Source organism: Quercus robur, chromosome 7, assembly GCF_932294415.1.
Source record: "Quercus robur chromosome 7, dhQueRobu3.1, whole genome shotgun sequence".
Lineage (NCBI taxonomy): Eukaryota > Viridiplantae > Streptophyta > Magnoliopsida > Fagales > Fagaceae > Quercus > Quercus robur.
Window position 1 is genome coordinate 24,580,931 of NC_065540.1, and position 144,179 is coordinate 24,725,109.

General features: G+C 33.8%; 7 protein-coding genes and 1 non-coding gene across 13 annotated transcripts; 3 read left to right on the forward strand and 5 right to left on the reverse strand.

The window, feature by feature from the left end:
• Positions 1 to 3,809: 3,809 nt before the first annotated feature.
• On the forward strand, positions 3,810 to 5,734 carry LOC126692879 (uncharacterized). Its single transcript, XM_050388679.1, has 3 exons — positions 3,810 to 4,960; positions 5,052 to 5,131; positions 5,551 to 5,734. The coding sequence occupies exons 1-3, from the start codon at positions 4,037 to 4,039 to the stop codon at positions 5,642 to 5,644; spliced, it is 1,098 nt and encodes a 365-aa protein (XP_050244636.1). The 5' UTR covers positions 3,810 to 4,036; the 3' UTR covers positions 5,645 to 5,734.
• A 9,067-nt stretch (positions 5,735 to 14,801) lies between these two features.
• LOC126692880 (ribonuclease MRP protein subunit POP4-like) lies at positions 14,802 to 23,565 on the reverse strand. 5 transcript variants are annotated; one of them, XR_007645122.1, is made up of 10 exons: positions 23,392 to 23,565; positions 22,124 to 22,390; positions 21,442 to 21,518; positions 21,060 to 21,325; positions 20,178 to 20,246; positions 19,970 to 20,028; positions 17,217 to 17,318; positions 16,110 to 16,233; positions 15,141 to 15,270; positions 14,802 to 15,046 (listed from the first exon to the last, which is right to left on the reverse strand). XR_007645122.1 is itself a non-coding variant. In XM_050388681.1 (10 exons), the coding sequence occupies exons 3-9, from the start codon at positions 22,332 to 22,334 to the stop codon at positions 16,136 to 16,138; spliced, it is 882 nt and encodes a 293-aa protein (XP_050244638.1). In that variant the 5' UTR covers positions 22,335 to 22,390; positions 22,833 to 22,902; positions 23,392 to 23,562; the 3' UTR covers positions 14,802 to 15,270; positions 16,110 to 16,135. The 5 variants fall into 5 exon arrangements, 4 of the variants coding, with proteins under 4 accessions (XP_050244638.1, XP_050244640.1, XP_050244637.1 ...); XM_050388681.1 differs by adding an exon at positions 22,833 to 22,902 and having other exon boundaries at positions 14,802 to 15,270; positions 23,392 to 23,562; XM_050388683.1 differs by lacking the exon at positions 15,141 to 15,270.
• A 1,859-nt stretch (positions 23,566 to 25,424) lies between these two features.
• Positions 25,425 to 25,506, reverse strand: TRNAS-GCU (transfer RNA serine (anticodon GCU)). The gene has a single exon. It is a non-coding gene; the product is annotated as a tRNA-Ser (tRNA).
• A 1,028-nt stretch (positions 25,507 to 26,534) lies between these two features.
• Positions 26,535 to 30,701, reverse strand: LOC126692882 (thioredoxin-like 3-1, chloroplastic). Of its 2 annotated transcripts, none has more exons than XM_050388684.1 (5): positions 30,148 to 30,699; positions 29,300 to 29,374; positions 27,163 to 27,229; positions 27,032 to 27,049; positions 26,535 to 26,926 (listed from the first exon to the last, which is right to left on the reverse strand). In XM_050388684.1, the coding sequence occupies exons 1-5, from the start codon at positions 30,453 to 30,455 to the stop codon at positions 26,828 to 26,830; spliced, it is 567 nt and encodes a 188-aa protein (XP_050244641.1). In that variant the 5' UTR covers positions 30,456 to 30,699; the 3' UTR covers positions 26,535 to 26,827. The 2 variants fall into 2 exon arrangements, with proteins under 2 accessions (XP_050244641.1, XP_050244642.1); XM_050388685.1 differs by having other exon boundaries at positions 26,725 to 26,926; positions 27,159 to 27,229; positions 30,148 to 30,701.
• A 14,041-nt stretch (positions 30,702 to 44,742) lies between these two features.
• LOC126691204 (uncharacterized) lies at positions 44,743 to 46,089 on the forward strand. The gene is made up of 3 exons (XM_050386264.1): positions 44,743 to 45,427; positions 45,503 to 45,615; positions 45,766 to 46,089. Exons 1-3 carry the CDS (start codon positions 44,743 to 44,745, stop codon positions 46,087 to 46,089), a joined length of 1,122 nt encoding a protein of 373 aa, XP_050242221.1.
• A 3,979-nt stretch (positions 46,090 to 50,068) lies between these two features.
• Positions 50,069 to 52,109, reverse strand: LOC126690873 (uncharacterized). Its single transcript, XM_050385991.1, has 4 exons — positions 51,665 to 52,109; positions 51,485 to 51,555; positions 51,166 to 51,254; positions 50,069 to 50,671 (listed from the first exon to the last, which is right to left on the reverse strand). The coding sequence occupies exons 1-4, from the start codon at positions 51,908 to 51,910 to the stop codon at positions 50,241 to 50,243; spliced, it is 837 nt and encodes a 278-aa protein (XP_050241948.1). The 5' UTR covers positions 51,911 to 52,109; the 3' UTR covers positions 50,069 to 50,240.
• A 30,517-nt stretch (positions 52,110 to 82,626) lies between these two features.
• Positions 82,627 to 86,213, forward strand: LOC126692883 (protein trichome birefringence). Its single transcript, XM_050388686.1, has 5 exons — positions 82,627 to 83,869; positions 84,330 to 84,522; positions 84,647 to 84,840; positions 84,960 to 85,118; positions 85,451 to 86,213. The coding sequence occupies exons 1-5, from the start codon at positions 82,830 to 82,832 to the stop codon at positions 85,803 to 85,805; spliced, it is 1,941 nt and encodes a 646-aa protein (XP_050244643.1). The 5' UTR covers positions 82,627 to 82,829; the 3' UTR covers positions 85,806 to 86,213.
• A 7,841-nt stretch (positions 86,214 to 94,054) lies between these two features.
• LOC126692884 (homeobox-leucine zipper protein HOX11-like) lies at positions 94,055 to 95,858 on the reverse strand. Its single transcript, XM_050388687.1, has 4 exons — positions 95,470 to 95,858; positions 94,989 to 95,311; positions 94,797 to 94,876; positions 94,055 to 94,695 (listed from the first exon to the last, which is right to left on the reverse strand). The coding sequence occupies exons 1-4, from the start codon at positions 95,759 to 95,761 to the stop codon at positions 94,323 to 94,325; spliced, it is 1,068 nt and encodes a 355-aa protein (XP_050244644.1). The 5' UTR covers positions 95,762 to 95,858; the 3' UTR covers positions 94,055 to 94,322.
• Between the last annotated feature and the right edge of the window lie 48,321 nt (positions 95,859 to 144,179).

A 144,179-nucleotide genomic window follows, 5' to 3' on the forward strand; every position in this document is an offset into this window, starting at 1 on the left:
CCCCACAAAACTCCTAAAAGTTTAATTTCTATTTGGTGAGAGTTTCACATACCTTACAACTTTGCACACCCTAGCAATAGATGTATCAATTTCTTTCAAACTATCCCCTACAATTAGATTTAGGATATGTGCACAACACCTCTTGTTTAAGAACTTGGGTTCTAAAACAATCCCCTTCCAATTTTTAATTACTGTTTGCAAAAACTTAATAATGGCACCATTTGAGATAGCATTATCCATTATCAAAGTGAATATGCCATCAATACTTCATTCACACAAACACAACTCAATCTTTCTACCTATAGTCTCCCCCTTGTGGTCTTCAACTTGACAAACATTCAGAATTCTCTTATGCAACTTTCAATCATCATCAATGAAATGACATGTGAGAGACATATAATTCAAATTTTGAATGCTAGTCCATGTGTCTATAGTAAGGCACACTCTACGACCCTTCAAGGCCTCCCTTAGTTTCTCTCTCTCAACACTATAAATTTCAATCACATCCCTAGCCACAATTTTACAAGATAGGATATCCCTAATATGCAACTTAGATTTTAAGATTGTCAAAAATATTTGAAACCCATACCCTTCAACAAACCTAAAAGGCAACTCATCTATTATAATCATTTCAGCAAGTGCCTTTTTAGAAGTCTCAGCAATAAAGGCTATTAGCAAAAGCTGAAACCCTTCCTCCCCATTTATTTTGGGTTCAAACACTAAGGTTTTTTTGCCCTTTAAGTGCATCTTTATTAGGGTTCTTAAGACAATTTGACATATAAGCCAATAAATTAGTAGTACTATGCTCCTTACTGTCAGCAAGATAGATTTCTTAGCAATAATTGCAGACAACCTTAAAATTCACTAATCGGTTTTTTTTTTTTTTTTTTTCAAAATGATCCTAAACAGTGGACTTTTTCCTATTATTTTACCATGACTATCTACTTTCTCACTCACCTTGCCTTTACCTTTAGGTGGAAGCGGGGGAACCTTAACAGTAGTTGGAGTGGTAGCAGGTTCAGCTTGGATAGTAGGTGTTATTCTTTGGAAAATGGGTGCATCACTAAAGGGTTCCATAACCTAACACCATCAAATTTAGAATTAGAAAACCACAACAATAATGATACTATTATCATTTTACAACAACTACTACTAATACTAATCATAATAATCATTCAAACAAAACATAATAAACAAAGATTAAGATTTAGTGCACACAATAATATGCCAAAAGAATCCAATGAAAATCAACAAGTAGAAATAAAAAAATTCCATATACATTTGTCCCATATCCTACCATAAATTTAGGGAAAAATAAATAAAATAAAATAAAGAAGGTTTATGTTATTTACAATATCAAATTCACCTGTGAATCCTTCATATTTTAACAATGCATTTCAGGTGACCACTAAAGCATGCCTCAAATCTAGATATTACCATAACAAACAAGGAGACCTACAAGCAATAAATCATAGAAACAAACAAGTGAACAACATAAAACCAACAAATTAATTATTACAAGAGCCACAAGTTTTACATTAGATGGCAAACACAAAATCATACAAACATTCAATTTAACTACCCTAACTTTGTTGACAATTTGTCCCTCCCATTAGGTTCCATTAAATAGGTATCCAGTACTGTCCAAAATGGCTAGGGATGTGTTGGCTGTACCAGTTTCTACTGTTACTTCTTAGTCAACATTTAGTACTAGAGGGTGCATACTTGATCCATTTCGAAGTTCAATGTCTCCTTTCATGGCTCAAAAGCTTGTTTGTGCTCAAAATTGACTTCAAGCCTTGGTCCCAATTTCTTTTCGCATATCAAAGGATGAGGTAGAGGCATTAGAGGATGAATTTCATGACTTTGGTAATATGTTTAACTTCCAAATTTCTTGTCTATTAAGTGTTATTAAATGTGTCTTATATTCAAACAAAATTTAATCTGTTGCCTTCATTTCTTTTTCTTTTCTAGTTATAAATCAAGTAGCAGCAGAAGGTTCCAGTTCAAGCAAAGTTCAAACTCAAGTAAAGATATCTCAATTAGTGTTGATGACTGATCACTAACCGAGTAAATTTTTTCCCTTACTATTATTTCTATTGATTTTGGTTACTGCCCTGACTGTCATTCACTTATTCTATAATTTTTGGTCTTGTCCTTATACATTATTGATTTATTGGTAAATATCTTTTTTGCCCCTTGTATTGTAGAAGGAATGTCACATTTTGTGTAGGAAGCAGCCTTTTGAATACATTTTGGAAGCTCTTTTTGGACATATATATTGCTTTTTTTAATTGTAAATCAACTCTTGCTTATAGAAAAGAAAATTTATAGTCTATAGGTTTTCTTTTCTATTAGTCATGGACTTAACTATAGAGAATATAATAGTTGTTCTTTAATGCTTTAGAAAAACTATTTTTTGGAAATACTTAGGTATTTCATACTACCTTGGTGATAAACTACCTTCTAGCCTACTGCCTTGCTGGTAAACTACCTTACAAACTTGCAATAATTGCCTTTTGCCTTCTCTACCTCTATATTTTACTAAGTATATATATATATATATATATATATATATATATATATATATTGTAGTATGCTCTTCTTATTTGTTGTTGCCATACTTGCTGTGTGGAATGGTTGGCAGGTTTAATTAGTTGAGATGGGCTTTTATGCCTATGACTATTTAAGTTTTCTTGATTTGTTTATGCCTTAAGCTATTGCCTAGGTCCTAAGACTAAGGCATTTTGAAAATATTTATTACTTGTATTGTGTTTGTGTGATTTAATAGGTGCTAAAAAAATTCTTAATGCTATTATATGTTTTTATTTGTTTGCTATTTTGCTTAGGTTTTTACATGCTATTTTATGTGTATTTTTTGTTGTCATTTGTTAATGTGGGAACTAGGAAAAATTAAATTTTGACTGATATGGACTGAGGTCCAAAATATTCAAAATTGTATAGTGGCTTAATACAAGCTAAACTTGAAGGCCCAATTTAAAATAAATAATGTAAAACTAGGCCCATCATATATATATATATATATACAAGGTTCAAAATTTTATAAATCATTGTAATTTAGCAAGCCCATTTATTTGGGCTAAAAATGCCCTTAAAAAATAGAATTAAAAAAAAAAAAATCCATGCAAATCAACAAACTTGGCCCAATTTGAAGCCCAAACCCACCTAACAAAAGAGTCTGACCTGCTCAACCGATGGCCCGAAACGCTAGTCTAACCTATATGTTTAGTCGAGTGCAAGTCAAATTTTCAGTCACCCAACCCAATCGGATTGAGCATAGGTTAGGCCCAAACTTGAGCTGACTTGACTCGTGGATAGTCCTAGTTTCCACTTTTGGTCTACTCACTCTTTCTTTATAAATACATTATTTTTATGTTTAACACTGTCAATTATGATAAAGAACTTGAAAAATATAAAAAATCGTAAAAAAATTTTATTTATTTTTTCTTTTCTGAAAAAAAATTAAAAATAATATTTCCGAAAACGATGCGTTTCATATGTATCTATCATTAGATCTGCATTAACTTTTGTAGGCCTGAATAAGCCCGCCCAAGTCTCTAGCAGAAAGGTTGATTCACTTCACTCGTACTTGAATCCAGCGATCGAAAATGAATCCCCCAATAAGCGGACCCACACTCTCATCATCAGGCCCAAAGTCACGAGCTGTAGTGTAAACTCAAAACAGATGGTATTCTAGATCCTTCCAAAGAAGACCCGTTTTTTCCCATTCTATTTCCAATAAATTGGGTCACTTTTATTTATTTTATTTAATTTTATAAACCAAAAAATAAGTGATTCTAGACACTTCCTCCAATCTCATCAGAACCCTCCGGACTCAAGACTCCACGTCTCTAGTCTTCTTTATAACAACCCCTTCTTTTTCCTTCTCCCTCTCACTTTACGCACAAACCTCCTTAACCCTCCTTAGCTCTTTCTCTGTTCCATAGCTTCCTTGTTAACTCTATATTTTGTCTCTTTACTTTTTTGGGTTTCTTCAATCTCTAGCATTTGATCAATGGCGAAGTATGGTGAGGGAGACAAGCGTTGGATCGTGGAGGAGAGACCCGACGGCGCCAATGTCCACAACTGGCACTGGGCCGAGACCGACTGTCTCGAATGGTCTCGAAACCTCTTCTCCAAACACCTCTCCAATCTCACAATCCTCGATGGCGAAGGCAACCTCTACGTCAAGACCAAGAAGGTCGAGAAGGTCGAGGGCGAGGCGTACGTGAATGTGCGAAAGGGAAAGATCATACCTGGGTACGAGATCAGCCTCGCGCTTTCGTGGGAAGGAGAAGCTAAAGACTCTGAAGGTACTTCTTTGCTCAAAGCTGAAGGTCTCGTTGAGATCCCCTATATCTCTGATGAGAATGCTGGTGAAGACCCAGAATTCAAGGTCTCGGTTAAGGACGAGGGACCCATTGGGAAGACACTCAAGGACGCGGTGTTTGCGAAAGGGAAGCGTTTGATTTTGGATAAAGTTCGAGTCTTTGAGGAAACCATGGCTAAGGGTGGACCTGCTAAGGATGAATTGGAGGTCAAGAAGGTTGCGCCCAAAGCTCAACCGGGTTCGAATTCGAAATCGAATTCGAACTCAGCTGCTGCTGCTGCTTCCGGGAAGGCGGCTGAGGCTGCGGCGGTGGCGAATTCGGCTGCAAAGCCGAAGGAGGAGGGGAAGAAGAAGAAGAAGGAAGGGTTTAAGACCATAACTATGACAGAGAAGTTTAGCTGTAGAGCTAAGGATTTGTATGAGATTTTGATGGATGAGAATAGGTGGAAGGGTTTTACTCAGAGCAATGCGAGGATTAGTAAAGAGGTGGGTGGGGAGTTTAGTATTTTTGATGGGTCTGTTACTGGGGTCAATGTGGAGTTGCAGGAAGCTAAGTTGATTGTGCAGAAATGGAGGTTTGGAAGCTGGCCTGATGGGATTCAATCAACAGTGAGTTTCGATTCGTTTTCGTTTTCGTTTTTATTAGGTTTGTGACTGATGGGAATTTGTGTACTCACTGGTTTTTGAATGAATATTGCAGGTGAGACTAACTTTGGAAGAGCCTGAACCTGGAGTTACCATTGTCAAGCTGACGCATATTGATGTTCCCGAAGAAGATAGGTGAGTTTTCTTTGATGGGTTTCTTTTTTTCTTTATTTTTTTGGTTAAATTACATTTTAAGGGTTTTGAAGTAACAAATCAAACACTATAGTTTTAATGGAAATATTAATCCTTGACTTTCAAAAAAGTCACTAAGTAAATCTTGAGGTTCAAAAACGTAACAAATTAAACTTCATTCCATTTAAATGGAATGATATTGTGATTGTGTTTGGAGCTCAACAGGGATTGAGATTTTGGAGTTTAATACAGACTGAGGGTTTAATTTGTCACTTATAGGGTTTAAACTCTATATATATATATATATATATATATATATTTTTTTTTTTTTCATTGCTGTGTTGTGTGAGACTTTTATTGTTTTCTTGGATGGTGAGGCAGGTGAGCTGATTGGGTTGTGTTTGGATTGTTTTTGATTGCAGATATGGGAATTCGACTGTGGTGGAGAATACCGAGAGGGGATGGCGGGATCTTATTTTTCATAAGATACGGGCAGTTTTTGGTTTTGGAATATGAATTTTTTTAAAGATAGTATCCCTCTGAACTGTAGGATTTTAATCAATGTCTCTCTTTTTCAAATATGAATGAAATATTGACATTGTTCAATGTTGTGGAATGTCTTGATAACATGATTTTTGTACTGTATTTCAAACTTAATTATCACCCCTTTCAGTGTTCTCAATAGCAAAAATTTGTTGTTGAAACTTAAAGAAGTTTGTTCTGTCATGAAATATGTGTCCTGTTAAGATTATGTCTCTAGCCTGCTTAGGATGTACTTCATGTTTTCATTCTATACTGCATTCATGATGTTGGAACTCATTACTGCCTTTTTCAATTTCTGCCTCTTGTGGGGTGAGAAACTGTTGTTCAAATGCTATATATAAGCTTGTACTTCTATGTTAAATGTAATTTCTTATGTTGTTGGCAATTGCTGATGGTGTTGTTGAGCAATTTCAGGAATCATAATTTATGCGGAAGTTTTTTTATTAGCTGGTTGGAGGCTTTTTGGGGTGCTCTAGCGTCTTTTAATGCTTATTAGTTGGTAGCAAAGCCAGATTCTGCTATAAAGGAATGGAGTTTGTCTTGGCTTGCTGTCGTTAACTATGCAAGAAACTTCTTTAGGTCTATGGTAAAAACATTTAGTTAAGTCTATCCAATGTCAGTAGACCTTAGACTCAATTTGAGATGAACTTTTAATAACAGATTGGCTTAAGTATTGCTTGATAATTCATAAAGATTTTGAGGAGGTTGTTCAAATCCTGTTTGTTTGATTTCAGCAATTGGCTTAGTGTGATGGATTATGAGTTGAGAGGGAGATAATCGGAAGATTAATCTAGATTGTCTTTTTGCCTCAAATTTTCAGTGAGGGAATTGGGTTTAAGACTTAGTTTGAGTGGAAAATATGTATTGTTGTAGTTTTTGGTGGTACATATGTTGTAGTTGGAGGGGCTCTTGTGTGGCTGTGGATATTCCTCTCTGTTTTTGGCTTGAGACTTGTTAGGGAAACCTTTGAGGGTACTGTTGGTGACCCTTGTTTTAGAATTTGACTGTTCAATTTAAAAACTATGGTGTTGTCTATCTTTTAGGGTTTCCATCACGCGTGCAGTCTTGGGTCATTTGTCTATATCAGGGCAAAAGTTTTTAGCTTTGAAGTTCTAGGTAGGTTGAAGTGATAGGTATGTGATTGAGTACTTAAAAAAGGTATGAGATTGATGCTTTAATGAAGTTAAGGAGTATATGGATAATGATGGTATAGTGTGTTGACTAAATTTATGAATCTTAATTTGTATAAATAGAACTAGGAATGGTGGCGTTTACATGTGAGGAGAGTCTATGTGGGAAGGCACTTCAGTTATCATGTTTTTAAAATTGTTAGTCTAGTCATTAAAATTGAGGGAGGTTGGTTGAGAGATTTTTTGACGTGATCAAATTGTAGTTAGACAAAGGTTGAGAATATGGGAGTTTACCTGTTCGTATAAACTAGGAATTTTTTATTTTTTGAGAAGCCAAAGGTTGGACTGGTTGAACACAAAAGAGAAATATTGATCTACCATGCAACAAAGACTGATGATTCTGCTTGAGGCTTCTGTTATGATCCTAATGTCCCACATTGCCTAATTATAAGCTTAAACATGAGTTTATAAGCTCTTGGGTTTTCAAGGGTGAGTTCTACTCATGAATTTGTAACAGCTTCATCTTTTGGTTCAAGCAGAAGCAGCAGTGAAAAAGAGAAACGGAACTCATGACATTGCATTGAAAGTTTTTTCGGAACTGTGTCAATATGCCTTTCGCGACCTGAGTTTTTGTTGTTGTTATAGAGCGAGAAGAATTATCTTATGTCTTGTGCCATGGTTTTAAATGTGCAACCTGTGTACATTATCATTTTGTTCATGTTTTTCTTGTCTCGAGCCTTTTTAACTGAAAATTGAAGATATTTCTACATTGGTAGAAGACCTGATCTAGGGTCAGATATTGTTTAGGAGTCTGGACATGATAAAATATGGTAAGCAGCTATTCTTTAGTACAGCATTCATGGATGCTTGACGTGACTACGGGTATACTAGTTGTCTCAGAAAGACGCGGTGGGAATTGGTTTGATGGAGAATTTATTTAATGATTTGCAGTTCATATGTGACCAAGTTGGTTTGCATAGGAAGCTCTCACTATTAACCGGGGAGTGTTTGAACGCATAATTTGCGTGTTCATGCTGTGTACCACTGTTGACTGTACCTTGTACCTATTGGGGCAGGTGCAACCAAACATTCATGAATCTAATAATTCTGATATTTGGTTCCTCCCCTCTGGCAATGTTTGGAGTATTTCAGCTTTTCTTTAACTAAGTAGGTTGAGATTCTCATAATATATACTGTTCTAGTTCATGGCAATTTAACTATGATAATTTCAGAGTATATTTGGGGTTAAATGTGATTAGAGGTTAGATTGATTTTTCTTAGGGAAATGTTAATAGGTGCTAAAAGTGCATTTGTTAGTAAACCATTTTAGGAAAGTTACCAAGTTGGTTTGCATAGGAAGCTCTCACTATTAACTGGGGAGTCCTTGAACGCATAATTTGTGTGTTCATGCTGTGTACCACTGTTGACTGTACCTTGAACCTAGTGGAGCAGGTGCAACCAAACATTCATGAATCAAAAAATTCTGATTAGAGGTTAGATTGATTTTTCTTAGGGAAATGTTAATAGGTGCTCAAAGTGCATTTGTTAGTAAACCATTTTAGGAAAGTTACCAAGTTGGTTTGCATAGGAAGCTCTCACTATTAACCAGGGAGTGTGTGAACGCATAATTTGTGTGTTCGTGCTGTGTACCACTGTTTACTGTACCTTGTACCTAGTGGAGCAGGTGCAACCAAACATTCATGAATCTAATAATTCTGATATTTGGTTCCTCCCCTCTGGCAATGTTTGGAGTATTTCAGCTTTTCTTTGACTAAATAGGTTGAGATTCTCATAATATATACTGTTCTAGTTCAAGGCAACTTAACTATGATAATTTCAGAGTATATTTGGGGTTAAATGTGATTAGAGGTTAGATTGATTTTTCTTAGGGAAATTGTAATAGGTGCTCAAAGTGCATTTGTTAGTAAACCATTTTAGAAAAGTTACCCAGTTGGTTTGCATAGGAAGCACTCACTATTAACCAGGGAGTGTGTGAAGGCATAATTTGTGTGTTCATGCTGTGTACCACTGTTGACTGTACCTTGTACCTAGTGGAGCAGGTGCAACCAAACTTTCATGAATCTAATAATTCTGATATTTGGTTCCTCCCCTCTGGCAATGTTTGGAGTATTTCAGCTTTTCTTTGACTAATAGGTTGAGATTCTCATAATATATGCTGTTCTAGTTCAAGTCAACTTAACTATGATAATTTCATAGTATATTTGGGGTTAAATGTGATTAGAGGTTAGATTGATTTTTCTTAGGGAAATGTTAATAGGTGCTCAAAGTGCATTTGTTAGTAAACCGGTTGAGATTCTCATAATATATACTGTTCTAGTTCAAGGCAACTTAACTATGATAATTTTAGAGTATATTTGGGGTTAAATGTGATTAGAGGTTAGATTGATTTTTCTTAGGGAAATGTTAATAGGAGCTCAAAGTGCATTTGTTAGCAATCCATTTTAGGAAAGTTATTATAGGAAAAGAAAAGAAAAAAGCAATTAATGTTTTGATAACTTTTTATCTTTCTCATAAAAGTGACGTTAAAATTTTTCTAAAATGATTTGTTAACGATTGCTCTAAGCATGATCCTTTTTCTTATGCTACCTGATTTTATTGCTTCCAGTCAGCATGAAAGATACTCATGATCCAACGCGCCTGCATGGTATATTTTTTGCCAGGTAAAGATGGCTAGTATTGAAAACTATGGTTCTCTTTGGAATATGGCGAGTATGTAAAGTGCTAAACTGACATTGTTGTCTAAATCAATTAGATTTTAAATTCTGATGATTAGAGTATTCACAGTGGGAAATGCTATCATATTTTATTTTACTATCTTAAAAAACTATTTTATCAATTATACCATATCATTTTACAATATACCTAATATCTCATTTCTTATGGATCTCATCTATTCATTAAAATATTAATTTCACCACCTATTTCTCTCTTTTCCTCTCATCTTTCCTTTTTCTCTCTGTCTCTCCTCTTCATAAAAAAAAAAAATTTAAAAATTAAGCCACCACAGGAAAACTCAGCTACATCACCAAGCAAACCTTGCCCAGCTACCACCATTGCCAAGCAAACCCAGCCACATCACCAAATGAAAAAACCTAACCACCACCACACAAACCCACCACAGCACCAACTAGCAACCACCACCATAATTGCAATACCCACCACCATTCCAACCACCAAAACCCACGTTGACAACCTTAGATGAAATCCATGCCGACAACCACCACCAAGAGAAACCCACCACAAGAACTACAAGAAAAACCACCACCAATCTCGCCAACAACCATGCCACCACGCCAATCTAGAAACCCATCACTATGATCTCGTTGACAACCATGCCACCACACCAATCTCTCTCACTTTTCCTTTTCCTCTCTCCCTCAACCTCTAGCACATGCCACAACAGATAAAAAAATAAAAAAATAAAAAAAAAACGCCACCATCGTTAAACCACCATCAAACAACGCTACCACCAACCGATCAACTGATCCAAACCCACCATCAACTAATCTCAGCCCACTGATCCAAACCCAGCCCATCGATCCACGCCGATCTCAAATCCAAAATCCAAAACCCAACACTAGTGCAAACTTTGAACGAGAGAGATGTGAGAGAGGGAGTGAGGAGGGAGGAGCTATAAGGGACAGAAAGAGGAAGTGAGACTCAAAATGAGAGAAATCAAAAGGGGAAATCAATAAAATATAGTATTTTCGTTTACAATTGTGCTACAGTGCAATTCTACATTTAGAATGGCACTGTAGCACAATTGCAAATTTTTTTGCAATTTTAAGCTTTTACAAGTTTGGGTGTTGGGTGGTTTTTGGGCTTTAATGCCAAATCATCTCTACATATCCCATTTTGCAGTCCCAATGAGAATGCTCTTAGTAGACCAAAACACCATTAATGTCGCCGACACCAACGGAGTCCGCTTGTGTTGCCTAATTTGGCGATGGCCAAAAGCCTACTGTTGTCACTATTTAATGCCTTGCCACCGAAGTTGCAGTGTAGCGCAAGAGAGAAGATAGAAGTTGATTGAGACGGAATTACTGGTTCTGCTGCTTCTACATACATGCCTCTTGCAAGGATTATGAGAAAGACAGAGTCTTGAGTGATTGATGTAGCAAGTTTCTTTCAGAGAAGGTGGCCACCATTCTCATGGTTGGATGGTGGTTCTGCATTCAAAACAACTAGTCCTTACAATGATTTTGAGAAAGCAGGGGTCTTTTGAGTTGCTTTCAGAGAAGTTAACCAATAACCACCATTATCATGGCTGGATTGTGGGAAAATGGCAAAGATTATCATCAATAACAATGAGGTAAGCTTCTCATTACAAGTATTAGTCAGGGAGGAGGTGTTTCAAGCCATGGTCCAAACTAGTCTGAAAAGATCATTTAGCGTGTGTGTATATATATACCTTCCTGATAGCTTCCATATTAAAAATCTTGGTTTGAGATGCCAAGATTTTTAATTGTTTTGGCATCTCAAATCAAGATTTTTAATATGGAAGCTATCAGGAAGGGACTTCCTCTGAACTATGTGCAATTAGGGGGACAACGTTAAACAGTTAATCGCAAAACCTGTGCCATTGCTACAGTTATGTGCTTCTCACTCTTGATTCGTTGAATGCCTCGTCCTTCTCTGTTTTTCAAATCCATGAGACAACCAGAGCGAGCACAAATACTAATGATAGGAGTGCTAGTTATTGACTGCACATTGTTTTTTCTTGTAAAAAGTTGGGGGAGGGGATTCAAACGCATATTCTCTTCGAAGAGAGAAATGTATTATGTCATTGAAGCAAAAGGTTCTTGATACTTGTTGACAACACATTAGAAGGTGGTTTGTGTGGGAGTTGCTTGGGATTTCTGGAATACTGTGATTTCCTATTTTATGTTGTGAGCTTTTCTGGGTGTTGTGCATCTTTTATAGCTTGAATGAATTTTCTTCTTCTTCTTCTTCTTTTTTATTTTTTAAATTTTTTTAAATTTTAATTAATTAATTATTTTAATTTGAATGATGCAAGCAATAAGATGGGGCCGAAGAAAATATTTCATCCCTTAAGTTTATTACCCAAAAAATAAAGATTTTTTTTTTTGAAGCTTGAAGTGATATATGGCCTGTATCTTTACTTCAATCTTTAGTTAAATCATTCAAAATCCATTATTTTGGAATTTCACGACCATTTCAATTAATTATTCTAGGACTGATCTTTGTATCAAGAGGTCTAGGTTTAAAGATTTCTACAAAATCCTTGTCCAGATAAGTTATAGTTGTTTGAGGTAATTTTGTTAATTCATGATAGTACGAATGATTCTCACCTTTTTACAAACTCCCAAAAGAAGTAGATTTTTTTTTTGTTCAAATGGATTGCAAGGTCTGATGACCACTAATTAAGAGAGAAACTATTTAAAAGAGAGTTTATATGGAGCAGAAAACTATATTTACATTTGTTGGCTTTCTTACAAATGAATTGCATCTCTTATATAGAAGAAGGGAGATCCACAAAGGTAAATTACAAAAATAAAAAGGAATGACTAACAATTGCGTTTGGTTGGTTGGGGTCATTGGGGAAATGGAAAATGGGAGAAATAAGGGAGAGAGAAAATAATGTTTATGTTTGTTTGGGTGGCAGGGGAAAAGAGGGGAGAAAACTGGGTATCTTTCACCCAGGCCCACCAAAATGCAATATCTCCAATTTGGAGAGAAAACATGAGAGAAAAAGACTTTGGTTGGTTCAATTACTTTTCTATATTTCTTATAACTTTCAATTATCCACCCCAACCATATCTTATATATTATGTAATAAGAGTATAAGAATAAATTTATATAAATTTATCTTCTCTATCCTCTCACTTTTCTCCTCAATCAAACTAATGAATTTTTCATTTCTTCACTTTTCCAATCCTCACAATCAAACAAAGCAACAACTAGTATAATATGCAGGACTGTCCCTTCCACTAGGCCAATTAGGCAGTTGCCTAAGGCCCCCAAGTAGAAGGGGAGTCCCAAAATTTTAGAAAAGAAGGGGTAAAAGGCAACCAAAAAAAAAAAAGGTTTTAGAGGAATCTAAAAAAAATCCGGCACATCTTTTGACCAAAAAAACAAAATTAAGTCAATTGTCCATGAGAACAGTTGGAAGGCACATGAGAAGGTGACAAATGATTATGATGCCAAAAGGGTGTGTGCAAAGAGGGCTATCATTTTATGCCGAGTAATTGCAGGCCGTGTTGGTGGTTACCATAGACATGAACTCATGGATATTGGGGAAGATGGTCGGTTTGATTCTGTGGTGGCATCAAATGGAGATGACTCAAATGGCTCGGAGAAGCTTATGGTTTTGAATCCAAGGGCTGTACTTCCATGCTTTGTGGTCATATATGAAGTCAATTGTCTTCCATGATTGTTTAACAGTAGGTTAATGACTTTTTTTTTCTTTTGTTGGGAAAGAGAAGTCGTAGGAAATCTTGTTTTCTTTGCAGCAAAATATCAGTGATAACAACAATCTATTTCAATTTACTCTTATACCATTCTCTGATCTGAGTTTTACTGAAGAATAGTGCATCTTGTCTTTCTTTTCTTTTTTCCCCCCCGGATAAATGAGCAATTTTTATTGAGAACCAAAACTGGACAGTCACATGCAGCCCAATGGCAGCAAAAAACAAGATTTAAGCCTGCAAAACATCTTTCAAATCATGGACATCCAAATCCACAGCATCATCCCAGCTGCAACTACACTGTTATAGTTAAGGGACACTTAAAGAAATGTGGTTATTGCATTCAAGCTTACCCCCACAAGAGCTAAGCAAATCACCATTATACCCCAAGAAACCGATCTATTAGGGGTGGTAAGTTTATGGTTAAACCGAGTCACAAATGCATGCCTAGTAATAACATCAGAAAGCCAAATTAGTTGCCACCTTTCCACTTTTGCTCAAAAATTTAGAGGGTGAAACTACAAAATCTCTCTTCAACAACCACTCTACTTGGGAGCTTTTTGAAAAAAAAAGGGGGGGGTGGGGGGGAAGAGATCTATAGTGACTCACACACCTAGAGAGCACTGTATCTCTCTAACCCATTATTTAATTATTCCAAATCAAATAATTTCTCTCTAATTGGGTGTTTGTCCATTGGGAAAGAATTCAGAAAGGATGAAGAATTAATATTTTAATGGAATAGAGAAAGATAGTCTATTTGAGTTTATTTGAAAAAGGCAAGTAATTTTTTTTTAAATTAAAAAAAATACTTTTTTCCTCCAAATTTGAGTGAATAAAGAAAAAGAAAAAGAAAAAAGATGCTATTTCCCTCTAACCTATTATGTGGCAATTGAAAAGACTTGTAATTTTAGTTACATAACTTTTTTAATGAATTGTATGACTTGTTTAAATAGTACACAAAGATAGTCTTACAAATTGTCATAATGGATTGGGAAAGATAGCTTTAATCTGGTTTGGAGTCAAACTTGTCCTTGAGAATCAAATCAATTTATCAATGCACTATTGGTCCCTCACTAACTATGCAACAGAAAATCTATTATAACCATGACTGGGGGCCTTTGCCACCACCCACCTTGCGGGGCCAGACTTGGGATTTCTAGCATCTGCATAGCAGAACTTGTTGGCATTTGAAAATCATTTTTTCAGTGCACTATATGCCACTCACTAACTATGCAACAAAAAATCTAACAAAACCATGACTGGGGCCTTTGCTAGTTGCCACCACCCATCCCACCTTGAGGGACCAGCACTAAGTGATGGCCTTTTTCTGCTGTGGGGCCGTGGGGGCCCTATAGCATCTGCAGCTCTCAATAACAACATCCAGATATGCATCCTAGTATAAATCCAGGACTAGGAACTCTGCATTACCATAGCCTTCGTCAGATGTAAAAAGCAGCATTCTATAAATCAAAAACTAGAGGAAGAGAGTTGCTCTTTTAACAGAAACTAAGGATTAATACTTGATCAAAAACACATCCTTTAGAGAGCAAATTATAGCCAAGAAAGCAAAGAAAAAAATCACTTAAATATAAAGAGAAATAAATATTACAAGTTTCGTAAGTTTTTCCCGACCAATCATAAACAGCATTCCTCATGCCTATTTTGTACTGTCAAGCACAACATAGAAATGAAAGAACAGGATAGACCACCTGGCAGTGCAATCACCTTGAGGATAGGTTTGCCCTTCCTGTCATAGTTTTCTGTCTAAAAAGTAAAACCAAAACTGTCTCAGCTGCCTGCCAACCAAAAATTGTCACATCAATCATCCTTGTTAAGACCCATCTCCACATAGAAATGAAAGAACAGGATATGACATGGTCAACTCCTCACCGCTAGATTCTAAATTTTCACTTGATCTTAACGAATCTCTGAATGGGGCCATCACTAATATCGCTTGATACACATTTTGTGCTTTCCTGTAGCTCCATCAAAGTTGGACCTAAATACATTCTCTGAGTTTCTGGAATACAAAAAGAAAAGCCTTCTTGAGTGAAATTGTTTCCCCTAAAATGAATGCAAAGTATCAATCTTATGTTCAAATTATGCAATGGTTGCAAGTTTGAACCACCATAGTCCATAAAATAAAATAAATATATGGAAGAAAGAATCTTAATCTAGCTTTCCCATATATTGATGAGTGTGTTTGGATGAGCTTATTTTTATTGGATTCTTCTATTTAAAAATGTGTAAAATACAGTTTTACCTAAAATAAATGAGTCTTTAAAAAGCTACACATAAGTTGATAATGAAAATAAACTGGGATTTAAGCTAAAACAAACAGACCTAACTGCAATATGACACACCAATACATCGAAAATATCATGTTTGAACAACCAAGAGACTAAATTTTCCAGAGAAATTTCCAATTTATGCATTTTGCCCATTTGGAATTAGGTACTTGAAGCCTAGTACTGGCACTGTACAAAAAACTTTCTTCCCAACAGAATAAATTCAAGCATTTTGCCCATTTGCAATTTTGGAGTTAGGTATCTGAAGCCTAGTACTAGCACTGTCCAAAACATTTCCCATACCAATGAGTTTTAGCTCAACTGGCAATTCCACCCTTTATAAGAGCTAGGTGGAGGGTCATCATGAGTTCAAAAATTATCGTGTGTGTGTGTGTGTGACGTGCCAAAAGAGGGGGGGGGGGGGGGGGGAACTATTTGCAAAGAAATGGAAAATCTTGAGTGTACCACCAACAAATAGCACATCTTAACTGTATTCACAGCCAAAAATAAGTAAGAATACTAGTTCTTGATCATTTGTGGCAAAATCCTATATAATGAAAAAAAAAATCACCTTGGATGCAATGATGAATATCAAGATCACAAGCCCAAATTTCTTGAAGTGAGTTTGTCCCCATGCAATGTAACTTTCCAGCAATCAACTTGGAAAATAAAGACAGAAATCTTTTTGGGCACAACTGCAAAATATATTTAAAAAATTAAAGCTTTAACCATCAGCATCCTCCAATATGAAGTCAGATGATAAGAAGAGAATGTAAATGTACGTAGAGCAATTACTGATCCAATCTATCAAAAAAAAATTATTGATCCAATAAATATAGAAATAGTGTCTCTTTAGTTTCAGATGTCTTTTACAGCTTCTAGGTCAGGGGCACACTCAATTTGTTTTACTTTCTACTATGCATGAAAGTGTAAGGCTCTTGTGAAGCATGGAAATTAAACCCTAATTAAGACATGGTGTAAATGAACCACCCAAAATCCGGTGACTTTCATTGCTTATTTAGGCATTAAAATATACCTTGTGTTTCTTTTTTTTCTTTTTTTTTGGGGGGGGTAGATAGTGAGGGCCTTGGTGTGATGGCAAGTACCTTCCAACAAAGGTGAGAAGTCGCGGGTTTGAGTCAGGATATCAGCCTCCAAAAAAATTTGAGGGTAAGGCTGCCTACCTTCACCTTTTCAAGACCCCACAAAAGTGAGAGCTTTGTGTACTGGATACAACATTTTAGATAGTGGGGAAGATGGGAGGTGGAGTTCGAACCACAAACATGGAGCACCACAAAGATACCATTACCGTTGGGCTATCATTTGAACCCCCTGCATTTCTTACTTTTACTAAATAGTAAGGCATACTCCTTTGGTTTTGCTAAATAGTTAGAGATTTCCCTGATTAAGATAATTACTTCACTACCTTGTCAATTTACAAATACTGCAAAATCATGGACAGAAAATATACTAGTCAAACATTTTATTTTGCCAGCTGTAGAGCTCCATTACTTCATATAAGAAAAATTGTATAAAAGGCTACACAAGAGCATATACACAATGCATTCAATCTAAATCTTCCTCATGCATGCATGTTTAGTATGAGACTATAAGAATATTAAAACTATAACTAATTATGGTTAAATTAGTTTGAAGTTGGGGCCGGTGGATGAATTACCTCGGAACACATCATCTTGTGTAATTATCCCAAATGTTTCTGCAGTTTCACGAATCATGATGCCACTCACTCCAGTGAAAGAAGTTGCTTTACACTCAGCAACTGCCAGAAATTTGGAAGGAAACTGTAGCAAGTAATTAAATATATAAAAAATAAATAAATAAATAAATAAATAAAGGAGAGAGAGAGAGAGATAAGTGCAGGACTTCTGAATTTTTTATGGGGGTCTTTAGAGGAGTGTTTCAAACATTCTTTGGTGGCTTGGGAGAAGGTGCGTTCATCATTAGAGATGGGTGGTTTGGGGATTAGGAAGTTAGTTCACTTCAATCAAGCCCTATTAGGAAAATGGTGATGGAGGTTTGGCCAAGAAGGAACTCATCTCTGATGGAGGGTTATTGCCACCAAATATGGAGAGGGTCAAAGGGGGTGGAATACTAAAGTTTGCAGAAGGGCCCACGGGTGTGGTCTTTGGCGTGGTATTAATGACAGTTGGAAGAAGTTCTCCAAACATTTGGCCCTCGTGGTGGGTGATGGCTCTCGCATTCTTTTTTGGCATGATAGGTGGATTGGGGATACCTCACTTAAAATGCTCTATCCTCAATTATGTGTGTTCAAATGACAAGGAAGCTTGCATTTTTGATGTATTGTGTCATCAGGAGGGTGGGAATAATAGATTTTGGAATTTGAGATTTTATAGGAATTTTCATGAGAGGGAATTAGAAGCTGCCTTCTCCTTCCAGGATTTCATTCAATCTCAGATTCCGAGAGGCATTGGGTGTGATAGTCCCCATTGGTGTCTTAATGGGAACGGTAAGTTTGATATTCGGTCCTTTTATAATAAGATCAGGGGTACCTCTCTCTCTAGCTTCCCTTGGAAGGGGATTTGGAAAGTCAAGGTTCCTAAAAGGGTGGCTTTCTTCATGTGGACTGCAGCTCATGGTTGGATACTTACCTTGGATAATTTGATGCTCCGGGGTCTCCCTTTGGCGAATAGGTGCTGTATATGCTGTTGTAATACGGAATCTGTGGACCATCTTCTCTTACATTGTCCAGTAGCTTATTCTTTGTGGGTGCAAATGTTACAAGTTTTTAGGATCCAATGGGTCATGCTAGGTTCAGTGGAGAGTTTGGTGTTGTTGGAGTAATTGGTTGAGGAACTTTTCTTCGGACGTATGGAATATGGTTCCTGGTTGTTTGATGTGGGTTGTTTGGAAGGAAAGAAATTGGCGCTCTTTTGAGGCTAAGGAGAAATTGCTTATTCCGTTACAAGCTCTATGCCAGAGTACTCTTTTTGATTGGGCTAGGTGCTGGGGTTCTTCAAATTGTTCTTCTACTTTGGAGTTTCTTACTTCCCTTAGAATTGCCCCTTAAGTTGCTTTTCATATCTTTGTTGTTTTTTGTTGCTGTTTCTTGTGTTCACCATCATGAACACCTTGTATTTGCTGTTTTTGCTTTTTCTTCATGATTAATATGATTCTTATTACTTATCAAAAAAAAAAAATAATAAGTGCAGGACTTTTGCGCATATGTATAGGTTTTTTTGTTTTGGAAAGGTGGGGGTCCTTTCATTTATTAATCTCTTTTACTGCAGTTGACACTGCTGACTAGTGTGCAGATTAAGTCTATGTGCGCACCACTCCAAATAGTTTAATAAGCTGGTGAACATTTAATAGACTATACATGGCCCTCAGACGCACAGACAAGATATCATTGAACATCCCTTTCGAAGTAAAATGGCTCAAAGGAAAAAAGAAACAAGGGGGGAGGGGGCGACTTAAAGGCTAGTGCCCTTTCGGTAAGGAGGTTTCAAAACACTTTTTCAACTACAAATTTATTAAACTCCACTTTTTTTGTAGGTATAGCTTTTTCAAACAACCCTATTATTAAAAGGCTGAAAAATAAGCTGTACCAAACGGGCAAAAAGGATATCCCCATGAACTTGAAGAGTCATACAGTGTAACTCTCTGTGAATTTTGGACTTCTTGCCAGTAACAACTCATCAAAGGACACTGGTGGGGGAACTACCCATGTATCTTTTTCCAACCAGGGTTTGCTTTTATATTCTCACCATCTTATATTTGTTCCGTAGGACAATTTTTGCAGTTCTTTCCAAAGGCATAGTACTGCGTGCACAGGTAAACGTTTGGTATCCATTGGGTTATGCCATATAAAGTTATTGAGCTGTTAGATTCTTCGCAGAGCAAGTTCAGTAGACATCGAAATATAGATTTCTAGAGGTTTGCGCTGCATTGTTTGTTTTGGTGCTTATGGTGGAAGCAGAATGCTAAATATTTTGAGGATTGTGAACGGACTATCCTTGATATAAAGTCTTTCTTCTTCAGTACTCTCCTTGATTGGAGTTTATTTTTACCATCTTGTTATTGTTTGTCCCTCCCCGATCTTATTGATCATTGTAATCTGGGTTATTGATTTTTGCCACTATAGTACATTTCCAGTGTCTTTGGTTGGCTTTTTATTCTTAATAAATTTTTTACGTTATTTATAAAAAAAAAAAAAGTCTCCCACAAGTGACAGGAAATTTACATGCAACCCAGCAATAACACAAGTAGTAGGCTGTTGCCATTGTAGACCAGTCCATCATGGCATGATGTAGAAAGTAATAGGGACAGTAAAAGGTGGATAACAAGATTACACATCAAAATTACTTCTACGTTCTCTAGAAGCAAACAGCTACTATAGGTTCCACAAGCACTCTTATTGCAAAGATTTCTGTAAAAAGAGTATAGTGTTACCTAGAATGAAAGCACCGTGTAGATCTGCGCTGAGAAGACACTGAGCCAACTGATTTTTCCTGTAAGATCAAACAAAATTATAAACCTGTATACTGAATGATAATAAGCACATAAAAGAAAGATAAAAAATGCAAAAAAAATTATAATAACAATGAAGGATAAGAAACTGCATGATTGCAAGATCAGCATAGAAGGACAATATTCCTACCCGACAGTTTTAAGCAGTTGCATCATGTAGCCTTTCCACATTTCATGCATAGGCCTAAAAACATCAAACCTGTTATCCAAACACATCCAATAATAATTAGAACATACTGTTGTTTGAGAAAATTTAAAGGCAGAATCAACTTTGAAAAGCATAAAAACAATTATTCTTCGGATTACATCATATAGAGAAGTAAACTTTAATTTCCATCTGTATTTTCTCATCATCTAAACATTCAAGAGTAAGTCAATTGTTATTTTCCTAATTTCTTCCTCCGAATTGTTGGAAAAACTACAGCTGAAAATTCAAAACAATTGGCCAGCATCAAACTAGTCAAGAGTGGAACAGGGGAAACAGATCCCTCATGTAAAGCCTCTCATAAAACACCAACCCTCTGAAGAGTAAAACCAGTTCAACCAGCAGGATGGGATTATTTCTTGAAATTATTGCTTACATAGGTTTGACCCAACTACTTATAGGAAAAACTGATAAAGTCATGGTACCAGTTCAAACAACTAAAGCAATGCAAACTACAAGCTTGCAACCCAACTGTCTGAGTGAGCAGTTTTGGCTCAACATTCGATAGAGATAGATGATCAACTTGATACAGCCTTCCCTAGATTCCCAGTCCAGCTTAGTATGCTTTCCAAAAAATGAGGCTATGTCCTTTTGAGAAGGTTAGCCTAAATACTTAGTTTTTCATGAAATAAAGTAGCCACCAGATATACAGTGAGAATAATAATATCTAGATTGCAAGTATAGAAGAAGAAAAGGACCACAAGGTCACAACCATGAACAAAGAAGAGAAGCATTAAATTAACTTAGAAGAAGGAGAAAAATCATTAAGTCACAACCATGAAAAAATCAGAGAAGTATTAAACTCACTTATGAAGCTCGTGGGGCAAATCAAATGATCCACATTTTTTATGCTGTTTCATGGACATGTGCTTTTTAGAACGCTTCGAATGCATCCGCAAAGCCCTGATATGAGAACCAGTAGATACACCACGTCCTTGTACATAATTATCAAGAAGGACGAAATGGTCAATATGTATTTTTCTGGACTTCTGCATGTACTTCTGAGCCATATCACCATTCTGAAGAAGCTCGTGTAAAATCTTATCGACCATGTCTCCTTTTCTACTAGAAAGCTGCACGATGAGCCAAGGAGCTGAGAATACATCATCTCTTAATTCTGTAAAGTCAACTCACTAATTGAAGCAGCTCCAATGATCAAAGGCTCATGGTTCAGAAAGAAAAGATGTACCTTAACATTGGATGCCAGCAGATTCTCATGTACAGCTTGAGAGAGCTGCAAATATGCTGGAGCATTTTCTTCAGAATCTGCATAAAACAAAAACAAAAACAAAAAATTGGACTTCCATCTAATCAATTAGAATATATATAAGCACAAGGATATAAGTACACATTACATTCCTTTTTTAAAATAAATTTTACTTAAAAAACTAAAACAAGTATATGCATGCCTAAAGCAATACCTTGTGAGTTGTGACACACAGTACATATAGAACCACGTTACATTCCTTTTTTTTAATACAGTTCATAAAACTAAAACTATATGCAATTTTGCATGCCTAGAGCAGTACCTTGTTAAGAAGGTGACTCCAGAAAGAACAAATGCGTTCCTTTATAACAGAACTACGAAGTTTGGTTCTAGAACAACTAACTAGGCAAAAACCAAAAAAGTGTATGGTATTAAAAAAAAAAAAAATGGGAGCCAATCTGGACACCCAAGTAGCCAAACTATTTATAACAGTTGTCTGTTGGACATTGGACATACAAAAATGAAGAATTTGAGACTGTTCTGAGACAGCCTTACAAGATGATATTTATTACTTAATGAAAATTTTTTCCCCTAATAAAAGGGAGATACTCAAAACCAAAGTTAGGCATACAAGAATTTTTGTTTTTAATTAAAAAAAAAATACCTTTCTTGTGTTGAGCATCAAATGAGGGAGTGACTGCTGCATCAGTTTTATCTGCTAAAGAAGTTGTCCTATGAAGTTCTTTTCCATCTCCTTCTTTTATACTCTTTTTGTTCTTTTGCTGTAGCAGATCAGCCTCGACAAAGGCAAACCTCCGCTTCAATGCCTCCAAAGCATGTTTTCTTGGATCTTGAATAGCTGTTTCAGTAGCCATGGAAACTAGAATAGTTCACAGCCTTCCTCCTCACAATATGAAGAAAAAGGAACCACCTAAAAGGATGTGGAAAATGAGCTTGTTCAGAAACTTATAATTAAAGATTTGGAAATTAAAAAATTTCAAGATTTGAACAATTTAGTTATGGGTCTCTCTCTCTCTCGTAAGAAAGCTACCATCTCAACCTATAGACACAATCACACATCTCAATAACAATCTTCTATCGTCAATGGCTCGAGTCAATGGTTCAAATTACTCTCGAAGCCAGAGCCAATCTAGAGCTAAGCATTACCTGATAGCTCCTTGTGTTTAGAATTTACCGGTTTAAGGTGAAAGAACATCGCTAAAGCTATTATAATTTTAAACACAAAAAAATACTTCAAACTTCAAAGTCAGATGAGAATCATTGCATTATCATTGAAATTTTGATCAAACACCTTCACGCATACTCAACTCAAATCAAGTCTAAGAGAGAGAGAGAGAGAGAGAGAAACTCACAGAGTCACATAGACAAAAACGCTTAAGAGAGACACTCATGGAAACTCTTGGCAACTTTGGATTATTATGCCTAAGCCACATTGCAAAATTGAGTTATGGTTTTTGAGGTGAAATTGCTAGAGAAGACGTTTGAACTGTGAATATTGAATTCTTCAGCAAATTTTTATAAATCAAATCCTAAAAGTAACCACTTTTGAAACATATTGGCAAACTATGCTAGTATATGTAAGAATTATAGACAATTGGTCATTAACATTAAATTAGCCAATAGCCTTCTAAATCTCAAACACATACGCAAAGTCTAACAATGGCCAAATCAACAAGGTCCCCAACTTACAACTAATATATATATATATATATATATAAGTTCGGTGAATTTTATTGGTACCCAGTAAAGAATTTGGTCTAAAAACCATGAAAATCAACGAATTTTAGAGCATTATCACACGAGAGGTTTGACTTTATGCCGAAGCAACAAAGTATTGATTGAAGCAGAGGAAGAGAATCCCAAAAAATAAAAAAAAATTCACAGCAACTACATGAAATTTAATTTTCTTACCGAACAGAAGATCCGGGCGGAAAAACCCGAAAAGAAATCTGCACCCAATGGTATCAGTGATGGTGGTGGTGGGTTTGATGAGTGTGAGGGTGGTTGGATTGGTTCGTGAGTTGTGGCTCTCTCAAACCACGCACCTGTGTCTTTCAAAAAATCACTGACAATCCCAAGCCCAATTGACTAAACAACAGACACAACGCTCGGCTTTCTCTCCTTTTTATTTGTTAAGACTGGGCCTCTTTATATTGAGTTATGGGCCTATGGCTGGACGTTTGGGCTTTCAAGTTTTTTTGGGTTAAGCCCGCGTTTTTTTTGTTGTTGGGCTGGTACTTTTGCTATGACTGTACTTAATTTTTTTCTTTAATTTTAATCTTGTGTTATATATATATATATATATATATATATATTAGTTATTAGTAATATAATGAATAAATATTTATTTGTGCAGGTTAGGATTGCTAAAAACTTGTTATTGTTCAGTGAAACTATAACAATATTTTTTTATATGAATCAGGTTTTATTTCTCATTTACTCTACACTTGAAAGTTATTTTTTATTTTAGTCTTTATAAATATATTGTTTAATTAGAAATGTCTACTAGAAAATGTGCATCTGGATATGAAATTAAAAAAAAAAAAAAAAAAAAAAAAAACTAATTGAGTCTCAAAAATGATTAATGGATAAATTTGTTATTAGTAATAAACAAAATATAACACAAAATTTAGATGAAAATATCACGAATGAGAAAGAAATTCACCAAAAATAAATTTTAAATGAAATATATTATAATATAAAAATATTAAATAAATATTAATTTAATTAATACATAGGAATAAAAAAGACTTCATTTTAGTTCTCACCTTAGACACCAAAATGTCTAGGGTTGGCGCTGACAATATGTGTTTTGGATTTATAGATACATAAGTATAAGTGTTATGGGAAGTATAAGAAGAAAGAGTAAAGAGATATATATATATATATATTGTGGGGGCCGGTTAATTAATAAATTATTAAAATCGTGTTAATTGGGCCTGTGGCCCATCCGAGAACGTAAAACTGTCCGAGGAGGCCCATATTAGGTTATAAGGGTAACTAAACGAAAGGAAGAGTATATATCGCATGAAGTGAGTTCAATATTCGTCCAAGAACAAAATCCTTCTTGGCAATATGAGTCCGAGGACGACTTGAACTCCATGTTGTTACAACCGCACTTCAGAGCTACGTTACCACTAAAGGTGAAACATAGGACCAAGGGTAAGAAAGAAAAGGTAAACAAATATCTTTAACAACAGTTGCCTCCGCATTAATTGTCTCTCAACCAACTCTCTGGCCGCATTAATGTGGAGGTGATGTCTGAACAGTGAAAAGGCAGCCTTACAGCTGCTGGTTAGAGGTTCCAGAAGGTGTTGAATGGGACAGGAAGGGATCCCCCGAACCCAACCTACATGTATGTGGTGAAGATGACACCAAGAGGGCAGTATATAACATGGAAGAATGCATTAAGATGAGAGATCGGAACTTCTAAACAACGAGGACTTAGAAGTAAACCTTATGAAATAAAGAACTGAATTTGTTTCAAGGAGAAATTGATCGTTATATCAGTGCTAATCCATCTATAAACGTGTTGTTTAATCGTTTTTCTTTTAGAGTTAACCTAACTCTTTGACATTCACGGTCTACAAATTTATTGTTTGAGCCTTTAACGTTCGAACCCAATATCAATTTGGGATCGTTACAAATTAAGTCCTTACATATATATATATATATATATATATAAATGAACAATAAACGAAGATAGATACACATATTAATATATTAGGTGTCTCGATAATAATCTTTTATAATTTGTTGTGGTATAAAGGTCGTATGGCATTGAGAAGGTCTTTTGTCCTTAATCTAATTAGCCTTACCTTCAGCGGCATGGGAGAAGCATTTTAGCTTACTGATTTATAATGATTTTTAAGCTTCATGGCATTTACAGCTTGACGTGGATCAGAGAAAAGCGAAAAGAGAGAAATGAAGAAAAAAAAATTAATCGTCGCCTGAGAGATTCGAACTCTCGCGGGGAAACCCCATGTACTTAGCAGGCACACGCCTTAACCACTCGGCCAAAGCGACGATGTTGCTATGGCTTACGAGCTTCCTTTAATTATTTCGTATGTAGAATAGTGTTGACCCAGGAAACTCACACTTTTATTATGTAATTATATGTATACCAATCTATACTGCCAAGTCAAAGTGTGAGTCGTTGAAGTTGAACACCTGCTTAAACGGGTGTAAAATGCAGACTGCACATTTGTCTTTGCAACTTAAAGGTTAAAATACGTTGGTTAGCTCTGGCCCTTAAAATTTTGTCCAAAGATTTTAATTAAAATTTTAAAACCCCTCAATAGTAGCTTTTAAGCATATAATTTTCTTATTAGAATTCAAACACATGATTATATTGGCCAATGAAACATAAGTAAATTTTTTTATTTTTTTTAATTTTTTATAATAACAATTAAATTCAATACAATATGCTCGAATTTAACTGAAAAACTAAATTTTGTAAAAATAAAAATAAATGATTAGGAAACTTAATGCACTTCACCTAGAATACTCTACCTTTTTACCTAAATATATAATGGTGGATTTTAGTAAGTTGGAAAATTATTGGTAATATAGTATCTTTACAACTTATTATACATTTGTTGAGGTGAAATGTAACACATGTTGTCATTGATGGACATTAATAGTGGTGTTAGCGGTGATTGGTGAACACTATGTAAAAATGATATTGAACTCATTATTTATTATCACTTCAATATATTGTGAAATAAGTTGAGATAAAAAAGTTGTCCATATAATTGCTCTTGGTATCATTTTTTAAACCAATTGAAAGTTATAACATGCCAAAAGATGACCCTTTTAAATTTCTCAAAGAAGCTTAACCAATATTTTATAAAGTTTGGAAGAGAAAATCATTCAAGCAACCCAAATATGGTTCACTTCATACTTTAATTGTACATTCCAATTTTCATCATGTGTTCAATACCCCTAAATGAACCTAGAAATTATATCCAAATTCTTTTTGACTTTTTAAACCTTCTTAATAATGAACAAGTTTCTACTAGTACATCTCTTTTTTCTTCTTTTCTTTTTTAAATAATAGTAATTATTAATAAGTTGTACATACATTTAATGAGTCTTAGACCTACGACTTCATCTTTCCCCTAGAACTTATAAGATGAGAAGGTGCCAATTGTCTCAAAATTGAAACATCCAAGGTGGTGACACGGAATGCAATGGGCAAAAAAGTTAGATTTCATCCCTCAAAGTACCCGTTATAGACTATAGGGAAGGAAATAATACTGTACCATATGATATACGCATGACTGCAATATAAGAGGGAAAAAATATAAACAAGAATTTGTAAAAAGAGAGAAGTGCCAAGAGTAAGTTAGACAAACTTTTGGATCATTTCTCTCACTTCATCAACCACAAGCCAGGCCTTATGCCCTCCTATTACTTCTGCTTTCATCTCTCCATCTTTCCATAGCTGCAATAAATTTTTACAATCCGTTTGTAAGTTTTCCTAAGGATCACTCTCACTAAAATCAAGAAAATTTTGAAAAATAAAAAACTTAGATGGACAGACACAGACCTGAATTGTTGGCATCTTCTGAGAAAAGAGAACACAAGAAAGCATCATTAAAAGCGTCCAGGGAAAACATGTGTGTGTATTATACACATTTAAGAAGACAAATTAGAGAACGCGGTATATATCATACATACAGAGATGTTTCCCCGCTTGACTAGAGTTTGAGGTACCTTGTTGACATCCACCCAATAAAATTTGGCCCTGTTATAAACAAAGAATCAGAAGAAAAAAATTTAATTGGAATTATAATAACCACCAATAACTGAAAAGGATATTCAAATTTTGATACATTAGTATTGGTTAATCCATGACAAGGAGCTCCCACATTTGATTATGACCGACTTCCAGAAAGGAAATGAAAGATTTGTGCTTAGGCCCAAGTCTAGTGAGCTAAGCTTGATGACAAGTCTTGATGAGATTAGTCTAAATTAATAAAAGAGGGAACAGAGTGAAACTTCGATTTTTTCTTTTAAAATTATTTTTTATATATATTTTTCGGTTGGCTAAAACTTCTGAACTAGTAACCATTCTCAACATATCCTTCAACTCAGTGACTCAAGCACGAGTTAGTCATTGATGTCCAGATTTTGGACAAAACAGTAACGGCACATGCTTAATATTCATAGTCTAAAAGCAACAGAATTGTAAAGAAAGCTGCTTTCAAGTCTTAATGTCACAAGAGCCTTCACTACTCTCATCACCAGAATTGATAAATCAGCATGAAAATTCATACTCATTGATGTCAACACATCAAATGTTTAGTTTGTCCTTTTATTTATGCATATTTTATTTGAAAGAGATAAGAAACATTTAACACCTTAAAGTCTTAAATATTGGTAGATTTCAAATTAGAATATCTGACTCAATTCTAGTCAACAATACCAATGTAAGCAAACCGGGGAGGAAATAAGAGAGAAGAGACCATATGTGAACTGATGGAAGCTTATTTGGTGCTCTAAAGATATTCCTAAATACACATTCTTAAGCTGGCTGATATAGACTAAGAACCAGAGAGAGATTTGCTAAACGGGGCTATCAAGGAGACATGCTTTGCAGTTTCTGCAGAGGCAGAATTGAAACTAGAGATTATTTGTTTCTTTGAATACAATTCTCCAAAAGAATATGGAAGGATGTTCTAGAGGTGTACAAATCACAGGCAAACTGGAGACTGGGAGGAAGAACTCAGTTGGGCAATGCAATAGCTGAAAGGCAAGAGTTTTTAGAAGACGATATGCAAATTAGCTTGGGCTGCAGTGATAAACCATGTGTGGATTGATTGAAATGCAAGCGTTTATAAGTGTAAAGTTTGAATGGAGCCTGATATCTTGAAGGCTACAATCTATTTTGTAAGATATACATTGTCATTTGTCAAACTGTAAAAGAATTAGAAACTCAATCCAAGATAGAGTTCTATGCTATTTGTGGAGAACAACATTTTATGTACTAGAGTAGTAGTAGGAGATATCCTCGGTAGCCTGAATGGCAAGTATGCAGTCAGCTGCTTCTGTTTGAAATGATTTTGTAACATTTTTCTTGAATAAAAGCTCTCATTTATCAACGAAGAAGAAAAAATTCTAGTCACCCAACTTTTTTTTTTATAAAAATAATTCAAATGTAAAAACAAGTGGAGGAGGGTGATTCGAACACTGATTCTTTTCATAAAGGAGACTGGGCAATACAGCTATAAGGTTCTTAGCCCACCAGTCACTCAAACCTTGGCACTGATGAAATATGAACATTTTCACATACCACTAACTTCATGAGTGGTATGCTATATATATTGTGAGAATGTGGGAACTTTAAGAGTGGTAAAACTATATAGTGTTAGTTTGGATTGCGCTGAAACCGATTTTCAGCGCATTTGCGTCTCTACCAATGGGTCCTCTACACTGTTCACGGGATCCACAAGCCCTCTTTAAAAAAAAATTCATTAAAATTGGGCTCCATAGCACTATTCACGCATTTAAAAATAAACTCCATATTACTATTCACGCATTTAAAAATTATTTTGTTGCAGTATTTTCAGTTTTCAACAATAGCAGTATCCAAACATACTCATAATGTGAGAATGTGGTGCCTTGAAGTTGAAGGCTATAGTCATGTGGGGTTTAAATGATATTAAAGAAAGAACAACTCAGTTATTCAATAACGCTTGTACTGTCAAACCATGATACAGGTAACAAATGGTGAAGAAAACAACAATTGATACCTAATTTAGATATGCTTGTTTCACACGAGAGAGACAGAGAGAGAGAGAGAGAGAGAGGTTACTTGGTATCAAGCTCAGCAGCCAATTTCTCCAACTTAGGCTTCAAGTAGATGCATTTGCGGCACCAAGTAGCCATCCTGGCAATAACAGAAAACCAGCCTTTATAAAACTAGAATTTTGGAAGAAAATGAATTCAAGAACCAACCAATGAAAGCATTTTGACTGCTTTATAATTTATTTATTGGAGAAGCTGCTTTATAAGGAAAAAGAAAACTCGTTTTCCATCTTTATTATTTTATATTTTGGTCTAAAGCTTGATGCAATGTCAGCCTCTAAAATAAATATAAAAAGTAAAAAAAAAAAGGGAAAAAAGAAAAAGAAAAAAGACTGTCTATCAATCCTTCCAAGAACCTATCAAAAAAAAAAAAAAAAAATCCTTCCGAAAAAAAAGTCAATCACCATTCACTAGCCCTCCTCTTGTCAAAAAAAAAAAAAACCAATGTCAGCCTCTAAAATAAATATAAAAAGAAAAAAAAGGGAAAAAATAAAATAAAGACTGTCTATCAATCCTTCCAAAAACCTATCAAAAAAAAAAATCCTTCCCAAAAAAAAAGTCAATCACCATTCACTAGCCCTCCTCTTGTCAAAAAAAAATCACTTGATCAAATTCGGGCTACGTGTTTAAACCCGACCCGGCCTGCGAATAGCTATTAAAAATTTTAAACTACAAGTCGTCTACAGTGGCTTGGTCTATGCGACACCAGTCCATAACAACTATAACTTTTTATTTAAAAAACAAAAAACCAGGTCCGCTCTAAAACAGCATCGTTTTGCAGAAATCCACTGAGAGCAGAACACACACACACACACACACACCCACACAGAGTGAGAGAGAGAGAGAGAAAGATACCAGTCGATGATAATGGGTTCGGAGTGCTTTTGTGCTAGGAGTAGAATCTGATCAAGGTGATCACTATCGTTGATGTGTTCCATCTCAACAGTTGTGGGTCTTGACAAGTCTGGCCAAAACGCATCCACTCTAATGTCTCTTCTCAAACTCTTCTTGCACTCTCTGTTTCTTCTATCAACCCAATACCCAGACGAACAACTTCTTTGCAAAATCAAAAATCTCCCACTGCTCATTGAATACTGCTGCTGTTGGTCTCGGTGGTGAAATTCCCTGTACAGAATTTGAGCATTCGCTGCTATGACAGACATTTTTTCTCTGTCTCTGTCTCTGTCTCTGTCTCTCTCCCCACTCCTTTTTGTTTAAGAAGAAAAGGAAGAAAGAGGGGTTAAGGTGGTATTTACTAGGTTGATTGGTGATGAGAAAGCTTGAGGAAAATCATTACTTGGTGATACTTATGGGGCTTTGAATTGAAGGTTGGAGTTGGGACTTGGGAGGGGTGTTTCATGGAGTAGATATTTTGTTTTACTTTCCTAAAAAAAAAAAGATATTTTATTTTACAAAATACTTTTTTTTTTTAAGGTTTTTGCTTGGTTCGAAAATAAGAGAATCGGACAAGTGGACAACGGTTGAATAGAAAGCTTATCCGCAAGGTGAGTTGGGGGAGGGGAAGGCAAAACAGGCGTGGGCCCCACCAATGGAGAGCCTAAATTTAATATTCTTGTCCTGCTTGCTTTGCTCACTTTTCTTTCGTTTTAATTTTATTTTTTATTTTAAGGATATTTACGTAAAGAAAACTTATAATTTTAGGGGCGTCTTTGGGTCAAGTCGGCTTGGGTTTGCCCTAAACCCAAAGGAGGCCAATCATTGCCGACTGACCAATATCAATTGATCAGGTCATCGATTTTTCACTATTGGAGTTGTCTAGCTATCGGTTGGATATCTCAACGAGGGAACAACTAGTACATGTGTCGAGAAATGACAACAGACAACGAGAATTTTGACCTTTATGGTTAGATCTAAAACTTCGATGGCCATATCTTGACCTTGATAGGTTAAGAGATGCCAATTCTCGAGCTTAATTTCTGTAACTTCGGCAAATTAAAAAAAAAAAAATGGAAGAGGGAAAGACCAGTTTGGTGGTAAGGAAATTTGAGAGAGAGAGAGAGTAACAAGGGATTCGATTCGTTCAATTTTTACTTGTCAGGAATCAAGGGACCTAAGATGCGAATCAAAACCTAGCTTTTTTTAACATTCAAGACCAACCTATGCAAATGGAACCAACCATGGGTGGTCGAATCGGTGTAAATTGACCAAGTGGGTTGGGTTTTGCGGATCTTTAAAATTTAGACCTTTAAGAGCATCAGCATTCCAAAATTTCAATTCTACTCTATTTTACCATTCCAAAAAACCACTTTATCATTATACCATACTATTTTACAATACCTCCAACATCCCAAATTTCTATTTTCCTATTCTACTCATTAAAATAATATATCTACATAATAAAATAATATATCCCAAAACCCAAATAAAAACAAAAACCCAAATCACCACCTGCTACCACCACCACCACGAACAACCATCAACCCATCATCGATCCCAAACCCATCAACCCATCAACAACCACAGCACCGATCAAACCCATCAACCCAACAAAACCATCAGCACCGATCAAAAAAACCCAGATTGCAACCCAGACCTCTTCCTTTAGCCATCAGTCACAAAAGGAAAAGGAAAAAAAAAAACACACACACACACACATAACCCAGAAGAATCAGATCGCAACCCACTTCGGCGGCGCTTTTTGACACCAGATTCTCCACTTCAGCGCCTACAAACTCGCATTCATCGCTTTCCTCCTATTCATCGCGTTCATTGTCACGCTATCCAACGGCATCATCACGGAGAGACCGTTTTGTGTCACAGAGAGATTGGCTCGTGTCGTTCCGAGCACCAGCGATCTTCATGGACTCAATGGCGACGACAGACCGAAATCAACAATGATTGGTTTTTGGACCTTGCATCAGAGACGGACTGAAGGTGAGAGAGAGAGAGAGAGAGAGAGAGAGAGAGAGAAATGAGAGATGAGAGAGAAAAAGGTGGAATAAAATATTAATACTATTTACACTTTCCCACTTTTGGCATTTCGGCTGCTGAGTCCAATTGTTGCTCAATGCTTAAATTTTGTGGACATTTTGCATATCCATGTGGACCATGTCCCATTGTGGATGCTCTAATAAATCTCTTTCAACTAAAATAATGGAAAACCACGAAAATTTTACTTACATTTTATATGAACAAAATATCTCTCCATGTGAATTCTTTTTGACACAAAATTTTAAAAAACTCAATAAATAAACAAAGTTTAATAATAATAAAAAGTCATGTTTTAGATATATATATATATATATATATATTTGCAACAAAGTAATGTTTGACCTCTTCTTAAAAAAAAAAAATGTAATGTTTGACTTTCATATAACAGGTCATTTATTTATTTTTACACACATAAGAGTAGGGGTGGCAATTCGTGTTCACGTGTCAAGTTTGTGTCGTGTTAACTCATGAATACTTGACTATATAGGTTAACCCTAACCCAGCATGTTTATTAAACAAATCAAGATTCCTTAACCCTAACACAACTCATTTATTAAACGGGTTAGTCATGTCGACCTGTTTATTAGATTTTATCAAAATAAAATAAAAAATTTAGTATTAACCAAATTGATATGAATTATGAAAAACCAAACAAATAAATATTTTTAATATAAAATTCAAAACTAACGAGTAACTACATCACAAATAATCATTCAAAACTAAAGTATATCTCAATATCATAAATAATCAATCATAATTTGTCAAAGAAATAAACCACAACAACTAATAAGTTTATATACTTAGGGTTTGAATAGTATATTGGTAAAATGTCATTTAATTAAACGGTTCAAACAGGTCAAATGGGTTTCATGTAATGGACATTAACCCAACCCGTTTATTGAATGGATTGATCGTGTCAACCCAAATATGACACGAACCCATTAAGTCTTAACCCATAACTTACTAATTTCGTGTCGTGTTGTGTCGGGTCAGGTTTGCGAGTCATGTCCAATTTTGCCACACCTACATAAGAGGGAGGAAATGGGGTACAATAGGTCATTTTGTACCTATATAAGGAATAAGTACATTCTAATTTAAGGGTTTATTTTTATAATAAGTAAGAAGGTAGAAGTTGTGACAATCCTACTTCTGTGTGAGTGTGACAATAGTAACACTTAAGTTGTGGGAGGCAATAATCCTTAAATTAGACCAACGTCACGTTATTGCCTCTATTAATTAGAACTCAAGACCCATACTATACTAATACTCTACCCATTCTGTCACTACCTTAGATGGTTACTTGTGGTTCTGATATTTTTAAATAATAATTCAAAGGGACGAATTGAAACGATTTTTCTTTTCTTTGAATAATTTGTGTCAAATATTTATATTTATGTTTATGAAATATCATTTCTTATCCATTTGTATCGATTAACTCCCTAACTACCATTTAAAAAATAATAAAAAAACTTCATAAAAAAAAGAAGAAGTAATTACTAACCATTCAATGGAAGCAATATTATCCATATAGCAAGGAGGTGAGATCGACAAATCAATAAATATATATATAAATATATAAAAGCAGAGATCTCATGTGAAAAAGCATGAGGTTCTGCCAAGTGGCGTGTTCTTTGTAAAAAGAAATTGAATATTCTCAAATGACACATCAGAGATAAGAACAAATTAAACATAAACTTTTTGTTTTATTTGGTTCAATGTTTCAAGGCTTTTCTAATTAAAAAATAAATATTATTTGTATCATTTGGTTCAATGTTTCAGGACATTTCATCTCTTACACATACACACAAAACTCTAATTCAATATTTTCACCTCTTGTACTTTTACCCCTTTATATATACTTACCCATAGTCATTCATGTCATCCCATGTCAAATACACAGAGACCAAAAACGATGTCATTTACCTTCAATCTTTTGACGACACCTACCTAGCTAGCTCTAACATTGTTGTTTCATCTAATCCTAACTCATATGAGTTGGTTACAACCAAGGAAGGAGGGGCTCACTTTTTATATTGAATGACAACGACAATTACGATTTTGTTATTAAGATTAGACATTGTGGATTTGTGATTTTTGTAAATGATGTGATTGACTGTGGGTGTTTAGGATGTGTATTTTGTTTTATATCAATTTTTATTCTATAATATTCCTCCAAAATTGTTTTTTTTTTTTTCATAATTATTTCTCGTTACTTCAATGAATAAATATAATGGATATGTGATAGCAATTTATAATTGTTGCTTTTTATGATGAACTCATTACTAATAAAGTTTTATAACAATTATGCTATAATACATATACAACATTCTCCAAAATCATTTTATATAAAATATTACAATATTATCCATGAATCGTTGTGAGAGACCGCGCCCTTGGCCCGTTTTTATAGGATATTGGGCCAAATCCACGTGAATGGGTGGAGTCGTGTTATTGCCTCTCAAAATAGAGGTTCGACTAGTTATATTTCCCCCTTTAGATTAAGAGTTTTACAATGGAGTCGCCACTTATTTAATTATTGGAAAAATAAGAAAACCATGAATAAAAAATTTCTCATTTTATTAATTTGAAATTGAATTTACATTGATTATAGGAAAATTACATGACTTTGGTCCTAGATACAATCTAAGATAAAGTACATGGTTTTGTTTCCTAATTACAATCTAAAAATAAAAAATTACATGGATAAGCATTTGATCTACTAACCCTTGATCTAAACTTGGAAGCTCTGTTACAAGGTGAGAAGGTGTTAGGCACCCACCTTACCCGATGAAACCGGTCTTCTAGACTATGGTGGCCAATATTCATATCACATCATCCAATATGTCAATCAATTTATATGTTTAATTTAATGTGTGTGCATGTGATAAACCCTAATTCAATTTATTAAGCATGACATTTGAATTGAAAAATAAATTCTAGTGAATATGTATGGATAGTGATAACCTAGATTCAAGGATTTGAAAGAATTACTAAACAAACATGTTTTTCATATTTTTGATATGGATTTAAGATTAAATCTAGTGATATGCATGAACATGTGATGAACAACTAAGAACATGTGAAGAACACATAAGAACATTAAAACATATTCAAGGGAATTATCATGCTTTAATCTTAAATTCTCATCATGGCAATATAAATAAACAGTTAGGGAAGGGGATTATACCTTCATGCAAGATCTATATAATGGAGGAGGGGATTCTTGATGGAGGTCCTAAGGGTGGAGGAAAAGAAAAGCTAGGAGAGGGAGAGTGAATCTCATTCAATACCTTGAGTTTCAGAAAGACCAAGATATGACAAGACTACTCAACTTCACTAGAACTCAAGAGAAGACAAGAGAGGGGGGTTTTATATAGTAGTGGTGGAAGAAATATGAATGGAAGGTCATTTAATGAGGGTTGACAAAGAATCATGAACCTAGATCTCATTTTAGCATTTGGGGAAATCTGGTGCATTAAATGTGGAGATTGATGAGAGTGAAGAGCAAGCAAAGTTCGGTTTTCCCGTAGCTGTTGTAATAGCCTGTAGAGCCAACTTTGAAAAATCATATCTGCCTCAATTCTGATCGGAATTGTCTCATTCTTGTGCTCAAATTGAAACACCGGATGTCTAGTTTCTGGGAAAATTAACCTCATTTACAGATTCAAAATATTCTGAGAGATATCGATGAAGTGGTGAGCAGAGGTTATTTGTTAGAAAATGGTTTCAGCCCAATTAACATTAATAGGTCCCAAATTAGCTCCCAATTAACATTAAATGGCTCCAATCACTCCCATTTCAGACTTAATTGGTTCCAAATTTACTCTAATTAAAAGATAATTGCACAAATTACTTATTGAATAATTAATGTTTAACTATCTAGTTAATTAGGTGTGTGCAACCCTACCATAAAATGTAGTCCTAACCAATCAAATTATGACACATCATCGATCTCAAATTGATTATACTTATAACCAATTGGAATTAATTATTTATAATCACTTATAGTCGGACTCAATTTGTGATTGTGCATTTCAGCCATTAAAACTTGATTTGATGATAACTTTCAATTTAATGGTCCGATTAGAGCTTATGACCAGTCGATTTGATCGTTACAACATCAAGATCATTTTGGTGAAATGAGATTAAGGATCTAATGACCAGAATCAAGATGCATATTTTCAATGTGAAATTACCCTTTTACCTTTCATGTGAGGTTAAATACGGGTTACAAAATAGGGTGTTAACAGAATGCTCCTCATTGGTAGAGCTTGAAAAGCGAATGCCAATGTATGAAAAAAACATCTAACTTTGCAATCAGTATTTAACTGTGGTGAATGTATGATGCATGTAGATAAAAAATGCAGATGGTTATGTTGTGGATCAAAATGTGGACTGAATCTCGAGGGAGATTGCCTACGTATCTCTTGGTGGGGGGATAAGGTCCAAACGTAGTTCATGCATGCAATTTTTTTTTTTTTTTTGAATGAGTACAAGACATGTTTACCAGTGTTCATGACAAAAATGAGGATTTTAGTCGTGCTTTCCAGAGGACCAACGATCTTGAATTTTGGACGTGCTTCCCAGAGGTCCAAGGATTTGAATTTTGGACGTGCTTCCCAGAGGTCCGATAGATTTGAAGTTTGGATGTGCTTCCAAGAGGTCTAATGGATTGAATTTGGATGTGCTTCCCAGAAGTCTGATGGATTTGTGGAAGGTAGGAGAACTAAAGTCAATCCTATGGGTTTCGGGAGAACTATGGTCGATCCCTTAAAGGTAGGAGAGCTATTGTTGATCCTACAGTGTATAGGAGAACTAAAGTCAATCCTATGGTCGATCCCTTGGAGGTAGGAGAGCTATTGTCGATCCTACAGTGTATAGGAGAACTAAGGTCGATCCTATGGGTTTCGGGAGAACTAAGGTCAATCCCTTGAATGTAGGAGAGCTATTGTCGATCCTACAGTGAATAGGAGAACTAAGGTTGATCCTATGAGTTTCGGGAGAACTAAGGTCGATCCCTTGAAAGTAGGAGAGCTACTGTCGATCCTACAATGTATAGGAGAGCTAAAGTCGATCCTATGAATTTAGGGAGAACTAAGGTCGATCCCTTGAAAGTAGGAGAACTACTATCAATCCTACAGTGCATAGGAGAGCTAAGGTCGATCCTATGGGTTTCGGGAGAACTAAGGTCGATCCCTTGAAGGTAGAAGAACTACTGTCGATCCTACAGTGTATAGGAGAATTAAAGTCAATCCTATGAGTTTCGGGAGAACTAAAGTCGATCCCTTAAATGTAGGAGAGCTACTGTCGATCCTACAGTGTATAGGAGAACTAAGGTCGATCCTACGAGTTTCGAGAGAACTAAGGTCGATCCCTTGAAGATAGGAGAACTACTGTCGATCCTACAATGTATAGAAGAACTAAAGTTGATCTTATGAGTTTCGAGAGAACTAAGATCGATCCCTTGAAGGTAGGAGAACTATTATCGATCCTATAGTGTATAGGAGAACTAAAGTCGATCCTATGAGTTTTGGGAGAACTAAGGTCGATCCCTTGAAGATAAGAGAACTACTGTCGATCCTACAGTGTATAAAAGAGCTAAAGTCGATCCTATGAGTTTCAAGAGAACTAAGGTCGATCCCTTGAAGGTAGGAGAACTAAACTACTGTCGATCCTACAGGGTATAGGAGAGCTAAGGTCGATCGGGAGAACTAAGGTCAATCCTTTGAAGGTAGGAGAACTACTATCGATCCTACAGTGTATAGGAGAACTAAAGTCGATCCTATAAGTTTCGGGAGAACTAAGGTCGATCCCTTGAAGGTAGGAGAATTACTGTTGATCCTACAGTGTATAGGTCATGCTATTATCTGGCTATATGAGGGTGCATATCTAAGATAACTTGTGTTGAATGAGATAAAGGATCCTTCACTTTGATTCCTGCAAAAAAGCAAGTTTCAATCAGCAATGGAGTCATTCATTACAAGAAATTGGAAGCACTTAGCCAATGCCCCTAGTTTGGGGCATATTTCTTGCTTGGATGGAAGCTGAGTTAATTTGATATTGCTATCATTGGGGAACATGAAAGAAGATCATGGTCCGCCATCATTGGTTCCTGCAAAATGGCTTTCTTTCTCTAGCTTGTTAGAAACCAATTATCATGAAAACATTTTTGGCCAATGCCCCTAGTGTGGACATGCTTGCAAAAAAAATGGATTGATACCTCAAATAAAAACATGCTTTCATGCGAGAAGGACATATCTGCACACAATATAAATAAGCCAATGCCCCAAGTTTAAGCATGCTTGATGCAAAACAAATGAGCTTAGCCTAACATGCACCCAAACAATTTTGTCACATTGTTTTGAATTTGTTCCCCAAGATTTTTTGGGTGATTGGGACCGGGCCTTTGAAAGGCTGCCTACGTACCTCTCTCGTAGAGGATCAGGTCAAGACGTAGTTCAAGAGAACTGGATTTTGGAAAATAATGATTTTTTTTTTTTAAATGAGATTTCACTTCTTTTTTTTTTAAAAAAAAAAAAACAAATTTCCTTTTTTTTTTTTTTTTTTTGGAACAAGAGGTGATCCTTTGAATAACCATTTTGGCAAATCAAAGTGTTTAAGAATCGAACAAATCTCTTTGATTAGGAAGGATCAAGATCATTAAACTCATGTAATCAAATTTGCTTCATCCTTTTGAACATCGTCAGATTAAGTCTCCAAAGGTGATCAAGAAATGAAATGTGATAATATTTATGAATCACATTGTTAGGTGCAAACAAGGAAAGTGATCCAGGTTTGGAAGTTCTTTTGAGTCATTTTGAGGATTTGAGAATTTGAGAAATTTTTTCTCGAACATGTCATCCTGTGGGGTTTGACAATTTTAAGCATTTTTCCTTTTTAATTCAAGAGAAAATATTATAAGAGTTTAAGATGCGCCTACAATTAGCAAGACTTCTAGGAGGTCTTTACTCATGGGTTGTAATGTAGGCCGGGTTTAGGTTATGAAATGAATGATATAAAAGACTCAAAATTCCCTATGATCTTCCCCCAAGTATACATTACTCAAAAATCAAGTATTGGAGGAGTTTTCTCATATCTTCATTGTCATCTTCTCACTAGTCTTCATTGGTCACTTATATCAACATTTGCTCATTCATCTTGAATCATACCTCTAGACTTTCATCTTGCGAAATTCTTCTCTTTTTAGGTTGTATCCTCAAGTTTCCAACTTGGTGGGGATTTACCCATTTTTTTTCTTTTCTTTGGCCCTAATTTTTGCCTAGGCCGCCCTTTCAGGTTTTCAACCTAGCAGGCTTTTTTTTTTTTTTTTGGCCCTAGCTTTTGCCTAGACCGCCCTTTTGGGTTTTCAGCCTAGCGGGCTTCCTTTTTTTTTTTTTTTTTCTTTATTTTATTTTATTTTATTTTATATAATCTCTTGATTGAATGAACTTTTGGGGACCTTTTTCCCTCCTTGTATTTCTCAACTTAAAGATTTTTAGTCATTTTGATGCACTCTCTAAACTTCTTCTTACCTCAATGCACCTTTCTGTGCTTGATGAAACTTTTCCCTTTTTTTTTTTTTTTTTTTTTTTTTTTATGAACTTTCTTTTGGATGAACCTTCTACTGAATTTCAGGTTCTTCAAACTTGATGCACTTTTTTTTCTCTCACATTGATGGAATTTCATTTCTCTTTCCTTGATTGAGTGAAAACTCCTTTTACTTTGATGATCTCTTAGCTTAATGAATTCTCTACTTGTCTTTCATGTCTTCTAGGAGAGCTTTATCAATTAGCTTCAAAACTACAAGGTCGACTCCTCCTCAACATAAGATTTAAGCATGCATACTTTGAATTTTCCCACCCTAGGTTTAGATTTTAGTGGGTTCATGCAAAAAAAGTGGCTAAGTGTTTAAAGGCTCAAATGGGCTAGCAATGGATAATGATCATTTTAGGTGTTAAGGTATAATCTTGTTTTACCAAAGACGGCCTCCTATCTCTAGTAATGCTTGCTTGTAGGCACAGTGACTTGAGCTCTTTTAATAAATTCCTCTTAAAAGAAAAAGTATGAATGCTCTATTGGAGACACAAAAGTTTTCAGAAATTTGGAATGAATGTGTGGGCTTTTTGAATTTTCTGATGGATGGATTCTTTTTTATTGCCTTTTAAGACCATTTCTTCTTTTATTCAAAGTAATTTAGCAAAAGTGTTTACACGGATCAAATGAAATTAATCCTTTCTCAATACAATTTGATTGTTCAAGCCTTTAATCATCACAATTTAGAAAAAGTTTTGTCCAAGGGATCCTCATGTACCATTTTGAAAAGAAGGCTTTAAAGAATCTTGAAATCTTTGAAAGAAAAAAGAAAAAAAAAAGGGTCTTTTTGAAAAAGTCACTAGAAGGTCCAATGCCCATAGTTCAAGGAATTTTTTTTGTTTTAAATGACTTAAGGGCTCAATGCCCCTAGTCCAAAGACTTTTTTCATTTGAAAAATTTTCTCTTTTTTTGGAAAAGATTTGGAAATCTTGAAAAAAAAAATTTTGAATTTTTTTGTTTTGTTTTTTTTTTTAATATATATACACAAACAAAGCTCATTAAATGCTACATGAAATTTTTGAATTAAAAAAAAAAAACATAGAGACATGAAATAAACAAACAAACTTTAAGCTTAACCATAACGTTGCAAACCAAATGTGGAATGAGGCAAAGTTGGGCCACTTGTTTTTTCTTGATCCATTTAGGATGCTTGAGGCTTGGTGGGCTTGAACCTTGATTATGATGAAATGGCTTGGGCTTGCACTTGGAAGGGATGCATCTTGTGAGCTTTTGGCCTTTGATGTTGATCATCTGTATACACCTTTGATGGGCTCAAGTGGTGGGCTTAGAATGATTCAAGAAACAATTGGGCTTCCATTTCAAGTAGAGTTCAATCATAGGCTTTAGGGTTTGAGTTCATTCATAGCATACAAGGTTCAAACAATTATAATGGGCTCAAGCGTTGGACTTGGGCTTATCATAGTTCAAACAACGACCAAACACATGCATAATGCAATGCAATTTACGGGAACCGACCTAAAGGTAGGTTCTATTGGTCATTACAATATGGGTAGAAGGTAGGCTAAAGGTCCCCACAAGCTAGGACGTCGTACCTCCCAACTTGTGACACTAGGAGTGCCGCGTTGGTCCGAATGGTACAGTTTATCCCTATGAACCACCATGGCATAACCATGATGATCCTTGTCGCGGTGTGTGGTAGGTTCACCGCTGGGTATGTGAGTCTCAGGAAGACCACAATCCACGGCTAATACTACCGGGCTTCTGGACTAGTACACAAATAAAATAAATTTCATTCAAGCAAATGATGCATGACATGCAAATATAATGACATATTAGACATATTATATACAAAAAGCAATAAACAAACAATGACATGGTTGGCCACCATAACCTAATTGAAGCTTAGCCCTCAATATTCCCCAGTGGAGTCGCCACTGTAAGAGACCACGCCCCCGGCCCGTTTTTATAGGATGTTGGGCCAAACCCACATGAATGGGTGGAGTCGTGTTATTGCCTCTCAAAATGGAGGTTCGACTAGTTATATTTCCCCCTTTAGATTAAGGGTTTTACAATGGAGTCGCCACTTATTTAATTATTAGAAAAATAAGAAAACCATTAATGAAAAATTCCTTATTTTATTAATTTGAAATTGAATTTACATTGATCATAGGAAAATTACATGGCTTTGGTCCTAGATACAATCTAAGATAAAGTACATGGTTTTGTTTCCTAGTTACAATCTAAAAATCAAAAATTACATAGATAAGCATTTAATCTACTAACCCTTGATCTAAGCTCGGAAGCTATGTTACAAGATGAGAATGTGTTAGGCACCCACCTTACCCAGTGAAACCGGTCTTCTAGACTATGGTGGCAAACATTCATATCACATCATCCAATATGTCAATCAATTTGTATGTTGAATTTAATGTGTGTGTATGTGATAAACCCTAATTCAATTTATTAAGCATGGCATTTGGATTGAAAAATAAACTCTAGTGAATGTGTATGGATAGTGATAACCTAGATTCAAGAATTTGAAAGAATTACTAAACAAACATGTTTTTCATATTTTTGATGTGGATTTAAGATTAAATCTAGTGATATGCATGAACATGTGATGAACAACTAAGAACATGTGAAGAACACATAAGAACATTAAAATATATTCAAGGGAATTATCATACTTTAATCTTAAATTCTCATCATGGCAATATAAACAAACAGTTAGGGAAGAGGATTATACCTTCATGCAAGATCCATATAATGGAGGAGGGGATTCTTGATGGAGGTCCTAAAGGTGGAGGAAAAGAAGAGCTAGGAGAGGGAGAGTGAGTCTCACTCAATACCTTGAGTCTCAGGAAGACCAAAATATGACAAGACTACTCAACTTCACTAGAACTTAAGAGAAGATAAGAGAGTGGGGTTTATATAGTAGTGATAGAGGAAATATGAATGGAAGGTCATTTAATGAGGGTTGACAAAGAATCATGAACGTAGACCTCATTTTAGCCTTTGAGGAAATCTGGTGCATTAAATGTGGAGATTGATGAGAGTGAAGAGCAAGCAAAGTTCGGTTTTCTCGTAGCTGTTGTAACAGCCTGTAGAGCCAACTTTGAAAAATCATATCTGCCTCAATTCTGATCGGAATTGTCTCATTCTTGTACTCAAATTGAAGCCCCGGATGTCTAGTTTCTGGGAAAATTAATCTCATTCACAAATTCAAAATATTCTGAGAGATATCAATGAAATGGTGAGCAGAGGTTATTTGTTAGAAAATAGTTTCAGCACAATTAATATTAATAGGTCCCAAATTAGCTTCCAATTAACATTAAATAGCTCCAATCACTCCCATTTCAGACTTAATTGGTTCCAAATTTACTCTAATTAAAATATAATTGCACAAATTACTCGTTGAATAATTAATGTTTAACTATCTAGTTAATTAGGTGTGTGCAACCCTACCATAAAATGTAGTCCTAACCAATCAAATTATGACACATCATCGATCTCAAATTGATTATATTTATAACCAATTGGAATCAACTGTTCATAATCACATATAGTCGGACTCAATTTGTGATAGTGCATCTCAGCCATTAAAACTTGATTTGATGATAACTTTCAATCTAATGGTCCGATTAGGGCTTATGACCAGTCAATTTGATCGCTACAACATCAAGATCATTTTGGTGAAATGAGATTAAGGATCTAATGACCAAAATCAAGATGCATATTTCCAATGTGAAATTACCCTTTTACCCTTCATGTGAAGTTAAATACGGGTTGCAAAATAGGGTGTCAACAATCGCATGGGTAACTTACTAGTTGTACTAATAAGAAACTCTCTCTTCTTTAATCTATTACTACTTGTTCTTCCTTTATTCCTTTATCTTTTTTTGTCATCTTAAAAATAATGAATTTAGAAAAATAATTACTTTGTAGTGAAAATGACTTAAATTATAAACTTTTTCATTATTGGAATGCTGGGATGCATGGACGTGACAAAATGGGCACCGCATGAGTGACGCCGCTACCATATCCAATTTTTTTTTTTTTTTCCAATACGTGTTGACTTGCGCAGACTTGGGCCGAACTGGTCCATATCATGCGAAACCGCTGAAACACTCCAATTTAGGCAGTATCAATGCCGAATCGGTTGATTCAGGCCGAAATTCAAAAAAAAAAAAAAAAAAAAAGGTGCAAAACGCACTGTTTGAACTTAATAACAAAACCCTAAACTATCCCAGTTCTCAAAGCGCACCATTCTTCAATCTTCAGCTCTCTCTCACTCTTTGTGCTCTGTCTTCCCTCTCGGCTCTCTGCTCTCCGTCTCCCTTCTCTCACAGACGCACTTAGTCATTCCCTAAGACATGTTCTCACTCTCCTATTCTTTGCATGACTCTCGGTCTCAAGCTCACCTCAAGTCTTAAGTCTCAAGCTCACCTCACCTCACCGACCCACTATCAACTTTGGTATCAAACTAATTAAAGCTTTCAATCTCAGTTTTTCAATCTCAAGCTCATTATACTCTCATATGCTCTGACTATTACTCATTGTGAATCTGTGATCTAATTTTTAAATTTTTTATATAAGTTGTAATGTTGTGACTTGGGTTTGATTTTTTATTTAGTTAATAGTTATTATTTGTAGGTTAAATTGAATCTATTGAATTTGCAATGGATGAAATTACTAGCACAGAAACTTCACCTTCATCTAATGAAGAAGTGCCGAATGATGAAGCTCTTCTTTGGCAGTATGTGACTAAAGTAGAAAAACCACCTAGTTCTACTGTTAAATCAGGTGGAAACACACACTTTTAAGTGCAACTATTGTGGTGGAGTTTTTTTGGGATCCTATTTTAGGGTTAAGGCTCATTTATTAAAAATTAGTAATAAAGGTATTAGAGCATGCTCTAAGGTGACACCGAGCCAGAGGTTGGAAATGCAGCGAATGCATGATCAGATTGAGAATGATAACTTAGAGAGAGAACAAAGAAGTCAAATTCCCTTACCCCCACCTCCCCCAGGCCGTAGGCCTATACTTATTCCCTCATTTCGAATACAGAAAGGGAGTGATAGTACAAATCCGGTTGATGGTAAGAGGAGGAAGGTGACTGTGAATTCTCCTTTGGAGAGAGCATTTCAGAATAATGCTAGACATGAATTGGATAGTAGAATTATTATAATGTTTTACACCGGTGGGCTTTTGTTTAACTTTGCAAGGAACCCATATTATCGTAGTTCCTATTCATATGCTGCTACCTATAGCATTCAAGATTATGTTCCTCCTGGATATAATGCCTTGAGAACAACACTTTTGCAAAGAAAAAGAGCTCATGTTGAAAGACTTTTAAAACCAATTAAGGACTTTTGGCTTGAAAATGGAGTAACTATAGTTTTTGATGGATGGTCAGATCTACAAAGGAGGCCTCTTATTAATATTATGGCTATATCAGATGGGGGTCCAATGTTTATAAAGGCAATTGATGGGTCAGGTGAGTTCAAAGACAAACATTATATTACTAGGGTATTGAAGGATGCTATAAAAGAGATTGGACATAAAAAAGTTGTCCAAGTCATCATTGATAATGTTAGTGTGATGAAGTTTGCTGGAGCTCTTATTGAAGGTGAGTATCCTAAAATATTTTGGACACCGTGTGTTGTCCACACTCTCAATCTAGTTTTGAAGAATATTTCTGCAGCAAAAAAGACTGAAAAGAATGAAGTTACATATGAAGAATGTAGTTGGATTACATGTATTGCTGATGATGCATCCTTCATACGTGTTTTTATCATGAACCATTCAATGAGGTTGGTAATGTTTAATGAATTTTGTCCATTAAAACTGCTCCAAGTTGCTGATACTAGATTTGCTCCGATTGTTGTAATGTTGAAAATGTTGAAGTTGATAAAAAGATGCCTTTAAGTCATGGCTATTAGTGATCAATGGGCTTCTTATAAGTAGGATGATGTTGGAAAAGCTCAAAAGGTGAAAGATAAGATTCTAAGTGATCGTTGGTGGGATATTGTAAATTATATCCTTGAATTCACAGCACCTATTTATGATATGCTACGAGGAGCCGACACAGATAAGCCTTGTCTTCATTTTGTATATGAGATGTGGGATTCAATGATAGAAAAGATGATGGCAGCAATATATCGGCACGAAGGCTTGGAAGATGATGAGTATAGCTTATTTTGGGGTGTGGTATATGATATACTCATTAATCGATGGACTAAAAATTGTACACCACTACATTGCTTGGCTCATTCTTTAAATCCTAAGTAAGTACATGGCGACGGGATGGGAAAGAGAACAAAATACTTTCGAATAGGTCCAATGAACATGATTTTTTAGACAAGACACTTGTCACTTGAGCTGAGATTTTCAACGATGCAAATTTGCCATCAACTAGTCTAGTGCTTAGATTGGATGACCTTCAACTCAGGTGCCTTCAAGTTGGAAGGTTTTATCAGGTTCGAGTCTAGGTTGGACAGTCATAAGTCCAATATAGTGATGACCTATGGGCTAAAGGAACATAATTTTGGTCCTAGTGAAGAAGGTATTTGGTATTAAATAATACCATGTCAGCTGTGTCCAAATCCAATAAGTGTGAGACATGCGAACAAAAAATAACTAACCCACTAACAAATGAAAGACATGTGTTAGTGAATAGTTATTTTTGCACACATGTTTCTTGTTTATTGGATTTTGATACAGATGATGTGGTATCATTTGATACAAAATACTTTTTCGGTCCTAGTGAGGGATGTAATTGAACCAACAGATCACAAGTTCAACAGTTAGCAAGGGAAGAGATCTTTTATTTGGTAATTTAATTTAATAGTTTCTTTTCCCTCTTAATTAACAAGAAAGTTTCCCCGCTTATTTCCTTTCTAATTTTACTAGCCAAATTACCAAGTAAATTAAAACCAGGCCGCCAAAAACGTAGAACAGATTTAATTATTTTTAGTTTGGTAAAATTTTTTGTTTGGAAAATTGATTTAAAGCAGGACTACATATATTTCCATATATATAAAAACCACTTCTACCTTTATATATAAAACCGAAACCTCTGAAACTCCTACAATTTTCCACGTCAGCACTATTTTATTTTTCTTTTTATTTTACGTTTTATATTTTACGTTTTACTTAAACTACTTTCTTTTTTCCCCTATTCAACAAAATCTGAATTATGCTTTGGAGCTCCATAATTTTACACCTCATATTAATTTTTAAAATTTTTTAATTTGCTGAGTAAAAACCACACGATTCACCTTTGAAAACCCGACTACATGATTTCATGACTTTGTTTTTGAAAAACCCTAAACTTAAAACCTGAGACCCACACGGTCACAAGCATACGATTTTGTTAAAAACCTGAGACCCACCCTAAACTTAAACTTGAATACTAGGCCGCCCTTGCATATTGAACCTTACTCACAAGCCAATGAAGCCACAGCTCACAACCCCTACCATACGATTTTGTTAATAGGCTATCTGAACTACCCAAGTAGCGACCATAGCTTTTGTATGTTTCCTACCATAATGTTGCTCCCAATAAAAGACCATTCTACTATCTGGTGCTGAGTCACTGTCTCACTGACACAACTATATTAGCATTAGCTGAACAACACTAATCATCCAGAGTGAGTGTGAAGGTAAGTAAACCATGATATTGCCAATAACAGTGAAAGCTTGGTTGATTTCACCTTCTTGACCCAATTTTATGCTATGTCTATTCCCTGGTAATACTTATTAAAAAAAAAAGAGTCTGTTCTGGTAATGATATGTTTAAGTAGCTTTTTACATACTAATTGATGCAAAGAGAGAAAAAAAAAGAGGTTAGCTTTTATATACTATAGTCTGTAGTGTGCCTTCAAATATACATTCAGCAATTGTGTTGTTTTGGTTCAAAGGCACCATAAAGGAGGTGAAATTTTACATCAAATTTGATCTAGAGATGAAGGAGAGTGGGAGAACCATGATTTTCAAAGTTCAAGTAGTTAGCTTGCAAAATATTGTGTCAAGGGAGATAGACCCTTTTTACATTCTTGAGTATTAATTAATAATAATCTCAAAGTCTAAGTACTCCTATCAAATGAATTCAGTCATTTAGTTTACAAGTTAAGTCTACAATTTGGAGTTGAATTTCATATTTGACTTTACATAATGTAGGTTATTTATGTTACCATAAAAAACTTGCAATCAACGATTAGATTTTCAAAATATATAGTCATGTTTTAAATTTTGTTCTATAATAAATTTTCAAACTATTGCAATAGAAAACATTGTCAATAGAAAACTATTTTAAAATATTTTTTTTTAAATTGTATTTAATAGTTTTCCTGTGCATTGCACGGGTTAGCGATTAGTATAATATATAATGTAAAGACTTACAAGTTGTTTTATAGCCTTCTATGGCTTAGTCTTCAGGTATTAATAATAACATGGGAAATTTTCAAATTGGACTGTATATGAGTCATTAGTGCGCGACATAATTTAGTGGTTCAACCTTATTTAAACATTTGAATAGACTTAGAGAATCTCTTTTGCTGAAAAATAGAGTTTAGAGAATCTTCTTTTGCTTTCTGGTCTGTCGTTGATGAAATTTCTAAGCAATATATCAGATTATCACAAAAGGATTTGAATAAATTTACAGCCACCCATACATGCTACAACTTTGGAATATGACTCGTACAAAGAATATATAAAAAAAATTATGAGCATAGCTTTAAAATGCTGACCTTTATTAAATAGGAAAAAAAAAAAAGTGGCACAAGCAGAAATCATCATGCTTGCTCACCCCCAGTAATAGACTAATTGATATTGTTCACATGCATGTATGTGTTCTTCTTCGTTTTTCTTTCATATCTAAAATTATATTCTTTTTTCGTCTCCTTCATTAGCGTATAATTTTTTTGCTACTTCTAATGGCACTAATTTCTACTTCCTTGACTTGAATTAAGTTACTCTTCTTTATAAGTGCTTCAATTATATTAATTCACTTCATCCATCTTGTTTCTTTTAAATAGGTTCTCTCTACAAATAAAATTGAAATGTTCTCATATGTATTCACTACAATAACTATTATTAAAGGGTTATATTAATGGATGTTCTTAAGGCAATTGTTAATAACTATAATAAAAAAGTTTTGATATCACTTTTTTAGAAAATATAAAAAGCTATCAACAGCATTTATTATTTTATCATTCTCTCAATAAAATATTTATAAAAATAGCTCCTTAACATTTTCCATTATCAAATTTGACATTTTCGTAGATTGTATGTTACTAAAACTTGTCCTCATCCGATTCTAGAAAAACTAATTGAAATAAACTAGTTCAATTTAGAATTAACTAACCTTTTGGTTTAGCTTGCATTAGAACTGATCCAGTTCTATGGTCTGCTATACATAATTACTTAGGAGCCTAATTATATCACAGTTTTTCTCACAAAATGAAGAACTTTTTTTTAAAAAGAAAAATAAGAAGATAATGAAAGGCAAAATTTCAATTATACAGGTTTTTTTTTTTTTTAGATAAGTTAGGATTTGAACATATTCTGCCTACTCAATAATAATTGCTCTTTTTTTTTTTTCTTTTTTTTCTTTTTTTTTAAATTGCTCATTTTTATCAAACCAAAACAATAACAAGGTTCTTTTTGGTATAAGTATTATTTAAATCTATATATTTTTTATTCAACAACAAAAAAATTTTACTAATTAAATTAACTTAAACTCGTAATCAATTGTGGTAATTGAACTAAGACAGTTAACACATTAACATTATTGAAATCAATGATTGATCCATCACTTATAAATTTAATGGTTGATCTATCACAGCTCCCTTCCAATAAATTAAAAGGAAGGTGCATGACAGCATGAGTACATTCCATTACTAGATCAATAAAAGTAGTTTTGCCAAGTATTTCATAATTACTAAGGTGATAAGTTATAAATGGTAAATCAGAAAGTGATATATGTGGTAGACCTAAATAAGAGCAAATAAAAATATGTCAAATAAACCTCTGTGAGAAACACTGTGTGTAACATTATTTTTACTGTATTACCCATACTCCTCTTGTTTATTGGTTTCATGGAACACCTCTCACAAGCATGTAGATCCCAAGCAAAAGACGCATTGCATAAGACAGGCATATAAGATAATTTGGAAGAGGCAAGCTCGATAAGATAGGCAAATGAGATAGATTTTTCTCCCACTCACCCGCTCTTAATAAAATAAAATAAAAATAAACAATATACAAATTGGAAAGAAACATGAAAGACCCTTTTCATTTGCGTCAACATATGAACAGCATTAAACAAAAGTTCATATTTCATGTTGGAAAATGTTAGCCATGACCAATTCAACTATATATTGCCATTAATTTGTCACTAGCTAAGGCCACGTAGAACTCAAGAGTAGCCACAGTAAGAGCTAGTAAAAACTAGTTATTGACCTAGCCTTCACCAAACCAACCTTACCAACCTCAAATCCCACATCATAATCATCACTGTTATACTCATCCTCACCGTACAAACTAGTCTCCAGTACCTTCTCAGCTTTACTACTTATCTGTGCAGCTTGTCTTTGCTTACAAATATGCCTCATGTTTCTCACTCTTTCTTGATTCAAGTGATACTCACATTGAGCATAACCCTCAAGAGCCGATTGCCAACATCTCCATTTCTTCCCATTTGACCTGACGCACCTCCCCTCATCATTTGCAATTGCACTAGTACTAGTACTCTTCTTACCCATTTCTTCCTTCTCTTCCTTCCTTGTAGCTTCATTTTTTAACATTAATCTAATGAAGCTTGCTCTTCTTTTCTTCAATGGAAATGCTTTTTCTTCCTCACTCCAGCTTCCTGTCAGTGTCATTGTTCATCAAATCCATATCAGAGACTGAAATAACAGTGTCAATAATCATCAATGCTACATACACAATAATTTTAATTTTTTTTTTTTAATATCATAACATCGGAGGTGAAAAAAGTTATGTAATTTTTTCTATAATAAACTCGCCAACATACATACACATATATACAAAAAACCATTCATATTAATGTTATTATCTATTTTTGATGAAATGAAAAACTTTATCAATAAATAAGATTTATACATAGGGGGACCTGCAATTGCATTGCATCCAGCCCCCTTAGAACTTTAACAAGACTAGGAGCTAGGGCAGCAACCCAAATCAAAAGATCCAAACAAAAGAGAAATTTGTAAGAAATGGTGAGGCAATATTAGCTTCTCTAGGCAATAGGCACACAACAGAAGTATGGGCAATTTGTATATGGTTATGAACTTAAAGGAACATTTGTATGTACGAATATAGAGCTGATATATGTGTACGTACCAAAATGAGATAAGGACGAAGAAATGGAACTTGTAGGCGATGTCTCTGTCTCCGTCTCTGCAGTGCTTTTCTGATTGTACCATCCGACACTGCAAACACGCGCACACACACACACACAGAAGCTAGGCGCATTAATTACTACAGCTGGAAACTCTAAAGAATATTGGTGCTACGTACAAAAGAGGGCAACAGAAAATGTATAATTAAAAAAAAAAAAAAAAAAAACGATGGGTAAAAAGTTAGTATGAACAATATGAAGTATGAACTGTACAATGCACATCCTATTAAAACACAAAGAATTTTCCTTTAAGATTATTACCTTTGCTTAGTTGCACTAAACTTGTTGTCCTTGGAAGTGCTTTCTTCTTCTCTGGCAGGGGTAGGTGGTTCCTACAAAGCAAGCCCAAAACAACACGGTTTAAACATTGATAAAAACCTTAATAAGCTACATACAAAGAACACAGTGGAGAGAAGAACAAACATTAGACCTCTTATGTACCTCATTGGAATAACTATCTGAGCTGCACTCGTTTTTTGCCTTTGAATAGTTGTTATGGTTTGGGCAATCCCAGCCGCTGATATTGCTGACTTTGACTGGCTGAAGACGCTCCGGTAGCCGTAGATCATAGCCAGTGATAGATGGCTGTAGTGGAGGTCGACTCGCCTGAGGAGTTGAAGATAAAACATCTGGCGGTGAAACTAAAAGAGGAGGAGGAGGAGGGGGGCACCGTTTTCTGATCCTCATTGATGAACGGCAGTGAGATTGCAAAGATAACTGAGAATTTTGAGATTTTGGGGAAGAAGAAGAAGACTATAAGGGTAGCAATACCATAGGAGTAATAAAGCCTCAAAGGTTTAAACCCCAATAATCACAAAAAGAGAGGCTTTTGGTTTTGGACATTTGGGTTTTGATCCATATATTGTTTGCGTGCGTTGTTGTGGCACAGAGCAGTGTCTGAGAAAAAACAAAGACATTGTTGTGTGTGTAAGAGAATTTCATCTTGGACTTGTCCGTCCACGCTCCATGGCCATGTGGGGCCGTGCCGCCGTACGTACGCGCATATGTCATGACTACCCTAATCGCTACGTCGAATTCTATGCTACTTTTTGGACTATTTTTTTGTCAAAGTTTGAACTAATTTAACTTGCTTATTATTATGGTGGGGTTTGGATTGGCGTCTGCGTTTACAAATGCGTTGTTGCTTTTTTTTTTTTTTTTTTTAGTCATAGTTATTGACTTTCAGAGGCAAAATTTACTGTTTATAAACAATGCAGGCACTGTTTACGTACGGTGTGTGTACTGTTCATGTATTTAAAAATATTAAAAATGGATCTCACGGTACTATTCATACATTTAAAAATTATTTTGCCACAGTATTTTCAGTTTCAACAACAATAAGTTCAATCCAAACATCTGTGCCTTCCGAGGCGCTGCCTGTGACTCAGTATGGGAGAAGGGGGCGAAACTACACACTTTCACGTTCAGAGCATTGTCCGAGTGAATAGGCAGCGCCTACCAAGCAAAGCTTTCTTGAAGAGGCTGGGCTGGTTCCTTTTCGGCGCCTGCCTTTTATTTAGATGCGGTCAATAAGGTAGGGATCATCAAAACACCAAACCATCTAATGTAAAGACGGTTTTCAGTGCTGGTTATCCAGTTACAGAAGCGACCCCATAGGCAGAAATGGTTATAACAGAGTTTCTATTAATCGTATTAACAGCTACTCTAGGAGGAATGTTTTTATGCAGTGCTAACGATTTAATAACTATCTTTGTAGCTCCAGAATGTTTTATTTTATGCTCCTATCTATTATCTGGATATACCAAGAAAGATGTACGATCTAATGAGGCTACTATGAAATATTTACTCATGGGCGAGGCAAACTCTTCTATTCTGGTTCATGGAATAATTTCTTAGAGGTATTGCCGCATCCCCAAGGATTAGGCCCACTTTTTATAGGTCAGTGGCATCTTTATGCTCAAAACCCTGATTCGGGTAGTCATTTATTTGGTACCTCCCAAGGCGTAGGAACTGCCATTCTAACCCCAACATCAGTCGGTTCGGACCTCCACTTAGTTTCACCCAAGCTTCATCTTGGTCATGGATAGATCACCCAAGTTCTGGTCCATAAGCAGTGACAATTGCCCTATGAAGACTCACTTTCTCTACGGCTCCGGTGGGTTCCCTTAACCAAGCCACTGCCTATGAGTCGCCGGCTCATTCTTCAATAGGCACACGATCAGAGCCCCGGGCTCCTCCCACTGCTTGGGAGTTTACAGTTTGGAACCCTGAGCAGACTACCGGTGATAAGCCGAAGGAATGTGAGGATGATGTCAAGTCATCATGCCCCTTATGCCCTGGGTGACACATGTGCTACAATGGCCGGGACAAAGGGTCGCAATCCCGCGAGGGTGAGCTAACCCCAAAAACCCGTCCTTAGTTTGGATTGTAGGCTACAACTTGCCTGCATGAAGCCGAAATCGCTAGTAATCGTGGACCTCCTGCGGGAATGATTTGGAAGATACAAAACCAAAAATAGTGGCATTTGCTAGCAACAACATAATCGAGGCAGTCAATCAATCTAAATTGATCCAAAATCTGTATACTGGTTGAACAATCTATTTGTCAAATTTGCTATGAAAAAAACACAGTAGATTCTAAGTAAATGACAATCTTCCAACATTAATAGCACCCGTATTCGACTATAGAGAAAAAGAAGGATATGACTATAGATAACAATAGTTCTTATTTTTCCGTTAAGGCTCGTTTAGTAGAAAAGTTTAAGCATTGTTGTTTGTATTTTTTTGAAATACATGTAAGTGAAAAAATGTGTGAAAACGTGTGTAATATTGTTTAAAAACTGAAAATGTATTATTTAACTACTCTACCAAATGAAGCCTAAAACAGCATGATTTATGTGCTCCTTGTCTTAATAACTAAGAAATCTAAAACAGTATGATTTATGTGCTCCTTGCATTCTTATTGACTAAGCAATTTTTGGTACAAAATATGGAAAATGCTAAAGTCATAAATTATTTTACAGATTGTTGATTTGGTAAGTGGTTATTGGCAAGTAAAGAGATGACGTTAGCGGTAGACCTAAATGAGAACTAGTAAGAATTTATCAAATAAAAATTTTGTAAAAATATTGTAAAATAGTTTGCGTTTGTAGTATTGCCATACACTTGCACTTGATTGGTCTTCCTTGCTAACCTGAATTTAGTTTATGGAGTTGAATCCATGACTTTTGTCTTCACGAATAATAGAGAAGGCTAATACAGTATTTTAAGGCATGTTTGTTTCAACAAAATTTAATTTTTGGAAAATATTTTTCGTATTTGTAGGCACTTCTAGCGAAAAATTTAATGTTTGTTGATTAATTGGAATTTGTTTTCTTGTTAATTGTAGAATAAAGGCACTTCTAGCGAAAAATGTTTTACATTTTCATTTACAGTCCTTTTATTTTTGCCTCACTCAAAATTCATCAACCAAACCTCCACCCTTGCTCCCACTGTTAACCACCCAACCACCATCCCCCACTAATATCCCTAGACTTCAATCACCAACCACTACCACCGGCCATTGGTCGTTGACCACAATTTTTCTTTAAATCTAAAATTCTCATTTTTTTTTTTTTATATGTGCTTGGGATGAGAAAATATGAGAAAGTAGTAAAAAAATATGTTTTTCATATTCTTTTCAGAAACGCAATTGAACAATTAAAAATATTTTCTTTTTTCTTGAAAACACTTTATGGTAGAAAAAAATTCAGTCAAAACAAAGCCTTGGTATGACACAGCACTTGACAAGCCTACAAAAGAAGGGAAAACACTATGTCCAACTCACAAAACTTGGGTAAATCATGGTATTGGCCTTGGAATAAAGAAAAATTGTGATTAGTGTAATGAAAGAAAAAAGTCACTCCTGTTTAGTGCACTTAATGTTTAAGTATCTACTAAATTTGTTTGAAGGTTTATGCGAATATAAGAACTAAGAAGCACCTGAATTCAAAATGTAATTTTCTATCTCTCTCTAAGTCTCCTCAATTTGATGTCCTAAATGTTCAGGTCCTCCTCCATTTTATAGATTTTTTAGAGTCATTAAAAAATTTACCGAATGAGAGAACAACCTGGTATATTTGATGGACTTATGTACTTTCTTTAGACAGAAAACACTCAAAAGGAGTAGTTTGTTATTGATTTTCCCGATTTGATGAATTTGAGAATTAGGAAATTAGCATTAAATGTTGATTGAATCCATTATTGGGATAAAAAATGTATGTCAAGCATGTGCGTTAATTTAACAGACTTTTGGTTCTTCCTTGAGTGTCTGGTTTTTGCATATTGCATTTAACCTGAGCTATATGGTTTCTCTACAGAGTGGCCCTTGATGAGCCAGTCTTTTGCCCTGCAATTCACATCTCCAAATTATCCCTTTGTTGGGTTTCTTCTTCTCAAATGCAGGCTTGGTCCGCATAGCAAGTCCTTTGTTGTAGCAGTGGGCCTTATATTCTTGATCTGGCCATTTTTGCTAACTTAGCTTTACCAAATTTAAAGACCAAATGGTGGATCTTTGGGCTCGACCTTGTGGGCCCAATTCTAACCAGCCTTGCATTTGATTTTACCAACTACATGGGCTTCTTTCACGGGTTCGTCTGTCTGAGTTGCTGAAAATATTGAGTTAGTGGGCTTTGGGCTTATATTAATTTGTTACTCCAAAATTTTCCATAATAGAAAGCATACGAGAGAACTATGTGATTTTTTAACCCTTAGCAATGTCGAGTTTTATGCATATTTTGTTACTTAATTTTTTTATAAAATTGTTCACATAGAACTTTGATTTGATGGTGTCGGTTTCCATCTGTAACTCTATTTTGTTAAAATTGAATTTCAAAATAGGGGGCATTTTGCTAAATAATTTGAAAAGAAATGTATTTTATTACATAGTTTTAAAATTAAGGGCATTTACCCATTTTGCCCAAGAAATTGTCATATCTAAAATCAGAAAGTGTGAAATTGTTTTACAAGAACTTACACTGATAAACAATGGAGAAGCAAAAATGGAAATTAAGGCTAGTTAATTTTGAATTGCAATCTCTTCTTTTGAGATCAAATTCAGGCTGGTTACTTATTTGGCTTTTGATTATATTATAGAGCCCATGCTAATTATATGGAATCCTATATATGGTTATCATGGCAGGTTGCTGGTGATTAATTAGTAATTGCTCCATTTGTTTGCACAGATAATCAACTAGCAGAAATCATATCTTCTAAAGAATTGTCCTATTAAACATGTACTGCTGTTCATTCATCTTTCTGCGGCCTCTTAAGTAACTCAACTTGGTCGTTGGTGTTTATAACTTTATATGTTTGTAGAATGTAGTTTGAGTACGAACTTTTACTGCAAGCATTGCTAGTTGCAAGCTGGAGCAAAAAACACTATGAACCTTTTGGCTATATGTTTTGCCCCTACCTACGATCTCGGTGTCCATTTTTTATTTATTTATTTTTGCATTCTTTTTGGGTCCAAAATAATATTTTGAACTTCGTGATTCAGCATTGTCACAGTTGAGCACTAATTGAGCACTTCAGAAATGAGAAACATGGAAATTCATTCTTATGTTTGCATGTGTTTGCACCAGTTGTTCACCACTCTAGTTTTCCTTCTAAAACCATCATTGCAATTTTCCATTTTACTCAATCCACTTTTTTATGTGTTAGTGTACTTTATCATTGCACTATTTTCAAAGCTTCATTTGGGCTATATGCTGGGTTCTGGGATGTTCTCAAAAAGATAACATTCTCATTTCCTTCATTAGTGGAGGGGCAAAGCTTGCCGTTTACTTGTTTGACTAATTATATAGGTCAAAGCGCTTGCACCGGCCAGGAAACATGTTCCAATCACTTGAGTGATTTGCTCACACATCAGTTTACAATTCCTAAATTCTTTATCTTTTATAATATGTTGGGATCTGTAGCAATATATATTCTTAATAATAAAACAAAGTTTTGTTTTACCAAATCATGTGTGTTGAAGTAATCATATGAGTAGAAACAGAAAGTACATGTGGTCCTCTTTTCTTTTTCTTTTTTTTTGAGACTAATCAATTGTAGCATTGGGTGATAGGATTTTGTATATGAGCTGCTTAGTAAAATCTGAGTGGTCTCTGGTCTGGACCATAGCTGCTTATATTTGGATTCTTCAATTACACTAATGTTAATCACCATTTCCATTATTGTTTCTGTGGTCACCAAAAAGGCAAAAGGTGAAAAATCAAGAGCAAGTGTGCTCGATCAAATTGATGACTAGATTGGCCAAGGAGCAAGAAATAGATAAGGCCAGGGGCGGAGCTACAGCAAGGCCAAAATTTTAAAAATTTATTTTATATTATGTATAAGTATTAAAAAATTTAAATATTTAGCTAAAAAATAGAAGTTGGCCCTCCCAAATGTTTGAATTAGTTCAATGATGCTCTTAAAAATCAATAGAAATTTTCAATTGATCTAGTAGTTATAAAAACAAGGTAGTTTTTGTTTTTTCTAATTCGTTTTTTTTACATGTTTAATATCAAACTAGACAGTTTTTGTATAGTATTGGAGTTTAAAAGATGATAAATTCCCCTAAAAAATTATCTTGCGAATATACAAATGTGAAAGTTATTAATTTTATATACAATATATTTATAAATTATGACCTACTCTAGTATCAAAATATTAATGTTTATATTTATGTATGTGCGTTTATGCCTGAGTGTGATGGTTTATCTTGACTCGAAACTAATATATTAGTAACAAAATTTGGCCCCCCCAAACAAAAAATCCTAGCTCCGCCCCTGGATAAGGCTAACATGCTAATTTCCTGAAGCAAAGAGTGGTGATAGTAGTTTCTGATCTTCATCATAATTGAAGAAACTCGTAGACAAGTTTGAAAGCAAAAACAGAAAATGATACCATATTGTCCCATGTTCTAGCTATTACTAAGGCATGCTTGTCTCTATCATCTATAATATGGCTATGGTTGGCAATTATAAGCTGAAACCAGTTTGATCCGTTTAAAGATGTAGGGATGCCTCATGAATCATGAATCATGATCATGGGACTTCTTTATCGAATAAGAAGGTTGAGCTTGTGTCCCTCAATAATTACAATAGAACTAGTGGATAGACTAAAACTTTTGTGATTAGGTCTCACATGGGCAATGCGTGGGATGCTTTTACAACGTAGAGTCCAAGACGTGTACGTTGTTACTTTGCTACTCCAGTCCAAAGATCGATGTCACTCACATTCTTCTCCCTTACGTTTGGATCCCAAGCAAAGGTGAATTGAAGTCCAGCTTATAATCATTTAGCAAAAAGAAAGAATTCCAGCTAGAATCCACTGTATGGAATCATATATTGTTTGTTTTGTTTGGGAAAAAACAGTTTCGTGCAACTATGATACAGTAAAAGCGTGTTGAAGCAATATCCTTAACACATGTGATTTCTCCTTCATGTTTCTTTTAATTAGTATGTGATTTTCATTGTACCGACCATGCTCTTATGAAATAAAATAAGCTTTTTCATAGATTTGGATTGAAGTTATGATGGTATTCAATTTTTGATGTAAACATAATTCAAGACTTTATTATTAGATGAGTTAATTGTAACCCACTAAAATAAATTAAGTTATAGTTTACTTTAAGCGACAATAATGGCCAAGCCATCATTGTTTTTGTAATCCTTGTAAAGTTATTTATGAGAACAAAATTATTGGGGTGTCCTAACTTGTCTTTCTGCTTTGCATAGTGGTAATCAACAAGACAATCCTTTTCTGAGGCCAAGGGAAAGGGGGGTCGGTTCTTTAGTTAAAGCACCTATCTTTGGAGCTAAGGCTAAGGGCATACATTTTATACATAATATATGGTTATCCATTATCCTAATTACTAACATAATCAATAAATAAAATACCAACACGCTGGTGGCCTAGTGACAAGGGTTTGGGCTAACATGCTGCTGGGCATGGGTTCAAACCCACTTGGAGATTGTTTATCTAACTCATCAAAGTCTGTGATGTGGGGTCTTAGCTTGAGAGTGGTTATGTTTCTACTATGGTCACACCCTAGTGGATAGGGAAGCAACATTGGTCGTCCTTGTCTAACCAATTTTGTGTGTGTATATATATATGAGGCTGTATATTTATATTTCATTTAGTTCCAATTTTTTTTAATGTATTCAAATTATTATTGTAGTAGGATGAATATTGGGCCTTATAATAAAGGGCCTATTTTAAGCATTGGGCCAAATGGAGGAAACAAATCCAGCATTGACTAGCCCATTCTGATAATAAATGAAGATCCTTGGATCATTGGTCAAAACCAATGACCTTCCAAGCTCAGTGTTGAGATTGGGTCCAAGGCAAGTCTGAGCTATCGAGGTAAATCCCAAAGAAGGTACACTTTTCTGAGGTAGCTTCCTAAAATTTCCTTCATGTGTCTTGTAATTAGTATATGATTTTCATTGTACCAACCATGCTCTTATGAAATAAACTAACCTTTTTGATAGATTGGATTGAAGTTATGATGGTATCCAATTTTTGATGTAAACATAATTCAAGACTTTATTAGATGAGTTAATTGTAACCTACTAAAATAAATTAAATTATAGTGTCCGTTTGGATTCCACTGAAGCTACGTCTGCGTCTGTGAAGCTGCGTTTTCGTTCCGTTTTTTTTTTTTTTTTTTCACGCGTTTTGGAGTAATGCGGTTACTGTTCATGCACTGTTCATTGAGCAGTAACCACAAATGTTGACTTTTCCACCGTGAACAGTGCATCTGTGCACTGTTCACGGACCCACAAATTATACTTTTCAGCAACTTTTTCATTAAAAATGGGTCCCACGGAATTATTCACACATTTAAAAATTATTTTGCTACAGTGTTTTCAGTTTCAGCAAAATAAATTCTATCCAAACAGACCCATAGTTACTTTAAGTCACAATAATTGCCAAGCCATCATTGTTTTTGTAATCCTTGTAAAGTTATTTATGAGAACAAAATTATTGGGGTGTCCCAACTTGTCTTTCTGCTTTGCAAAGTGGTAATCAACAAAACAATCCTTTTCTGGGGCTAAGGGAAAGGGGGGTCGGTTCGTTAGTTAAAACACGCATCTTTGGAGCTAAGGCTAAGGGCGTACCTTTATATATAATGGTTTATCCATTATCCTAATTACGAACTAATTAATAAATAAAATACCAACACATTGGTGGCCTAGTGGAAAGGGCATGGGCCAACATTTTCGGGTATGGTTTCAAGTCCATCTACAAACGGTTCACCTAGCTCATCAATAATTGTGGCGTAGGGTCTTAGCTTGAGTGTAGTTATAATGCTACTATGGTCACATCCAAGTAGGAAAGCAACATTAATCACCTCTATCTAACCAACTTTTGTACACCAAAAAAAGAAAAAACATATGTTTAACCAATTTTTGTATACAAAAAAAAAAAAAAAAAAACATAATTAATAATATATGAGGTTGCATATTCATATTTCATCTGGTTCCAATTTTTTTAATGTATTAAAATTGGTAGAGAGATCAATTAAAACGTGTATTACGTTTCTCAAAAAAAAAAAAAACGTGTATTACAAATTTAAATAAAAGATAAAGAATAAAAAAAAGGAATGTATACATTATATTATTTCTTTTAATATATTCATATTTAGTAATATATTTATACTATCTTAGCATAATTTTGTAAGATGTTGTCAAAACCCAACTAATATATCATATTAATTAAGTACTCTAACGTACTAACTATTATATATACTCATTTTTTGCTGTATCTTAAAAAAAAAAAAAATTACATACCATTTATTTTTAGTATAAAATCAATAATTTAATTTAGGATCAAATTTTATTTTACACTATTTAATTTTAGGCAATTGTCATTTTGCTCCATTTCAATTTTATCAATTTAGTTTCTAAGTTTGCAATTTTTTTCAATGTTTCTCTTCAGTGGTAGAATTATTTAGCGTACCTAATGTACTACACATTTCTCTTACGTAAAAGTGAGCCTCATGCGTGGGTCTTGCACATGGAGTACTCCTGTTAGCCAAAGAAGCGATAACGATTGAAAAGGATGACAAATGATATATATAACCTACCACTGAAATGAATTATAGATGATATTGCTATAAGAGTTGGTGAATCAATGGGGAAAGTTCATTTTTAGTCCTAAAAAAAGGGAAATGGGTCACTGTGGCATGTTATACACATGTAATCAAATGGATTACCGTGGTGAATCGATTGGGAAAGTTGATGTGTATAATGACTATATGAAGCTGTGAATATGTGACAGTGATCCGTTGTGAAAATTTATTTTTAGTTTGAAAAATTGTAAAAATTTCAAGTCAGTCTTTCCATAGCCTTGTCATCATAATTATTGATTAAGTGACGAAATTCAATAGAGTGAAGTATCACTAGATTATAACATGCACACCATAGAAGGACTAACCTTTATATGATTTAATTATTTAGAATTAAAAAGCATTTTATATTTTAAGGAATTAAAATAAAACTTAACCCAATCTTTAAAGACCATGGTCTTTTGTGAAAGTTCATTTTTAGTCTTAAAAAAATTATAAATGTATCAAATCAGTCCTTTCATAACCTATTTACTATAAGTATTGCTTACGTGACAAAATTCGACAAAATTGTGTAGCACTTTCTTATAATCGAAAAACTACAGAAGGTGTACTCTCCTTTCTTACTTTGGTTAAAACACTAAAAACAACAAAAAGATAGAGAGAAGTTAAATTTAAGAGTCGCATTAATAACTCATGCAAGAACAGAGTGCATGAGACTTGATATGCTTAAACGGTGAGAAATTAGAATTTGAATATAAATAGGAATTATAATTATTGAAATTTTTTTTAAACAAAGAATTAAATTTTCTCAAATTCTCATAAAGTAGCCATTTTCATTCCGAATTCCTATGTAAAATGCACCTCAAGATTCAATGTTATAGTAATCTTAATGGTGGTTTTTGGTGGAGAGAGAGAGAGAGAGATCATGGTTTAGAATGATACAGTAGACAAATTTCAATTAAGCGTGTACCCATGTGCCATTCATTTTTCCCTTTTTTTTTTATTTGTACTTTCTCAAGCAAATGTAGAAACTTTTATCTTTAAATAAAGCAAATAGGGAAAAAAATGTTTACAATAAATAGTTAAAAGATACTAGGGATTAGACGATTAGTGAATTGAGAAAGAAAAAAAAGTAGAACAATAATTAAATTATTTAATTTAAAATTTTGAAAAAGTAGTAGTTTGAGAAATCGATTCTCCCACTTTGCTTTGAAATTGAGACAGTCCATTTGAAAATAAATATTTGGTAATTAATAAATTTCAAGGTGAATGTAGTAGCTCATCATTTAAAATTAATTCTCATTATTTGTTGGAATCAATTTTTAGTATAATTTTAAGTGATGTAGTATCGTGTACACTCTTAAATTTAAGAAAACTAATTTTCAACCATCAAAATAATGACAATTTTACACTACATAAATATTACATAATAACTTGATTTCCGATGAGATGAACTTGGCTCTTACAGGAGTTTTTTTAGAATCTGAGGTTTCTTTAGCTCTAAAACCAATGGCACCACTTAAGGCATCTGGCCAAATGAAATGCCACCGTTGTTTTATCAACATTTTTGGGGAGTGGTGGACCATGATGTTACAAATTATGTTCTCTCCTGGTTAAATTTAGGTACTCTTCCTCATCCCATTAACCACACCATTGTTACTCTTATCCCAAAGACCATAAATCCTGAGCATGTACAAGAATATCAACCTATTAGTTTATGTAATGTGCTTAACAAAATTTTTTCTATAGTTTTGGCTAATAGGCTGAAGAAGATTTTGCCATCCATTATCACTAAACATCAATCTACTTTTGCTAAAGATCGGCTTATCACTGATAACATCCTTATTGCCTTTGAGACATTGCATCATATCATAAATCAGGTGATTCGGGTTTCCTGGCTATAAAACTCGACATGAATAAAGTCTATGATCGTGTGGAATGGGTGTACCTGGAAAACCTTATGAGGAAGCTGGGCTTCAATGAAAAATGGATTGGCCTTGTAATGATTTGTGTGAGAATAGTTACATACTCAATCTTATTAAATGGTGAACCTCATGGTATGATACACCCACCAGGGGGATCAAACAAGGAGACCCGTTGTCTCCTTTCCTTCTCCTCCTATGCACAGAAGGGCTACATGGACTCATAAAACATGCTGTACATATGGATGACATCAAGGGTTTCTCCTTATGTTGACGAGGTCTTGAACTAACCCATTTATTGTTTGCAGATGATAGCCTTTTATTTTGCAAGGCTACTTCTGAAGAATGTGAAAAAATAGTTGGCATTATGATCCACTATGAGGAGGATTTAGGACAAAAATTTAACAAAAATAAAACTGCCATCTTCTTCATCACATCAACTCAGGAAAGCAATAGACAAGAAATCAAATCTGTTTTAGGTCTATAGGAAATTACACAATATGAGAAGTATCTTGGCTTGCCAACTTTGGTGGGTAGAAACAAAAAAGAAAGCTTCAATTTTATCAAAATATGGAGGAAGTTGCAGGGTTGGGAGAGTAGGTTATTGTCTCAAGCATGACGAGAGGTCTTAATCAAAACAGTTATCCAAGCCATCCCAACCTTTACCATGGGATTTTCAAAATCCCTTTGCGATTATGCCATGACATTGAAACTATGATTAAAAAATTTTGGTGGGGGCAACAAGGTGATAAAAGGAAAATTTATTGGATTAAATGGTATGAATTGACAAAGCTCAAGATGGTGGCTAGAATGGGCTTTAGGGACCTTGCTTTGTTCAATGATTCCCTACTAGCTAAATAGGCAAGACGGCTTTTACAAAATAAAAACTCCCTCTTTCATAGAGTTTTTAAAACATGGTTCTTCTCACATTGCTCGATCATGGAAGCAAAAAATTCAAGATCAAGCTCGTATGCATGGACAAGTATTTTGCATGGACGAGAAGTGCTGAAACGGGGATGTAGGTGGCGTGTTGGTGATGACAAGTTAGTTAGTTTATGGCGTGATTTTGGCTACCTAGACAAAGCAACCCCAATGTTCTCTCCCCTGTATTAGGCTCCTTAACAGATGCCAAGGACGAAATTCTCATTGACGAGTCACAAAGGTAGTGTAATCACAGCCTCATTGATGGCATTTTCACCAGGGACGAAGCTGTCCTCATCAAATCCATTCCACTCTTACGGGTGGAGAAGGCAGATAGTCTGTTTTGGCCATACACGAGCAATGGAGGCTACACCAGCAAATCAGGATATCAGTTCTTGAAGAAGGAAGCTAGCACTGAGCACTTTGTTTTTAATCCACAACCTAAAACAGAATTATGGCGAGGAATTTGCTCTCTCAACATCCCAAACAAGGTGAAAATTTTACTTTGGGGGGCAGTACCCTTTTTCTCTCTCAAAAACGACATCAAAACCCTAATCTCCAGAGCAACAATTTTTTATATCCTATGCATAGGATTCATAATGGGCTACAAAAACGACCCAAAAAATTTTTCCAGGGCCGTTGGCCCCAGACCCCCAAGGAGGCTTGTCCATGAGCGCTACCTAGGCCTCCACTCCATGGACCAAGCCTCAGAAAAACTCTCATTAAAAACTGTAACAACATTATTTCGGGTCGGATCATAATCTAAATCAAACACAACTAGGCTCCACAAAAGCCCATCACAATCAAAATAAATTTTGATGGAGCAACCTCAGCGAAGGACCAAAACTCGGTATTGGAGTAGTTTTGCGCGATGAGAATGGCTCGATGCTGGCATCTCTTGCCTAGCAACTCCCATGGCTCTACAATCCTCTAATCATTGAAGCAAAGGCAGCTTCCAAGACACTCCAATTTGCAGCGAATTTGGGCTTCAACCGAGTTATCCTTAAAGGAGATTGTCAGGTTCTCATGAAAGCTCTCAAAGAAGTTCGTATTTTCTTGTCCACTGATGGTTTATTTATTGATGATGTTCGTTTTGATGCTAGACTTTTTAATCAATTACGCTACTCTCATGTAAAGGGAGAAGGTAATACGGTTGTTCATTCTTTAGCTCGATATGCTTTAGGAATTTTGGATTTTTTTGTGTAGATGGAGGATATTTCACCACCTTTGTTTTTTGTTGTCCAAGCTCACATTCTTGGTTTTCATTAATAAAAAGTACGAAGTTTGTCCCTCAAAAAAAAAATTAACTCAATTAGTAATTAATAAAGTCTCTTTTTATCAAATAAGAGATTTGAAAATTTAACCATAAGCAAAGAGAGAACATTGTAGGTACAAGAATTTTGTGATAATAAATCTATGTTGTGTTGAAGTAGACCCGCCATATGGTAGTATACAAAGTTGAGCTATCAAGAGCTTTTTTTTTTTTTTTTTTTTTTGAGAAAATGGATCAAGAGCTTTATAATTCAACTGACATTTTTTTTTTCAACGAAGATATTTAGGGCCCATTTGGTAATGTTGTTCTAGTTATGTTGTTTGTATTTTTTGAAAATACATGTAGGTGAAAAAGTGTATGAAAATACGTGTAATATTGTTTAAACACTGAAAATTGTTGTTCAAAATACACTACCAAACACCGTATTCAAACCCTTCTCTACATCATAATTTTTGAATTATTAACCCAAAAAAAAAAAAAAAAAAACGAAAAGAAACGAAAACAAAGTTGAGCTACTACAAAATCCCCGTCACCCAATACCCGCATGAGTCTCAGACAGCTTTGAGTTAATTAATAGTCACATGTTGTTTCCGGGGGAAGACGCTTTCCACTCTCCTAGGTTATCAACGTCTTATTCTTATGCCTTGACTTCCAATTCAAAGCTTCTATTTTAAGAAAAGTACGAGGGATGTGTTTGCGTTAATCTTGGCTAGACCTACGGCTTATGCTTTTGGAACTTCATTTTATTAAGATTTAAAAAAAAAATAAATAAATAAAGCTTCTCTTTTTTGGTTCAGTTTGATTTTAAAATATATCATAATCTATTAGAATTTAATATACATTCCCATGCTAATTCCCTTCTGGTCTCTAATGGGATTTATCATTTTTTTTTTTTTTAAAAAGTCAAAAAACAAAGGAATGGCAGGTGTAGTTGTAACTAGTAAATCTTAAAGAACAGGATACATGCCCAGGCAAAGGACACATGCTTAAAAGAAAGTTTATGGGCACAACAAAATCTTATATTGATACCTTTTGATTTATAGTATTTTGATCATTTAATTTGTTGTGAGAATGTTATAAAATTTTATTGTGACTATATAAGATCATTAGAATTAGTCTCACCAAACTAATTTTTCAACAAAAATAGAGCTAAAGCCCCCCTAAAACTCTTGCGCATCAGCCTCAATATTTCGTACCCAAAAGTTAGCAATGCGCAGTTTACTCGCTACAAGTGTCGAGACACTCTTGCTTGCCAACCCACTTTCCACCAATTTTATATTCATTTCACAAGGGGAGCAAGAGTATCAGATCTGAAACACCGATTCCTTATTCAACCATTAAAAACTTTACCAATTGAGTTAACTGAACCCACTTGATCGCATCCTTCTCATCAACAAACAATACAGAGTTTGACAGTGGAAAAAAAAAGGCAAAGTTATTTTTTAAACGTGAGAGTACTCTGGAATCATTTCTTTAGATATGGTTCAATTTGGCACTACTGTACATAAGAAAAAGGCCCAGGCCCATGGGTTCAATACTGTTCTTTTGTATGTGACACAATGATAAGGATTTTGAAAAAACAAAAGTCCTGAAATTTGGATTTTTTTTTCTTGGGTGACCGTTGGCTGTGGACCTGTGGTGAGGTGGGGCTATGAAATATTTTTGGGTTTGTAAAGGTGAAAGAATTAAAAAAAAAAAAAATTAATTGGAATAGTAATATAGTATTGAGGATAATGTATGCGTTAAAAAATAGTAGATAGTAAAATTAGAAAAGGTAGAATTTTTTGGATTAATTTAGTTAAAGATGTGAGGAAATTGATGTGAATGCTCTAAGAACTCATGGTGGAAGGGAATACTATTTGTAGATAGATTCTTGATTCAACAAATTTCAAATCAATGGAGCCTGTTTTTGATGCTGCTAGTAAATCTTGTAATAAAAATGATTTTCAACAATAAATGAAAAACTTCTAAAATTTTATATAAAAAAAAAATTTTAAAAACAGGTGCAAAGAAAAAGGAAAAATTAACTATAGCATTTGAAATGTTATTAAGATCTTTTCCGAATAAATTAATATACTTTATCTGAACAAAAATTCAAACCTTATGATTTTATAATTAAACCCTAGTACACTAATTAGAGAACAAATGAACAATTGAATAAGTTTCTCAAAAAAAAAAAGTGAACAATTGAATAAGCTCCACAGTTTGTAATCAGGCAAATACCAATATTGTGGCTTAAGGGCTTTTATATCTTGAAAAAAAAAAAAAAAAAAAAAAAAAAAAAAAAAAAAAAAAAAAAAACCTAACTGTTTAGGATGATAGTTTAGCTTAGGGGTGTTCACGGTTCGGTTTTGAGCCATTTTTAGCACCGCACTTTGCAATGCGGTTTAGTTAAAAACCATAACTGCACCGCACCTCATTTTTGCAATCACATGTGCGGTGTATAGTTTAGCCAAAACCATAATCGCACCACGCCTCATTTTTGTAGTCACATGTACAGTGCAGTCGGTGTATAAAAATTCACTTGCTATTATCCATGAAATTTTAAGCGATCAAACAACAAGAAGACATTATAAAAGTCTCAAAAGTGAATATAAGCAGTTCAAAGTATCCATAAGGCACTGTAGGTAACATAAATTAACTCTAAAATCTCAGTAGCACATAGTAAATATCTAAACCCTCAGTACCAAACAAAAACAAAGAAAACCCACAAAAATTAAACTTAAATATCTAACATAGCTACTGATTTCTGAGTCCTAACCCATCACTTCCAAGTGCCAATATACCAACAGCAACAATCAATAAAAAAATAATATAATTAACAAGTTTGTCATATACAAGCTACCAATAGATTAACTTTAACAAAGAAAAACTTGAATTGAACACATATAGAGATAAATACTGCAATAGTAGAAGCAATTGGTGCAAGTGAGTGGTCTAGTGGCAATTCAAGTGGAAGTGTGGCAACTAGGATCTGACTTCTGAGGACTGAGAAAGTGATAAGATTTTTTTTTTTTCTTTTTTTACTAACAGAACAATGAGATATGGGTAGGGTATTAAATTATTAATGTATTGATATTTTGTCCTAATTATATATAATATAAAATAAATAAATATATTAATATATATATAGAAGGTGCGGTTTTCATATTATAAAACCGCAAACCGCACTGCATTATGTGGTGCAGTTATGCCATTTTACGGATAGTTTTGGTACGGTTTTTGCGGTTTGATGAACACCCTAATTTGGCCATACACAACTAAAAGTTTGGTAACTTGAAATAATAGTTATTGTCATGTAGGCTGACTCAATACTTCACTTGGGAGTTTATAAATTAAATAATGGAAATGGAATAGAACACTGGAATAGGATACACACAATGGCTATAGTTTAAAATGGAATAGTATACACACAACGGCTATATTTTAAAATTATTTTTTTCTATTTTTTTTTTCCTTTTATCCAAACATTTGCTATATTTTTAACACCCATGTCAAACGGCTACAATCAAATTTGTAATCAAATTTTGTCTTAATAATAATAGCCAAAATAAAGAAATAGTTTTTTATTTTTTAAAAAAAAAAGCTGTAAGTTTTATTAGGAAACAGCAGCCAAATCGACTTAAGTTACAGCTAAAAAATAAGATAGAATATTTCATCCACACATATAAAACATGTTTAACAAAATTATAACCCACAGAATTACCATCACAGCGTACACGAGAGAAACACATACTTCCTAAAGAAGCCAAGAGAGTTAAATGGCGCCGTTTGTCTTTTTCCATGATCAAACTTTAGGTCGAGTTTGAATTTAGTTGTAAAGGTGTCCTGTCGGTGGAAAAAAAGTGGTTGGATGAATTATCTTGGACTTAAATGAATCAGGGGCCCTTCCCCATTGTCATTTTCCTTTCTCATTAATGGCCATTCCATCTATTTTAAATTTTAATGAAAAATCAAAATGGCATTTAGATGGGGAGAGCTACAAATTTATGAGTGTTGTTACACCTTTGCCAAATTGCCATCCAACTTAATGAATATAAAATTTATTTGCTATACTCATTGATATATGTTTTTTTAATTAAATTGATATCTCAATTAAAAATAAAAATTTTTGATGTTGAATAAAAGATTTGATGTTCAATTCCTGCCTATTTTAAAAATCGATTGGTGTTTTAGTCTGATAATAAAAAACTATCATCAGAAGTAGGTGTTATAAATTAAAAAACTCTCTCAACAAACAAAAATTTATTAGGTGAAATTTTGATAAATACATGGACCAAAAATATCATAGATTAAGCTGAGCCCTTTGTTAAGAATACTATTAACATTTCTTCATTCAATATAGTCTTAAAATGGAGGTGTGTATCAAATAATTGTATAGAACTAAAATTAATATATAGTGTGCTTTTGATGAAGAAAGCGAAGTGCCATTTCAGACCCTTTTTTGTCTGTAGAGATCATCCTTCTATGACTTACAAACAAAAACATACTATCTTTTAATAGATTCTTCCTCATCACGTGAACTAATTCATAATGTTTTTTTTCCCCTTTGTCTTTAATTTGTGATATGGACATCTAATTCGGCATTGCCCAAACTCAGAACCAATAGGAATAAATATTAACCCTGTTAGTGTATAGCTTAGACTAGTTTAGTCCATTGGGCTTAGCTCAGTATATTGTACTTGTAGTTTACTCATATTACTTGTACTGCACACATACTTCGCCTATATAAGACTTTCTATTGTACATTATTATACACACATCAATATATAGACTATTTAGTCTTTTTCTCTTACTTTATATTGTTAACATGGTATCGGAGCAAGGTTATGTTAGTGTATAGCTTAGACTAGTTTAGCCCATTGGGCTTAGTCAAGTATATTGTACTTATAGTTTACTCATATTACTTGTATTGCACACATATAAGGCTCTCTATTGTACATTATTATACACACATCAATATACAGACTATTCAATTTTTCTCCCACTTTATATTGTTAACAAACCCTACTCATCCTATGCTTCTATCTCCCATAACATGATCTAATAAATTTTTGATAAACCAAAGCAATATTTGTAGTGTAACAATCAAAGCTTAACTATTATATTGGGAATTATTCTATTGAGGCTGTTTTGTTTCGAGACCACTTTAATGTTTGATTCATCTATATGTTATACGCAACTCATCAATAGTTTCTTATCCGACTTCCACATTATCAATACACTAATATGGCGAGTTTACCCTCCAACCCACAATCCCATGGACCAACAAAAGGTGTGCACTCTCTTCCTATGAGCTAGACTTAAATATGGACAAAACTTGATTACAATACTTTAAGTGCAGTTCCTTAGGTTCTTCTCTTAAGATTCTGCCATCTGCATGTGAAATCTCAATAGGAAACCTAAAGAACAGTACCTAAGTATTGTACCTAAATCTTGCCCCTTAAATATACAATTGCATTCTTTTTCTTTTTCTTTTTTTGATTTCCAGTTGCATTCTGTTTTAAAAAAAAGGATGGCATAACATTTGCATTTGCTGTTACTTTTTGACCCTAAAAGGTTAATAAGTTAGAAATTGGTAAGTCTATAAATTTGCTGCTGCCCTGCACTTTTTATAGCTATGGTTATTGGTTAAGTTTATTGCTGTTAGTTAATTTGCTTAAAGATAGGATAAAAAATTATTTTAGCAAATAAGTTAACTTCTTTCAAATAAACCAAGTTATCTAAAAGTCAATATTTATCTCACTTTTAACAGATAAATTAACAGAAAATAAGAAAGTTGCAAAAAAGAATTCGTATGGTTCACTTCTCTTTTTGATAATTCAATAGTTTTAAAAAAAAATTATAATTCAATAGTTACAACAAGAGATTTGAATCCTAAATGTGTCTGTTGGAAATATCATTAGGTATCAATCAGTTGAGTTACAAGACTCTTAGCAATAATTCAAAAATTGGGAATCAAAAATTTGAACCTTGAACGCCTCCATTGAAAACATTAGATAGGGTTGTAATAACTAAGCTATTTATGAATAGCTCGGGAAAAAGCTTGTTCATGTTCATTTGTGTAGCAAATAAACCAAAGTTAAACATAAGTTTAGGCTCGACTAGTAAACAAACTAAACTCAAACATAATAATGTGTTTGTAAACAAGCTTGCAACCAAGGTTGCTCAATTTAACTATATATAATGTCATATTTTTATATATATACTTATTCAAAAATATACTCAAATAGACTTGAGAATAGATTGTGTAAGTTTGTAACTAGTTTTATATAATATCAAATACATATTTGTAGTTTATTGATAATAGCAACAATTCATTCCTAGTAAAATTTATAAATTTGTGAAGAGATAAAAATTTTAGTTAGGGTTTTACCATATATGGAAAAAGAGTTTGAGAAAAAAAAAAAAGTTAATTAAGCATCTCTTGAACAAGTTTGAGTTTTTTTAATAAGAAAATAAATCAAACTTGAACTTATAATCTTGTTTGGTAATAAGCTCGAGCTTGACTCTTATTTTAAATAAAATTATATAAACAAGTTTAAACTTTTAATGTTCAGCTTGTTTACAACCCTACTAAGCAGTAGGCAATACTAGTTGAGTTATAAGGGTATTGGCTCTTATTATTCACTTTTTAATTAGATTTGTTACAATTTTTAAATTTAAAAAAAAAAATTTGAGAAGAAGATTTGTTACAAATATGATATCAATTAATATAAGTAAACACCTTTCTCCTTTTCATTGTAAGTCGATACGATTATTGTTGAAATGTTCCTGGAAAATCAATAACATTTGTGTGTTTAGCATATCTTAAATATTTGTTTCGCTTAGCTTTTAAAAAAAAAAAAATTGGTTTCGCAAAACTATATCCAAACAATTTGGATTGACTTTGTTCAATTCCTTCTTTTTTGTTTTCATTTTTCCTTTTAACTCTTTTTTTTTTCGGTTCTATATGAATGGCATATGGCAATTCATACATAACAGTAATTTTTAAAGAATTATTAAAATCTTTTGCATTTAGAATTTCAAAATAAATGTAGAGAATCCATTTCATAATTTTTTTTTTTTTTTGAAAAACTGTTTTAATAAACAAAGAAGAGGGGAAATTATTGTTCCACATTCCAATATTCACGCAATGTACACATTACATTTACTCACGAAATGATGTCCACGTTTTTCAACTGATGCACACACTTTGTTAGTGAGTGCAAGTGCATACAGAACATGGATATTAGAGTAAGACAATCAGGAACAGAACTATGCATTAGTCCAAATGGGCAAGGGGTCCATGGCCCTCCTGGCCCTAACACCTTCCCACTACTAAATATAATTATTATTTTTATAATAATAAATAATTATATAATAAATATTTAAATTTTTGTTTCAAAATTTACATCTAAATAATAGCAGAGCATATTTTCGATTTTTTTTTATCAATTTACATTTTTGGTATTTTCTAGAACTATAATAGTTTTGTATATAAAAAAATATTTTCCTAATCAGCAGAAAATTAAGAGCAGATAAAAATTAAAAAAAAAAAAAGTAGTCTAAGGGCCTTCTAGCAATGTTACTATGTTTTTTAACTCCACGATAATTCCATGCTCTTTTTTTTTTTTTTTTTTGGGAAAGTTTTATCATATGACATCTATTTCTGATGATATAATTATTTATCATCAGATCAAGACATCAATCGATTTTTATTATAGTTAGTAATTGAATTCTAAATCTCTTATTCAACCATCAGAGATTTTACCAGTTGAACTAACTAGTACCTACAATAATTTCATGCTCTTGTACATGCATATTTGAGCTTTCTTTTATACTGATATATTTCACATTAATTTTCTGTTGCTCAAAATTTTGATGAAGATTGTAGAGAAAATCCAAACAACTTATGTTGCTTAGAAAACTGTCTATGTGTTCAGGGTAACTTTAAAATAATTTTTTAACGCGTCAATGTCCAATAATGCAAAATCATAAAATCACAAGGCATCCTGCTATTAGTGCTATCCATCTTGTTGCATACTATAAATTGCTCATTTTTGTTCTTTTAAAATAGTAGTAACAATAATTAATTAGTAGTAACGATCAAAACCCGACAGAATCGAGCAGAGATTTTGGAGGTTGGCGCGTATACTCTCTGAAGTCCAGCGAAGTCCACATCATAGTTGTACGGATTCTGAAGATTTAGTCAATTTATAGGTCATTAACGTGACGAAAAATTTGTTCACTACCGAGTGATTTTTTTTTTTTTTTTTTGAGAAGTTTATTTTTTTTTTTTTGAAAGAGCTACCGAGTAATGATTAATCGTATAATGATGTGACAAAAAATCCGTGACTAACTATTACTATTTTACTTGTTTCTCAAAAAAAAAAAAAACTATTACTATTTTACATGCAGGCGTCTTATCAAATAAATTAAAAAAAAAAACCTTGAAAGTGAACTATTTTTTTTTTTTAATTACAATATAATACTAACTCTGAATCTTTCCTCTCTAAGCCCTTAAATATTTTGTGCACGAAGTAGTACCAACTAAATTAAAAGGATATTAACCATAATAATTAATCTAAATGCAAAGATTACTTCCTAAAGAAATTAAAGCTAAGTCTTTTTTTTTTCTCCTTTTATAAGAATGTTAAGTCTATTTATAATAACTCTATAGTCACAAAAAAATTTATAAAATATTTCAAACTGTAGAGATGATAAGTTTTTAATTGCAGATGAAAAATAATGTTAATATTGTATTTAAATGAGAAAGTAATAAAAACTTGTCAACTCAACTCAACCATACAATAGGCTCATTGGTATGGAGTGTGATGTAGATCTAGAAATCCCAAATTCAATCCACAATGCTATCGATGCATGAGATTTTGAGGGTGCATATAACATTACTTATCTATCTAAATCTTGCTTTATTTTTTGGGCACATAAATCATCCATTAAAATACAATAACAACAAAGTCTTAGAGCATAATTTTTTTGGGCCAGTTACGGATCATTAACAAATTAGTCAAGGTTGACCTTTTATAATATAATGACCAAGAAAAATGTAAGAAATGATTTCATATAGAAGAAAATAATATGTGGGTTTCAGTAACTCAACCAATAAAGTTTATTGTTGTTGAATAAAATATTTGGGGTTTAAATTCTACCTATCCCAAAATTAATTAGTGTTTTAGCCTAATGTAAGAGCAATCATTATGAATTAAATGCCATATGTTTAAATTCTATCATATTTATAAAAAAGTTGGATTCCCAAGAAAATTCACATTCTTTGAAGGCAAATGCTAACGAATGTCCTTAGGGCATTGGTTAATAATCCATTGTTCGAGGGCTTTTTTCGAGTGCCCAGCCACGTGTGGTCCGTTGGAGGGATGACCTTACTAGGCCCTGGTTCTTTTGGGGAGTTGCGTCCAGAACTCAACATTGGGTCACGTGGTCCAACGGCTACCGGCGTATCTTTTTAAGCCTATAAAATCATTAAAGCCAAAGTCTGAGAATCGCGATAATGGTTGAGTAAATATGTAATATGTGTTTGATATGATAACTTTGATTAGTAGTTGTAATAATAGTTGAAATAAAGTAGTATTTATTTAGAAGTAAAGTAATCATGTACTCAATGATGTAAATTTAAAGATATGGAAGTAAAGTCACTTATCTTTGTATAATTTATAGTCCAGCTGTGTAGCATTAGTGAACTGATAGGGTTCCAGCAGAATGCCAGCAGTAAAGGCTACTCTGATGGTTTGCAGCCCTAGCTGTATAGCTTCTGTGAGTTGATAATATCCCAGCAGAGTGACCCTAGCGGTAGAGAGGCAGTTTTCCATGATAACTTCAAGATTGAGGATGAAAAATGGGTGCAACTGGAGGGAGAGAGAGTATATCCAGCTGTGTGTAGGGGCTGGTTAAGCTTGCCCCTCTTATCATGCACTTAAATTAGTTTCCCCTTTGACAATGCTCTTTTAATTGTTGTGAAGTTATGAATAGGGCTGCCTTCCATGAGAAGGGCTTTTGTATGGAGTATATGTGCCTTCTAAGAGAAAGGTTTTATGTAAGAAGTAGTTGTGCCTTCTAAGAGAAGGGCTTTTGTAAGAAATAGTTGTGCCTTGTAAGAGAAGGGTTTTAATATGAGATCTTGGTGCCTTCTAGGAGAAGGGCTTTAGTAATAGAAGTTCATGTCTTCCATGAAAAGGGCTTTTAGTATGAGTGTTTGGCATCTTTTGAGAAGTGTGGAGATGGTAAAGACATAGATGTTTTGTGGGATGTAGTATTTGTAACATATATGATATATGGAAGTATGAGAGATATGGTGGTTAAAGATAGTAAAAATATGAGATTATAACTGCTGGAGAAGTTGGAGAGATTGCTTTCCAAGAGGAAAGATTTTGTAAGAGAAAAGCATGGAGATATGTTTAGTCATTTGGAGATAGGAGTAGTAAGGTAGGTGTAGAAGAGTATTAACATGTGTTTATGGGTAGCAAGACAATAGAATTTTAGAGTGAGAGAGTATGAGAGTGGAGTTTAGAAGAGTTATGGTGTGTTATATGTAATGGTGTAGTAAGTATGTATGAGGTTGTGTAAGAGAAGTGAAGAAAGAGGTGTTTAGAGATATAGGTAGCAGGATATATGCATTTTTAGAATATGGAGAGTGAGATAATGAGTATATGAGAGTAATAGTATTGTAGTGTGTCTAGCAAAGTGCAGGGATTTTCTGTTGGGATTGTATGAAGGCTTATGAAGGCATTTATGAGCTAAGGGCTGAAGAGTTTAGTTCCTAATCTGGAAACTAAAAACTCAGAAGCTCAGTACTTCATTGAGAGCTTTAGATGATTATTAGAGGGAGAAAGAATAGGGAAATGTATGGGAGAGTTCTCTTTCATTGGTGTCCCCCCCTTTGAGGTGTTGATGAGGGGTCTCATTTAGCTGAGTTTAAAGGGTATTTTAGCAAATAATATCAGCCAAAATCTGTCCCAAACAACAATGAATTTTCAGAGAATCCATCTTAAGATTTGGCCAAAAATGGTATGTTTAGCTTTAAGATATTCTTGCTATTTCGAGTAAAAGTTGCTGGGGAAAAGGTAACAGAAAAGGAAGGTATTTTAGCAAGAGAAAGGTAGTTTCAATAGTTGGTTTTGGTTTTAGCCAAATGTGGAAAAATCAGTAATGCTCAAACTACTGGGTCAGCTGTCACAACTGTTCTGAAAAGGCTATCCCAGCTGTCAGGAAAAGCTGTCGTAGCTATCAAGAAAAGCTGTTTGCTTTGAGCAGAAGCCAATGAGATCAGATGGGTGATTTTAGATTGCTGGAGTGGACATTCAGCATTTATTGGATGGATTTGGCTGAAAAATGGTAAGATCTCTTTGAAGGGTATCTTGCTATTTTGGGTATAACAGTTGGTTGCTGAGATTTCAGCATTAAATGGCTGATGATATCACTTTCAGCCAGGTGTCAAGTGCTAAATGCACTGCTGGGGTTCAGCTGGAAATGTTTCCTTTTCAGGTGTTTGTGTTTTTTGTCCAAGATTCCATTACAACACATTTCTGACAAGTAATAGAATGATTGGTTGAAGGCTAAGGAAGCTTTAGAGATTTGGTCAAGGTCTCATTATGTTGTGACATAATCGTGGTGAGTAAGAAGAGTATTTAATGCTCTGCTCTGACAACTGGCAGAAACATATATGGTCTGATTGTAACAGACAGCAGCTAGGTATAAAAGATATCATGAATATTTTGTATATAGTTGGTGATAAAAGATAACCAATCAAATTAGGCCATGCGTTTGAGTTGGATTTTAACTGAAAGAAATAATGAGATTTATGTAGAATAATATAATGAAGTTTCTAAATTTGTATAGCAATAGCTGGGGATTGAATGAATAGTTATTTTCCCAGCAGTTAGATGGCTGGAGATATTGAGCATTTGTCACATGATGAATATTAAGCCTTAGGAAAAGAGCAATGGGGAATTTTATCATTTAAAGTGCTATGTAATGAGAGATGCTTACCATATTTTACCCGCTACACATGAACTCGTCAGAGTTTAGGGAGTTGGAGAAGACACGCCAAGCAACATGTTTCTTTTATCAACTTTAAACCGCTGGAGTTTTACTAAACATATCTCTTGGCCTTCCAAATCATGACTCCCAAAGTTTCCCCAAAGAGACTTATGAGCTTGGGTCATAAGTCGAAGATGAGATGACGTACCTTGGGTTTTGTTGTTATTTTGTGTAAATATGGGCTCTTGTTGAAGAAGCCGCTTGCCATGAATGTAAGAGAGGTAATATGGGCCGTGAGCCTTGATTCATTGCTTAAACTCAATCCATATGTTGATGTTGATAATGTCATGGGGTTATGAACCCAATTGATGAAGAGGAAATGTGGACCATGAATTTGCCTCTTGAAGTAAGGATCTTGCAGGTTATGTGAGCCCAATCTATGTAGTTGAATGAGATATGAGTTTATTTTGAGTTTTAAATAGATTTACCCAAAAGATCAATAATATGTTGATGTGACATGGGGTGCCAATGATTTAATGCCACATGAGCCGAAAAAATAGTCCTCAACATCCATTTAAAGAAAGTTTTTATAGGAAAAGGAAAAAAAAAAAAATTTTGACAGTTTTTTTTCATTTCCCATAAAGGGTAATGTTAAAGATATAAACTATTTTACAACATTTTTACAAAACTTTTGATGTTGCAAATTCTTACTAGTTTTAATATGGGTCCATTACTAATATCACAGTTTTGATGTAGGCAGAGATTGAACCCCAAATCTCTTATACAATCATCAGAGACTTTACCAGTTGAACTAATTGGAATCCACTTTACAATAACTATTTGGAAAATACTAAAACCACATCAACAATTTGTAAAAATGTTATAAAATAGTTTGTGTCTGTAGCATTACTCTTCCCATAAAAGTGATGTTAAAACTTTCCTGAAATGAATTGTTAATTAATATCTTAAGAACGCTTATAAGCATGACCCTTCTCTGAATTAAATTCTTAAAAATTTATGACTCATGTGTTTGGTTGGGTGATAGCTTCCTTATATAAATGATAAATAAATAAATAAGTTAAGACATATTCATGCCTGGATGAAATTTTTTTTTTTTTTTTTAAGATAAACTATACATTAGACATACCATCTAGAATTTTTTTCATGTAATATTCAATTAACACATGCCTAAACATCAAGAGTCTTTTAGCTTAACTGATATTTCTTAGTATTTTCAATGAAAACATTCAAAGTTCAAATCTCTCTTTTCCCACTTATTGAATCATTATGAGTAAAAAATTGTGAGCCTTTAAATACTGGGTGGATCGGGTATGGGTATTACAAAACCCAACCCAATGATTTTTTTTTTAACAGAAAAAGATTCTTTTTTTTAATAAAACAAAATTAGAACATTTTTTTTTGGGCCATAAAATATCTAAACCAAAGACCATAGTATTCCAAATTTTATCACAAAACTTCTTTAAGAATTTGAGGGAATATGTTAAACAAGCACATATCTCATCAATCTTCCCGCTAATCACTAATTGATTTTCTTTGTGAATGTCAATCTTTCTTTAAAAATGTATTTGATGTCATTTGCAAGATTACATCAATCATGTCATTTTTATTTCCTTAACTTATTCAATCATTTGTAATATAATTAGAAAGTTTAAATTAGTTTTTTTAATAACTGGCGTTAATACCTTTGTCCCCATTCCCTGTGTATGTTGTTGTATGTTTACTTTCCTTCTCACAAAAAAAAAATAAAATAAAATAAAATAAAATGGCGTTAAAGTCTAAAGTTTAAACTAAGTCTGTTTGTATTCAGCCAAAAAATAAAAAAATAAATAAAAAAACAAAAAAACTAAGTCTGTTTGCAATAGAAAACTAGAGGCAACTTGTCTCCTAACTAAACACACCGGATCTCAAGTTATGGCATTAGAATTGCGTTCGGAGAAATTGGTTCCATCCTTGGTTTGTGGCCTATAACTATATCTTATAATAATGTTAGAGGACCATAATTTGTGCATGTGACAAGTTGTAAATGGTGAAATTATGAACCCATCATTCTTATTCTATCACTCACAACTAGTTATATTGACAAGTCGTGGTTTTAGTTGTAATCGTGATATTTCTATAGTTCTAGAATTACAAATTATTTTTCAATTTTTTTATTATAATTTTAATGAGGTAGACTGTGAATGATTAACCATCACCTATATATAGATTCATCATTTTTCTTTACCAATTATACTTTATCACGTTGCAATCATGTTAAGAAATTGTGAAAATTTTTGTAATCGAGTACCTTTTTTTTTTTTTTCTTTATATATGTAGCAAGCAGTATCTTTTTAGGTGTATATGTCATTTGGCAACAAAGCATCAAAGAAAGCAGAAGAAAGTAAAAAGGTGATTCCATTGAATGGCAATACCAATACCATTAGCCATTTCCATGTCCGCTCTGTCCCTGTCGACTTTTATCGTGTGGCCTCCAATAAAAACATTCCACGTTACAGCCTCACAGGCCATGTGGAATAAAGAGATAGAGAGAGAGAAAGCTATTTTAGGTAACGGTCAGATCATGGGTGAACACTCGAACCTCCTTTAGATCTCATTGGATCGCATACTTAGACTAGAACCGTTAGATCTCTCTCTCATTGGATCGCATAGCGTACGAGTTGACACATACGGATGAGTACGACTAAATTGAAAGCTGGAAACAGTTATGTACGGTCCCACGCGGAAAATCATTTACTTCGTTTTCCTCCTACTTACTAGCTACTCCATTAAAGGAAGTCGGTGAAAAGTGCAAACACCACATCCGCTTGAACTGTGTTCGGCTTTCCAACTTTCAACCATGCTTATTAAACTAACTTGGTGAATTGCATTGGTTTACAATATTTTTTTTGGAATTTTTTACGAGAAAAAATTAATTAATTTTTTAGGAATTATTTTTAGAAGTATTTTATTAAAAAAGAAAAAAAAACTTTATTTTTTTGACAATTTTTTATATTTTCTATCAAAGTTGTATTAAAATTTTTCTAAAATAGTTTAATGTCATGTTAATGGTTGCCCTTTGAGTAATTGTTAATAAAGATTAAATTATATAAGGATAGGGTGTAAAACTCATGTTTTACACCATCTAATAATTGATTGTCACATCAGTATTTTACTTAAAATTCAATACATCCTACCACACTTAATAACATATTAATAGATTCTCAATTTGGTTGGATTTATTTATGGGTATTAAAATTGATTGAGTGTGATTGTGTTTATTTTTAAATATGTAATAAGATGATGTGATATGTTGGGATTGAAAGCGTAAAACATAGGTTTTACACCACGTCTTTGTAGAATTTAATCTCTTGTTAATAAACTATAATAGAAGTTTTGACCCAACTTTTATTGGATTGTTAACAATATTTTTGTTTTATCATTCTTTCAACAAAATATTTCTAAAAATAGCTTCTAAAATTGGGGTATTAGTTAACATTTTTCAATAGTTTATTAACAAATACTCTAAAGACATTTCTTAAAAGGACATTCTATATATATATATATATATAAGTTATTGATTTGTGGAAAATATTTTTGTTACAAAAACTTTTTATAAACGGCTAATATGGTAAGTGATTGTTGGTAAATAAAAATAATAATGTTATTGATGGGACTAGATGAGAATCAATAGAAGGTTAGTCATAATAACAATTTGTAAAAATGTGGTAAAATAGTTTGTAGTTATAGTATTATTCTTGATTTTTTGACAGTATTTATATTTCCTATAGAAGTGATATTAAAATTTTCTTAAAATAATTCATTATTAAATACCCTAAATTACCTATTAACTGGACTAATTAATATTACAATTTTTGCCACAACTTTGGATCTATTTGCATATATAGTGCAACGTCAAAAGTTAATTTTTCTCAATAAAAAAAAAAAATCAAAAGTTAATTAGTTTATTACTCAAGGTTGTTTATGAATTCTTCTTTTAAAAAAAAATAATGATGTTTATGAATTTTGATATAGCGAGTCATTTACTCAAAAAATAGATAAAAGGTCGTTACATTTATCGGGGAGTTTTGGGTGGAATCTTTCGTTTTATAGTCCTTTATCTAATTCTAGAATATATCTCTGGAGTCTGAACCAAAGGAAAAAATATATAAAAGCCAATCTTCTAAAAAACAAAATAATGGTTGAACATAGCTGCCGTTCTAGCTATTTCATTTCCGTTATAGGAGCTGGGGTTCACCTACCCTCTGACCTTTTGCTAGTTGCAGTTTTTTCTCCGTTAATTGATGATCAGACATAAATAATTTTAAATAAATATGGTATCATCAAATTACAATATTTTTTGCCAATGAAAATAAATATTGAAACTTTGAAGTTTCCACTCCATAAAATGGGTTTCGGCTAGTTAGCCCAAACTTCGGATGATATTTATATTTTTACCATTTATTATTTGAGTTGAAGTCCCAAGGTTTGATTTTTTCTTAAAAAAAAAAAGTCCAAAGGTTTGAAAAGAGAGAGAGAGAGAGAATTCATTCTTTAATTTTTTTTAAAGATTAAATTTTATAAGAATATGATAAAAAAACTTATATTCCCATCTAATTTTAATATGTCATATTATCTTATTACATATTTAAAAATAAACACAATTACAATCAATCAATTTTAATTCCCATATTCAAATTTAACCAAATTAGAAGATTATTGAAATGTTATTAGATGTGATAGGATGTATTGAATGATTTAAAACATGACTTATACACTCCATATTTATCAAATTTAGACTCTTTTTTTATGCATAGAATATTAATATATATTTTTATTTTTTTATTTTGATAGCAATATCAATATATTTTAAAAGCCTTATAAAGGATGATTAAAATAATATAAAATTATTGAATTTAAAATTAAAACAAGTTTCTTTCCTTAAATAGTTAAATGTTTGTTTTTCGTGTGTATCAATAAAGAACAAATGGTGCAATTTTTTGCGGATGATGGGTGTTTTATGAAACCAAGCGGTGGGGAAAACAGTACACGTGGTGAGTAGTGACTACTACAGTGATCTCCAAAAATTCCCCGAATAACATGACAACAGTGGCAACCGACGCAAATAAACCACAAAACAATGGTCATATTTCAAGACACTCTTTTCCAAAGTGACAAAGGTCTTCGTCGGTTCCTCTTCCATTCATAGTAAACTGTTAACCCTCCACTCTCTCTCTCTCTCTCTCTCTCTTAAAAAAACATACAAACGAAGTATACGCTAAACAGTGGCGTTCACTTTTTCTAGAGTTCTCATAGAGACCACAAACTCTCTCTCTCTAGAACTATTACTAGTACCATTTTCTCTTTCCACTTTTTTTTGATCCTTCAACTGCCCCCACTCTCTCTCTGTCTGTCTTTCTCTCAATTCTCTTCTTCTTCCATGGATAATAATGCTGTAAAGAACATCCCCAATATCAATGGAGGAACCTTGATCTCAGACCTCAAAAGCCTCTTCTTCATCCTCAAAACAAGAAGAACCGTTGTTTTTGTATATGGGTTCATGCTTGCTTTTGTTGCTTTCACTATTTTCTTAGCTTTCAGCCCCTCTTCTAACTCTGCCTCTCCTTGGTTCACCAACATCTTCAGTAGTAGTAGCACCACCACCGACGGTGATTCTGATAGATCTCAATCCTCTTCTATTTTCTCCTACTTCTTCCCCAACAACACTTCCCCACAAACCACTAATACTTATAGATCTACTAATACCACATTCCAACCTCCTAGTCCCAACAAAGAGCTTCAAAACCATCCTCAAACTACGCCGGTTTCTGATAAGGGTAAAGTCCCAAACTCAAATCAGACTAGTACCACATTCCAATCTCCTAGTCCCAGCAAAGAGCTCCAGAACCATACTCAAACTACACTGGTTTCTGATAAGGGTAAAGTCCCAAATCCAAATCAGACTATACTTGTTGCCCCAGAATCTCCGGTGGCAGAAGCGAATCACACTACAACCGTGCCTGTGAATTCTGTTCCTAGTGTGAATAAAGAACCAACTTCTGTGAATAACCAAACTCAAAGTGTAGAGAATTCTGATAAAGGTAAAGTTTTGAACACCAATCAGACTTCAATATCAGCCCCGGCAAAAGCTCCTGTGGCTAAAAATCAGAGTTTGAGTTCATTGGGTTCTCCAAGTAAGAGTAATTCTGATGAGGCAGGGAAAGGCGCTTCCCTGTTGAAGAAACAGGGCAATGAGAGTAAATCAGGTGTTTCGGTGAAGAAGGGAGGGGATAGTTTGGTGGAGTCTTTGATTAACTGTGATTTTTTTGATGGGGAATGGGTGAGAGATGATTCGTATCCGCTTTACAAACCTGGGTCTTGTTCGCTGATTGATGAGCAGTTCAATTGTATTCTTAATGGTAGACCTGATAAAGATTACCAGAAGATGAAATGGAAGCCTAAGGGGTGCAATCTTCCTAGGTATGTGGTGTAATTGTAGATTCCTATGATGATTTTGATTTTTTGTTGGGTGTTTATTTTTAATTGTGAAGTCAAAATGATTTTCAATTCAGATTCTGGATTCTGTTATTCCGAGATTGGTATCCAGTAAGAGTATAAAAGTTTCATTTTTTAATGGCTGACTGTTTTAGTATCATTGATATTCAAAACGACTTTGTTTTATGTTCTATCAAGCTTGAATTAAGGATGTTTCAAGTAAGGTGATAATTTAATTTAGTATCTGAGTCCTGTGTTGCTTAGATCAGAGTAGGTAATGAGTTTTGGCCTCCAGTTTATTTATTTAATCATTTTTCTTATTAGTCTTCTACGTTTTTTGGCCTTGTTTTATACAATATATACCTCTATTGGAATTGATCCATGAATTTAGTTTGTTGGGTTGTTTTCATTAATGAGGTTGACTTAGATGAACTTTTGTTTATAGGTTGGACGGAAGTCGCTTATTGGATTTGTTGAGAGGCAAGCGGCTAGTTTTTGTTGGTGATTCTCTGAATAGGAATATGTGGGAGTCTCTAGTTTGCATCTTGAGGAACTCAGCGAAAGATAAGAGCAAGGTTTATGAAGCCAATGGTAGACATTATTTTCGAGGGGAAGCATCATACTCTTTCATATTCAAAGTAGGTTAATGAACTGCTCTACTTATTTGTGTACTGCATTAATTTGGTTATTTCCTTGTTATGATGTGCATCATTCCCTTATTTATTGTTTTTCTCTTTTGGTTTGAAATGGTTGGATGGATAGGATTATGACTGCACTGTAGAGTTCTTTGTATCTCCTTTCTTAGTTCGAGAATGGGAATTGCCAGACAAAAATGGATCAAAGAAGGAAACTCTTCGTCTTGATTTAGTAGGGAGATCTTCTGATCAATATAAAGGAGCAGATTTTATCATCTTTAACACTGGACACTGGTGGACTCATGAAAAAACTTCTAAAGGGTAAGTTCAACATCATTTTCATATTGAAGTGAATGCATTTTGTTCTTGAGAGTATAAGATAGTTTCTAGTTTGGAACCCCCTTTGGAGTTAACTAATATATTTCCGATGAAAATTGCAGGAAAGACTATTATCAAGAAGGAAGCCATGTCTATGGTGAATTGAATGTTCTTGAGGCATTTCGAAAAGCTTTAACTACATGGGCCAGATGGGTTGATGCCAATATAAATCCATCGAAGTCTCAAGTTTTCTTCAGGGGTTATTCCGACACCCATTTCAGGTAATTTGAAAATACCTATGTTGATGCTTTTTTTCCCTGGATGAATAAATTTGGGTGATGAATATTTATTTGTTCCCTGGATGCCTTTTGGCAAAGCTGCAGAACTTTTTTCTTTGCTGAAACTCTTGTTAGTTTATCAGAATTTAAAGCTTTATTAATACTAACAATATATTAATTATGAAATATGCATGTTTGACTGACTGAGCAATTTGTTGATTTCCTCCGTAATGTGTTTATAATTCTGCATCAAATTATTATTTTTTGAATTGTAGAATTTAGCATCATTGAATCTTTGTAGCAATAAAAATTTATTGGCTTTTGTCTCTCTTCAGTGGTGGACAGTGGAATTCTGGTGGGCAATGTGATCATGAGACTCAGCCCATCAAGAATGAGACATATCTGAGGCCATATCCACCCAAGATGACCGTACTGGAGAAAGTACTCAAAGGGATGAAAACTCATGTCACCTACTTGAATATTACAAGAATGACAGATTTCAGGAAGGATGGTCATCCATCAATTTACCGGAAGCGGTACCTGTCTAAGGAGGAAAGGAGATCACCATTGAGGTTCCAAGACTGCAGCCATTGGTGCCTACCTGGTGTTCCTGATGCATGGAATGAGGTTTTCTATGCCGAGCTCTTAATAAAACAGCATAAAATGCAGCAACATCAGAAGAGACCTTAGGTAAAACTACACGAACTCGAGGCTGCATCCACAATTTAATTAATTGTTGAGTTGCAATCACACCTATATTCAGTATAGTTTTTTGTCTCCTTTTTGGGAACTATAGTAACAAACAAGATACATGGGGAGGAGGAGTATTTTTTTTCCTATAAATTATAAGAGAAAAGGAAAAAAAAAAAAAAAAAAAAATTCTTGAAGAGGTAAGTCTGGTGTAATAATGTCTTTTGTTTATATGAATGTAAGAAAGGAAGGGGAGAGGATAGAACAAAGACAGGGATTCCCAATTTGTAGTTGGAAAATTTTCCCTCTAGATCCACTTCCTCTTTTAGCTAGCCTCAAAAGCTATGAGGATTGTAAATCTATAATTTGTTTTGTTTAATTTAAAGAAATTGTCAGTTGTAATCATTATTTCTCATCCCTTCCGATTTTTTTTTTTTTTTTTTTTTTTTTTCCTTAGTGTATTTTATGATTTGGCACTTGAAATTGTGATGCTCAAACTTTCATACCTTGTGCATGGAATCCTTAAAATTGTAAAGAACTATATTTGTTTTGCTCTCTTTCATGTCATTTCCTCTACTAAGAAAATGCAGTAAATATTACTCTTTGCTTAGAGACTCGGAATTTTAGCTGCTTGAAGATTACGAAAATTTGTTTCTTTTGATGAGTTCTGCTTATAGTACGCATAGAGAACCATTTGGGTTTACACTTTCATACCTTGTACATGGGATCCTTGTTATAGTGTCTCAAACTATGTTTGTTGTAGCTCTCTTTGATGTCATTCCTTTCCTTAGAAGATGTAGTAAATATTATTTATTTAGACACGGGGAATTCTAGCTTGATGATTACGACAATTTGTTTCTTTTGATGCGTACTGGCATATAATAAGATTATAGAAAACCATTTTGGTTTACACTTTTTTAACTTTTCCCTACTTTGTCACATGGGATGTTTGGCCATTCTATGTACAATTATAATTCTGAAAATTGTTATTTGAATCTTACTCGATAGTGTTTCTCATGTTGTAGCGTTAGAGATTGGTATCATGATAGCTACTATTATGGATCATGAATACTTAGCGGGAGCAAAATACAAATCATTGCATCAACAAAATAAGAAAATAACAAATGGCATAAGCTGCCGCATTTAAAGAATGTTGACAGGTATCCAATTGTTTTTTTTTTTTTTTTTTTTTTAATTTTTTATGAACTACAGTTAGCCCATTGTTGAGAACTAATAGGAGATGCTAATTCAAAAAGAAGCTTTTCATGTACTCGGTTATTTGTAGGATTAGGATGCATTAGAGTTTTTTAGGCATAGTGAAATGAGGATTGAATTTTGTAACTAATATGCATTTAAATAAACATTGAAATATAGTGGTATTCATCTTAATCTGATATTGTGAGTAGTATTCATCTTTATCTTTGGTAGCTTATTTTGAAAATATCGTAAAAAGATATATATATATATATATATGTTCTTTTTCAATCTCTAAAATAGTGTAGTGATTTTTCTAAACAAAATTAGTAAACTGTGTTTATGTATAGGAGTTTCAAAGATTTACTATGTGTTTTGGGGAAAATCAATAAGTATGGGTGCAGGGGTTTTTTTTTTTTTTTTTTTTTTTTTTTTTTTTTTAAATATAATTTTTAAAAATTTAAAATTCCAATTGTCTTTAACCATTTGTCATAATGCTTTTTGTCTTGAAGTTATGTTTTGGGAAAGTCAATTTAAACTAAACAATATATTAGTTATTGGGTATATTAAAAAGTTGATACAAAAATTAGAGAGCAAACCTCAGTTTTCTTAATTAAATTCAATACATGGATTCATTAAATTTAATTATCTTTCGGAAAGATAAATTTTTTTTTTTGTATGTTTTAATTTAACTAGGTAATCTAATAAATTGAACTTAAATTTTATCCTTAATCGAATTATTTATATTCAAGTATGAAAATTCTCAACACTTGCTATTTCTTTTTATGATAAATAGCTCAAAGTATAAAACACGTTTATAATGTATTCTTTATTCGTTTCTCATCCCTAAATCCATTTTATTAGCTTTCTCAAAAAAAGGAAAAAAAAAATCCACTTTATTAACATGATTACTAAACGGGTATAACAAGTCTAAAAAATTAAATAAATTGGCAACAGTTGCTAGCATGTTTACACCACATAGCACTAAAATATAAAACATTTGAATAATGTTTTCTATATATGTTCAATTTGTTTTGAAGTAAAATATTTTCAAATGTAATATATTTTTGGTAAAACATTTTATCAGCTTGGTTACCAAATGAGTGTACGAATTTAAGGAGCTTAGTAACTGTAATATACCACATATTAACAACTTTTCAATAAGATTTTCCAAAAAAAACTTTTCAAGTAGTTTGTGTAAAATCTATATATTTCTATTTTGAAAATCTAACTGTTCAAAAGTAAATATATGTCATCATCTCAATGAGCTCAGTATTACTGGACACTGGACTTAAGCCTTACCCTTCTTTATGTTCTTAATATACATAAACTTTTGTGTCAATTAGATATTATTAACTATATGATCTATAATCTTATATTTTATATATAATTTTAAACTATAAAAACTTGCAATTAAATAATTTATTGATGACATAGTTATTGATTTTTAATTTTATAGAAATTTTGCAAGCATGAAGGATATGAGAAGAAAATGTAATCCAATTGTGAATTTGTCAAAATTTGCCTTCAATAAAAAGATATTAAGTAAGGTTGTAGTTTTAAGCTACAACTAATTTTGTAACTAAACTCTATCTTTTTAAAAAAAAAAATTTAAAAATATAATAAAGCACTGTTAGTGAAAATTGACAACACTTTATTGTGAAAATTATTGTGTGATATTTTAATATTACTGAACTCCTTTCTTTATTTGGTTGAGTTACAACCGTTTAAACTGGGAAAGATATAGTGGGCCTATATCCCTGTAAATACTTTTTAGATACTCAATTAAGCCCTCATTAGCGGTCATCTAAATTTGAAGTTCGGTTTTATATGATCTGGACTTTCTGATCTTTTACCTCTGTTGACCAGCAAATTCAATAATGCTCATCAACATTACCAGCTCTTTTCTATCACACACACGTTTCTTGGTTGCTTGAGCCTACCTCTTCCATGAAGTCGACTAGACAATTCCATCACAGTACAGCAATGGGGTTATGGCTTTTCCTTGAGAGATACCCGATTCTAATTGATGGAGTGATAAGTGATTATAGAGGGTGTTGAAAGCTAGATCATCTCAAGGAATCGACCATTGAGAATGACAATGTTTTTTTGCTTGGGCGTATCTTACACACTCTCCACATGAGCATCATGTACAATATGTGAGAAGTGGGAATTTAATGATTTATGAAGACTCATGACTAATTGAGTTTTTAGGTGTGATTGGTTACTTATGTTTAATCAATTCTAGGGAAAATTGTATTTCTCCTCTTAAGATAAATTGTAACAATTCCCTTGGCTTTTTGTAACGAGCAATTTCTCTGTTAGTATTTTTGGTCAAATCTAATGGAAAATTCAAAACAAAAAAAAATGAGAATTTGTTTACTCACATGCTAAGTTATTAATGACTTTAATACCCTCCAATAACAAACAAATTTCATGCATAAACACATCACATGCATATTAATTTGGAGGGTTATCATTGCACATGTGAATTGTTTGTTATTGGAGGGTACTGAAGTCATTATTGAATAGTTTACGCACATTTTTTTTCAATTTAAAAAAAAATAATAATTGATCATGCTTTAAGAGATATGAGGAGATATTGTTAAGGGAGAGTATAATTTTACCTTAATTTAGTTATCAAACCTAGGTCAAAAAGGTAAATATTGCGCATCTCATCTTGAATATGTGAACTATATTTGTATTATTCACTTTGTCTGCAGTTTCAACCTCAAACTGCACGGATTGAGATCAGGTGCAATACCTAGGGTATTGCACCTAATGCAATTACTATCAATGGTTAAGATTGATAGTTGCAAAAAGCAACTTTCAATCTCAACTATTGATTAAAAAAAGTTAAGATAAAAGTTAACAAAAGCAAAAAGTAAAAGTTTAAAAAGTAAAATGTAAAAAAAATTTGTGAGAGAGAGAAAGGTGAATAGATATTTGTATTATTCACTTTGTCTGCAGTTTCAACCTCAAACTGTACGGATTGAGATCAGGTGCAATACCCACCTGATGCAATTACTATCAATGGTTAAGATTGATAGTTGCAAAAAGCAACTTTCAATCTCAACTGTTGATTAAAAAAAGTTAAGATAAAAGTTAACAAAAGCAAAAAGTAAAAGTTTAAAAAGTAAAATGTAAAAAAAATTTGTGAGAGAGAGAAAGGTGAATAGATATTGTATCGGATCATAATCCAAATTGCACATACTGACATTGCGGCCTTGATTTTCTAATAATCTATTTTTTTGATAATCTATAATACTCTCTTTTGACTGTCAAGAAGAACAAATCATTGAATTTCATATCCTTGTTAATAATTAACCATAGGAATTTTGGATATGTATACCCCAACCTCTGTTGTCAAAAATCAAGTCAGCAGAGCATGTGTTTCTCAAATTGAAAAATTATATGTATTGAAATTATCAATTTAGACTAAGTTTGACCAGTGCCAACCAAATTTGACAAAGTTCTAGCAAGAATTTGACTGTTGAATGGAGTTACCCACGAGAAAACATCTTCTTCTTTTTTCTTTTTCTTTTTTTAATTCTTGGTCCTAATTTAACCCAGAGGGTTAGAAGGACTTTAATGAAATCAAGTTTTGATTTTCTACCATTCCACCATTCATATGATGACATTTGTATTTTCTTAAATTGAACTCTACGAGCATGGAACGCTATGAGTGCCTCTACCCACAAATAAAATAAAATAAAAATAGTAATTTTGCGTTTAAGATAGTGAACGCTAACCATGTCTCTACAAGTGTCCGATTTTTCCTAGCCAAACCAATTTGTTGAAGAGTCTAACAAGTAGGCATTTGATGTACAATTTCATATTCTTCACAAAAAGTAAAGAAATCATGTAAGAAGTATTTCCCACATCTATCGTTTCTACTTTTGATTTGCAATGTTTGAACTTTTCAAAGCACCTATTGGCTCCGCTAGTTAACAAATCATTTAATTCAAATATATTAGAAGAGATAAGTTTAAGTTACACTTGGTATAACATCACAAGAGTTACACTTTTTTTTGGACTACTGATTATTATTAGATCTAAGAGTCAAAAAACACTCATGGTAACGGCATTATTGCTCTCTAGAAATTAGCCAATTAAGCATTAACTGTTCTTAGTAAAGGAAAAAAATAGCACTAACGTTCACTCTCTCCTCATCACAATCTTCTTCCTCTCTCACATCTTTCTTTTTGCAATATGTATTTTCTAGCCTCCACCATTGATTTCTATACAGTACTGTCTTGAGGTACTGGAAAATTTTAGAAATACATGGCCAAAGGTACTATTGTTTTAAAGAATGATTGTTGAGGCTAAGTATTTCTAAGGATTAAAAACATGGACAAAGTCAATTAAAAAAAATTAGTGCTCTAACAACATTATGTTTCAGCCATGTCATCATCTCCCACCATGGTCTTTTGAAAGATTTTAAAAAATGTGGGCTCTCTTCCATCAATTTATGCAAAGCATCATGGTTTATGGCAAAATAAGCTAGTACTTTTGTGACATTATTTGTCTTTGGATAATCAACACTTAACAGCAACATTCCAAGGACCACCATGGTTAATGTCCTCCATGATATGGCCCCAAAGTCTTCTCCAATGCTCAACACACCCCAAAATAACAATTTAATTGCTAACCTCTACATCAAAATTCATGGCAAACCTAAGTAGCTAAATATACAACCAACATCTATCTTGCTCCCTTATGATTTGTTTGCACGAGAACAAGAAGGTGATGTGAGAGAGGAAGACAGGAAGAAGATGATGATGAGAAGAAGAGTGAAAGTTAATGTTGTGTGCGTTTTTTTTCTCTCCCTTTATTAAGAAGAGTTAATCCTTAATTGGCTAATTTCTAGAGAGCAATGATGACATTACCATGAGTGTTTTTTAACCTTTAAATCTAATAGTAATCAATGGTTCAAAAAATGTGTAATTCTTGTGAAATTACACCAGATGTAACTTAAACTCATCTCATATTAGAATATGTACAAGATCTAAAATTTGTGAATCTCTATGGGATCTTGAGAAGGGCTTCTTGTCATTTGGCTTGAATACAAATTTCACACTTAGCATTATCATCATGCTCATAAGAAATTAAACCATGCTTGGACATATATTTCAACTTTCAAGTATTTGAAATTTAAATGTGCCTAATGACCATTCCATAAAGAAAATTAATTAACAAAATAAGCAGAATGTGCTATAACTTCATTAATAATATCATCACCCCATTTTGACAACATGGGAGACATCAGACGTCCTACTATGTTACTAAGTTTTAGCCTCATTCATTTGTCCATACTAGGCTTGTTGCATGTAATGGAGCATCTGGTATAGAAGAGTTATTTGTGGCCTTTACAACCCCTTTGATTGACCTCATGGAACTCATAGTGGAATAAGGCATCTTAGGAGGATTGAGCCTTGGATTGGTTATGAAGGCATATAATTGTACTGATTATGGTTCTTTCTTTTTGCATGCTCCACGCCTTGATTTGGTGGCATGGTTCCAACAGAGTGATGCTACGTGCCTCTCTATTGGTCTCACAAAAACGTTGGGTCCTTCTCGTTGTCTTGACTCTTGAATTTTGATTGGCTTTGTCTTTTCTTTGGACCCGAGTTCGCTTTTTGCCTTAACGTTGGCAGCAATGGCGGCTTCGAGTGCATCCTTATTTCTTCCTAGTCCTAATCAAACATGTAGCCAAAGAGAGGAAACAACAAGCCAGTTATGACCTTTCAAAAAAAAGCCAGTTATGACCATATATGATCGATAATCTCTACATTAATGAGTTATAAATGAGTGGAGGCATGGGTTAGGTGAGGAGGGAGAAAGATGGCATAATGAAGTGAAAAACACACACAAACTATAGTTGTTGAGTGTCTAAAATAGGAGCCCTTTGATATCATAAATTAATGAAGGGTGGAGTTTGGTGTGTTCAGTTAATGTTGGAGTTTTCTGAACTTTATAGCAACAGTAGGGATGTGGTCAACTTATTATTCTGCTTGCTTTGCTTTATTATATCCAGCATGTCTTCTTGTATTGGGCTTTTGCACAGCATTTCTTCCATGGGCTTTGCAAACACTCCAAACCCACTTGAAAAGTTTCCCATAAAGCCTAAAACAGGTAGAACTTCTTTTCGGCTTTTTATTATTATTGAGAAACACAATCAAATTCAATTAAGACTACGACGGTCAATTAGTATTTGTTGGGTTTCTCTCAAGTCTCAACCTTCAGGTGGAAATTAGGGTATTAATCTCATGAGAAACATGTTAAATAAAAGGTTGGGTAAAGGGGAGAATTTATAACTGATTTCTCTTAGGTTTTGACCATTTCGATCGACCTAATGTCCCGCAAAATAACCACCTCAACTGATTTTCCAATTGTTTCTCACGTGCTACTTCTCCATACAACTTTTTGCTAGACCGAACCTCCATCTTGAACAACTTCAATTTAGCTCATGAATCCTCAACCTAATTAGATAAAGACCCCCAGAATACATAATACAAAGTATTTGCATGATCAATTACAAGAAGCCTTTCGAATATGCCCAAAAAAAAAAAAAAAAAAACTTCACACTTGATTGTTTGTATTGTGCGTAGTAGAGCAAACTCATAGGTTGGTTCTTAAGAAAAGAACAATTTTCACAAATTAATTTTCTTTCGGGAACTAAATCTACACGTTAAGGACATTTATACTTGTTTATCACCTGCCATGGCCGAGTTACAATGCCATCACTCGCAGCCTCCTGTAGGTTCCAAGGCTGCCATTACTAGTTGCAAGTAATTTTATTCTTGGGTGGGGGACTAGTAAATTTGCCAGTACCTACAAATTAAACTCCTAGTAGTTCATTTGTTTGCATTGCAATCATACAGCACATAATTTTGTACAGTAGCCTACTACTAGGGCCCAAAAATATTTTCTTGGCATCCTATGTTCACATAAAATTTCAATCCTTCCTGGTCCCCTTCTAGTTCTTGGCCTCAAGTTGAGAATCCTAGTCCTTGATGCTTCACACCCAAAAAGAATACAGAATAAACAGAAAATTGACAAAGTGAAAGTTACAAATACATATATAGCTAGGAACTTGTTCTAACAAAAATCTTTTGAATTTTCTCATAAATCAACAAATATATATCACCCTTCTAATCTCTCTTTTCTCGCGTCCAAAACTCCATTAACAAGACACAAACTAGAGACAAAAAAAGGTCGCAAAAGAAAGTAGGAAAATGCTCCAAACCAAAAGTATATACAAACAGAAAAAAGTCATGAGTACATTTAATTAGAGACTCGTGACATCGATCTCTCTTTTTCTCATGAAGCTGCTTGGTGAGCTGGGGCCTGTTGCATGTGAGCTTGGACTTGAGAAGAAAAAGGATATAATCTAGCTTTAGCAAGTGACATAGCCGCTGAATTAGTAGTATTATTGGTGTTGGTGGTGGTGTTGTTGTTGTTGTTGTTGGTGTTCCCATTGGTACCTGAAGTGGTTGTGGTAGTGGTGGCCACGCGTTCACAAGATGGGCACATAGTGAGAGTGGTTGCAGGGAGTTGCATGTAGAAAGGTTGAGAGGTTTTCAAAGCTCTTAGTTCTTGCAGTTCCTTTTGTAACCTCCTATTTTCCTCTGTCAGTGTTTCACAGCACCTCTTTAAATACTCACAATCTACTTCTGTCTGCTTTAGCTTCGTCCTGTAATTTTTGCCAAGAAAAAATGTAAGTACAAACTTTAAAAAAAAATATATACACAAAACCCACCAAACATATTAATAAGAATTAAAAGAAGCAAATACCTTGCTCTTCTATTTTGAAACCAAACTTCCACCTGCCTAGGACGAAGGTTTAACTGTTTTGCCAGAGCCAGCTTTTGTTTCTGCACATTGATTCATTGCAGGAATAAATAACAAATAAACAAAACTGTCCAATCAATTAATACTTATAACAAAATAGAAATGGGTGTTTAAAATTTGAAGCTTTGGACTTACTGGGTTGAGAGTACTGTGCTCTTTGAAACTCTCTTCAAGAAAAGCAGACTGTTCTTTGGAGAGCCTGAGTTTCTTCCGAGTGGAACCATTTTCCTCATCATCACTCGCCCTTGAACTTGCTCTCTCAGTCTCAACATCCAAATCTCTCTTGCTTCTTCCACCATTTCTTACACAGAAATCCATCTGAAACGATGAAACTGTACTATTTGGAGAAGACAGCGCTGCGCCATCGTCTGTCTCCTCCGCCGCCGTCGCCACCGTCGGAAACCGGTTCACATCCAACCCTCTTCCCGGTCCATCCGAAGAACCCGGTTCAGATGCCACTGTAGAAAGCAAGTTAAGCCAAATTAATGAGCAAAGCAAGGAAAACCCACCAAAACCCAGATCCTAAATAACCTAATAAAGTTGAAAGAAAGAGATAAAAGAGAGTTAAAAAAAAACAACAAAAACAAGAGCACAAGGCAAGTGGGGCATTACGTACAGTTATCAGTAAGCCAAGGAAAGCGAAGCTGTGAAGGTTGGTGGGTGCGAAGAACAGGTGTGAAAGGTAAAAGATCAAGCTGAAGTGGTGGATCTGAAGAAACTCTTCTTCTTTCATCACCATCGTCTTCTTCACTCTCACGGGTCTCTCTTGTTTTCTCATCCGATGATCTTGATCCACTACTGGTTCCTAAGCCCATGCAGAACCCAAGATCCTTGTTAGACAACTTAGGAGTTTTGTCAAGAAACGTGAATGATTTCGGTGCATCACCAAGACTCAAAGCTAGTTCCATGTTGGAAGGAGCAGAAGAGAGAAGAGTAGTACAGAGAGAAGATTGATTGTTTCACAAAGGTTTGGTTTTTTTGAGTTGTTGATGAAAGGGGCTGTGACTTAAAAAGAGACCCTATCCGATAACTTTTTTGTTTTTGTTTTTTTTTTTTTTCAATTTTTTTATATGTATAAAAAAAAAATTAAATGCAAACACACGAACAGAACAGAAACCCTAAACACTGGTGCCTTTTTATTTATTTCTTTTTGCCTTGTGCGAGTAAAAGATTGACCGACATATTCAGGTTGACAAGTGCACGTGATTCTATTTAATTATACAAACCGGTTCATACAATGGAGGCAAAGAGAGATTTTGTTTGTCTAAACAACCAAAGCTTTTAAGCATTGGTTTATTAAAAGAATTGAAAATTGGATGTGTTTTTTTTGACTTTTTCTTCCTTGGAAATTTGTGGATATAGAAAAACACAATTTGCCCGAGATATTTTCCCTTTTTGTGTTCCTAGTTTATCACCAACATGGCAAGAGAATGTTTTTATTGAAAATAAAACATACCCGTGGCATTTATGTTACCCTTCCTATAGCATCCTTTAAGTGACCAACGGATCCAAGAGGTTTTTGGCCAAAGAATATATTACTTTCATAATATTTTTATAATAAATTTTAAAGATTTAGACTGATTTTTATTTAAACTCATTAATAACAACTTATTATTTAAGATTTGTTATAAGAATGTTTTGAACATAACATTTTTTTTATTTATAGAGAAGTGTGAAGAATAGAATTGTGCACAATTCTTATGTATTTGTCGATGTAATAAGTTGTGATTGAAACATGCTCTTATTTACTATTAATATTATTTTTATTCATACAAATAATATATTGTCTCATTAACATGTGTAAATAAAATTGTGAATTATTTGTACTTTCTTAGTATTTCTAAGGAAATGTTCAAGTTTGGATCCCTACCCAACATAAGATGTTTAAAAAATCAGGCATTTTTAGAACTTATTAAATAAATAAAGAATAAAAAGAGAGAAGAATTGTTCGTAATTAATGTGATAATAATTACTCCCCATTGTCACTAAATAATTGTGTTCTTACCAAACAAAGGGCCACATATCATCACAATTACTGGAAAATGATAACTCATCCAACGGCTTGCATCATTTGGCCCTGTTGATTCATTGACTATGTTGTTACTGTACATAGTCATCATCGTGACAATGATCATATGAGAGGGGGTGATTAATGTTTTTCTACCAAACTCACAATTATATTGGTTTTGTTTTGTTTGTTTCCAAATGATGGAAAACCAAATTAAGCTAAGGTTTTTTTTGCAGTTTCCGAGTTTAAATTTAATTATCAGTGACGTAATTTGAAACGAAATGACTGATGGCTTGGTCCGCTGACTTACAAGCCAAAACAGTCCACCTATACTGTCCACACTACACGTGGCAGTCATGAATTGGTTGGGCTAAGACCAATGAAAGTAAGCGTGAAGTGTGAACAGAGAAAAAAAAAAACATTGGGAAGGATTAGTCACAATGGCACGAGATTTGACCATGATAATATGTGTTTTACTTCGGCAGACAAAACGACCATCTTTTCCTACTCCAAGGAAAGTTCTATTTTTTTAATTTTTTCTTGGCATAATTAAAGGTGGCAACCTTCCTTTTGTGTCTTTTAACATCCATAGCTAGCCATGAATCCTCTTGAAAGTGTTTTTAATTTTTGTTCATAGGATTACAATTTTTTTTTTGCGAGCACAATTCTAATCATAACATATTAAAATAGGTTATTTATCATTTTCACATAAATATATATTTTTTCTATCATTTCAAAAAAAAAAAAAAAAAAAAAACTGTGACCCAAAATTTGCTAGTCATGAGTTTTTGAATCCTTAAAAGTGTTTTCAAATTTTGTTTCTAGGATTATTTTTTTTTTTCCATCAACTTTACCACAATTTTAATATGACATATTATAAATAAGGGTCATGTTAACGAGTGTCCAAATATATTTTAGAAAAGTTTTAATATCATTTTTATGAAAAATGAAAAAAATTGTCAAAATATTAGGATACTGGTTAACATTTCTCATATAAATAATTGTTTACTGATTTCACATAAATAAATAATTTTTTTATCTACTATCCACAATGTGTCATTATAATAAAGTTTGAGAAAAAAAGAAAAAAAAAGAAGCTAGTTCTAAAATTTGCTCTTCTTGAAAGTTGAAAAGTTGAAACTAGAAGAAGAGCCACCAACATATAGGTATCCAATGAAACCATGATAGATGTACTTGGTCCTAGGCATTGGTTTCATTTTATAATTTTTATATAGTATTTGTTTTGGGTGGTGGTGATGTTTGTCTTGATAGTTTGATTAAAACTAAAAGGAGGAGGACGGGGAAGGGAGGGTTGTGTGTGGTCCCACGCGCGTGGGTTAGCTTTTCAAACAAGTCGTAATTAAAATACACATCTAGAGGATGTGACCAGGTCAGATATGTCATGCTTTTGGGATCATTGCAATTATTGAAGTCATGCAGGCTTTAATGATAAGTTGGAGAGGGAGAGAGAAAGTGAGATATATACATAAATATATATATATATATGTATATTAAATATATATATGTATATTTATATATATATGTATGTGTAAATTATTGGGTGGGTCCCTAGAACCATGGGATAAAGGTGACCCATGGAAAAGCCACACCAACTACTCCTTCCTACATTCCTAATCACCATTTTGGCAATCATTTAGCCATATAGAATTTCTACCAGTGATTTGGTCAAGGCAACTAATTAGGCATAGACAACACTCCTCTTTTTTTTTTTTCTTTTTTTTTTTTTTATATGAGTCAAACTATTGAGTATTTATATTATAAATTTGATGAGAAATTATTAAAAAAATCTTGAAGGATACACTATATTTTAGAGATTGATTTTCTTCTTTTAAAAAAATATTTCAATTCAATGTCATTGTCCATTTTTTGTTAAGGAAGCAAAAATAAATAAATAATAAAATGGGGAACAATTAATTAAATTATGCATCTCAATGATTTCATTATAGAATTGTTCATAAATCAATTTGATGATTACAGAAATAGAGAAGGGAGTGAGAAAACCAATACCTAAATTCCTACTTGCTTAATTGGTCACTTATACAATTGAACTGATAAAATCGCATAAAATTAAGTGGGGGGTTTTTTTGCAACCAGTGCAACTTGGATGAGTTATTTTCACCCAATCAATCTTATAATTGTAACAAAATTATCATTATAAGTCTATTGCAGTACCATTTTCTACTTATCTAATATATAAAATGAGACAATTCAGTAATATACTATAGTTAAAAATTTAAAAGGAAAAAAAAAAAGAAAGAAGAAAAAGAAGAAGGAACTGCATTGCAGTGTCAGTATTGTTCCTATCTACCTATCCTATTGTGTTATGCATCTGCACCTCTATTTTCATGATTGCAAGTTTGTAGTGTGTAGACCGAAGAGTGAAAATGGCTGATTGTTTTGAGAAGATATTCTCTTGTTAACTTGTCTTTTAAGACATGAAATAGGATTTTATTTAGTAAGACTTGGCTGCAATTGTATGGCATCCTTTTATATTATATAGTATTATTATTTGTGAAATCTTAATTTTGAATTATATTAGGCAGCAGGTTTTTTAGACTTAATTATAATTGGTAATTTAACCATGCCTATTTTTTCAATTTGAATATTTATTTTATGGTCTCTCAAATTTACTTTCAATTCGACTGGTAACTCATTGATTGAACCAGTAACTCAATGACCCGACTCTAAGACCAAGTACACTCCATGTTTAGGTTTAATAACTATGGACTGAGGCTATAACTATGTAATTTCTTTGAATTTTTATTATAGAAATCATATAAATTGATATGTCAGTGTCATTGATTACAAAATAAAAGTAATTATGATATTTATTTTCTAAGTTGTTGAAGTGGCACCAATCTCAATCATTAAGACATCAGTTTCAAGTAGATTTGGTATTAATTTAATGCAAATTCTATAATTTCTAGCACATATTGTTGGCCCTGTTTTGTTTTTTTGTTTTTTTTAAGATATCTCAAAATTTGCTTCTTTTAAAAATTAATGGACATAGTTTTAATAAGTTTTTGAACTTACTCTTTACTTTATATCAAAATTTAGTAACTTTTTTTTTTTTTTAATAATTCGATAGTTAGTAAAATGTGAGATGTGGGATTGAATTATGGTTCTCCTAATAAAGGAAAGTAAGCTATGCCACTAAGTTATAAATCTCTTCCTCTCAAAAAAAAAGTTATAAATCTCTTGACAACTATTATCATTTGTGTTTAAATTGAAGATAATAATTTTGGAAGCTTATTTTTTATTTGAAAGACAATGTATTAAATAATGTTAGGTCTAGTTAACTGGTATCCTTAGAGCATTTGTTAATTAATAATTTTAGAAAAGTTTTAATACTACTTTCATGAGAGATATTAAAAACGTATAAAAGAAAGTTATTTGCTTTCTTTTTTTCCCATAAAAAGTTATTAAAATTATTTTATAAACTAATACCCTTAGGGTATTCCTTAACTTTTCCCAATCATGTTTTACTTAGAAAGTCTAGTCTTCTGAAACAAGATCCATAATATAAGATGAAGGGGAGTTCAATTTATTTATTTGACCTAATATAAGTTTGGATTAAAATAAAATTGTTAAAATTTAGTGCAAATTAGATATTTTGCTTTATGTGGAAAAATTTATCTCTTTATTTCTTTAATGAGGTTACTTTGTTATGATTTGGCTTTATAACAATTTAGTTCCGCAAACTTTTCAATCACTATATTTTGACCCCTAAATTTTGATTTAGAATGAAAATTTTAAGAGGTCTCATGTCCCCACATGCGAGAAAATGCATATTTGGGATGGAATGTCAATGACTTTATTTTAGTCCAAAATTTGGGGGTCAAATGTAGTAATTCAAAGTTCTTAAACCAAATTATGGTTCAGTCAAACAACATGAGGAAATTGTATCCTCACCTCAATTTAAGAAAAGCAATTAATTATCTCCATGTTGATATTTTGATGTTATGATCCAATATTTATGTGAAAGCTGGAAGTATCACATCTCTGTATTTTGAAAATGCTTAATAATTTGTTAGGTAGTAACTAGATTTGCGGATTGCAATTGTATTTATTCATGCTTTTGTTTGACTTCTTGATTTTTTATCATGAGTTAAGGAGTAGAAAATTCATTGCATTAGGACGTTGCTATCATTTGGTCCAACCTAAGAATTTCTTGTACTCAATGCCAAGGGCATTGAATTAACAAATGAAGGTTTTTTCTTTTGAGAATCAATTACCACATTAAGTTTAAATAATGTGTCTTGCATTATTGTTGTTGTTGTAATAAGCCATGCTTTTCCTTTCCAAGCGAGAATTCTGAAAAGAAAGCAGTGAATCCAAAAGTCACCCTAATCAAATTGCATCATGACTTGTATATTGGATGCCCAAACAATCTTATAGTTGAAGGGTTATGACAGATGATCATGATCCTGATCATGCTCAAAAGACACAGAAAAAACCACCAATCATTTGCTAGAAAACATAGTTGAGAGCCTAACTTGATGTTATGAATGGGCATTCACATGTATTTCTGATATAAGATGGCCTTCCACCTGGTCATATTAGGTGAATGGTCCCATTTTGGAATATCTAAAAGCCAATCATTTCATGCATCAATTATGTGATGTTTTGCAGCTCACACAGTAACACCTTCCCTTTTCTAATTAAAAAAAGATTGGAAAAGACACTCCTGGCCTAGAACGGGTCATAATCTAAGGCATATCTCATTCAATTGGTTAAATGTTCTTTATGAGAAAATTTAAGAGATAACTTTTGTTGTTACAACTTCTATGTGATAGATTATGATTTATGAGCGGTAGAAAAAAATTAGTAAGTTTATGTAAAAATAATAAACAACTCACAATCACACCAAAATTATGATAAAAAAAAAAGTTGTGATCCTAAAACCGTTTGTTCTTGTCTCGCACAAAAAAATAAAGAAAGAAAGTATGTAGGCTTCTTTGACTAAGTTTTCTACAATCCGTACTTATATTTTATGTATACCTAAATTCAAAGTTCTAATCAAAGAATCAGGAACGGGCCAGGATTCCATGTAGTTTGATCTTCGACTTCAAACCTAAAAGTCACGGTTCACATGGTAGGAAAAGTAAATTAAAATTCTGCTGAAGTTTCCACGTTGACTGTCAAAATTAGATTTGTCTCCCAGGAGTCATTATTGAAGGTTTGCAGCTTATATCCTAACATTTTCTCTTTGAGATTATCATTTAGATGACAGCAAATTTCTTTTAGATTGCGTTACAAATTTCCTGTTATATTTTTTATTAGCTTTTAAGATAAGGTTATAATATTCTATTATGATTTGTTGTCGCTAAGGCTGGCTAAGGATGTGATAAGAACGGTTTATTTGACCTGCATGATTTTTGCATTACTTAAAATAGCTTTTATCAAAGGTTTCGATGCATGGGTCACCGCCTTTGACTGTGGACCACCATGGTAGATGATCAAATTTAAGAAGAAAAATGCTATGTTAAAAAACTACAACCACCTTTTTTTTTTCTTTTTTTTTTTTCAAAAAAAAAGAAGAAGAAGTAAAATAAGAGTAAAGTACTTCATGTAATGCAAATCATTAATATGTCATCGATTATCCTGTGATGTCCTGAAATTTTGAGTACAGGAATTAAACCCATATTGTTTTTAATTAAATGATGATATGTCAGATGTATCATGCGAGGAAGTCCAAGTTCTCAAGACAAATTTATTACTTTTACTGGTGCAAAAATGGAGATTGAAGGAAATTCTAAATAAAAAAAAAAAAAAAAACCAAGTTTGTCTGTTGTTTGGATTTGAATGTGGTCCAATATATCATTAATTCTCACAAAGATGCTTTGTCCAAAATCCACGCATATCCCATGAAATACTATTTTTGTTCAGGTACGTACTTGCCAGGCAAGGTGAGGAATGAAAATTTTAAAAAGACTTCGGCCTCTCTTTGTACTCTATTATATATATATATATATATATATATATATTTATATATTTATATATTTTTTTCTTTTGGGTTTAGCGACTTTATAAGAGGGTGAACAAATGACAAACTCAGATGGGTGGAGTATAATTTAAAAGATTGGAATATGTGATCTTTGTTCGATAGATAAGGGTATGCATAATGGGTTCATACAATATGTGATAGTTGGGAATTGTGTCATATATAGTATTCTATCTGTATGATGATTTTAATTAATAAATGTGTTTTATTGTTGAAGATTATATGAATTTGATATTATGCATTCATATGATGAAGACTCCATAGGCTATATTGTATGTAATTTAGGTATATTAATAAGATTAATGTACAAAACATATAAATTATTATTACATTAAAGAGGATTGTTGTGAGTTGTTGTTGTATAAATTACGGTCACTTGAACATTAGAACTCATGATTGATAAGTGCATGATCAATAAAAAGAGGGTGAACTGAAACATAAATTATAGGATACTTTGATACATACGAAAGTGAAATCTTGTATGATCAATAGCTCAATGTTGCACAATCACATGTTATGTTGTGTCAACACTATTCTTTAAGATAAAATTCATAACCTTTTTTATGAGTCAAGAAATATCCCATTGAAATATACTTAATGGAAATTGATTATTAAAGTATCAGGTTCAAAATCTATATACTATGGAATTGGATGCCAAAAATATAAGAAATCAAGAGATTAAATTGGAAATCTGTTTCACTAGGTTCAATTTTTTCCTAGTCCAATCTCAAGCTATATATATATATATATATATATATATAATTAGCATCACAGGGTTGTCGACCACTTAAACGGTCTTTAATGTGAAAAGAGTCTTTGTTGAAAAAAATATCTCACTAGGGTGTTGACTTCACAAAGGAAGAGAGACAAGTCAGATTTTTCTTGTCCTTTCTATCTTACATGAGTCTAGGGAATTTTCAACATAGGAAGATTCCACCCCTGTAGATATAGTCATTGAGATGAAAACCAATGAGATAGAAGAGTTCATTTGCAAAGATCTTTTTCTTTGTTGTTATGTATTTTCTTGTTACAAGTTTTAAATTCATTGTTTTACGTGGTATATATACGCAAAAATAGAAGTAGATTCTATTTTAATTTTGATGTGTTCGATATGTATGAGATGCAAATAGCTTTTCAAAAATGATCATTTCTGTTCATATTAGAATGGACAAAAGTGGTGATCCTTAAAAAAAAAAAAAAAAAAAAAAAAAAACTTAACCCCAAAAGAAAATATGAAATATCTTACCATAGACACTATCTGTTGTTGAAGATTGTTTAGTTTGTGATTAGTTTAGTCTGATTTGTAGCACTATGTACATAAAACTACATGTAGTAGTTGTGAGCAAAACGACCTGTTGTTTAGTAATATACATAGTTGGCTAGTTTGTTAGTACTATAGATGACACGTGTATAGCTGCTATAGGTTGTATAGTTAGTTTTTTTTGTTACTCTTTGCCGCCTCTATATCTATTATGTAAGGAACATAGCAAGCTAATTATATAGAAATTCATTACTTCAATCTCTGCTTATTGCTCTTCATCTCTTTCCTTGTGTACTAAGCATTCCACCATTGCAAAAGCTTAGGTTTGTGAATGATTTTCAACATTGTATCAGAGCTTGAACTAATCTTAGAGAATCAATTCGTTCATCTGGTATTCTCTAAACTTTCCTAGTTCAATTTCTCTTTTGTAGTTTTAGTGCTTTCTCGTGAATCAAGCAAATTTTCATCTATGTTCTTCTGATTCTTGCACTTGCACTGTTGTTTGTATTCTGAATCTTGATCTAGGGTTTTCGATTGCTTGATTGGAAATTCGTTACTTGATTCTTGATTTAGGGTTCTTCAATTGCTTAATTGTAGACTTTGTTTCCTTGATTCTTGGATTCATTTTTCTGAGATTGATTCTTTGTGATCAAGAAGGTTTCTTGGTTGATTTGAGACTGTTGTTTGGATTTCCTTTACATTGCAAATGGTTGATACTGCTTCTAGTTCTTCTGTACCTATTGTTCAGCCATGGGAAAATCCTTCTAGTCCTTATTTCTTGACTAGTAGTGATAATCTTGGTGTGTCCCTTGTTGTGGAACGACTCACAGAAGAGAATTACAATACCTAGAGTAGGGCAATGTTGATCTCATTAGATGCTAAAACTAAGATTGGGTTCATTGATGGTTCAATTCCAAAACCTCAATCACCTTATCATCCATGCTATGCAGCTTGGTGTTAGTGTAACAGCATAGTGTTAGCATGGTTATTCAATTCAATCTCAAAGGATTTACAACCTAGTGTGGTCTATTTTAAAACAGTAAGGGAGGTTTGGGTTGATTTGCAATAGGTATTCACAAGGTAATGGTCCTAGAATCTTTGAGGTAAGAAAAGAAGTTAGTTCTTTGGCTCAAGAGGATATGACTATTAATGCCTATTACACCAAATTCAAGGGTATTTGGGATGAGTTTACCACTTATAGAAATTGCACTTGTGGTCATCAAGTGGTAGATTGCACAATGTCTTTCTTAATGGGGCTAAATGACACCTATTCTACAGTGAGAGGACAGATTCTGCTCATGGATCTTATTCCTCCTTCGAGCAAGGTTTTCTCCCTTTTGCTTCAAGATGAAAAGCAAAGGAAAGTTAGGGCGGGTAAGAAGATTCGGGTTGATACTACAACAGTCTTGGCAGTATTGGGGAACAAGAACAATGCCAAGAATTTCAACAAGAACAAGCCTGGAAGGCCTTAGTGTACTCACTCTGGTGCCATGGGGCATATGGTAGACAAATGTTACAAACTACATGGTTACCCACCTGGCTATAAATTCAAGAATAAGGCTGGTACAACCACTTTTGCCAACTCTACTTTTGCTGTTGAAGAAGGTTCAAGTGAAGGTGTTTCTTTAACCAAGGCAGAATATCAACAATTGATAGGGTTGTTGAATTCTCAATACCATTTTGGTACTCAAGCTCCACAGAAGCTGTTGCGGAGACTCCTCAGGTTGCTAACATCATTGCACAGCCTTCAATTGGAATTCAAGGTCATGAGCTCACAGGTATCTGGTCCTTTTCATCTCTAAAGTATTTTGTGTTTTCTTCCTCTGTTAACACTTCTCACATCAATCCCATTGATTGGATTCTTGATAGTGGGGCCACAGATCACATGGTCCATTCACTCACTTTCCTTAAAACCATTACTACTTCAGTCCAATTTTTAGTTAGATTGCCTAACGGAGACATGGCCAAAGTTACACACATAGGAACTGTGCAAGTGTTAGCTTCCTTAATACTTGAAAATGTCCTTTGCATTCCATCCTTTTCTTTCAACCTTGTTTCCATAAGTAAATTGACTCATAATCCTTCATGTTGCTGCATTTTTCTTTCCATTATTGTTTCATACAGGACTTGCAGCTTTGGAGGATGATTGGGTTGGGTAAAAAGCAAGGAGGTCTCTATACTTTGTAGAATTCTACTCAAGTTGCTTTGCCCGAGTATGTTTCTGAAGTCCTGTCCAAATTGTCTTCTCATTTTTCTGTCAATAATGTCCATTCTTGTACTTTTGTTTCTACAAAAGTTGTTTTTAGGCTATGGCATTGCAAGTTAGGTCATCCTTCTTCACAAAGACTAGCTTTGATGAAAAACATTGTACCTGCTTTCAATTCTTGCAATGAAAATAAATCTTTTGAGTGCAATGTTTGTCCTTTAGCTAAACAAAAAAGGCTACCTTTTCCTCATTCTGTGACTGCATCATCTTCTTGTTTTGATTTAGTTCATGCTGATATTTGGGGACCTTTTTCAACTCCTACCTTGACTGGTTCTAAGTACTTTCTTACCTTGGTGGATGATTATAGTAGGTGCACTTGGGTTTGCTTAATGAAACATAAATTTGATTCATCCTTGCTGGTACAATCTTTCTTTAACATGATCCTCAATCAATTTAAAACATCTATCAAGGTACTTAGAACTGACAATGGTCTTAAGTTTGCTATTAATTCTTTTTATGCTTCTAAAGGTGTTGTATATCAGTTGTCTTGTGTTGAAACAGCACAACAAATGTAGTGGTTGAAAGAAAACACCAACACCTTTTGAATGTTGCTAAAGCATTAAAGTTTCAAGCAAACTTACCATTGAAATTTTGGGGGGATTGCATTTTGACTGCCATATACCTTATCAACAAGATACCTAGTCCATTTCTACATGATTTAACTCCTTATGAAAAATTGTTGGGTCATCCTCCCACTTATGATCATCTTAAGGTATTTGGTTGCTTGTGCTTTGCTTCCACATTGCATAGGAATAGAACCAAATTTGATCCTAAAGCCAATACTTGCATTTTCCTTGGTTATCCCTTTGGTTCAAAATGTTACAAATTGTATGATTTGTCTACTAAGTCTTGTTTCATTTCCAGGGATGTTGACTTTAGGGAGTCTATATTTCCTTTTAAACATTGGACATCCAAATCTGTGTCTTCCTCTTTTCCCATCAATCATTCTATGCTTCTCTCTCAGCCAATGGTTCCAGATGATTCGCAAGCTCATGTACCATTGGTTTCTGCAGAATTTTCCCTTTCATTATCTGCTGATGACATTGCTGTTCCACCTGATGAGCTTCCTGATTTGGTTCATCCTGATCAAGTTGCTTCTAATGCTGATCAAGTAGATTCAAGTCCCACTTTTATTTCTAATGTTCCTCTTCTTGCCACTGATGCTCATGCCCTTCCTTTCACTGCTCCTGCACCTCTTAGAAGGTCTAATAAACCTTATAATCCTCCTACCTACCTTCATGACTACCATTGCAACCTTGTTTCTGCACATGTATTGGCCTCAGCTTCCCTCACTCAATCACATGAATCCAATGCTACTAGTAATTCAGGTATTCTTCCACTCTTTCATATAGCAAATTTTCCACTCCACATAGACTATTTTTTGTTGCCTTATTTGTTGCTAAAGAACCAGATTCCCATGCTTAAGCCTTGAAAGATCCTTTATGGCAAAAGCTGCAATGAAGGCTGAAATTGATGCTCTTCAAGTTAATCATACCTGGGTTATGACTAAATTACCTCCTGGTAAAGTCCCTAATGGATGCAAGTGGGTGTGTACAAGGTTAAACTCAAGGCAGATGGTTCTATTGAAAGGTACAAGGCTAGATTAGTTGCCAAAGGCTTCACAAAGACTGAAGGGGTTGATTTTTATGAAACTTTCTCTCTTGTTGTGAAGTTTGCAATTGTTAGAACCTTGTTAGCATTGGCTGTTGTCTATGGTTGGCATCTCACTCAATTGGATGTCAATAATGCCTTTCTCGATGGGGATTTGGATGAAGAAGTATATATGCTTCCTCCACCAGGTTTTGGCAGCAAGGGGGAGGTATGTAGGTTAACAAAGTCCTTATATGGGCTTAAGCAAGCTAGCAGGCAATGGTTTGCCAAATTGTCATCCACCATTGTTGACCTTGGTTTTCTTCAATCAAAATCAGATTATTCTGTTTTTACTAGGGTCAATAAAGGTTCAATCATCATTCCTTTGATCTATGTGGATGATATACTAATTGCTAGTAATGATGTAGATGCTCTAAATATCTTCAAGCAATTCCTAGACAATAAGTTCAAACTCAAGGACCTAGGCACTTTGAAGTATTTTCTAGGTCTTGAAGTTGCTAGAACTACCAAAGGGCTGTCCTTATGTCAAAGAAAATTATAACTTAGAGCTTCTATCTGATACTGGTTTATTGGCAAGCAAACCTGCAAAGATACCAATGGAGCAATCTGCCAAATTCAGTAGTTCTATTGGTGAAGATGTTCTTGATCCTGCTCTTTAAAGAAGATTAATAGGCAAGTTGCTTTACTTGACACTTACAAGGCCTGACATTTGTTATGCAGTGCACAAATTAAGCCAATTCGTGGCTGCCCCTAAAGTGCCTCATTTGCAAGCTGCTTATAGAATTCTCAAGTATTTGAAAAAGAGTCCAGGACAAGACTTATTCTTTTCTACAGAATCAGAATTAAGGCTTAAGTCATATTGTGATGCTAACTAGGCAGCATGTCAATTTTTGGGTTTTGTATTTTTCTTGGTGATTCCTTGATCTCTTGGAAGTGTAAAAAACAGTATGTAGTGTCTAGATCTTCAGTAGAATTTGAGTATAGGGCTATGGCCACAATAACAAGTGAGATAGTATGGCTCATAGCATTGCTCAAGACTTTTGGTTTAGACCACAAACAAGCAGCTTCCCTTTACTGTGACAGCAGGGTAGTTTTGTACATTGCAGCCAACCCCGTGTACCATGAAAGAACAAAACACATTGAAGTTGATTGCCATTTTATTGAAGAAAAGATTCAAGATGGTACAATCAACACATTCTATGTTCCCTCAAGACATCAAGTTGTAGACTTCTTCACTAAAGCACTTGAGCACAAACAGTTTCATCACCTTTTGTCCAAGATGAACCTAATTAATATATATGGTTCATCTTGAGGGGAGTGTTGAAGATTGTTTAGTTTGTGATTAGTTTAGTCTGATTTGTAACACTATGTACATAAAACTACATGTAGTAGTTGTGAGCAGAACGACCTGTAGTTTAGTAATATACATAGTTGGTTAGTTGGTTAATACTATAGATGACAAGTGTATAGCAGCTATAGGTTGTATAGTTAGTTTTTCTATTACTCTTTGCCGCCTCTGTATCTTTTATATGAGGAGCAGAGCAAGCTAATTATCAATATAGAAATTCACCCCTTCATCTCTTTCCTTGTGTACTGAGCATTCCACCATTGCAGAAGCTTAGGTTTGTGAATGATTTCAACATCTGTGATGCTTTTAAATTGCCACCCCAATATATATATATATATATATATATATGAAATACATATTTTATTGGTTATTACTTATTATTAAACTCCCTCATTTCGTTCAAGTTACACATGGTGTAATTTTATAAGAGTTACACATTTTTTTTAACCATAGATCTTCATAAGATCTAAGGGTGAAAAATACACAAATGCCACATCATCAATATTCTATTTATTCAGTTAAAATAATTTATTCTATCTAAAAATTAATGAGTCACTTGCCTCCACATTAATTTCCCTAAAATCAATGTTTCTCTCTTTAAAGTTTAAATCTGAAAACCTTCTCTCCCTAAACTCATTTCCATTCTCTATGGCTCCACCGCTCATATCAATTTTTGGTTATTGCTATTTTCAAATTATCATGTGATAATCTCGGCTCGTTTATGCTAAGGTAGAAAAAAAAACTGTTTACCTCTCTTCTTCACTTATGAGTTTTCCAGTGGTGAAAGCTGGTGCCTTAAAATCCATAATTTAATTATTTTCCTAAAGTCATAGCATCTCTAATTCAACAATCCAATTATAAGTACTTTTCCTTATGCAAATCCTTAAATATGGAAGCTCAAGCCAAAGAATGTCGTAATGGCCCTTTTCAATCTCTTAACACACCCAATTAATCTTCATATCATTTTTGAAACAAAACCAACCCATTCAATTTCCTTTTAGAGAGAGAGAGAGAGAGAGAGAGAGAGAGAGAGACTTCAAAAATTGTTGAAAAATGCAATGCTCTCATATAGGAGGTTTCAATGAAAGAAGAATTTCCTTGACATCAGAAGAAGGTGGAATGCTTGCAAAGAAGGGGTAATACTGCCAATGGACTAAGCATGGAAATCTATTTTTGATCTTTCCCCTTTTTAACCTTATCTATTCCAAAATTTATACATCTACACACACACACACACCAAAAAGAAAAAGAAAAAGAAAAAGACCCAAAAAAACCAAGAATTACTAATGAAGAAAAAACTAGTTTTCGCACAAAACTATTCCACCACGGCCTCATCGTGGTTTTGGATCCTCCACCACAAGCACAAGCATCTTCTCCCTTTGCACCCAGTTGGGTTTATCATAGCCTGCACAACTCAACTATTAGCAGGGCATTGGAGAGTGTGGACTAGAGTCGTGGAGAAGAAGGTGAGTGTAGAGAGAGAAGCTGTTCAGGTTTAGACTTTAAGGGAGAAGTGTTGATTTTAGGGAAATTAATGTGGGGGCAGGTGACTCGGTTATTTTTGGACAGAATATTGATGAGGTGGCATTTTTGTATTTTTCACCCTGAGATCTTATATAGATCTACGGTTTAAAAAATGTGTAACTCTCATAGAGTTACATCAGGTGTAACTTTCATAAAGTTACACCATGTATAACTTGAACTCATCTCATATATATATATATATATATTGGATTTGGTTATAACAATATAACCATTTGATCTTTAGTCTATCTAGGGAAACTTGATTATGTTTCCTATAGACGATGATAATTGACAATATAATTGATTGTTGTTGTCACATTGTTCATGAACACCTGCAAAAAGGAGAACAAAAAAAAAAAAAAAAACAAAAAAAAAGGAAGATGAAGGGAAGAGGAAAAATCAAAGATTTGTTGGGTTGGTGCTAGTAGAGGACTCTCTAATGCTTAAGTTAACAAAGGGTTTTTAAGGGAGGAGAAGAGTTATTCTATAGGATTTTTATATCATACATTTTCTAAAGCTGCCTCCCTTTTTCATGAGACACATCTTTAGTCCAATGTTGGACACGTGTTTGCATCGCATCATGTCCAATGCATTGATGCGCTGAACATAAGTTTAACCCTTTTCATGCTCTGAGGGGAGTGAATGTCTCCATTATTTTAGCATGGAACTTAAATTTAAATTAAACATTATTTTGGTTATGATAATCGCGGATGATAGGGATATGATACAAGAATCTTTCTGGGGAGGTTGATTTAATCAAGTTTTCATTTGGAATCATGGTAGATAGTAATGTTTTCCTACCTAGAGAAATGAAAAATAAAAATTAATGCATGAAGAATAAAAATAGTGTCTATTTGGTGTTAACAATAAAAATATACATTAATTTTTTTTTTAAGGAAAATGCTAACGAGTGCCCTTAGGGTACTAGTTAAGAATCTAGTTAAAGAAAGTTTTTATGGAAAAAAAAAAAAATCAATTAATGTTTTGATAGCTTTTTTTTCATTTTCCATAAAAGTGATGTCAAAAATTTCTTTAACTAGATTCTTAACTAGTGCCCTAAGGGCACTCATTAGCATGACAATTTTTTTTAATACATTTCACAATTTTTCAAGAGCCTTATAATTCAACTGGTTGGTACTTTTTGGTATTTCTAACGGAGATATTCAATATTCAAATCCCCCACCTCTAACTATATATATATATATATATATATATATATAAATTTAACATAACATTTTTTAAATCCTGAAAAATCATCTATGATTGATTTCATACTAAGTTTTGCAATAATTTTATTGGCTCTATCTCAAGAGTCTACCCTAAATTTTTACATATAAATACAATTATGTTATCATATCCTATATCAAACTAATTCTGATTTTTTTTCCTTCTAAAAAAGCAATTTCGAAAACAGAAAAATGATGACTATAACAACGAGATGAAATAGATAAAATATAATATAAAAACTTAATTATAAATTATTAAAATAATTTGAGGCATTGGTCCCAAAGTAGTTATGTTGTTTCATACTTGCATGTAAGAACTATCATTTCAATTTTATTTATTTATTTATTTTTAAGTTTCTGGTATATTGTTAAAGTTATTTGCTGATGTATTCAACAATGCTAATTGTGGCACTTTTAGTGCCGAAAAGAACATGATTGTGGCATTCAATGTGCCATAATAATAATAATGGGTATTAATGCATTATAGTGATAAGGATACGTACTATAGATGAGTATTTGTCATGATTTTTTTCATAATAAAAAGTTCATACCTTCTCTCATTGTCAGTAGGGATTTGAAATTCAAATCTTACCTACACTAAAAATCAATTAATGTATTATCGTGATAATAAAAAAAAAATTATCATGAAATAGATGCCATTAATTAAAATTCTTTCATATCTATCAAAAGCCTGAACCTTAAAATATATTGATTATAATTATATAAATGATTATATTATTCTAAAAAAGTACTTATTATTTTCTTCTTCCACACCAAATATTGTTAAAACATATTTCTACAATTTTTTAATTTTCAAAATGAGTTCTAAATAATAATATTATTTTTTAATAAACAAACACATACTTAAAAGAAAGAAGCAATGAAGTTCTAACACAAATTTACTATTAATAATTAAGATATTATGATTTTTAAATTAAAACTGTAGGGACACGATTTGCGTTGGACCACGGTAGGGTTGGGTTCGCACGTAAATGGACCCGTGCAATATCATTTGTAGAGAGTGGGGTCGAAAGGCTAAGTCATGTTTACTCGGCTGTGATTTTGTTAAGTTTTTCCTGCATGATTTAGAGGTGTTCACCCCTTTGGTCTTCTCCTTTCCGGAAGGCCCCTTTCTTTAGGTTGCAAATTTTCCTTTTATATTAGCATGCATTCAATTTCCTTCGTCCACGTGTAGGGTCGAACTTTCCTAGCCTGACACTTGTCCCATCAGTTTAAGACATGAGTTGTTGGGAGTAGTTGAGTAGGCTAAAGAGACACGACTCTGTGAGAGACAAGGCTCCGTCTAGGGCAGGTAGTTTGGGCGGCCCTTCCTAGATATTTTAGATTTCTTACAAGATTATCCCTATGCCGCTTTTACCCCTTTCCTTAGTGTAGTTCTGGGGTAGCCGAGGGCTGTACCCTCCTCGGCAGTTTCTATGGCCCATTGGTGCTTTGCGTTTATTGGGCTGGGACTACTATCCTCTTCGGCCTGGGCCTTAAGCATTCCTGTGAATAGGTGGATCTGGCCCATCTGTCGTCGGCCTCCACAATAGCCCCTCAAAACCCTGCTATCCAACTCCTCGGTTGGAAAGGTGGGTTTTGATAATACCGAGACTTTATTGCGGCTCATTAAGTTCGTCCCTTGATCAACGTCGGCGACTTCTCACCTCCCCAAGGAACGCGCCGGTCTACGAGGTATTTCCCTTGACTTACGCGTGATGCGTTTATTCCGTTTGGTTAGCCGTAGTGCGCTTTTAATGTCTTCCTTTTACGAGGCCTCTTAACTCCAGCGGTTACGGATTGCTTGGAGAAACGAAACGGTTTTGCATTTACTAGTAGATTTGTTAGAGGATCGGAGCGTGTCACGTACCCTCGTCTTTTTCCCCTATATAAAAAGAGAAGACAAGAAGGTGATTCTCTCATATGCGAATCCCTTAGACTCTTCTCAGAATCCACTTCTTCCCTCTGGTTATTCCTCATTTGATAACACGCCCCCCATAGTGATCAGCCATGAATGAATCCCTCCTTTCCCAGAAACACCATACCTTAACGAAACTCGAGATGGCTCGGTCAGGGCAAGGGTGGCGAAGACTCAAGGTTTGTCTCCCCATTCTTTTAGCCAAAATCCGAAGCAGGGACTCGTCATACCCCATTTCTGGTGTGACTGAGTTGAAAACCTCCCTTGTCATCTCCATCCGCTCTCTCATGAGCATACCTAATATGGCTCCCCTTCTCCCTCTTTTGCTCCTTTTATTTTCTTTTCATTGCTTCCCTCTTCTTCTCCTCATTCCCGCTCATGTCTTCCATCTTCTTTTTCCCTTGCATTCTTCAGTGACAAGAGCTTGCTGAAGTGCTTCCATGTCTTCCAATTCGTCTTCCTTCTCCTTCATTATTTTTGTATAAGGATCTTCTCCTGATATGAGCAGTACTGAGGCACAGAGTTCAGAAAGACTTTGAAGGCGAACTCAGAAGACACCTGATGGTTTACTTATTTATGTTACGGATGCTGTTACTGTCCTAGCAGTTCATTTTTTGTATAGGCTTGTTTAAGCCCTTCCTTGTATGTTGTAACAATTTTTCATATTAATAAAAGTGATTGTTATTCTATTTCGTATGTCTTGTTTATATACTTTTAACAAATGTGAATGCGCTGCTCGGCATAATAGTATAACATTTCAACTAATAATAAATAAGGACAAAATAATCGTTGGTAAAAAGATGCCGCAATGACTTTAACAAAATAATTATTCAACGTAGCAATCCGACCAGTGTGGGATGAGACTTATCTTAAAATTAGCCGTGATGGGTATTAAATGCTCCGATTAGATGTAAGAAGTAGCTATCCGAGGACGTGTTACCCACCGGATGAATGGCCTCTTTAAGTTGACGATCATTAGGTTGTTCTGCCATCTCGATGATACGCGAGCCTTAACCTTTTCCAATATTTAAGCCGAGAAGTTTCTTCATTTGGGCAGTTGATTTCCCGGGCAGCCTGAGTCCGAGGACTTTGCAAAACCTGAGTTTTGTTCAGGACTTATGCGTTTTATCTTATGTACTTGATTTTTCCTTTTAGTTTGAGCTCGAGGATCATGCAAGCCTTAGGTTTTGTCCGAGACCAATGTCCCATTAGTATTTGGTTTTCCCTTTTAGCTTGAGTCCGAGGACCATGCAAGCCTTAGGTTCTGTCCGAGACCAATGTCCGCATTAGTACTTGGTTTTCCCTTTTAGCTTGAGTCCGAGGACCATGCAAGCTTTAGGTTTTGTCCGAGACCTTGAGTTCAAATTTTCCCTTCCTTTGAGCATTTCCCGAGGTGCTTAACAGTGGTTGTTCTCGGCCATGGTCATTGCTCGGCGTCGGCCAAAGTACCTGGGCCCTTTCACAAAGCGGACCCGGGGCCACGAATCCACCTTGCCTCTGATTTAAGAGATATTTCTGCAACTTCTGGCCACGTGGTACTCTCTGATGTCACGGGGACCGAGGTGCACCTTTACGAGGCTCTTTAATCTTGTGGTTGCAATTGATGTTGGAAGTTGAGCCAAGACTGTTTTGTCTGTAGCGTTTCTTGGGAAGCCACATGAGTTGACTGCCATCACCTTGTCTTTTCCAATAAATGGGAAGGAGAGAAAGTTGCTTTATATACGCACAAATCCTTCAGATTTTCTCCCACATCACAGCTTCCATCTTCGGAGTTCTCCCTTTTTGGCATTACATGTTGAAAGTGAGGGTTGGGAAGAAAGAAATGTCTCCGCCACAGAAGCGCCGTGTCTTCATGAGGCTTTTAACAGTAAGGTATGGGCACAGGAAGCATAAGTTCAGGAGAGTATTCCATCTCCACCGAGGGAGAATGGCGTCTCTCCCTCTTTTAGCCAAAATCCGAAGCAGGCCCTGTTCATGCCAGCACTTTGGTATGGCAGAAGAAGGGTTTTCCTCCATCAGCGCCTCTGCTTTGCGGCAGGTGTATATTTAGAGAAAGCCCCATCACCTTCAACTCCCTGCACCTTTTCTTCAACGGTGTCAGGTTCAAGTTGGGTCTTTTTGGCTGCCTGAGTTATGGGCAGGTAAGGGTGCGGGGGAAGAATAAGGTCTCGGAGCTGTAGCCAACCTTTCCTCCGACATACCTCCTCGGCTTTCTACAGCTTTCTTGTATTTTTCTTTTTCTTGCTTATGTAGTACTCATGTAGTAAGCTTTGACGTAGGCTGATTCCAGCTTTTCATTGCACGATGTACTATTTCTTCATCGTAATAAAAATAGCAGTTTATATACTTGTTTTTGGGTATGGTTCTTTTGGCACACCACCTCGTGAATGAGTGCACTCCCCGTATGTGCTTTCTCTCAGCGCTACTTAGGGCAAGAGCCCCTTGAAACACGATTCAACTCGTTCTAATTTGTTTTAACTTACCTATACTACCAGGCATAATAATAATTGACAATAAGTTAAATTCAGGAAACTAACCTAGGTATCGGTTGAATGTCCCGTGATATGTGCGGGAATGCTGTCCGAGAAACGATGAACTCCAAATAATTCATTGCAGGGGGTGACTGAGCATCGAGTGACTTTGATTATGTTTTTAGAAACATGTTACTCCATTTCATATCGGCCCTTTTTGTGTTGAGGGTCCGAGACTTGTATGCTTCTTCTTAAGTAGTTGGTTTCCCCAGAAACTTGGGTCCGAGGATCATGTAAGGCCTTGGTTCTGTCCAAAACTTGTATGATTCTTTTTAAGTAGTTGGTTTCCCCAGAGGCTTGAGTCCGAGGACCATGCAAGGCCTTGGTTCTGTCCAAAACTTGTATTCTTCTTTTTAAGTAGTTGGTTTCCCCAGAGGCTTGGGTCCGAGGACCATGCAAGGCCTTGGTTCTGTCCAAAACTTGTATTCTTCTTTTTAAGTAGTTGGTTTCCCCAGAGGCTTGGGTCTGAGGACCATGCAAGGCCTTGGTTCTGTCCAAAACTTGTATGATTCTTTTTAAGTAGTTGGTTTCCCCAGAGGCTTGGGTCTGAGGACCATGCAAGGCCTTGGTTCTGTCCAAAACTTGTATTCTTCTTTTTAAGTAGTTGGTTTCCCCAGAGGCTTGGGTCCGAGGACCATGCAAGGCCTTGGTTCTGTCCAAAACTTGTATTCTTCTTTTTAAGTAGTTGGTTTCCCCAGAGGCTTGGGTCCGAGGACCATGCAAGGCCTTGGTTCTGTCCAAAACTTGTATTCTTCTTTTTAAGTAGTTGGTTTCCCCAGAGGCTTGGGTTCGAGGACCATGCAAGGCCTTGGCTCTGTCCAAAACTTGTATTCTTCTTTTTAAGTAGTTGGTTTCCCCAGAGGCTTGGGTCCGAGGACCATGCAAGGCCTTGGTTCTGTCCAAAACTTGTATTCTTCTTTTTAAGTAGTTGGTTTCCCCAGAGGCTTGGGTCCGAGGACCATGCAAGGCCTTGGTTCTGTCCAAAACTTGTATGATTCTTTTTAAGTAGTTGGTTTCCCCAGAGGCTTGGGTCCGAGGACCATGCAAGGCCTTGGTTCTGTCCAAAACTTGTATGATTCTTTTTAAGTAGTTGGTTTCCCCAGAGGCTTGGGTCCGAGGACCATGCAAGGCCTTGATTCTGTCCAAAACTTGTATTCTTCTTTTTAAGTAGTTGGTTTCCCCAGAGGCTTGGGTCCGAGGACCATGCAAGGCCTTGGCTCTGTCCAAAACTTGTATTCTTCTTTTTAAGTAGTTGGTTTCCCCAGAGGCTTGGGTCCTCAAATAAGGTGGGGGGAGCTGGCTTGGTGTTTGAAGCCCCTAGGCTTGTCCATGTCGTTGACAACGTGGAACGTAGCCCCTAGCAAGAGCTTATGTTGGAGTGTCAGCAATATGTCGCCGGTGATATAGGCACCTTCATAGCCCCTTGTTCGAGAGAAACTCAACTTCACCACCGCTCGAGCTAACATGCAAGCCTTCCCACAGACGGCGCCAATTGTAGGGACACGATTTGCGTTGGACCACGGTAGGGTTGGGTTCGCACGTAAATGGACCCGTGCAATATCATTTGTAGAGAGTGGGGTCGAAAGGCTAAGTCATGTTTACTCGGCTGTGGTTTTGTTAAGTTTTTCCTACATGATTTAGAGGTGTTCACCCCTTTGGTCTTCTCCTTTCCGGAAGGCCCCTTTCTTTAGGTTGCAAATTTTCCTTTTATATTAGCATGCATTCAATTTCCTTCGTCCACGCGTAGGGTCGAACTTTCCTAGCCTGACACTTGTCCCATCAGTTTAAGACATGAGTTGTTGGGAGTGGTTGAGTAGGCTAAAGAGACATGACTCTGTGAGAGACAAGGCTCCGTCTAGGGCAGGTAGTTTGGGCGGCCCTTCCTAGATATTTTAGATTTCTTACAAGATTATCCCTATGCCGCTTTTACCCCTTTCCTTAGTGTAGTTCTGGGCTAGCCGAGGGCTGTACCCTCCTCGGCAGTTTCTATGGCCCATTGGTGCTTTGCGTTTATTGGGCTGGGACTACTATCCTCTTCGGCCTGGGCCTTAAGCATTCCTGTGAATAGGTGGATCTGGCCCATCTGTCGTCGGCCCCCACAAAAACAATATTGTCCTAATTCGCAAATAATACTATTAAATACCAAATACAGGTGACCATCATATTTTATAATTGAATGGATACCTCTATCACTCTTCAATGAAATATATAATTATGTATAATTTTTTAAATATAAAAAAGTTGCGTTCTCATCTTTAGGAAAATATACTACTCATTGTTATGAGACCGTTGAAAATTTCATGCAAAGATAGTATGATGAATGGAACTTAAAATCTTCAAATTTATAATATGTCATTTAAATCTGTTAAAAAAAATCTACCATTGAAATGTTCTAAAACATCTTCAATGAGATAACGGAAGTGTAGTTCTCAAAGAAGGGTCATGTTAACAGGTACTCTTTTTTCTTTTTTAATCAGGTTAATAGTTACTCTTAAAGTAATTGTTAATAAATTATAATAGGAAAATTTAGACATCACTATCATGGGAAATATAAAAAGCTATAAAAAATATTTATTTTTTTATTATTCTTCCAATAATTTTTTTTTTCTAAGGGCATTGGTTAACATTTCCCAAAAAAAATTAAAAAATAAATGGATAAAATACAATCAATGTTACGAGGTTTTGGCTAACATCAATTATGTTTAAGACTTTTTAAAATTGATTAACTTGGAACTTAAACAGTTACGCATTTATCTTCTCTCTCTTAATGATTACAATCCAAGTTGACCAAAATTTTGAAAAGTTTTGGAACTTGACTCACGTTAACCCAAACTTTATTTTATGCAAAGTATTTTAGGGCTCGTTCGGTAAGGGAGTCCAAATAACAATTTTTAGTGTTTAAATACTGAAAACTATGAGCCAAAAAAAAAAAAAAAAAAAACACAGTTGGTAAGTGATTTCTTTTAGGAGTATTTGAGTTACATTTTTTATTTTAGGGTATTTGAATACTGAATTTAGAAAACTTCTACTACCAATTTTTAGTCTTCAAATAACATTGTTCAATGACATTTTTGTAAATATATTAAAAATGGTAGATCCCAGCTAATTAGACTATCTGATGAAACTTTTTTTCTCTTCAAATAAAATAATAATAATTTTACTGTACTTGTCAACGTAAAAAAAAAAAAAAAACACATATACATATTAAATATAAAATTATATTTTTTACATTTTAAAATATGTTATTTGAAACATGATACCAAACACATTTTTTTTATTATATTTAAAGTACTTTAAATACATGTTTTGATAACATTTTTTAAAACAGAGTCTCCATCTCATTTTGAACAACCATACTTAAAATCTGCTAGCAAATAAGCCCTACTAGGGCAGGATAGGAAAGATGACATTGGTCACGTGACTAACGCGTGAGTGAAGAAGCAATAATGAAAGATGGGGGCGGGAGTCAGAAGAATGAGGAGAGAGAGAGAGAGAGCGGGAGGCGAAGATAGAAGAGAAGCAGAAAGAGAAAGAGAAAGAGAAAGAAAAAGAATGCATAACATATATAACATACATACACTTACCAATGAGGAAATGATGAGTAATGATAGCGGTAGATCATACATACATCGACAAACTGTGGGGCCCAACATTAGGGACACGCTGCCCCATCCATAGGGGACAATCTATACAGCAGCAATCATTTGTACTTGGGATCTTTTTATTTATTTACATTGGCCTATAATATATGCTTATTGGGGCTTTCTTTCGCGCTTTTCAAATTATTATTATCATTATAGTGTGGGCCCCTTCACTCTCAATGGGGAATTATTGTGAGCTGATTGTTTGTAATTTAATTTTCGTAGTCTCCACTCTCCACTCTGTGTACCCTTGTCTCGTCGTTTTCCCTCACGATAATCAATACTCATTACTCAATACTCACACGACTCTTTAAATTGACACCCACACTTAAAAGTCTTAAATAATACTGTAACTGAATTACTATTATATCACTCCTTTTTTAACGTGTTTCATAATTTTTCTTTCAATTTATTAAGCTTGTCAATTATAAGGTTTGTATTTTCTCCAAAGCAATATATATATATAAACCAACCAAATTTACATGGATTGAGTTGAGTGAGATCACTTAATTGTGCTTACGTTTTTACGATTTATAAAAAAATTAGGGTTTTGGTAAACCATTTAAGCACTTTTTTTAATTTCAAAATTTTATTATAATTCACATATTAATTCAACTTACTGATGCTAAAACTAAAAGTAGCAAATATTAAAAGTTTCAAACAGAAAAAATAACGGAGATTAAAAAAAAAAAAATGTGTGCATTAGGTATGAGAAGAAACACCAAGACCACATCACATTCCTTACATAATCTCCTTTATTCTCACTTGTTAATTTCATGTCATTAGTACTCAAGGGTAATGTTGCCACCTTAGGTGTTCCTTCTTTGAAGCAAGCACTCGAACAACGAAAATTCCTTAAGAACGAGTTCAATTAGCGATGCACTAGAAGGGGCGTGCATGATTTAGGTTGGAGATTTGTTTTAGTGCAACCCACCCTTGTTGGATTGAAAAAATTTCAATCCATCACATGTGTAAAGATCAACCCAATCCCATATGGGTTGGGTTGGGTCAGATTGGATTAATGAGTTGTGCTTACATGTTTTATATCTTGTAAAAATTTGGGTTTTCATAAACTATTTAAGCATTTTTTTTTTCAAAAGAATAATTATAATTCACATAATATGCCTAAATTATATTCGTAATTTCAAAATTCATTAAAACTAACTCTCAAAATATCAAAATAAATCATCCAAAAAAAAAATCAAAATAAGGATGTAAAAATAAACTTATAAATCTAATGTGTCAAGTTGGATCAGATGGGTTGAAAATATTATCAACCTAAACCTAACCCAACCAAAGCCTCAGAATAAAATTCCAACTCACTGTCGCAGGAAAACCAACCCAAGATGTTAAGTTAAGTTGATGTACAACCCTACTCATTATGATGCTTTAAGCCTTCAAAGACATATACCAGCTAGGTGACCGTAGCATCATCACTGTTGGAGACCTACAATCTCCAACTTAACCACAACATCTCTTGTTACTCCCTTTTACTCAAGATTATTTTGAAATCATGTGTATTGAGAAGCACAAATCCCAGACAATCTCATTTTCAATAATTTTTTTAGAGACATCACATGAGTCAATGTACGTATAATAGCTTAAGGGGTAAATTTTGCACATTCAACTTCAAAAATCACCCACATTAGCTTATGTAAAATTGTGAAAATTAATATTCTAGTTACACTATCCGTTAAAACTTTTTATGTGCGTATCAATATTTTATTCATTTCTCTTGCGTCTTATCTTTTTTCTTTGTCTCCTCAATTATTGAAGTAGTAAAAAATAAATGTAGAATAGATAATCTAATATGAGTGTTTCTAAAATGTAGTTGTATAAAATAGAAAAAATAGGTTATTATGTTAAAATAGACATTTTTGTACGAGTTGATGTGAATGCTCCTAGCCTATAAGTTCTACAAGGATTTGGTGTAAACCCTTTGGTTACATCCTCCAATATATAAGGACATGCCACATTATCATGTTATTAAAACATAAATACATCTTATCACATATGATAACATCTCAATAAACACCATATTTTAGCTTTTAAGTAAAATGCTGATGTGATGTTATTAGGTAGGGTAGGATATGTTGAATTTTAAGTAAAAAGCAGATGTGATAATCTTTTATTGGATGAGGTGTAAAACATGAGCACAAGTATCTTTTATCATGGGTTTTAAGGTATGACTATATTTTATCACTTTTCTTTTTTCAAGTAAAAAAAGCTAATGAATTTAAATTATCTTTTATCATTGATATCAGCTCATCTAAAATAAAATAAAATAATATAAGTGGTCAATTTTACACATTCAACATTAAAAATTACCTGCATCAACATCTCCAAAATTGTGCAAATTTACAAATGAGCGATAGTAACTGTGTAAGGTTACTGTTCATTTGTATATCATTATTTAATATCTCTCTCTCTCTCTCTCTCTCTCTCTCTCTCTCTCTCTCTCTCTCTCTTATGTTTATGGCTTTTGGCTTCTTATGTTCCTCTCTTTCATCTACTGTCTTTGCTCACAAAAATATATTGACCCCTTTTAATGAATTAATCAATTAATTAGCCAAGTTAATTAATTAATTCAATTTGCATGCAATAAGCGTGGTAGCACAAACAAATCACCAACTAAGTTAAAAAGTAGCGGAAAATAAATTGACACGGTGATTTGTTTACGAACGGGGAAAACCTACACGGCAAAAACCCTACCGGGTGATTTGAAGGTCACAACTCTCAAGAATTCACTATTATCACAACAATCGGTTATAAGTAAATGAATCCTAATACCTTATACTAACCTACAGTTGAACCCCTACCCCAATACCCAATTGGACTTGTTCTGTAGTGAAAATCTCTCATTTCAATACGTGGCTCCCAGTACGTGACTAACTAATTCGATGCGTGGATCCCAGTATGCGGCTTACTTACCAACTTAAGAAAGATGTTGGTTGCAAAGTTCTTCAGTTGATCAACACGATGAAGATCACGAAACTCTTTGGTTACAAAACCCTACAGTGTACAAACACAGCAACTTCTTGAATAGAAAAATATGAACTGGGGCATATGTCTCCGGTTCACAATATATTTATGAGAAACTTTTGTATTGAGTTGCATCAGCTCTAACGGCCCTTAAAACAATCCTTATATATGTTTAGGGTTGCGAAGAAAGAATGCCCAAACATCTATTCACAAATTGGAGTGAAATCAGATCTGAAAAACTGAATTTCATAAATCTTGACAGATAACCTATCTATCGAGTAGCTATCGAGCATTGGGCTAAACAACTTTTTAAACCTCGATAGGTACTAGTTGTTGAGCTAGCTATCAAGCTTTAAAATCCAGCACTTCTCTACTTGTTTCTTGGATAGACTTGCATGGCTTTAACACTTGAACTTGAAACCTTGTTCCTTGAAGCATTAAACACATCTAGATCTACCAAATTACAAGTAAAGTGCGTTTTGTCAAAAGATTAGCCAATTCTATATTGACATATGTTTCTAACATGATTCACATATGACCTAACATTAGCCACCACTGCCACTCCAGGCGGTTGTTCTCCTTTGTTTTCCTAGCCACAATCTTCTCTCTCTCAACCAAAATCTATAACAGAGTAGTCCATTTTCCTCTTTGGCGCTAACTGACAAGATCTAGTAGCGTGAGGGATTGGATTTGGTTTATGGTTTGCTGATTTTCGTGGGTAATTTCGCAATCTGCTTTTGCAAATTTATTGATTTTGGTGGGTGGTTTGCTTAGTGGTGTCTTGACTTTGAATTTGTTGTGATTTGAATGTAGACAACTCATTTTGCACTTGTTAATAACCTTTGGTCCCTAACTCCATCGATGAGCTTGACATATATCAAACAAGGGTAATTAAAATGCTCTCAATAGTTCGAAGGTAATCACAACTTAAAAGTGCTCTAGTCACTTTGAAAACGATGTTAAAAAAAGCCATTTTATAACTATTTTGACTATAACATTTTATCTACATAGAATTTTTAAGTGAGATTTGTTTCATTGGAAAGTACACCTCTTGGGCTTTAATTTGAACATAGATTTTGTGTAATTTAGATTTAACATGAGTGAGTTATGGTCGTTTAAAGTCAGGTCAGCGGTGTCGTCAAATTTTTAAGATTCTGCGATCACATGTTTGGAACCATGAGTGTGCATGGTGCATTCCATAACTTCATAACTTCAATTTTTAGGGCCTAAAACTTTATTCTTTGATAGGGGTCGAGCCCTATGTCCAAAACCCTCCAAAAAGCCTCCAAAACTCTAGTTTATACATATAAATGCACACCTTATGTCTCCAATCCAAACCCTAACTAGAGAGAGTTTATTTTTTGCTACCATGTTTTCTAAAACTCTAGTGTTCTTTCCATGAATTCTCTCTTTGTTGAATATGATTTATACGAGTTCTTGATATAGTTTCTTTAACTTGTTATATTTGATGTGTATGTGGATTCTTATTCGTTTTGATACGTTCTATTTTGATCTTGGGTTGATTTTAATTTGTTCTTTTGTTCTTGTGTTGTTATTTTAATTCCTAGGTTAGATTGACATGTTCTTCCTTTTGATATGATCTTAGCATATGTCTTGTTTTGTTTTTATAATTATTTGTTTATGATAATGGTTTGTTCTTGTTATTCATGTTAGATTAGTTTTTAGTTTTCCTTGTGCTTTTAGGTTAGTCATGTGCTATATCTTTGGTTGATTAAATATGCAAAGATGTGATTTTTGCAAATTCTATGCTAAGGATGTGTACGCATGCTCGAGGATGCACATGCATGGTTTCGACAAAGTGTACACATGGTTGAGTGTGTACTCACCCCTAACCTAGATTAGGGCAAAAACCTTGTTTTATTTTGATTAGTTAATGTTCATGTATTTTGTGATCTGTTTGACTTTGTTTTAGGTTATTAAGTATGTTTAATTGTTTTTATTTTTATTTTAGTCAATCTTGCCATGTTTGGTTTATTTTAATATATTTCCTTGCATGTTTAATTTCATTGTCAACTTTCTATGTTTAGTATAATAGGTTTGATTTGTTTTAATTAATTTACTTCCTTATGTGTTGTGATGTGATATTGAACACGTTGTGTGTGTGTGTGTGTGTGTGTGTGTTTTTTAATGTATGTTTAGGTTTAGGATTAGGGCTCTTTTAATAACTTCTTTATTTAAATATTGTCTATTAACGCATAATGGAGGCCAACCCACAACCAGGGCGATTTTGGGTGCCTAACACCTTTCTAAGCCGTACCTAAACTTCAAATCCATAATTTGATATGTAAATCTATGCCTATAAGTGGCCCGCCAAAATGCCCAATTTGATTTGTGGACCTAAAACATGTGGCAATTACCAAATCTCCTCCATCAGTCCATTCGATTGAGGTATTTCTCATGGGGGGCATGAATCGAGCATAAGTAGTGGGAGACAATGCACTCATAGGGGGTTTTGGTTGAGGAAGGGAGACTCAGAAAGGCTGTGATTTGTGTCTGTAGAGGTTTTTTTGTGAGTGTGATATGGGTTAAATTGTGTTTGTTTGATGTGAAAAAAAGAAGATGGAAAAGCAATGGAAAAAAACGGATATAAATAGTAGTAAAAAAATAAGTGAAGAATTAATATTATATTGAAGTAAAGTGTAAAATAGATGATTTGATGTAGATATTTTTACAAAGTGATTATGTAAAAATAAATAAAAAGGTTCTTATGCTAAAATAAATGAAAAATTTTAGTTGGGCTGATGTGAACTCTTATCATGAGTTTTACATTCTATCCTTACAAAATTTAGATTCATTTTTTTTTTAAGGTATAACTATATATATTTTATCACTTTTCTTTTTTAAGTGAAAAACAAGCTGATGAATTTAAACTATCCCATTGTAAGAGTATTAGCATTTGGTTTCTAAAATATATCCTATTTTACCATCTCGTAATTTACTTTATCTATATACTATAATATTTTACAATATACCCAACGTCCCAACTTTTATTTTAAAATACAACAAATAATATAAATTATATTAAAAAAATAAACAAATTATCTATCTCTCTTCTCTCTCTAAATTCTATCGTTGCCTCTCTATCACTCTCTCAACAACCAAACAACTCAATCACCACCATGCCCATTGCCCCCCAAAATCCCATCGGAACCAAAAACTCAAATTTAAAAAAAAAAAAAAAAAAAAAAAAAAAAAAAAAACTCAACAAATACTCACCAAAACCTACCCAGAAACCCATAACAAAAACAACCAAAAACCACATCACTACCACACCAACCCAAACCCCATCAAGATCAAAATCCAACCCATCTGAATATAAAGCCAACCCATCCAAACCTAAAAGAAAAAAATCTATAGCTGTGACCACGTCAATCTTCGCCATTGCATGACCCACCCGATAAAAACCCACCCACCTTTGCCATGATCCACCTGATGTCGCCCATGCTGTGACCACGCCGATATCCACCATGCACACCAATCTCAACACCACAACCCACACGCCCCACATTGAACTCCATGCAAAACAGCCCAACCTAGCTCCGATGACAAGCTTTGAACGAGAGAGAGAGAGAGAGAGAGAGAGAGAGAGATGTGAGAGAGGGAGTGAAGACTAAGGATTGAAGGAGAGAGAGAATCAAAGAAAATATGATAGGGAGAGAGACAAAGATCATGGGCGATGAAGAGACAAGTGAGAGACGAAGAGATGAAAAATTAATTTTATATTATACCATCTGCTACAGTATCGTCATACAAGTAAGATAACACTGTAGCTATATTGTAAAAAATTTTACGATTAGAAGTTCAAGTAATTTGGGCCCGTTTGGTTTAAAGATAGCTCAGTTTTCATATTTCAGATTTCAAAAATCATAACTCAATTCTCAGTTTTTAAAAACATCCATTTGCTGTTTCCTGTTTTCATCATTTTAACTCAAATTTTTGAGTTTTGAGTGATGGAAACAAGTGTTGAAAACTAAACTAAACACAAAATTTTTGTAGGACTCACATGTTTTGAAAACTCTGTTATGAAAACTAAGTGATATGATCTAAAAACCTATTCATCCAAATAAGCTCTTAATGATTTTTTTTTTGTACTTTGATTCTAAAATATCTCATATTATAGGTTAGATCGATGCTCTAACAGTGGATAGAAAAAGAATAAAAAAAAAATCTATGAAATTAAAATAACATGATAGCATTCTTGGGCTGGCTTAGGTAATAATGTTTTTGATCTTCTTTGGAAATCTGAATTCTTTATCATGGTATGCAGAGCTAGTAGATTTATACGTTACATCGGAATTTTTTTTTTTTTTTTTTTTTTTTTTTTTTTGGTTTTTGTAAGGACAGAGAGAAGTACATGAATTGAGGGACCTTTTCACCCAACAGGGATTTAGACCCATTATTTCTTTTCTGCTGAGAATTTGGACCCATTATTTAAACTCGAGTTTTACTTTGCTTCTGTTTTACATTGAATAATTTTGTTTACTTGACAAGATCTATCATCGCTCGCAGGCTATATAGCACCTTCACTAGGGTTAACTGGGGAGAGATATTTTGTTACATTAATGACACTGATCACAGCGATAATATTTTTTAAGAAGGAAGGATCTGATTGAAGGGACTATTGATCTTGATGATTTGGATATGGCGTCAGAGGGTGGGGGCTAGAAGAAGAGGCCTGTAGTATAATGGTCATAGCACTGTACCTAAAACTTTCAACTTTCAACTCTTGGGGAGTGCCCAAGGAGGACTGTCAAATTTTTGCAATGATGACTTTGCTAGGTCCTTTTGTCAGCCCAATGAATATGTGGTGACTAAGATTTCGTCCCTTTTGATGCAAAATCCGTCCCACCATTCCCTTCTCCTAGGTCTCTTTCTCTCCGTGACTTTCTTCTTAAATTGTAGTTGAAATTAAACTAGGTTATATAAGGTGTTAAGACTTTCTAGTTTGTTCAACGAGTCAACGACGATATATACTTACTGAGAATCTCTGCATTTCCATGAGGGCATATTTTGATTTGGCCTTATCTGCTTGCACTAGTGGTGGGGGCTTCATCAATTAAAATCTAATACTACAGTCATTTTGCTAATTCAATTTCCATGAAGGAAGTCAATTTTGATGGTATTGGGTACTTATTAAAAAGATCATCATTGACATGGTTGATGGCAAAGAACGATTTAGTCAAATTAATTATCTGAAATGATAAAGAGTATCACAATAATGCCTATGCAAATTTTAATCATTATTTTGTGTTCACTTTTCTTATCCTATAAAGAAGAAAGAGAACACAGTTATTCCCAGCCTAAGTTTTGTTCTTTTTTTTTTTTTTTTGAAACTAGCCTAAGTTTTGTTCTTTTAGAATATAGAATTAAGTTGCTAATGTGTAAATTTAAAGAGTTAAGAGTCCTTATAAGTATCATATAATTTAATCATATAAATGATTGCGGTGTGCAGACTCATAAATGTTAGACTAAAAAGCACTTTATTAAAAATTATAATTGCTGTTTTATGATCACCAAGATGAGAGCAAATATAAGACACCCTTCGCATGCAACCCTGGAAATGGAAGGATCTTTGTTCCCTCGGACATAATTATGACCAATTCATCAAAGCTTTTCTATCATTATCATAATCACAATCATCACGACTATCATCATCATCATTCCAATGTCCCTTTTCTTACTCTGGGATGCTGTTTGATGTTGGGACATAATGGGACAATAGACCCTTAAAAATTGCATCCCTGTAAAACTTGTATTTGCTTTGATACGCTTTCAATAATTATAACCTTATGAATTAATTATGCTCTTTGTTTAAATTGGTTCGATTGGCTTTGATGACATTGACACTAGTACACTTCAAATGATTCTAACAGTTCCCATATTTCAGTGGCTTTGGATTGTACTTATAATGAGATCCATTACAATAGGACAAGGGTCTTAGGCCGTGTTTGGTAGTATGTAAATTATTTTTCGTGTATAAAATATTTCAGGTGAAAATATTTTAAAAAAATATATATATTTTTAAGTGTTTGGTTGTATTCTGAAAATTGTATTGAAATTTTTTTTTAGGTGTTTGGTTGCATTCTAAAAATGCTATTTTTCTACTAGTTTATCACATTTTCTCTACTACTTTCTAAGCTTTCAAACAAATTTTATAATATAAAATTTCAATAAAAAAACCTTAAAGAAATAAAAATCAAAATAAAACCTTTTATTAAACTCTTAAACTCGGTCAAACTGAGAGAGGGAGGAAGAAAGAGTGAGAGATTAATGGGAAGAGAGAGGTAGATCAAGAAAGAGATAGAGATTAGGTCGGGGGGGGGGGGGGAATTTAGAGGCGGTGGCAACGATATTTAGAGGTGACGGCGAGATCGGTCATACGTGGGTCAATCTAGAGGGTGTTGGTGACGAGATCGAGAGGTGGAGGAGACGAGCTATAGGGCAGCAGCAACGAGAATGAGATGACAAGGCTCCGATCTAGGGGGCGGCGACGATCTCTCTCTCTCTCTCTCTCTCTCTCTCTCTCTCTCTCTCTCTCTCTCTCTCTCTCTCTCTCTCTCTCTCTCTCTCTCTCTCTCTTCGAGTGTGTGAGTCTGGAAAATGATTTGAAGGTAAATGAGACGTGTAAAACATTTTACAGTTCTAAGGCATTATTTTAAGGTTAAATTTTATTATTTTCAGTTTGACTTTATTTTACATGTGCACCCAAACATGCATTAGGGTGTAAAATATTTTTCCAATTTCATTTACTCCCGAAACAAACAGACACAGTCTTAATATTTCATACATATATTATGATGTATACAAACTTCTTAAATGAATCAATTCAAAATATTCATTATTTTTTTTTAAGAAGGCAATATATGCATATTTTCCCTGTCTTTTAAAGAATTCCAATTGAGGTGGAGATTTATGCAACTGTCGAGTTCGTTACATTGAAATAGGTCTTTGACTAATAATTCAACCTATAAGATGTGGTTGCAATACTTTGATTGCGTTTGACTTTTGCTTATTTATTTTTTGTCTTTTTTTAAATAATGTGACTTTTTTTTTTTTTGGGAGTATAAACTAATTTTTAGTGGTTTGTTACACAATCAATATTAGAATTACTAATACACATATATTATTAATGTTACGCAAATAAGTTTCCGTAAATAAGATTTTGTTGATAACAAAAATTTAAGATTTTCACCTGGCTTATATATCTATATAAAACCGAAATTTTTGAAACTCCCACAATTTTCCACATCATCATTTTAATTTAAAAAAATTTTAATTTTTAAAACTAAATAGTGAGAGAGTCCTAACAGGAGTCTCTTTTATATATATATATATATATATATATAAGACAAAATTTTTGAAAACCCTAAAGCAATCTCCTCTGTCCGTCTCCACTAAGAGAGAAAACCCTAAACTTCAATTTCTTTAGTACGCTTGCTATTGCTTTTTCTCTTTTTTGTGAATTAGTTTTTTTTGCTTTTGTTTTGTATGGAGTAGTACTTTACAATATATAGTATAACTACAAGTATTGTAGTAAGTTTGCTAACTTTTTGTGTGGTTCAAAGATGCTATATTCTATATTATTTTAGATTGTATAACCTTAAGTTTTACCTTATGGAGACGTATGTACAAGTTTTCAATTCCTTTTGTGTGGATATTTTCTCACAGCTGTAGAGTAAGGTATATGCACTATATGTTATCTTATGTTTTCTCTTATGGTGTCATGCTTTTTTGTTTATTAATTAAAGATTATGTTGGAAGCCTATATTATTTGCACCCTCAAAGTGTACGACAATGTTTGAACCAAATTTTTCATCAATTAGGAAGAATTGGATAAAAAAAACTTAGAAAAACTTTTCATCCTTACTGAAATTGTCTCGCAATAATGACTTTTTTTTTTGTTTTGTTTTTATAATTTGTAGGTTCTGAATGTTTTGATTTTTAATTTTATTGTCTTTTGAAAGTTTGACCATCTAAATTTTTGGGTTCAATTTTTTGCAATATTTGAAACAGTTTAGCAAATTTCAACTGTTATAACTATGGATTATTTTCTTGAAGGTAACATATCTTTCTCTTATATTTCTCTATTTGGTAGTCATATATATTTTGTTTTGTTTCAATAATTTCTAGGCAGTGCCAGTAAATTTTCTGATTTTTTTTCCCCTTTCGAACGTTTTAACATCAGAACTTTTTAGTTATTTTTTTTTTCAATATCTAAATTTGGCTTATTCATCAAATTGTAACTCAAAAAGATAGGAGCAATTCACGCAATAGTATAGTTTCATAATCAATTTAAAATTTTATAAAATTATTTTAGTCTATTATAAATAGGTAAGTTCCTGGTTCCGACTAGTTTTTATATAAAACCCAAACCAAAATGTAATATCCATTTCCCAGCCATGAGTATACAAGGAAGGCACTAAACAAGGAAAGCACATTACGAGTGGGAGTTTTAATATCTCAGAACAACACATAAGTAAAAGAAGAAACTCAGGTCACTCAAATAGCAATCCATGGGGCCAAAGGCCTTATGGATTAACCCCTTTGTTGAAAACCTGTACTGGTTTTGCGGCTGGAAATAATTGATATTTGCGGAGTATTATTGTTTTATAATCTAACGTTATATCCTGTTACTGCATATCTTTGTTGGTTGTTGAATTGGTTTGTTTGTGCATAGGTTGGTTCAGTAGAAAGTCCTCATTTGGTCATGGTGGGAACAAGCCTAACTCTCTACACTCATGGTATCTCTATCTCAATCCTAATAAGCCCAAGTCCCATTATATTCATAATTTGGATCTGGGCTTGACTGAACCACAATGCGTCTAAATAACTACTAGTGTGTTACTCAACATTATTGCTTTATATCTTGATAGTTTCTTAGATTCGTTGTCTGTGCCTAGGTTGGTTCCGCAGAATGGTTCTTATCTTGCTGTGGAACCAATTGCAACTGTACCCATAACTCTATTCAGGCCTAGAAAAAACCAAGTCTTAAAATTAGAATTCAGACTTGACAAATAGAAAAAAGGCCCCTAAAAAAAATTTAAAACTAAAGATCTTAGCTATGATGCTAATGCACTAAAGTACTGTTAAATTACTTCGCCTTTTGAAAGTAGATTTTACTATTTTTGCATGCAATAGGGATTTTCTTGAAATGAGTGGGAATTAAGGATTTAACAAAAATTGCCTAACTACTAGCCAGTTTTGTGATAGAGAGATGACAACAAACAAAAACAACAAAAAAGAAAAATTTATTACTTTTGTATGCAATAAGGATTTTCTTGTAATGAGTTTAGAGAAAAAAAAAAGGGGGGGGGGGGGGGGGGGGGGCACGGTGGGAATTAACAAAATTGCCTAACTACTGACTAATTTTTTGATAGAGAGAGACTGATCATTGTTTTGATAGAGAGAGACGATGCCGACAACAAACAAAAACAACAACATTAACAGTAACAATTACATAATTGTTTGTGTATATATATATATATAGTTAAAACTTAGAGAAAAATCAATTAGATTTTAATTGGATTTTTAATTTTGTGCCACATCTCTTATTTAATTTTTAATTTTGTGCCAAGTGAATTATTAAGTATAAAAATCGAAGAGTTCAAATCCAATTAGATTCCAAAATAGATTTCAATTGGATTTCAATTTTCTGCCATATATCCATTTAAGTTTTAAATTTTTGTGGCAAGTGAGTTATTGGGTGCAAAAATTGAAGAGTTTAAAACCAATTAAACTAGTCGCTAACCCGTGCAATGCACGGGAAAATTTTGCATAAATGTAAAATGTATCATGTATAAGATTCAAAGCTGAAATTATTAAAGCATAATGAAAATATTTGATCACACAACAAAGAAATATAAGAGAGAGATATGGCTATCGTCAAAAGACTAATCCATGGATATATAGTTGACAAATTCAGTTATAGCAAAAAATGAACCCAAAAATTCAAATGTTAAAATGTTGAAAAAGCCAAAAAAAATTAAAGAATCTGAATATTCTGAGCCTAAAATTTTTTGAAACAAAACAAAACACATATATGTCTATGTGATTACACAACAAATAAATATAGAGAAAGATGAGTTACCTTCAAAAGAATAATTTGTGGATATAGTTGTTGAAATCTATTAGACAATTTTAGATCTTGCAAAAAAGAAGAAGTAAGAAATCAAAGAATCAATTGTCAAAATTTCCAAAAGTCCAAAAATAATAATACTAATAAATTAGATGATTTAGAGCCTAGAAATTATTGAAACAAAACAAAAGAATATATGACTTCACAATAGAGAAATATAACAAAAAGATTGATTACCCCTGGTGAAAATATAAACAAAGAATAGTGGAGCCAATGTATTGTGGCAGAGAGGTCAAAGGCTTCGGTTTTATATATATATATATATATATATATAGATTAAAAAGATAAAATTTTTAGAGGACAAAATATTATAGATAATTTTATAAACAGATTATACACTTAAAAGGGTTAGTAATTTATAGCACTTACCCCCCACTATTAGTATACAGACACCAAGTGCGGTCGTCGTAACCCTTTGAAAGAACCTTCCCCAATTGGACCCTATAAAAAAAAAAAAAAAAAAACACCCAATTAACAAAATTGATCCAAAAGGGTCTAAAAAGCACACAAAATCAATTCAAAAAACAAAAATATGAGACAAAGTAATTACCTTCCGCTGCCAATGAAATCATCTTTTGTATTGCTGTTCCAAACTGCAACACTTATCTCTCTAAGGCTTTCAATTAACGAAAACACAAACTTTTCTTGGAATACTGGAGTATTATGACCATCTATACACACACACAAAAAACAAAATCAGCATAACTCACTATAACTCTATAGAAGCCTCAAAAATATAAAGAGAAATTAAAGGGGTTGAATTTGATATTTACGTTTGGAGAGAGAGAGTTTGCAGAAACTGTGGTTTATATTTTTAACTTAAGAGAGAGGTAAGGTTGCTAGGGTTTTGAGGGTAAGGTTGCTAGGGTTTTAAGGTGTTATAATGTTTTTATTTTTATTTTTTATTTTTTAAATATTGTGCTGACGTGGAAAATTGTGGTGCTAGCAGAGGCTTCGGTTTTATATATATATAGATTATATATATATATATATATATAATGAGAAATTATTACATATTTTAGGAAACCTTCCAAAAAGTTGTATTTAATCTAAATTATTTCACTATAATTCTACTAGTTACGTGGGGATTTTGAAAGCAACTTTTCTTATTTTGTTAAGCCAAATGGCTTATCTTGTAGTGTGCTTAGAGGGTGGGAAAAAGTTTTAAAGACTTTTGAAAGAGAAAGTTAATAATAATATGAATAATAAGAACAGCAATGATGATAATGATAATAATAACAACAATAGTTTAATAAACATAAATATTTTTATGTTTATGTTTATTTATATAATAACATAAGTATGGTAACGATTTACTAAAAAAAATGTATTCAAGTTAGTTTAATTAATAAAATTTCTAATATCATAAAGAGGACACCAAAAACTGATTAATGTTTTAGATTGATGAAAATAATTATTATAGGGTGGACGTTAGTCATGTTATCAATTGAAATTTTGTCGTATTTAAAGAAAAAAAAAACTTAAGTTTAAACTTTAATAAGAAATCAATTTTTTTTTTTCAAAGATAAAGTCATTGGCCTTATTCAATTGGCAATAATGATCCATTCTAATACTTGGAAGTCATAGGTGTAGGTGCAGTTTTTGAAAGCAAACTCAGTTGGGGACTCTATCCTCCACATGGTTGGTGGAAAATTAACCTAGATGCAACCCTTAGAACTGAGTCTTCATTGCAGCCGTCTGTAGAGACTATTCAAGAAGAGTTCATTATGCTTGGCAAGTGTTGAAGCAACTGGATTCTATTGTGGGCAGAAGCAAAGGCAATCCTCTAAGCAGTGAAAGAGAAACTTGGCTTAATATGTTGTTGTTGTTGTTGTGTGTGTGTGTGTTTTATTTATTTATTTATTTATTTTTAATTTTAATTTTTATGTATTGTTTATTTATTTATTTTTATTATTGATTCTCAATTGGAAACATTGGCTATTCTAAAAGACTTCGAGAAACAAGATTGGAAGACAACAAAAATTATCCTAAGCATTGAGGTTTTCTTGAAAGTCTCTGGTTTGAGATGTTTTGTATATTAATAGAGTTGCAAATTGGTTCACAACTTAATGCCTTGGGTTGCTCTTTCTAGGCTAGCTTCAATCCCATGTATTAGGTTTTCTCACTTTAAAATAGATTAATTAAGTTTATCGTTTAAATTCAAATTAATTATTACAAAATAGTAATGTCATATCAACAACAACAATGTAATATCAATTAAAATTTGAAACATTGTAATATTTTGATATTTTTAATGTTCTCTTATCCAAAATGTAAAATATTATTGATGATATGAAGTATCTATTTTGCAAATTCCTATATTTTATGTGGGAGGACGAGAATTTGAGGACAGGGTCAAAAGTGAGAAGTCCAATGTCAGAAAAACAAACCTCGGAAGGCACTGACAGCACACCCTTGGGAAAATATAAACAACGCATCACAAGCCTAGGGAGACTATAATGCCCGAGGACTCCGAGGATACTCTTATGTCCTCAGAAGGGCCGAGGACCAATTCTAAAGACTATTGGGCATAAATCGAGGAAGAGGAGGAAGATTTGTCGGCAAGCAAAGAAGGAAATAGTGCAGGTAAAACATCCATTATCTCTGCATTCAATGATTTGAACCCACTTAGCTTGCCGAATTAATGAGAAAATGACCCCTGAACAGTGTCAGCACTGCTCATAGCCTGGTGTAGAAGCCTTTCAATGAAGTTTTGATGGTACAAGTATCAAGGAAAACAAACTCAAACCCTCCAAGTGGAAGGTTGAGAACAAAGAAGAAGATAAGAGTGTAATTGTAAGACAAGAACAAGTGCAACCAGCACTTCGGATCAAACTCAAGGAACATAATATAAGCCTCACGAGGCTCTTTTCAACCAACTTTCATCTTATACATTTATGCTTAGCATTGACCCTTTCCTTTTTAGTTAATCAAACATGTTTCAATAGGGGTATTAAAGGTTGATTAACATCCCACCTCTATAAATTAATTGTATGAGGAAAAAAGCAAGTTTGACTTATTTTTGCCCACCATAGTTTATTTATATAGTATGTATAAAAAAAAAATATATATATATATATATATAATTTTTAATAATTTTTACATGAAGCGTGTAACAAAAGTTTAAAGCTAACTATTTAAAATAAAATTGTTAAATTTAAAAAAAAATTGAGATAAAAATCAAAAAGTTAAAAGCTAAATTTTTATTTTTATTTTAATTTTTAATATAATTTCTCCCTCTTTGTCTTTATGCTATAGATAAAATAAATAGGATAACCTCTCCGTAACCCTTTGTTTTGTTTGTTTTCTTTTACTTTAGTAATAAATTTCCATATTCAGGAAAAAAAAAATTAATTCTTGACTTTGTTGTGGAAGCAAAGAATTCTAACATATTTGGTAAGTGAGTTCAAACTTATATTTTCATATTTTAAATCATATTACACATTTTTTACATATTTTTTAATTTACTCGTATTTCAAAAAACACCAAATAACGATTTTCAAATTATTCTAACAAGTACCCCGAAACATTTTTGCCAAAACCAAGAAAAAAGAAAAGAAAAAGGAAATTGAAGGAAGGTTTTGATTAATGATGAGGTCTGTAGACCAGAGGACAGAGAGATGTCTTGAAGCGTACTCTCCCGTGTGCTCAATCATAGACCCTGCCTTCCTCCATCATTTCGTCCCATAATCCAAAGAAGAAGAAAATCATTCATTCAACATAATGGTTATCGTCATCATCATGAAAATCAACATCATCATGTTCAACCAGCCACACCCCCATGTCTTTTCTTATAGTCGTGGGACCAAGCAAATTAAAATATATACATGGATAGGCTCGCGAGCGAGCCCTTGTGTTTTTATTTTATATGTTTGTGCACAGAACGTGAGAGTTGGGATATATGGACATGTCACATGTTGACGTGTGTGGGTGCTCACGATGACATTAGTGTATGTGTATGCGATTGTTCAAGCTCAGTACTGCTCATGTTGGGCTTGAAGTACGTGAACAATGCACACCTGAGTTTAGCTCATGCTTCAAACCAAACCGAATAAGAATAATAGTAACACTGTAACAACAACTCGAGGTGGGTATATATTAAGGTTTCTACTGTTTAAGCCCAAAAAAGAAAAAAATAAAAAGACTTGGGAATGGAAACTCCATGGAGAATTCATGTCGAGAGTCATACCCAATGCAGCCCTATTTACTCGACTAGACATGATCTAAATTAACCATGCTAACGAATACAACAAGTGAAGGCTCTACAAATTCTTTTCTAGAGTAGTCATTAAGAATTAATAAAATAATTCTTAAATATATCATAATTACAAACAAAAGTCTAATCTATCTCCCCAAAAACTAATCTAACTCCCCCTCAAAACAAAACACATCTCCCCCCAAGTACAAAAGTACATCACATCTATTTTCATTTTTGTTACGTATTGACAAAGGCAACCATCAATGATCATGGGATGGAGGAGGTGGAAAAACACTCCTATACTCAGAAAATTCTGCTCTAAGAAATAATAATAGAAGGGCAAGAAATCAAAATAATGCTGACCTTAAAAATGTGAAGAAGAATGAAACAAAAATAAATAATGTTTCCCACACCAATTTTATTTATTTATTTTTGTCTCGCCAAAAAAGGGAAAATTGAAAGTTTAAAATTAAAAATTAGTGAGATAATTATGATTATTAAGTGTCCTTAAAATAGCTTAAAATTTATAAGCTTCCCATAACAAATCAAAGAATCAAGCAAGAAGTGCCTAAAATTCAAATATAGGAGCAAAACTCTCTAGTACACAGGTGCAGATTGGCACATTTGACCAATTTTCCGCCAAATTTGAATTTTGAAGTCTTTGTTAGCTCAAAACTCAGTTCCAACATGCATGAGGATAAAAACAAGCTCAAATGGATGGAAAGGAGGGAAATTTGAACTCTCAAATCCATCTACCTCTATAATATAGGACCCCTTTCATGAACGTTAGAGATTTCTTCTGCAGTATTGAAGCCTTTTAGAAAAATTTTAAAATAGTGTGGTGTAGCAAAAAATTTCAGAGAAATCCGAGCAATCATAGTCTATATTCACATATTCTCCTCAATCACGTCAACCACACACACACACACCAATCTCCACAATTATCTTCAAGCTACAACATATATACATTGCAATCTTCTGCGTTTGTCAACAAGTACAACTTCCTCCACCAATCAAGTGGAAGATCCATGAATCATGAGATCAACTACGTCAAGGAACTTTATCTACATAAAAATTTGCCGTCAAGCCATTTGAATTAAGGAGGTCGTGCATGTAGGTATAAAAAATTTAAACTTGACATGTTGAAAGCATTTTTGACTGTTAATGACGTGGGTTAGTTAGCATTGCAGGCATATAATTTTATGATGCATGTAAATATCACATGAGAAGCATCTTTACTTTTAAGCAATTTCATGCATAATGACATGTTGGATGAACCAAGTGCACTGCATATCATAAGCCATCAATCTCTTGAAGATCGATCTACAGATCAGATGGAATGGATGCCTAAGTCCTAAAACCTTTCTATCTCCATAACCTAGCATCCAGATTCAAGTCTCAAGTTTGGAGACTAAATTTTTATTGTTTTATTAATTTGCTTCATTTTCTTATAATGTAACTAAGAAATAAAACGATGAACTTTTTATTTTATAAGATTGCAACTAGAACCACAGCCGTATAATTTTTTTTTTCTTATCATAAAGAGGAATATCCATTAAGTATTTCTTATTTTTTCATAATGAAATACAAACACAACATCCCCTGAGAATATTCAAAACCTTAAATTAGTGTAAAAGAAAAAGGAATCTATGCACCAATTCACCACTCGCAACTTGCCATATCAACAAGTTTGTTATAAAATTGTAAAATAAGTTCCTGATTTTTGTTGTGAAATCTGCTTTTATAATGACTCATATATGGGACTTAGTTCTAGAAATTAAGGGAGTGCTGTTAGAGGATATTTGCTGGTTGTTTAATAACAGAACAAGAGGATCGTACAGCAGCCCCAGCAAACCCAAGTTGTAAAAAACAATTGTGAAATAAGTCATTAAATAACCGTTTGATTTTCATTGTGATATGTATTTTTATAATGTTTCATATAGGGGACTTATTATTATTATTATTATTATAAGGACAAAAATTAGCTACAAAATTAGTTATAGTATAAGGCTACAACCTTACTTAATAAAATAAATATTACTACATATTTTGAAAATCTAATCGTTGAATTGCATGTTCTTTATGCTCTTAATACACATGTCAAATTTTGTGTCAATTGGATATTATTTATAATATAATCTATAAACTTATATTTTCTATATAATTTTAAACTATAAAAATTTGCAATTTAAATAATTTATAATACATATATTTTACTTGAGAAGAGATTCATATATGGGACTTGGTTCTAGAAATCAAGAGAGTGCTATTAGAGGATATTAGAAGGTTGTTTAGAAAAAGCGCAAGAGGATCGTGTAGCAGCCCCAGCAAACCCAATAGCCAATGGAGCCCATTGTGTCCAACCTCACTTAGATCAGCAAGCGTCTGACACTAGATGTTTCAATCCAAGCCCAAGTAGACTGCCCGTGAATAATATTTAAAAAAAAAAAAAATCAGAAAGTTAATGATGTGATTAATATTATTTAGGCTAAAATGTAAATAGTACTCTTTAAGTTTGACTGAAATTTATTTTAACTTTTTAACTTTACTTTCATTTAATTCAGTACTTTAAGTTTCAAATTTATTTAATTCAGACTTTCCATTTAGTTTTGTTAAAAATTGCAATTAAAAATTTATTTTTCTCACATGACAAAAACCTATTTTTTTTTTTTTTTTTTTAAATTTGATACATTTTTTATATGAGATTTTTTTTTTTTTCAAAAATCTTTTTCCATTAGTTAATTGTATATGCTTAATTTTTTTTAAACAGAATTGGAAAAAATATCCGAATTGAATAAATTTGAAACTTGAATGACTCAATTGAATGAAAGTAAGGTTAAAATACTGAAATGAATTTCAGTCAAATTTTGGAGATTGCAATTGCATTTTAGCCAATTATTTATGAAAGTTTACTAGAATACCCTTTTGTTTAACTACTTACTTCTACTTTACTAGTCTCAATTGAAGGTTTAAAATATGTATTTTTTCCAAACAAAGTTATGTAACACAAATTCATTAAAAAACAAAAATGTCTATGGCACAACACTATATATGTCTATCAAAAAGATGTTTGTATAACTTGATTAATGGATGATCATAGCAACCTTCCCCCTCCCCCCCCCCCCCCCCCACCCCCCACCCCCCCCAAAAAAAAAAAAAAAAAATTAGCTATAATGTTAAGGACAAAGTCCAACCATCAATAATTTTGAATCTTTCAGCATATGACTTATTTAACCTAACTAACCAAATGAGTCATGCGTATTGCATATAACGGGACACATGTTATCTTCTTTTTAATGGTTGGAATCCAATGTTGTAAACATGGGTGGAGCCAAACCTTTTCCTAGTGTCAATGTGCTAAAGTATTGTTTAATTTCTTGGCATTCTAAAGGTAATTTTCCTACTTTTGCATGTTATAGGGATTTTCTTGTAGTGAATTTAGAGGATAAAAGTGCTTTAAGGGCCATTTTACAAAATTGCCTAACATGTAGAAAGTTTTGTGAGATAATAATAATGACGGCAATGGTGACGGTAATGATGACGACAACAATAACAATTATGATCAACATAGTAAATTTGTGGAAAAATCCATTCACACTGAACTTGGTAAGAATAAACACAATAACTATTAAGGTTAATTGCACTCCCAACATATCTATTAGGTTCACTTCAATCTTCCCCTTAAACTTTTAAACAACACAATTCTCCCCCATCCCCTTTGATTGATTGGTAATTGGCAAATTTCCCCCTGCCACTAATAAATTCTGTTAGATTCAAAAATTTTAACAAGAAATTCTTTTTTTATTTTTTTATAAAATTATTCTCATTAAAATAACGTGTGCCATTCAAAAGTTAAAAATGTAGTCACTTAAAAAATAAAAAACCATTCCCCTCATCTCTATGTACTCCCTCTATTTCTCTCTCATTAACCACATGCAACTAATAATGGTGTATGTTTTCAATCATCAACCTAAGTTTACAACCTCACACTCACCAAAATATCGGTGAAATCAGAAGAGCACAAGCAAGTAAAGTGACACAACTGTTACTCAAGTACATGTTTTAACACAAACTCTTCTTGCTTTAAATATACCTCTCTCTGTCAGCATTTCGTGGGAGCACTTGACCTAAATAATTTAATTTTAATTAAGAGACAAAATTTGTAATCCACTTCAGAGAACATCATAAACTTAATGATTATTTAATATCATTAACAAAAGTTTAAGAAAGGGTCCATATGTTTAACTACTTAGGTTGACTTTGTTAGTATCAAATGAAGGTTTAGTATATGTATTATTATTATTATTAGTGTGCTAAAGCACTGTGTAATTACTTGGCATTTTGAAAGAATTTTTTCTTAGTTTTATAAGTTAAATGACTTACTTTTTCGTAGTGCCTTAGAGAGTTTGAAAAAGCTTTAAAGATATTTAAGAACTCATAATAATAATAACACGACCACAACAATAACAATAATTTAATAAATATAATTGTTTTAATGTTTTTTTAATTATTTATATATTTTTGTTAAAAAACCTATTCACACTTAACTTAGTGCGCATATACATAACAAATAAGTTTAAAGTAATTAATTTAAGTTCTTAACAAACTTAAAGTGATTGAGTTTAGTCCTTAAAAAGCTTCAAGTGATCAATTTTAGTTCCTAACAAACATAAAATGATCACTTTTAATCTCTAATGTGTTTAATTGAGCGGTGATTTGTTAGTTTTTTGTTTGGTCACATCATCTAAAAGTTTTAAAACGATATATATATACACACACGTATTGGAGTCTAAAATTTGCTCATAAACTAAATTTTAAGCCCTGATTTTATTTCCATCATTATACCTCACTTATATTTTATTTCCACGTATTGGAGTCTTGACCCAGAAGAAGAAAAATTGTTTCCTTTATTCTCGCTTATCTTTTGTGATAACCTGTGGTGGTCAAGAAATCAATTTGTTTTCTAAGGTGAAGTCATTGGCTCGGTTCAGTTGGCAAGAATGATCCATATTAATGCTTGGAAGTCCATAGGACCTGTTTCTGAAAGCAAACTCACTTGATATAACCATTGAAACTGAGGGAGTCTTCATTGCAGCCATCTCTAGAGACTATTCAAGCAGAGTTCATTATGCTTGGTCAAGTGCTGAATCAATTGGATCTCCATTGTTTGCCGAAGCAAGGAAAATCCTCTTAGCAATGAAAGAAACAGCAAAACAAAGACTTAAAATACATTTATTTTTGAAAATTGATTCTTAGTTTGAAACTTTGGCAATTCTGAAAGACTTCTAGCAATTGGATTCGGAGATTGCAAAAATTATTCATAATATTAAGTTTTGCTTGAAAGTCAGAGATGTTTGGTATATTAATAGAGTTGCAAATGTACTGGCTCACAAGCTTTGGTTGCTCTTTCTAAGGCTAACAGGGTCAATCCCTTCACGTTAAAATAGATCAATTTTATGGGTTAGGCTCAAATCAAATATTAAAAATCGAAAGATGTATTGCTGGCTTTACATTATAGATAGGGTGTTTGAACGGCTTGATTTCCCCCCCCCCCCCCCCCCCAAAAAAAAAAAAAAACTAAACTTGTAGGGATATTGGGCCTAGAAGTTTTTTATCTGTTTATATATTGGGCTTGTGGCCCAATCCGAGGATGAGGGTTTGTCCGGGGAAGAGATATCTTTGTTAGAAGAGACTGCGATAGTAAGTAGAGAGATCAGTCTTGGTTGTAACAGTTCAAGAGGTGGGCCGAGGATAAGCACATCCTCGGCTAACCAATGCTGAGGTCCGAAGGGGTTATTAGTCGTCCCGGGTAACGTTCCAAGAAGTTCTGTTGGTGCAGATATGTATTGCAGTGAGATTAGACTGGGAGAAGTCCTAAATATGTCTTAGGAGAAAGCTGCTGTCTCAGCATTAAATACACTGCAGCTAATTCTCTGGCCGCATTAATATGGAGGTGATGCCTGAACAATGGATTTTAGCCTTACAGCTACTACATAAGGACTTATGGGAAGTGCTGATGGGACAAGTATCAACATCGATTGTCTAGCATGCACGTGGAAGGTGGAGATGAAAAGGAAAGACAGTATAAAAGAAGAAGGAGACCACGAGATGAAGGGATTGAAAAAGAGAGATGAAATTACTGTAGCATCAAAAGCTGACTTTGTAATCAAACCTAAAAGAAATACATAAGAACAGATCTCCTCGGACTTTGCCGATAACGATTTTCTTCATTATAAACCTATTCATTTACATCTTCTTGTCCTTTAAACCTATTTTCTAGTTAGTTTAATCCATTAGAGCCCAGTTTTCCAACCCATTCTCTACAAATTCATTATTTTAGGCTTTTTTGGGCCTAAGTCTATTCATATCTTAGGCTAGGATTTCAAATCTGGTTCTTACAATTGGTGTCGTCTGTGGGGAATACTGGTGCGATAGTGAGTTTGATGTTCAACTATGGTAGGTTCAAGTTCAAACAAAGCAGAATCCATGGGGTCTCAACGTCAAGATCACTTCTGTGAACTTGAGCGAAGGAGAGACTGGGAGGGGAGTGTACGTGCTACCCATACTGGTAAGAACCATTCTTGGGGTGGTAGCCATCTCTCCCAAGAGAAAGATACCAAAGCCATGCAGA

Coding starts and splice junctions, on each gene's coding strand:
- LOC126692879 (XM_050388679.1), top strand. CDS start 4,037: ATGGCGAAGTATGGTGAGGGAGACAAGCGTTGGATCGTGGAGGAGAGA. Junction 4,961..5,051: donor CTGATGGGATTCAATCAACA/GTGAGTTTCGAT, acceptor TGAATATTGCAG/GTGAGACTAACTTTGGAAGA. Junction 5,132..5,550: donor GATGTTCCCGAAGAAGATAG/GTGAGTTTTCTT, acceptor TTTTGATTGCAG/ATATGGGAATTCGACTGTGG.
- LOC126692880 (XM_050388683.1), bottom strand. CDS start 22,334: ATGGCTACTGAAACAGCTATTCAAGATCCAAGAAAACATGCTTTGGAG. Junction 21,519..22,123: donor TGATGCTCAACACAAGAAAG/GTATTTTTTTTT, acceptor TGTTTTATGCAG/ATTCTGAAGAAAATGCTCCA. Junction 20,029..20,177: donor CAACTGCTTAAAACTGTCGG/GTAGGAATATTG, acceptor TTGATCTTACAG/GAAAAATCAGTTGGCTCAGT.
- LOC126692882 (XM_050388684.1), bottom strand. CDS start 30,455: ATGTCTGTCATAGCAGCGAATGCTCAAATTCTGTACAGGGAATTTCAC. Junction 29,375..30,147: donor GAACCCATTATCATCGACTG/GTATCTTTCTCT, acceptor TGTTATTGCCAG/GATGGCTACTTGGTGCCGCA. Junction 27,230..29,299: donor GCTGCTGAGCTTGATACCAA/GTAACCTCTCTC, acceptor TGTTTATAACAG/GGCCAAATTTTATTGGGTGG.
- LOC126691204 (XM_050386264.1), top strand. CDS start 44,743: ATGCAGCGAATGCATGATCAGATTGAGAATGATAACTTAGAGAGAGAA. Junction 45,428..45,502: donor TGCTGGAGCTCTTATTGAAG/GTGAGTATCCTA, acceptor ATATTTCTGCAG/CAAAAAAGACTGAAAAGAAT. Junction 45,616..45,765: donor TGAACCATTCAATGAGGTTG/GTAATGTTTAAT, acceptor TCTTATAAGTAG/GATGATGTTGGAAAAGCTCA.
- LOC126690873 (XM_050385991.1), bottom strand. CDS start 51,910: ATGAGGATCAGAAAACGGTGCCCCCCTCCTCCTCCTCCTCTTTTAGTT. Junction 51,556..51,664: donor CAGATAGTTATTCCAATGAG/GTACATAAGAGG, acceptor CTTGCTTTGTAG/GAACCACCTACCCCTGCCAG. Junction 50,672..51,165: donor TTCGTCCTTATCTCATTTTG/GTACGTACACAT, acceptor TGACACTGACAG/GAAGCTGGAGTGAGGAAGAA.
- LOC126692883 (XM_050388686.1), top strand. CDS start 82,830: ATGGATAATAATGCTGTAAAGAACATCCCCAATATCAATGGAGGAACC. Junction 84,841..84,959: donor CATGAAAAAACTTCTAAAGG/GTAAGTTCAACA, acceptor TGAAAATTGCAG/GAAAGACTATTATCAAGAAG. Junction 85,119..85,450: donor TATTCCGACACCCATTTCAG/GTAATTTGAAAA, acceptor GTCTCTCTTCAG/TGGTGGACAGTGGAATTCTG.
- LOC126692884 (XM_050388687.1), bottom strand. CDS start 95,761: ATGGAACTAGCTTTGAGTCTTGGTGATGCACCGAAATCATTCACGTTT. Junction 95,312..95,469: donor TCCTTGGCTTACTGATAACT/GTACGTAATGCC, acceptor TGCTTTCTACAG/TGGCATCTGAACCGGGTTCT. Junction 94,877..94,988: donor AGCACAGTACTCTCAACCCA/GTAAGTCCAAAG, acceptor ATCAATGTGCAG/AAACAAAAGCTGGCTCTGGC.